Source organism: Citrus clementina, unplaced genomic scaffold (genome assembly GCF_000493195.1).
Source record: "Citrus clementina cultivar Clemenules unplaced genomic scaffold, Citrus_clementina_v1.0 scaffold_2, whole genome shotgun sequence".
Lineage (NCBI taxonomy): Eukaryota > Viridiplantae > Streptophyta > Magnoliopsida > Sapindales > Rutaceae > Citrus > Citrus x clementina.
Genome location: NW_006262688.1, coordinates 24,473,287 through 24,609,312, shown reverse-complemented (window position 1 = coordinate 24,609,312; position 136,026 = coordinate 24,473,287). Strand labels below are relative to the sequence as shown.

Sequence of the window (136,026 nt, the reverse complement as noted above, 5' to 3'; positions counted from 1 at the left end):
CCCCTTCTATATCTTGCCGATAATAACATTGGAATCCCTTTACTTTTATTAAAATCACAATTAAAGGCCTACCTTTTAACCTTTTTTAAATAAAGAATTAAGAGATATAAAAATAGACTCTAAAGTTATGGAGTTTAGTATTTTAATTTTTCTTTTCATTAAAATCTCTAAGAGGGCATTGAATTTGAAAGATTGAAATTGTTATAGAAGATATCAAGTTGGCAACAAATTATGGCTTATCATTATTAGTTGTATAATCAAATTCATGAATGTTATTTAAATTTATCTCAAGAGAATTTTCAAGTAAGCAAGAGATTCATTATAGACAAAATATATTTTCAAGTTAATTATATGTCTAGAAATTATAATATAGCAGTCTATTATCTAACTAAATTATAAAACTTTTATAATTAGCTCGTTGTTAGCAATAGAATGCCATTTTCATTAAAAAAAAAATAGGTCCTAAAACTTTATCTTTTTCTTCATACTTTTTTTAGGGAATTTGTCTTCACACAAAATAATTTTTTAGTTAATTTAACATTTAAAAAATCATTGTAGGTCTACCATTATAGATAAAAACATCTAATTTGTAACTGTTGGCACTGTAGGATCTTCATTACAGAATTTATAAACTATGTTCATAATTGTGTTTTCATTAAGAACAAGGATCTACATGTTATTATTCATTTTCATCACTGCAAATCCGACGCCGTTTCCTCGTGGTTAACTGTCAGAAACGACCATTATCATCCATCTCACGGCTCTTGCAGATTCTCTATTCATCTTCTAATAGATAAGGCATTTCTCTCTCTCACTCTCTCCCAAGGCCATGGCCGAAGCTTCTAGAACGTTCCACACTATACTTCTCCCTTCATTCTCGCATCTCCACAAAGCACAATCTCCCGCTGGCTTCACAGCTTTCCCGCGCAAAAGATGTGGGCACCGAATAGTAGTTCACTGCTCAGTTTCAACAACTAACGACGCCTCTCGCACCAAAACTACAGTGACCCAGAACATGATTCCGTGGGGATGTGAGATAGATTCATTGGAAAATGCATCAACCCTTCAAAAATGGCTGTCTGATTCAGGCCTGCCGCCGCAGAAGATGGCCATACAAAAGGTTGATGTGGGAGAGCGCGGTTTAGTTGCTTTAAAAAATATTAGGAAGGGCGAGAAGTTGCTTTTTGTGCCTCCTTCTCTTGTTATCACCGCCGACTCGGTAAAATTCTTTCTAGTCCTCCTCCTCTTAAAACATGGAGTAAACTGTTAGCTGGATACTCGGTCATGATTTCCATTCTTTGACCATGTGTATTAGTTAGTGAGTCCTGTGGTGTATATGGCATTAGGGTATGCTTGAAATTGAAGTGCTGTGGCTTTTAAGTGACAATTGCTGTGAAATGGAAGTGCTTGGTTAACTTTAGCTGCTAAGTAAAAGGAGGTGTTTACTGAACATTTTGGCAATTGTGCTTCAAAACTAAGCAAATTAAATCATGATTTGGTACATTAGCAATTTGAGAAAAAGCAAATTACATTTTTTGCAATTAATGAAACCTGTGATGCTTCAACTGATTTTGTGGTAGATTATAACTTACTGGAGCTTAAGATTTGTGTTTTCATATAGTGCACAGAGCAAAACAGCTTATGAATCAGTTTATCATCTAGTTATGATGGCTGTAGTTCCCTAGTTATGGGATCTTTTCTTAGTTTTCTGCTTTAGTGATTCTTCAAAGTTATTCTGCTGTCTATGTATAAAGTTTGACTTTGTGGGGGTGATAATTTCTCTCTCTCCATGGCATTTTGGATGATAGAAATGGAGTTGTCCAGAGGCTGGTGAAGTGTTGAAACAGTGTTCTGTCCCAGATTGGCCATTGCTTGCGACATATTTGATTAGCGAAGCAAGTTTCGAGAAATCTTCAAGATGGAGCAACTACATCTCAGCCTTACCCCGACAGCCATATTCTCTTTTGTACTGGTAAGTTTCCGTTCTTCAATTCTGGTTCGTATGTGCTTATTAAGGAGTTTATTCTTATACCACAGAAAGGGTCTACTCTCAGTTCTTCCCCCTACAGCCTCTTTATGTCATTTCAGGACTCGTGCCGAGCTAGATAGGTACTTGGAAGCATCACAGATTAGAGAACGGGCAATTGAGAGGATTACCAATGTTATTGGAACGTATGACTTTTTGAGCCCTTTTTTCTTCCTCCATGCATCTGCATCAGTTTATATTTTCATTTTAGTGCATTTCTGGTAATTCACTATTATCCCATCCCTCCTTGTGCAGATACAATGATTTGAGGCTCAGGATATTTTCCAAGTATCCTGATCTATTCCCTGAAGAGGTACTTATTCTATTTATCAACTGATATTCTTAAATGTTGTTTTGAACCATATCTTTTTCTGGACCAGCTGCTGGTATTAGAAATGTTCCGTTTATTGTCTTTTGAATTTTCTTAACAAATAATAAATATATAACTTTTTTTTTTGGGTTCCTTGCTTAGACTTATAATTATTAGCACATGAAAAACTATGATTTGATCAATATAGTCCATCGTTTAAGCTTCTGATGGATGTTATGAACATTCTGCACTACAGAGTTCCATAAACAATTAATTGTGTTGCTGTTATTACCCATAACCATCTCTAGTTTGATGTTGCTCCCTACTATGGATCACAGGTATTCAATATGGAAACTTTCAAATGGTCATTTGGCATTCTTTTCTCACGCTTGGTAAGTGAGCTTATTCAAGACGTCAAGGTTACTTTGCTGCTTGGTTCTTCTTAATGAAGTGAAACTATAATATGGTATTTAAAGATCACACGGAAAAGTTTTTTTATTAGGGTTGTAAATAAACACGGAAAATTTTTATCGCACAAATTCATTGTCAAATTGACTTCCATTAAGAATTTAGTCATATGTCGACTTTAGATCAGTACTTAACCACCCCCCCAACACAGGTTCGGTTACCATCAATGGATGGAAGGGTGGCCTTGGTTCCCTGGGCAGATATGCTGAATCACAGTTGTGAGGTATGTTCACAGATTAGTCTCTTTCTGAGACATCTATCATTTAAAATCTGTGCTGGTAGGAACATATTTGATTTCTAACTTAGTCAGAATAATCTTTACGTGATGTAGGTGGAGACATTTTTGGATTATGATAAATCATCACAAGGAGTTGTGTTTACAACCGATCGGCAATATCAGCCAGGTGAGCAGGTAAAGAATATTTAGATATCCCAAATAATCATATTTTCATGTCATTTTAGAAAAAAAGGGACTCATTCCCACTCTCCCAAGTATAGTATGTATTGCCTAGACTTGTCTTGATCACTAGTTTGTGTAGATATAATATTCTTCAGAGCATTTACAGTGATACTGTTGGGTAGAATGTTAATTCATTTGGAAAACTTGTTGCATCGATTAATGCAGGTTTTTATATCATATGGCAAGAAATCTAATGGAGAGCTTTTGCTATCATACGGATTTGTTCCAAGGGAGGGCACCAATCCCAGTGATTCAGTAGAGTTGCCTTTATCTCTTAAGAAATCAGATAAATGCTATAAGGAGAAGTTAGAAGCTCTGAGGAAGTATGGATTGTCAGCGTGAGTACCTGATGGATTTGCTCTGTTAGTTGGTTGTTCCAAAACCTTTTATCAAATTTTGGTCAATATAAGGATTAAATATATTCGCTGTCAACCTCTTTATAACTAACGTCAGCCTTTAGATTGTGATCCTAGTCTCTATCTCCCAATGAAGATTTAACCATATGCCATAATTCCCTTCTTACGTGATGTCAGCCTTTGGATTGTGATCCTAGTCTCTATCTCCCAACGAAGCTTTAACCATATGCCATAATTCCCTTCTTATGTGATGCTTTATCTTTTTTCACTTCATTTTAGAAACTGATCAATGCAAGAATGTAATTTCCATGGGCAGATCTGAGTGTTTTCCCATACAAATCACTGGATGGCCATTAGAGTTAATGGCATATGCTTATCTAGTGGTCAGCCCTCCAAGCATGAAGGGGAAATTTGAAGAGGTTCGACAATTTTAGATTTATTTTCTTCAGTCTCAGATTTTTTCTAATATCATATAACATATCTAAAATATCTTTTAATCAGATGGCTGCTGCAGCATCAAATAAAATGACCTCGAAGAAGGACATAAAATGCCCTGAAATCGATGAACAGGCATTACAATTCATATTGGACAGCTGTGAATCAAGCATATCTAAGTACTCTAGATTCTTGCAGGTGAAGGAACTTCTTTAACCGACTTATGACTCTGTACTTCATTCAGAAAACTTCTTTAATGTATTATAACATGTCGGAATTGGGGGACTTTTAGGCAAGTGGATCGATGGATTTGGATACGACATCTCCAAAGCAACTCAACCGAAGAGTGTTTCTGAAACAGCTAGCTGTGGACTTGTGTACAAGTGAGCGGAGAATATTATTTCGTGCACAATATGTAAGGATACTTTACTGATCTTTTCACCTTTTTAAATCATGGTTAATGTAAGCTGCATCATTAGTACTTCAAATTGTAGTAGCTCATGCATTATAATCTTTACATACGCCTTCAAATGCCATGCAAAATGTTCAATATTTGTGATTGAATGTTGCTTATATGACTGGTGTTGCAGATACTGAGGAGAAGACTGAGGGATATAAGAAGTGGAGAACTTAGAGCTCTAAGACTATTTGACAATTTCGTAAATCTTTTTAAATGAATACTTTGAGATGGGAATCTCTCCATGCCATCGCCAAATGCGAGCAACAAAGTTGTGTCGGGTGCTGCACATTTGACGGGCTGGACTTGTGCTTTTGAGGCTACAAAGTATATGGCCCAACAGGGGCCATTGGGCTTCCCAGCCATGTTCCAATCTTCTACTATTTTTGTTTTTCTCTGGCCAAAATGTTAATTTTTTTACAATAATATGCTCTAAGTTAAATATTCATAGCCATAAGTTTTAAAAAAGGAAAATTGTTCTAAATATCAAAATAGTTAGGTTCACCACCCAAGCAATTTTCTTTGTTAAAAAAAAAGTCGCAAGTAATTTCCTCTAAAAAAAGGTAAATACATGTCTCTGAAAAATATAACAAAGTGAAAATCTCTATCTTAGAAATTTGGGTTATTCAGGAGAGAAATAAATTTAAATTATTATTTTAACAAGTATTTTAACAAGTATTTAAATTATCTCAGTAAATCAAGATAGTAATTAACCTCTAAAAAGTAAATTAATTAGTGAAAATAGAGCTGACAAAATTTGACACGACCCGATTACCCGACACTAGAGCTGGCAAAATTTGACACGACCCGATTACCCGACACGAACATGACATAAATAAATGGGTATGGGTCGTCAAATTTAACACGATTATTAAATGGGTCAGGTCCGGGTCAACACGATTTTTTTCCGTGTCGGGTTTGGGTTAAAATTCTTGACCCATTTACCCGATCAATGACCCGATTATATTTTCTATTTTAAAATAATTTACATATTCTTATAATTAAAACTCAAATATTAGAGATGATTTTTTTTTTATTCTTTAAAAGGGTGAATATAAACACAATGTTTTATTTATAAAATTTTACATACATTTAGAGCTTCAATAGTGTAAATGTGTAAAAATTGATAGACATGTATATTTTATAATATTGATATATAATATTATATATATATATATATAAAAAATTAAAACCTCAATAGTGTACATGTGTAATATATTGGTAGATATGTATATTTTATAATATCGATAAATTATGTATGTATGTATGTATGTATGTACATACGTATGTATGATAGTGTGTAAATATTTAATGTAACTTTTGTTTAATATATAGATATTAAACGGGTTATTGGGTAACCCGATTATTTTTCCGTGTCGGGTTTGGGTCTCAATATTTTGACACGATTATTAAATGGGTCGGGTTTGGGTCGACCTAAATTTGACACGACACGAAGCTGACACGACACGAACACGACCCGATGATCCGTTTTGCCAACTCTACCCGACACGAACACGACATAAATAAATGGGTATGGGTCGCCAAATTTAACACAATTATTAAATGGGTCGGGTTTGGGTCAACACGATTTTTTTCCGTGTCGGGTTTGGGTTAAAATTGTTGATCCATTTACCCGATCAATGACCCGATTATATTTTATATTTTAAAATAATTTACATATACTTATCATTAAAACTCAAATATTAGAGATGATTTTCTTTTTTTTATTCTTTAAAAGGGTGAATATAAACACAATGTTTTATTTATAAAATTTTAAATACATTTAGAGCTTCAATAGTGTAAATGTGTAAAAATTGATAGACATGTATATTTTATAATATTGATATATAATATTATATATATATAATTAAAACCTCAATAGTGTAAATGTGTAATGTATTGGTAGATATGTATATTTTATAATATCGATAAATTATGTATGTATGTATGTACATACATATGTATGATAGTATGTAAATATTTGATGTAACTTTTATTCAATATATAAATATTAAACGGGTTATTGGGTAACCCGATTATTTTTCCGTGTCGGGTTTGGGTCTCAATATTTTGACACGATTATTAAATGGGTCGGGTTTGGGTCGACCTAAATTTGACACGATACGAAACTGGCACGACACGAACACAACCCGATGACCCGTTTTGCCAGCTCTAAGTGAAAAGTACCTAAACTTTTATTTTATTATCCATTAATAAAATAATTTGATAATTTAATCAAAGTAATTGATACATATAATGTCACATCTCATGAGATCCCAGTAATTTTGTTACAACTTAAAAAGTTCAAAATGCAAAACAATCACTTTGTCTATTATAGTTATTTGTTATAGATAAATAAATAAGAGAAAATTTTGAACTAAAAAATAAAGTACTAAATGGTACTTTGTTATTGGCTATTATTTAGCCTTTTTCTTAATTACTCAATAATGTAATATACACCTATATTTATAGGATACAAATGGGAAAGGGGTATACTCTTTTCCAACGTGAGACTTTAAGTGGTGAAGTCAATAATTTACAACACTCCCCTAACTTCACCACTTTAATTATGTACAACTTTCAAAAGAAGAAGTGGTATTGAACATGCTTAATAGTGTCTAGTAAAACCTAGAAGGACAAAGCCTGGTCGAAGAGAAAAAAGTACAGTGCATATTTTTCTAATATAGGTGCAAAATTCTTCTCTCTAAAATATACCACCTCAATGAAATGTCCTCTAAAAAATCATATACAAATTTGATTTGTTGAGTCGATGCATGTCTACTGTGGACTAACTTTTTAAATGTTGATGTGACAGAACTTTGGTAAAATGATCATCAAAATTATTATTGGAGCATATCTGTTTGACATTAATTTTCTTGTCCTACTAGAGCTCATGAATGTAGAAGAACCTTAGTGAGATATGCTTAGTTCTATCTTTCTTGATGTATCATTTCCTAATTTAAGGAATACAAGCATCATTGTCTTTATATATAATTATTGGAAAATCTATTGTGGAACTCTAATTATACATATTGTAAAATTTGACAGACATTTGATGGAAGAAAATCTCACCAAGTTCTCTCTATTTCGTAATTAGTATTAACGGTGCTAGTTATACAAATAAAAGGGAACAAGGAGTGTCAAAACTAAAAAGGACGAAACTATGCCTATATATGCTTACTAAATTTACAAAGATACTACAATATTTACAAAGATATACGAAGATATAGAAATCATATGATCGTTAATATTCCCTTTTAAGTTGGAGCCTGAAGATCAACAACGCCCAACTTGCGCACATGATGAAGAAAAAGATCACAACCAAGTGGTTTGATGAAGATATTTGCAATTTCCATAAAGCTGTGAATGTGCAAGGAAGCAATAATTTGGATTGCACTCATTCCCACACAAAGTGATAATCTAACTCAATGTATTTCATACGCTCATGAAAGACGGGATTTTCAGCAATGTATAATGCTAATTGATTATTACAATAAATAGGCATAGGAGCGGAACGAGATAATCCAAGTTCAACGAACAAAACCTTAAGCCATTTATTAACTCACATGAGAGGTCTCCCATGGAATGATACTCAGTTTCAGCCGTAGAGCGAGAAACAACATTTTGCCTCTTTATTTTCCAAGAAATCGCATTGCTCTTAAGAAAAGTACAGGATCAATAAGACAATAACTAATCGATGAGTAACAAGACAACTTCCCTAGTCGACATCACAATACCCACAAATATGTAAATCACTAGTGGAAGACAATATGATACCTTTTCTTGGAGATTGTTTTAAATACTGAAGCCCCCTTAAAGCTACATCCATATGTATTGTGTGTGGTTTATGCATGAAACGAATTAACACATGCAGAAAAAAAAAAACTATATCAGGTCATGTAATAGTTAAATAAATCAATCTCCTAATAAGACGTCAATAACTCAAAGGATTGGGTAAATGATCTCTATTTGTAGTTGAAAGAAGCGAGTGTTATTCTATTGGAAAAGGTAAAGGATGGGCATCAAGTAGTCCAACATCTTCTAAAATGTTCAAAGCATATTTTATTTGACATAAGAATATCACACGAGATGACCTTGCTACTTCAATACTTAAAAATATTTTAAAGTGCCCAAAGCTTTAATATAGAATTTCTGTGCAAAGAAAGCTTTAACATTGCTAATTTTTGCTGAATCATTTTGATTCACAATAATGTCATCTACATAAACCAATAAAAAGGTGAAACAAGCTCCACTGATTTTCAAAAATAAAGAATAATCTGCCTTGGATTAACGAAAACCTACTTGCTGGATAACAGAAGATAGTTTGGAAAACCAATTTCGGAAAGCTTGTTTCAAACCATAAATGGACTTATAGAGTTTGCAAAATAAATGTTCTCCTTGTTTAGAAAAACCCTGCGGAATTTGCATGTAAACTTCCTCTTCTAAATCACCTTTTGGAAAAGCATTATTAACATCTAATTGTTCCAAAATCCAACCATTAATAGATGTAAGAGAAAGCATAGCTCTTAATGTCGCAAGTTTAGCTACAAGATAAAATGTATCATGATAATTAATACATTCTGTCTGAATATAACCTTTTGCCATTAATCGCATGTTGTAGCGCTCAATGGTACCATTTGCTCGATATTTTATTTTGTAAACCTATCGAATACCAATAACCTTTTTACCTACCAACAAATGAGTAAACGCCCATGTGTTGCTTTTCTGAAGATCCTATATCTCATCCTCCATTGCCTTGAGCCATTCAGGTAATTTAATTGCCTTTTATTAGGTTCTACCCCAGAGGTAATAGCAGATAAAAATGATTTATGTGTTTGTGTAAAATGATGATAAGAAATGAAATTTTGGAGAGGATATTTCTTACCTGGTAACAAAGAAACAAGATTGACAGGTGTAGAAGTATGAGCAGTTGAGGTGCAATAGTCCCGTGATAAGCTGGAGGTCATCAGTGTCATAAAGGCCGTGTGGGCTGTAGTTCTTTGGGTTCTATGGCTATATAAGTGTCATGTGGTGGATCATTTAATGTTTGAGGTACAAGTTGTGTTGGGTGATTTGAAGTGGGTTCAATGAAATGGAAACGAGCATTTTTTATAGGTTGATCTGTGGCTGGCTCTTGTGGCCCACTCTCTTTTAGAACATTAGATGAATTAGTTACTTCGATTAATATACAAAATATCGTAGGACTCAAAAGAGTTATGATCCAAAAATAAATTATCTTCAACATGTGTAAAAGGTGTTGAAATACTTGACAATGTAATATCCTTAAAGGGAAAAAATATGCTCCAAAAAAACGACATCACGTGACACATGAATGATTTTAGCTTCTATATCATATATACAATATTATTTTTGTCCAAAAGGATACCCAATAAAAATGCCAGTCCTAGCACGTTGATTAAATTTATTTTTTATGTGTGAATTTTTTGCAAAACAAAAACAACAAAAAACCTTTAATTGAGACAAATCAGGTGCTACACCAAAAAGCATTTCATGTAGGGATTTACTTTGTAATACTTCACTAGGCAACTTATTTATCAAATATATTGCTGTAAGGACACATTCACCCCAGAATTTGATGGGCAAACTGTTTTGAAAACGTAAATTCACGCAACTTCAAGGAGATGGCGATGTTTACATTTTACGACTTAATTTTACTGTGGTATTCCTACACAACTTCTTTGATGAATAATACCTTTATCTAGAAAAAATTGTTGCAAATCTTTAACAAGGAATTTGGTCCTATTATCAGAACACACCATTTTAATGTCAAAATTAAATTGATTTTTTAATCAATGCATGAAAGGGAAAAAGGTGTATTTTGGTTGTAGTTTTTATTAAATATAACCAAGTGCACCTGTAAAATCATCAACAATGGTTAAAAAATAACAAGCACTTGAAGAACTAATAGTAGAAAAAGGGCCTCGAACATCACAATAGATTAATTTAAAAGGAGCTTTACTCTTAATACTACTAATAGAAAAAAGACATTCTAGTTTGTTTGGCCTTATAATAAATATAACGGATATAATTCTTATTAAAAATAATCAAAGGATAATATTTTGAATATAATTCTAAATGGCTAAGAGAAGGGTGGCCAAGTGTCCAATGCCAAGTATCAATCTCATGTGTTGAAGCCATGTAGGAGAGGAAATTGTATGTAAAAAAGGGTCCTCATGAAGTTTACCCTTGCCAATCTTCTTCTTCGTGTACAGGTCCTGAAATTCACAAGAATTAAAAGAAAAGATGACATGATATCTATTTGATTTGGTTAATTGACTAACTAATAATAGATTGAATTTAAAGCTTGGGATATAAAAAAACATTATCTAATAGAAAATCTGGTGAAAAAGGAACCTTTCGTATATGAGTGCAAAGGCTATTGTGCCATTTGGTAATTGAACAAGAAGAGGTATACGACATGATTTATAGGAAATAAAGAACTTTAAAAAGCAACACATATGATTCGTAGTCCCTGTATCTATTACCCAAGTATGGGAAAAATAAGAATTAAGAGCTGTACTTGCAAGACTTGCTGAATGTAAACTACCTGGGGAAGACAACATAGCTAGGAGTTTTTAATGTTGCTCTTGAGTAAAAATATGTGCTTGTTGCTCTTCTTTGTTAGTTACAACTACTGTTGTAATTTTGTGGATATCTATTCAATTCAAAGCACTTTAATTTTATATGCCCCAATTTTCCACAATTTGACATGCTGGCCTGCGTTGATTATTTCTAGAACTGCCATTCAAATTTCCACCTTTGTTATTTGTTGAAACATTGTTGCCCCAAGTTCCATTATTAAGGAAATTCTACAGCAGTGGTTGTCAATTTTGTGTAGTAAGAGCTGTTGCTTCTGGAGGGTCCTTCTAATGCATGAAGGTCTTGTTGTTTTTCTTCTTACCTTACAAATGAGTAAATCTTGTTTGCATTAGGAAAAATGGTTCATCAACAAAATCTGACTTTTTGTTACTGCATATTTGTCATACAACCTTTAAAGAAACTCCATCGCACTATCCAACTGTTGCAACTAATTTACAGTTTTTACAGTACCACAAACACATGGCTCTATAGGTTGTAATGAATTTAATTCATCCCAAAGTGCTTTCATTTTAGTATATAAAGGGAGACAGAAACATCACTTTGTCGTAAAGTAGAGATGGCTCGTTTGAGTTTATATATTTTTGGTGAATTGGTTTGTTGAAAATATTCCTGCAAATCCTGCCATTCTTCTCTAGTAGATTGTACATATAACACACTTCCCGCAAGTTCACTCGAAATAAAGTTCATCACTCAAGGCCCAACAAGATCATTACAATGTTGCCATTTACGACCATCATCATGATCCGGTTTGCTGATAGTCCCATCAACAAAACTGAGTTTGTTCTTTGCTTGTAAAGCCATTGTCATCACTCTTGCCCATGTACTATGGTTATTACCATTGAGTAAAGGCGAGAGTAATACGACTATTGGCTTATTTGAAGGATGTACTAGGAAAACATTATCCTTCTGTTTTTCAAGATTTTCAGCTTTCTTTGACGATTGATTGTCAACCATAGCTCTGAAACCATGTAAAATTAGATAGGCATTTGATGCAAAAAAAACTTCACCAAATTCTCCGTATTTCATAATTAGTATTAACAGTATTAGTTATACAAACAAAGTCCTTGGGGAACAAGAGTATCAAAACTAAAAAGGAAGAAACTATGCCTATCTATGCTTACTATACTTACAAAGATATTGCAATATTTAAAAAGATATAGAAATCATATGATCGTAAATACATGTTGTGAATGCGATGGATAATAAACTGCTAGGGGCGACAAAACAAATAATTGAATCAATTTGGAATCGAATCTTAAACAAACTGGCAAAATTCTACTAATCTAGATTCAATTCATTTATTAACGAATTTAAATCTTAAGATTTGGATTTATTTCATTTTATTAAATAAATATTCAGTTTGATTAATTTAATTCGTTTAGTAGAATTAATAAACAAATCGAATCAAATCTACATTCATTTACTATTCATTTATCCTATAATAAACGAATTAAATTGAATATAAATTTGTTTACAAAACTTAAGTAAATAACCCAAACTATAAGATTAAATATACAATCATCTAAACACCAAATTACACATTCTTAACAATGCAAATAACAACAATTAAAATTAAAATTATAAACCGAAGTGATTTTTTTAATTCAAGTAAAAAAAACAAAGGAAAATGAAGTGAAATGGGCAAAGTTGTCAGTTGATGTGAAATCAAAGAGGGATGATTAACAATGAGATGAGGGGATCAGAGAGAGATAGAAATTAAACAATAACAGGATGATAAGGGTAAAGAGGAGCGCAAATATCAGCATTGGCATCAATATCAAGATCGTAATTGCTATTACCTGCTGTCATTGCACCCATCTCTTCTCTGTTGTTGTTATTAACCAATCCCTTCTTCTACTATTATTTCACCCATTGACATGGTAATTGTAAGTGCTATTGTTATGGCTCAATTTCAGTGCTTTGATCTTCGATCTAACAGTGGTGGTAGATTGGCAATGCAATGATGATTGGGCTTGGACAGCAAAATTGTACTTTATATTTTAGTGGCTCAGTTCGATGGTAACGATATCGGGATGGTAATGGATTTTGTGGTGAAACCCTTGCAGATTTGTGGTTGTTGTGGCAATGGTTCTGGCGATGGGGATTGTAAGAGAAAATTACAAAAAGAAATTGCAGAGACCATGATAATTAAAAAGAAAGGGTTGAGAGAACGCATAAAAGGAAAGGAATGAGGGTTAGCTACCCTAATTTTTTATTTCATTTATATTTTTTTATCTCATTATCGTTTATAATTACTGTATTAACCTTCAAATTTTAAATTTTTTTCATGTATATTTAAGAATACATAAGTCATTTAATTAAAAAAATTAAAAAAATCTTAAACGAATGGTTAATATCTTCAAACTCATATTCAATTCGTTTAATTAACGAATTAAATCGAAGTCACCCATTTATTAAATGAATTAATTTTTTCAGACCAAGCCCATTTAATTTGCATTAAATCGAATTGAGCAAATGAATCCTGCCCCAGATTGCCACCATTATAAACCACAGCCAAATACACTTTCTATTTGCTTTGTGTAATAGAAGGATCTTTAAGTGATTAAAGAAGTGGCAACAAAAGTCTGCTCAATAGATCACCATGAAATTGTCGCGCTATTGCCCTATTTGTGAATAAACTTTGTAAAGATCAGAGAGATAGCATGTATCTGCATAACCAATAAAATTAGGATTCTCTGTTAGATCACTTAAATAAAATAACCTTAAGTCTATTTTATGGAAAGATATTAGAAGATATGTTTAATGTCATTTCAATGTCATTGTGTTAGTATTGAGTTAAATCTCACTAATAAGTTCATAGAGAATGCAATATCTGCTATGATGTATTGAGCTTGGTATAGGGGGAATGGATTCTTTGTAAGATTAAAAGACCGAACAACCACATGAGTGCTTAGCGGATGAACATTATTTATATGGAGATACTTTAAGATTTTTTGAACATAAGCAGATTCATGGATAAACATTCTGTTTGTTTTATACTCAATCTACAAGTCAAGACAATATTTTATTTTCCCTGTATCTTTCATTTCAAATTCTATCTTTAAATATTCAATAGTTTTTAAAAGTTCTTCGAAAGTTCCAATTACGTTCACGTTATCAACATAAATTACTATAATTGCTAATCTAAATTTAGATTTTCTAATGAATACACATGGGTAAATAGGATCATTACTCAAATGATTGTACTACATGTGTCGAGATTGTTTTAATCTATATAAGGATTATTGTAACTTAATAGAATATAAAATACGATCCATTGATTTATATACTACATGCATTTTGAATCCTTCAGAGATCTTCTTGTAAATATTAGTGTTAAATAACACATACCGACATGCAATTACTATGTCCACGAGATGCATGCCAAGTCTTTCTAAGACTGCTAAACTGATTAAAAATAGAAAAGTAATGGCATTCATTACTGAAGAATATAAATCTTCATAATTAATACCAAGTCTTTGCGAGAAACCTTATACAACTAATTGTACTTTGTATTTAGTCATTTAGTACGTTCCTTACATTTCCTCACAAATACTTATTTGTATTTAAGGAGTTTGACATCTTCAAGTATTTGGACTATAGGTCCAAAAACTTCATGTTCAGTTAGAGAATTAATTCTACTTGAATCATTTCTTTCCATTGATGCCAATCATGTATTTGTCTACATTTGTCGACAATTTAAGGCATAAAATTATTTTTAGCTACTGTGAATGAAAGTATATTGTTGTTGTTTATTTCATTATGATTGCACATGTTCCTTGTATAAGTATGATTTATAGACTTCTTCTCATTTTTAATCTTCTTCAACAGCCTTTTTAGGGACTTTTGGCCATTAGTTTATCTAGAACTGGTGATTTAGATAATATGGGTACATTTATAGCTTGAGCATTATTTTTAATAGGATCTTGATATTTCATTATCCTCTTCTAGGAAACATTATCTTTGGAACTAAGTGGTCTACCATATTTCTGATGTGCAATAGATAACTCATTAGCTATTTTTACACTTGATTGCGCAACAGGAACAATCATATAAGCTGGTGTATTAGCAGTTGGAATAAATGACTTAGTTGCTTTTGTACTACATCCAATAATTGATTTACAATTAGTTGCAAAAGTATACAAATAGAACCTAACCATGCATAACTTCTAATTATATCTTCCAAATCATTATCTTTCTACGAGGATCTAAAAGAACAAAGTGGAAACTTTCCAAGAAAATTCATGCCTCACTTCAAGAGCTATTCCATCCCTTAATAATGGAAAAATTGGAAAGGTTTTCTCCGTGGAGAATCTTTCATAACTTACCGGATATATGGGGGGTGCTCTTTAATCATAATAATACCAACAGAGAGAACCCTCTATTATCCCAGCGCACTTTATTGTCCCATATAGAGCAAATCGAACGAGATGGGACTTGCCAAAATCTCCCATATAGGCGAGTGAGACAAGCTATTAACAATCTCGAGATATGGCTCGATCGCTACGGTTAACGGTAACAGATTCACTTAGAGTTGAAGGATTGGGGTTGAGTGAGTGAGTGAATGGGTGCTTTTTTTTCTTCTTTTTTTTTCTGGTATGCCGCTCCACGAGCAAGGAGCGAGAGAACAAAGTGGGCTATGGTGATGTTAGAATTTGCACCTATTTGTATCTATTTAGTGATTAGTCTGCTAGTTTCTTTCATCAAAGTGACAATCGCCAAGACATACAGTGAAAAGACCACCCATAAGAGGTTCAAGATATCTAATAACTGAAGGTGGGGTAAAATCGATATAAATCCCTAAACGATGTCAAAATCTCATCTTTATGCATTGAAGATGTTATATAGGAATATGTACAGCACAAACAAAAGTACGCAGATGGGAAATATCGACTTATTGACCAAGTACAACTTTCGATAAAGAATATCAATGATAATTAGTGATTTTAAGGTGGACTAATGCCATAGCATGTAAAATAGTATAACCCACGCAGATTTTGGTAATTTTGTATACGTAAGTAAACTTTTCACAATTATCTATACTGGATAATCAATGATTATGTAAATTTATTTTGTTTATGTACATGTGGAACCGAATGTTCAACATCAATCCCAACTAATGTATAGTAGTCATCAAATGTCTTAGATGTGAACTCATCAACATTATCTAGATACACTGTTTTGATTGTATGGAAATTGTGCTTTAATCTTATAATTTAGGCAAGCAATCTTGCAAATGTAGCATTATGTGTGGACATTAAACAAACCTATAACCATTGTATAGATGCATCAATCAAAAGCATAAAGTAATAAAATAGTCTACTAAATGGATAGATTGGTCCGTATATGTCTTTTTAAACTCTTTGTAAAAATAATAGAGATTCATGACCAACCTTAGAATAAGTCTAATGATAAATTTTCATTGTAAGCAAGCAGTACAAACAACTCATAGGACAATAGAATCTTCTAGTTATTTAATAGATATTTTTGAGAATTTTTAAGAATTTTACGCATCATTATAGATCCTGGGTGTCAATGCAATCATGCTACAATTAAATATTTTTAGATTTGTGAACTTTTGGTTCATTACAGCATAGCTCTCAATCGCGTTTAAAATTGTGTATACAATCCTACTGAAAATGTTAGAAGCTTTTCTAATTTGTATTACTTTTTTTAGACATTTTTAATCATGCAGAGAGTTTTTACATTATTTTTATTTAAAGTCTCAATATGATATCCCTTTTGGTGGATATCTTAAAGCTACGCAAATTTCTTTTAGATCTTGTTAAATATAAAGCATTCTTGCTAACACATTCGAGCTCTTTTTAAACCTTCTATTAAGTCTGTAGGGTAAGATATCCTTCAAGTAATTCTATTTCTAAAAAAATATAGTTTTTATCTTAAAGAATAGTATGTGTGCTTGCATTATCAACCAAGCATACTGTTGTGCAAATTTTAATGTACTCGCAAGCGCACGAATCTATTGTAGTATAGACTAATGGTGACGAGTGTCGATCCCACGAGGAGGTGGATTTTAATTGTATAGAATTAATTTTGTAAATGGGTGATTGGATTTGTGGTGGAAATGATTTGAAATATGCTAAAACTTAAATTAAAATGGCAAGAATAAATTCTAAAATTGGAATTGAAATGGCGAGAATAAATTGAAGAGAATTATATTAAAATGACATACTTGGGTATCTGGATCCGTATCAACATGCATCATGGGCTAAATAATCCGTATTAATGCCAATTAAATCATGAGGGGGGAATCCACACCTCATGAATCACGCTCTAATCAATATGGTGCTAAGGGCTTATCGTGCCAAATAATAATAACCTTATACTAGAGGGCCGGTGAAACCAAGGCGGTACTAGACAATATTAGTATTATTTGTCGACGAGAAGTCAAAACATCCACAAAAACTAGAGGGGAAGAGAAAATAAATTTACCAAATAAAGCCCATGACACATGTTGAGACTTCATCTTCAACCCAAGCTTGAAAGAAAATTAGCCACTCATAATTGAACTAGGGGCAAAATGGAAATTTATTAAAATACGAAGAAAATACAAGATGGAGAAGGAATTACAGAAAATGGATCCCAAAAATGGATTCAGAGATATCAAATTAGGGGGGAGAGGCCCCCTTTTTATAGATACATCAAGTAAATCATGGCCATCGGATTAAAACCAGTTTGGACGCTTAGGATTACGCCACGTCATCAGTCAACAGTACGCGGTTTGACCACGTGGATGAATAGTAACACGATTTGACCCGGATGAACAGTAACGCGGTTTGACTCGGATGAACAATAACGCGGTTTGGTTAAAAATAATCCTGTGTGATGCATGTACCGTACGCGAGATTTTTCATCCACTGATATGCTGCCACGTCACCATCAACAGTACATAAGAATTTTAGTCCAACAGGATCGTGACACCTCATCAGTCAATGCCACATCATCGGTCAATGCCACATCATCGATCCGTCTATGTGAACAATGTTGTGAACAGTAACGTAGATAGTACCGTACATGTGAATAGTACCGTACATATGAATAGTGTCATTTTTCTTTTTATGCTCCTCTTAAGGTTTTCGACCGTCCTAAGTTCAAAAGTGATGTCCGTTTTGCCGTCTGATCTCTTATTTATTGTGAAATGACTATAATGCCCCTAAAATACATAAAATACTTAATTAAAATAAAATACATGTAATTAAATCACAAGAAGGTTAAATACATAAAAGTAAGGGTTGTTAGTAAGACTTGAAATGTAAAATGACGGTTTTTTCCTTTATAAATATGCATTTTCTAACACTCAACACACCCCCCAACCAGCTTATTGCTAGTCCCTAGCAAATAAAGCAAAAACAAAATTCAAATTCAAAATAATTATTTTTTTAAATAGAAACACTCGTATTTATTCCATCAGATTAATGATAGCAATCAAATAAAAGTATAAGCATTATCTCCAGTCTAAAGCAACATCACACCCACATCAACCATCCACATGAATCAGCCCAGTAGACTTTGTTATAACTACTTTCAAGAATGACATGTCAAACCCCAAAATCTCACTAGAAGTAGTGACACTCTCACAAAGAAATTGAAACCAATAAAAATAGTCACTCCAATGAATGGTAATTGAGAGAGAAAATAATAAAGAAGTGATATCACATGCTCTCACCAAGATGAAATAAATATGCCCTCAGCTTAGAAATAATACGAACTCAAGTCAAACAAAAATGCTAGTCAACCTACTTTATTTATCTTTTTTTTTTATTATGCATTACTACATCTTTTTAGCCCATATAACTAGCTTCTACTTCAAACTATAGTTCCTTAAAATCAAGAAGGACTTTTATTAGGACGTAACGTAGGCTAGGGACGTGGCTAACAAAGAAGGGAAATAAGGAAAACAAAGTGTATGTTTGAGAAAAATGCAGAGAATTTTTTTTTTTTTGTGTTGCAAGGTGGATTTCACCTATTATTTTTATTTTTATTCTTTTGAAACAACTTTTGTTTTTTTTTTCTCTTTTTTTTTTGGCATAACTTCACTGAACAAAATAATTATTTACATTTTTCTCAAACATAAATAGGTGATGGAACTTATAAGACATCGGGTAATACTCCAAATCGGAGTGGGTCAAGATGATAAGTTGACAAAGAAAAGGTTTTTTTTTTTTTTTAAAGGCTCAAAAGGGTTAACTATGGATATTTAATAAAAGGGATGGCTAGAAAGGCTCAAACGGATCAAAGATGGCCTTTCCATCGTCTTTTAGGGCTCTAAATAATCATCCATATCTACTAGTTAGATGGGCCTCCCAATGTAACAACACACATTTTTTTCTTTTTTTTTTATTATACAATTTTTTTAAGGGTTAACTCAAAAGCAATTTAGAGATCGTGTGTAAAATAATAAACTGCTAAGCTGTATAAAGAGTGGGCAAAAGGGTTATTCTCCAAGAAAAATAATAGGCTCAAAAACTCACTTGGTATTTATTATGACATGTTCATTCCTTCAAGCAACGCATATTTGTCTCCGACATCAATATGTAGAGTAGCAAACATAATGTAACATTACTTAAGACCAAAGATAATACAAATACTAAACTTTGAAATTAATCATGTCATCCAATGTTAAAACAAATCACAAAAAATATATATATTTTTTTAAACAACATTCTACCCCCCAACCTATTCTAAACATGAAAGGAAAATATGCATGCAGAAATGTGAAAATGATGCATAAAAACTAATTAGAAAAGTTACACGTAAAATGATAGAAAACGAAAATATATATATTTTTTAAAGAAGATGCGTTTCTAGAGGAACTACACTCCATATTCAGCCATCTTCGACTCACAAGTTGGAAAATGTATATTTATAGAGGAGAAATTAAAAAGAAGAAAAATAAACATAAAAACATAATAAAGAAAAAGAAAATGTCTGAATTTTTTTTTGTTTTTTAATTTTTTTTTACGATGAAGATGCGTTTCTAGAGTCACTACACTCCATATTCAGCCATCTTCGACACAAAAAGTTAGCAACAGTTAGTTTCTACAACAAAAATTAGTAAAAACTTAACCAAAATTCCACAATTGTCGACTATTCCCTCCTCCCAACCAGAACGAAACATTGTCCTCAATATTTGAAAGGAAAGAAGTAGAGTTTAGAAGACATCACCTGGGTGGTGCAACAAAGAAGAAAAAATTTACAGGCGGAGAGTTAAATCTAATTTGTACTTCTTACTGCTGCTACTGTTACCATCATTATTTGGGCGCTCCAACACAAAGGTCCAAGGGTCTGGCTCCGGTTTATAAGCTTGTAACATATCAAGTAGCTCATTAGCAGTGTGAGCACAAATAAAAAGTTTTTTCACATTAGAAGGAATGAAATAGTTTTTTATTGCATGGTTAAGAAATGCGATAAAACCATCATAAAAGTTATTGGCATTTAACAAACCGATGGGTTTTTGGTGGATGTGCAAATGGGCCCAAGATGCTAGTGTGATAAGTGCCTCTAGTGTTGCAAGATCTCCTGGAAGGAAAATAAAAGCATCAACATGATTAAGCATTGCAGTTATTCTTTCTTACATACCTGAGACGACTAACTCTTCTCTAGTTGATGAGTCAGACGAACTACCCAATGGTTTTAGGACTCTTGGGATGATGCATAACACTTGACTTCCTCTGATAAAAGCTGCTTCTGAGACCATTTTTGATAACCCTCGGTTACCTCCTCCGTACACCAAGTGTAATTTTCTCTCTGCTATACTTCGACCAAGATCGATGGCTGCCTCAACGAACTCTTTATGTTTGCCATATGTAAATCCAGAAAGCACACAAATGTTCTTGAATTGTCTATTTGGAGTAGCTGCCATTGGAATATTTCTCAAAAATAATTCGTGAGTGCTTGACAAAAAAAATCACATTTAAGAGTCTTGGTGACAGTGGGTCACAGTTGTGTATGAGGTAACATGTCAGTGTCAAATAACGCGTAAGCACGTGACTTGCGAGTCAAAAAGGAAACAGTAAAAAGGAAAAAGCAAACAGTAATAAGGAAAAAGAAAACAGTAATAAAATTATTAAAGATAATAATGCAAACAATAAAACAACAATGAAGTGAAATAAAATAACAGTAAAGTAAAAATGATATTTACAGGTAATTGCGACTGTAGCTCACATCTTCCTCTGATTTTACGTCCAGAAACGGTTTGAACGCCCTCTATGGGTCGAGGATAGGCTTCCTATCCAGTTTTCTTATAAACTGGCAAACAGGGTCGTTTATAGTCAAATTCCCGAGACTATATCGTGCATGCTCTTTCTGGAATAATGGTCATAACTGGAGAATCGCTCCTTGAACATATCCATTGGGATGCGTTTCAAGAGACAAAATGATATCATCCAATGACTCCTTATTCAAGCCATCCCTAATGAATTGAATCTTATATTCCCTGTTATCAGACATCATTCCTAAAGAACATGGGTTTTTATTGCAACTTATTCTGGCACACTTATGACAAGCAACAGAAATTCTTTGAGCTCGTCGTTTTCTTGCATAATTTCCTTTACCACAACCAGGCATGAATGCAATAAATGTTAGAGGTAACTCACCTGCCAATCGTACTTTCGCCTCGATTAACCAACGGATATCAGCAGGTATGTTATTCCTCATGAGTAATCGCATGCGTTCGGACCGAGCTTTATAAATCGTAAGGAGGACATTCTGAGGAAGTGAAAGGAATCGCTTGTGAAGCTTTGCTAGAATCTCGTTTCTGTCCATACCTTCGCCTCAGAATATCAGTTATTATGGGAAACTGAAGTAACCGACTTGATTGTCACGGAGTACCGTTATCCGCCACTTCACCAGGGTAACAAACTAAAGCACACAAACAGAAAAACAAATTAAAACACACAAAGAAAATTAAAATCGTCCTCTTATTGAATTTACCTCAAGCTCCAACTAGATGTCGTAAACACTTCTCTCAATGTCTCGGAGTTGGTGTTCTAAACCCTCAACATAGGCTACTAACTCTGGTGGTTGTAGAGCCCAAATGCGACGTGTTTTACAAAATTGAATCTGCCGTTTGAGATGAGTTTTGACACGTTGAAGTGGTTTAAGAATGTTCAGGAGGAACGGTCTAAGTAAGGTACTCATGATTAAAAATGATAAAAGAAAACTGAATAGTTAAACAAACACACTTATGCAAAAATAATTTCAATTAGCAGAAGAATAATATAAAGAAAGAAAACAAAGTTAAATCAACGAAAAGAAAGAAGAAAAAAATAAATCAATTCAAATTTGGTGGGTCACTCAAATTTATTTCGGTGTCTTCTCCATGTGGTTGGTACTCTAGATATGGCTTTAATCTTTGACCATTAACTTTAAACGTGACACCGTTCTTTGGGTCCTTAATTTCAATTGTCCCATGTGGAAAAACAGTATGAACAATAAATGGGCCAGACCAACGAGAGCGTAATTTACCTGGGAATAAGTGCAAGCGAGAATTGAATAAAAGCACTTTCTGACCTGGAGTGAAAGATTTTCTCATAATTTGCTTGTCATGGAAGACTTTCATTCGTTGCTTGTAAATCTTGGCATTTTCGTATGCGTCATTGCGAATTTCTTCAAGTTCTGCCAGCTGTAATCTTCTTTCTGAGCTGGCTTGCTGCATGTCAAAATTGAATTTCTTGATGGCCCAATATGCACGATGCTCAAGTTCCACAAGTAGGTGACAAGCTTTTCCATACACTAGCCTGTAGGGTGACATCCCAATCAGGGTCTTGAAAGCCGTTCTATATGCCCATAATGCATCATCAAGTCTTAATGACCAATCTTTCCTATCTGGCCTCACTGTTTTTTCTAGTATGTGCTTTATTTCTCGATTGGATATCTCAACTTGGCCACTGGTTTGCGGATGATATGGGGTCGCCACTTTGTGTGTGATTGAATACTTTGTCAAAAGAGCCTTGAATGCTTTGTTACAAAAGTGGGCACCACCATCACTGATTATCGCTCGAGGGAATCCAAAGCGTGAAACAATGTTGCTTTTCAAAAATCCTATCACCACTTTGTGATCATTAGTTCTGCATGAAATTGCTTCTACCCATTTGGATACGTAGTCAACAGCAACCAATATGTATTGATGGCCAAAAGACGGGGGAAAGAGTCCCATGAAGTCGATACCCCATACGTCAAAAATCTCAACCACTAAAATTGGATTTAGTGGCATCATATTCCTTCGTGTAATGCTCCCCATTCGTTGACACCTATCACATGAAGAACAAAAAGTGTAAGCATCTCGAAATATAGTTGGCCAATAGAAACCACATTGTAAAACTTTAGTCGCTGTTTTCTTAGCGCTGAAATGGCCTCCACAAGCTTGTTCATGGCAGAATAAAAGGATGTTATGAATTTCACTTTCTGGGACGCATCGTCTAACAATTTGGTCTGCACAATACTTGAACAAATACGGGTCATCCCAAAAGAAATTTTTTATCTCTGCAAAGAATTTAGCCTTATCTTGCTTGGTCCAATACTCTGGAAGTTTACCTGTAACAAGATAATTAACTATATCAGCATACCAAGGTAATACTTCCACATTCATTAATTGTTCATCTGGAAATGACTCATTCAATGGTAATGATTCTGTAATTGTGTCAAAATGGAGACGAGAGAGGTGATCTGCCACAACATTTTCTGTCCCTTTCTTATCTTTGAATTCCAAGTCGAATTCCTGCAAAAGTAACACCCAACGAATTAGTCTAGCTTTTGCATCTTTCTTTGTGAGAAAATATTTAAGAGCAGCATGATCTGTGAATATAATTATTTTACAACCAATGAGATATGATCGAAATTTTTCCAATGCAAACATTACTGCTAGCATTTCTTTTTCAGTAGTTGAATAGTTCAACTGTGCATCATTTAATGTCATACTAGCATAGTAAATAACGTGGAGAATTCGATCAACTCTTTGTCCTAATACTGCTCCTACTGCATAATCAGATGCATCACACATTAGCTCAAATGGTAAGCTCCAGTTTGGGGCCTGAATGATGGGTGATGATGTCAACAACTGTTTTAATTTTTCAAAAGCCATAAGACATGAATCACTAAAGATAAAAGGTACATCCTTAGCAAGTAAATTGCATAAGGGTCTAGAAACTTTGCTAAAATCTTTAATGAAACGTCTATAGAAACCAGCATGCCCAAGGAAAGATCTTACTTCTCTGACTGTTTTGGGTGGAGGAAGATTAGAAATGAGATCCACCTTGGCTTTGTCAACCTCAATACCTTTGTTCGAAATGATGTGACTGAGAACAATACCTTGTTTTACCATAAAATGACATTTCTCCCAATTTAAGACCAAGTTCTTCTCGATACATCTCTGCAGAACTAATGTTAGATGCTGTAAACATTGATCAAACGAATCACCAAAGACAGAAAAGTCATCCATAAAGACTTCAAGGAATCGTTCAACCATATCAGAAAAAATGCTCAACATGCATCGTTGAAATGTAGCAGGTGCATTACATAATCCAAATGGCATCCTCCTATATGCAAAAGTGCCAAAAGGGCAAGTGAAAGTAGTTTTCTCTTGATCTTTTGGTGCTATGGGAATCTGATTATATCCTGAGTAGCCATCTAGAAAGCAATAAAAGTCATGACCTGCTAATCTATCAAGCATTTGATCAATAAATGGTAAAGGAAAATGGTCTTTACGTGTGACGGAATTCAACTTTCTATAATCAATGCAAACACGCCATCCTGTAGTTACTCTAGTGGGTATCAATTCATTATCAGCATTCGTAACTACTGTGACTCCTGACTTTTTGGGGACGACTTGTACAGGACTGACCCATGAACTATCAGAAATTGAGTAAATGATACCTGCATCTAATAGCTTAAGGACTTATGTTCTAACAACTTCTTTCATGTTAGGATTTAACCGATGTTGCATTTCCCTAGTAGATTTAGCATTTTCATCGATGTGAATATAATGCATGCAGTCTACTGGGTTTATACCTTTTATGTCTGCTATGGTCCATCATAATGCTCCTTTGTGCTCTTTCAAAACATCCAACAACTTACCTTTTTGTTCGTCATTTAAGGATGATGAGATGATTACCGGTAGAGTATTTTCTTCTCCCAAAAATGCATATTCCAGAGTGTTGGGTAATGGTTTGAGCTCGAGTTTCGGTGGTGATTCTGATGATGGGATGAGTTTCTTCTCTGATGGTGCTAGTTGCTCAACTCTTGACTTCCATTTATTAGTGTCCATAGATGGTGTTGAGTCAAGCAGGGCGTTGACCTCATCAACCGATCTGTCAATATCAAAATCAAAACCAAAGTGAGTTAAACATGTTTGTAAAGGATCATCACTAAGGTTTGAAAGAAAAGTGTGATCAACTATTGTTTCAATTAAATCCACATCAACAATTCCATTATCTGCATTGTGAGGTTGTTTAGCAATATTGAAGATGTTCAGCTCCATAGTCATGTTGCCGAAGGACAACTGCATATTTTCAGTCCTGCATTGAATGTGAGCATCCGCAGTTGCCAAGAAAGGTCGGCCTAGAATAATGGGGATGTGCTTCCTTGAATCCTGTATTGGTTGAGTGTCAATTACAATGAAATCAACAGGAAAATAAAACTTGTCTACCTGGATAAGCACGTCCTCCACAATGACACGAGGTATTTTCGTGGACCGATCTGCAAGCTGTAACGCCACTGGAGTTGGGTGTAATTCTCTTAGTCCAAGTTTCACGTATACAGAGTAAGGTAAAATATTTATACTAGCTCCTAAATCCAACAAAGCATTCTCAATTGTGTGGTTCCCTATGCTACATGAGATAGTGGGGGAGCCTGGGTTTTTGCATTTTAAAGGAATTTTATGTTGGAGTATAGAACTAACGTTTTCTGTTAAAAATGTCTTCTTTTGAACATGCATATTTCTCTTTTTAGTACAAAGGTCTTTAAGAAACTTGGCATAAGATGGAACTTGTTTAATAGCATCAAGCAAAGGGATGTTAACACTTACCTGTTTGAAGATTTCAAGAATCTCACCTGTGGATTTTCCCTTTTTTCCTTTTGCTAACCTCTGAGGAAATGGAGCTTTCGGAACATATTCTCGTGAGTTGTTTTCGTCTTTCTCCGCCGGTGATGAGTCCTCAACATTCACAGGTACAATTTGATTTTTTTTTGTCACAGGCATCTCCACTTTGTTGTCGACTTCTTTTCCTTTTCGCAAGGTCATTACTGTTTTGACTTCTCCATGCTGCTGTGGTGAACTGGTACTTGCTTCATGCACTCCTTTAGGGTTAGGCACTGGTTGACTTGGAAACTTACCTTTCTCAACGGTCATTGCCAAGGTCTGAACTGAAGAAGCAAGTTGTCCCACTATCTTCTCAAGGCTTGAAACTGATTGGGCTTGTGAATTGAAGCCTGCTCTCAACTCATTTCGTAGTCCATCAATGGTGCGGTTCTGTTGCTCAATCGTGGAGTGAGTAACATTCTTGAAATTCTGGAATGCATCCTCCCATGGTCTGGGCTGAGTGTAGCTCTGGTTCTGATTGTATGGTCTAAATGGTGGCTAAGAGGCTTGAGGATTTTGTGGAATTGGTGGAGCTGGAGCTGCTGGTCCGTTCTGTTGGAATCCTTGAGACCATGAAAAATTGGGGTGGTCTCTCCATCCAGGGTTATATGTGTTGGAGTATAGGTTGTAATTCGATGGTTTTCTCATTACACCTATGACATTGGCTTGATATGAGTATGAGTCATGGTCATGTGGCTCTGTTGATTTAGCAGTCGATAACGATGCTATTTGTCGAGAGAGACCTTCAATTATCGCTTTGACTTCTTTAATTTCTGAACTTGACTCGCCAATGTGAACCTCATTTACTCCTTTAATTCTTCTAGTATTCCTGAGTGATCGACTCCATTATTGGGAATTATCCGCTTGTCGCTGGAAGAATTCCCAAATCTCTGATGCACTTTTTGACATTAGCTCTCCTCCACTTGTTGCCATTAGCCATTCTTGCACATTCGGCAATAATCCCTCCAAAAAGTATTGGCATTGGTGCCATTTCTCATACCCATGATGTGGACACTTCAAGAGTAGCCCATTGAATCGCTCCCATATTTCGAAAAATTGCTCGTCCTCTCTTTGGGTAAACTCCGAGATTTCCCTGCGAATAGCATTGGTTTTATGCACTGGGAAATATTTATTCAAAAATTTTGTAACTATTTGTTCCCATGATGTGATGCTATTAGTAGGCAAAGTATTTAACCATGAACGGGCTCTATCTTTTAAAGAAAATGGGAATAATCTGAGTTTAACATCATCGTCTGAAAATTTTTCATATTTAAAAGTTTGACAAATGGCATGAAAATCATTCAGATGATTATATGGATCCTCATTTTCTAGGCCATAAAATGTGGGAAGACAATTTAGCACACTAGGTTTTAGTTCAAAGCTCCTAGCAGCTACATTAGGGTATTTTATGCATGATGTGCTCAAATTAGCTAAAGGACTGAAGTAGTCCTTAAATGGCCTCTCCTGTGGTTGCAAATCCATTTTATTTTTTATTTGTTTGTGTGTGCGAAGTGTTTTTTCTAGTTCAAGGTCTATAGGTTCAAGATTATGTAATAATGACCTACGACCATACATGCAAAACAAATAAAATGAAAATAAAGATGGGAACAAAACAAATAAAAATAAATAAGAGGGAGAAATTATGATACTAACCTTATTGCGCTATTAAAACCTTTCTATAAAAATACACAAAAATAAATACGTGAAATAAATTAACTAAAAATTAAATTAATAAATTAAAAAAAATTACAAAGAAAAATAAATTGAAAATTAAATCACATAATTTTAAAGAAGAGAAAAAGAAAAGAAATACTAACCTTTAAATGTAGATTCACTTTTTTTTAATTAAAAAAATAGAAGAAAACAAATAAAAGAAATTATTAAAAAAAATTTAATTCTATGAATTAAAATTACTTACCTCCCCGGCAACGGCGCCAAAAACTTGTTGTGCAAATTTTACTGTACTCGCAAACGCACGAATCTATTGTAGTATAGACTAATGGTGACGAGTGTCGATCCCACGAGGAGGTGGATTTTAATTGTGTAGAATTAATTTTGTAAATGGGTGATTGGATTTGTGGTGGAAATGATTTGGAATATACTAAAACTTAAATTAAAATGGCAAGAATAAATTCTATTAAAATGACGTACTTGGGTATCTGGATCCGTATCAACATGCATCATGGGCTAAATAATCCGTATTAATGCCAATTAAATCATGAGGGGGGAATCCACACCTCATGAACCACGCTCTAATCAATATGGTGCTAAGGGCTTATCGTGCCAAATAATAATAACCTTATACTAGAGGGCCGGTGAAACCAAGGCGGTACTAGACAAGATTAGTATTATTTGTTGACGAGAAGTCAAAACATCCACAAAAACTAGAGGGGAAGAGAAAATAAATTTACCAAATAAAGCCCATGACACATGTTGAGACTTCAACTTCAACCCAAGCTTGAAAGAAAATTAGCCACTCATAATTGAACTAGGGGCAAAATGGAAATTTATTAAAATACGAAGAAAATACAAGATGGAGAAGGAATTACAGAAAATGGATCCCAAAAATGGATTCAGAGATATCAAATTAGGGGGGAGAGGCCCCCTTTTTATAGATACATCAAGTAAATCATGGCCATCGGATTAAAACCAGTTTGGACGCTCAAGATTGCGCCACGTCATCAGTCAACAGTACGCGGTTTGACCACGTAGATGAATAGTAACACGGTTTGACCCGGATGAACAGTAACGCGGTTTGACTCGGATGAACAATAACGCGGTTTGGTTGAAAATAATCCTGTGTGATGCATGTACCGTACGCGAGATTTTTCATCCACTGATATGCTGTCACGTCACCATCAACAGTACATAAGAATTTTAGTTCAACAGGATCGTCACACCTCATCAGTCAATGCCATATCATCGGTCAATGCCACGTCATCGATCCGTCTATGTGAACAGTATTGTGAACAGTAACGTATATAGTACCGTACACATGAATAGTACCGTACATATGAATAGTGCCATTTTTCCTTTTATGCTCCTCTTAAGGTTTTCGACCGTCCTGAGTTCAAAAGTGATGTCCGTTTTGCCGTCTGATCTCTCCTTTATTGTGAAATGACTATAATGCCCCTAAAATACATAAAATACTTAATTAAAATAAAACACATGTAATTAAATCACAAGAAGGTTAAATACATAAAAGTAAGGGTTGTTAGTAAGACTTGAAATGTAAAATGACGGTTTTCTCCTTTATAAATATGCATTTTCTAACACTCAACACATACATCGATAACTTTCGTCTCCAAAATAGATAATTTGTTTGTTTATATAATCTACAACGTTATATTAAACAAAAATTCATGTTAGACATCAAGATTGAATATAAATATTAAGTACATATGATGAAACTATAAAAAAAAAAATTAACTTATTGGTAACTTAATAATTATAGCATAATAATGAGAGCTTTAATTAGTGTGGACATTTCCATCACCTATTGAGTGATTGATTTTTCCTCATATCCTTTCAAAGAAATTAGAGACATCAAGATGAATCTAATCAACAAGATGAGAGTTATTGAATAAATTAATCTCAATATTTCCTTTGTTTTTCTTAGATGCTTGGTAGAAGTCTAATAAATATTTATCTATAAGGCATGTGCATGATCAATGTCCTTTTCCTTCAAATCAATACAAATTTCTTCATTACCATTTCTAGTATTTTTATTTTTACACTATAGTCCTTATTATGTCTCTCATAAACATTCCATTTCTGGTGGCATCTATTATTGTTGCTTCGTTGTACTGAGTGCCCCTGACCACCACGGAGTAATAACTATGCTCTTTCTTGCCTCCTAATTACGTCCATTACTGGCACACGTATTTGCATTCACTTCTAGGAATGGTTGAAAGCAAGTTGGATGTAATTCATGATTAATTAGGAGTTCATTATTTTGTTCAACAATAAAAAGAGATACTATCACCTCATACTATTTCCGGTATCGACGCTTCGGGTATTTTTCTTGGAGGATTACATTTGATGCATAAAAGTTAGAGAGTATCTTTTAAAATCATAATTGAAAACTTGGTTTTGACTTTTAATGAGATTAAAATTTTAGATTCTTATCAAGTTATCTTTATGACAAGCTTCAGGCTACAATAATAGTATTGAAAGACAAATATATGCAAGAACAAAATATTAATTTATTGAAATTAAAATAATTTGATAGCCTGTTAAACCAGTCATGTAAGCCAAAAAAAAAAAATTAAACAAGCAATATTATAAAATAATAATATAAATGGTATCATAGAATAACCATATAAATTGAAATTGTTATAAATAATTAAATGACCAACCATATAAAAACATAATAATAGTGCACAAAAGACATAAGTATAAATAAACACAAATAGAAAAATTAAATGACTCACATCAAATCAATTGTAATAAATATATAAGGTAATCAATATTATAATGAATTTTTATTTCGTACTTGTAAATTTTTAGTTTTTTTTTAGTACCTCTTATATTATTTTACATATTTTACTTTTTATTTACAAGTTTTAGGCATAATCTACAAAATTTAAATTTATTTTACAATAAATGTTGATTTACAAATTTTATGTTACATCTATAAGTTTTAGTTGTGTTTACCAATAATACAATAATTTATTACTCTATTGTTAATTTTCTTATTTTTCCTTCCATTTACAAGTCTCATATTACATTTACATAATTTATGTTTTATTTTATATTTAATGTTGATTTACAAGTCTTAAATTATAATTGTTAATTTTTTTGTTTCGTTTACCAATAGTATACTAATTTACCACTCTAATGTTAATTTACTTGTTTTACCTTCCTTTTGCAAATCATGCACTTCATTTATTTAATTTATGTTTTACTTTGCTCTTAATGTTGATTTACAAGTTTTACCTTATATTTGTAAGTTTTTATTTTGTTTACCAATGATATGCCAATCTACCATTCTATTGTTAATTTACTTGTTTACCTTGAATTTATAATTATTATGTTCCGTTAACTTAGTTTATGTTTTAATTTACACTTAATGTTGATTTATAAATTTTATATTATATTTATAAAATTTTCTTTTATTTACCAATGATATACTAATTTATCATTCTCATGTTAATTTATTTTTTTTACCTTCTGTTTATGAGTCTTATATTCCATTTACTTAATATATGTTTTATTTTACACTTACGAGGTGTTTTTTTATTTTTTCAAAATCCAAATAAATTTGAATTAGTCTGGATTCTGAATAGAGTGTAATATCTAAATCTGAATGACATTTATCTTTTATTTGAATTTTTGAAAATAAGTATTAAGTTGTTCTTTTTTTAACTTCAAATATGAAAATTAGTACTATTACATTTGTACCCTTAACAAAGAATGAAATCTCAATGAATATAAATAAGATAGTATTTTATCATAATATAAATTACTTTTGAGTGAATATATAGCCCTTTAATATTCAAAATTAGAACATGTTAATAAATTTTATTGTATTTATGAAGTTTATATTAAAAAAATTCATACAAATTATAAAGATAAATAAAGCTAACTTAAAAAAAAAAAGATAGAAATAATAATGATAACAACACTATATTATCACAAGTTACAAAGACGAATAGTAATACCAATTTGTAAGTTTATTTAGGTAAAGATGAAAATAAATTAATTATTTAGGTATATTTTACTTTGGAGAATATGTTTTAGTAATATCATTCAAACTTTTTAAATTAAATAAAAAGCTAAAAAAATTAGTTTAATGACTTAATGACTGAAAATTTTCATTAAATTGAAAAAATAAACAGATTTAATGAGTTAATTTATTGAAATTAAGTCAATTAAATTATTAAGTTGAAAAAACAAACGACTGTTGATTTATAAGATTTATATTAAGTTGAAAAGTCTTATGTTTTGTTTAGATAGATTATGATTAACTGCAGTATCATAAAAGATTAGACTGTAGTTGAAGGATATGATATCATAGTTAAAAAAAGATTTGTATGATCATTTCTAAAATCAATAGAATCTATGTGATCATCACAATAAATGTTAGAACTTTAATGTCTTTTTTCCTTTAATGTGTATATATTCTAATATTTCTTAATAAATATTTGGTCAAAACAAATATCATATCATTTGAGATACTATCTTAACTAGATTGTGAATATGATAATACTCTTTCATAGATGACATTATGTGTTGATCATGACAGAAAGCTCTGAAAATTGATCATGTCCGAACTTACTTATTCCGAATCAGCTCTGCTGCCAGCTCTTATTTATGGTCAAAAAATGATTAAAAAAAAAGCTTTTTATTTGGTGGTCAAATAAAATGTGCTTGAATACTCGACTGACTGCAATTTTCACTTTCATTTAATTACGAATTATATTGCTATTTATCTGTGATACAAAATTTTGGCTACAATAATAATATTAAAAAATAAATATATACGTAAGAATAAATATTAATTTATTAAAATTAAAATAAATTAACAGACGGTTAAACCACTCGTATTAACAAAAAAATTATAATATAACCAGTATTTTAGAACAATCATATAAATTAAAATTATTATAAATAATTAAATTGACAACATAATATATTAACAACATAAAAACATAATAATAAAATATAAAAGAAATAAATATAAATAATCACCAAAGTGTAAAAATTAAATGGTTCTCACGTCAAAAATCAACTATCGTACCCACATTGGAAGAGGTATTATTTTCCTTGTCAAAGTGAAACTTGAAACTTCAGTGGCGAAGTAGTCAATGGTTTACAACATTGAAATAGAAAATAAAAATGCAACCAACCAACGTTATCTTATAGTTTTATTCTTAGGAATTATAGGAAATAATTTGTGTTTCAGGAGCACTTAATCTACTCTACACCCGGCAGCATTATATCTCCGCCACCAAACTCCGAAAATCTCCCGGCACCAAAATCTCCAAAACCTTAAAAGAAGGAAGTCGCGGCCTTGGCTTAGGGATTCACAGACATAAAAGAGTAAAAATGGAGGGCTTGGTTTATCCTAAAACGACACCCCGGATTTTGTTTCCAACGCTGAATCGCAGACCCAGTAAGTTTTCAATCGTACGGTCCATTCCGGCCTCCGCAATGGACGCGCACAGACGAAACGGTGTCGGTTTCACGCCCGTTCGAGCTCAAAAGGTAACCTTTTTCGTGATGATTATGATTAATTGATGATGATGATGCAAAGAGTTCTTTTTTCATGTACTAAAAAACTGCATCGAGTGTGCTACTCTTGAAATCGTAAAACAAAAAATTATTTTCTCTTAGTGGGACTTGCAAATGTAAAATGTATGGTAATTAACTGCCCGTTTTTTATTTTGGCCTGTCTGATAGCTAGTGAATATATTCCACTGTTGATGTGGAGTAAAAGTTACATCCACTCTATCCGGAACGCGCCCTCAGATTATTTGCTTTGGAGCTAAAAGATGTTGTAATTCTGTTTGTAGGCTGAGACCAAGGATGGGTCGGCTACAATTTCCTCAGTGATGGAAGATGCTGAAACTGCACTTAAAGCTAAAGAGTGGGAAGTGGGGATGCTGATAAATGAAGTCGCTGCTAGCCAGGGTATAAAAATTAGGAGACGTCCACCGACAGGGCCCCCTTTGCACTATGTGGGACCTTTTCAGTTCCGGATACAGAATGAGGGCAATACACCTCGTAACATTTTGGAGGAGATCGTATGGCACAAGGACGTGGAAGTTTCTCAAGTAATCTCTCAACTTTATTTCTAATTATGTTTTTTCTTTTGATTATTTTGATGAGCGTTGACATTTATGCTAAACTCCTTTTCAGTTAAAACAGAGGAGGCCATTATCTATGCTCAAAAATGCCCTTGACAATGCTCCTCCAGCTAGAGATTTCATTGGAGCTCTTATGGCTGCCAATCAACGAACTGGACTTCCTGCTCTGATTGCTGAAGTAAAGAAGGCTTCTCCGAGCAGAGGAATCCTAAGAGAGGATTTTGATCCAGTAAGTATGCATGTTCTATAATTTTGCCCTTAATTGCCATCCCATCCAATTATTGTAGCTGAATTTGATATTGTTGAAAATTGAAATATAGTACTCACTACCTATACTCAATTCAAATTGTTCCTTGTATATTCTAGAGCCCACAAATGTAATGAGTTTTGACCTTGTCTAAGCATCTAGGCCTCCTCCAACTGTTGTTCTTTCTCTATCATGCCCACCGGCATATACATGTAGGTTTTATTTTTATTTATTTATTTTTTCTCTTGTCTGAAACTTTCTTGTGATAGGTTGAAATTGCCCGATCTTATGAGAAAGGTGGAGCAGCATGTCTCAGTATTTTGACAGATGAAAAGTATTTTAAGGTAAGTTTATCTTTTAGAGCAGTCATGTGCTTAAATTTTGATATAAATGCTCAAATGATTGTTTGCTTCCTCTAACATGTTTCTGTTCTTAACAATTAAGGGAAGCTTTGAAAACTTGGAGGCTGTAAGGAGTGCAGGAGTGAAGGTGTGTTTTTTTATCTTGTATTCCTGTCTGTGTTTTTAGCTTTGTCCATCTTCTCGTACGACAGTTAATAGTATCAGTTATGGTTCTAATATTTTTAGGATAAGTTATGGTTCTAATGCCCGTCACGATTGCAGTGCCCCCTATTGTGCAAAGAATTCATTGTAGACGCATGGCAGATCTACTATGCCCGAACTAAAGGTGCAGATGCAGTTCTTCTGATCGCTGCTGTTTTGCCTGATCTTGATATCAGATACATGACTAAGATCTGCAAGATGCTTGGTTTGACTGCACTTGTTGAGGTTTGAATGGGGCTTCTTTTATCATTTGTTTGATTCCCATAACTATTCCTTCAACTGGCAGTGTCTGAGATCACTATTTTATGCTTGAGTATATATCCTAGTTGTAAAACATTAATTAGTTGCTGGTTCTCTATCATTATGAAGATGAGAGACTATGGTTGGTTCTTTAGTCTCCTCATCATTACTGCATAAAGTGGTCACAAATTGGATATTAAATACTCCACCTGCCTTGGTTCATTCCAGGTTCATGACGAGAGGGAAATGGATCGTGTTCTTGGAATTGAGGGGATTGAACTTATTGGTATTAACAATCGGAACCTTGGTATGCTTTTTTAACTTTTATAAAAATTGATTTATTTGTGGAACTTATGATCCTTGTACCTTGTTTGGCCCTCTTAAGTATCTTTATAAATTGACTCAGGATAGACTTACCCATCCTGGCTTACTAGCAATTTCTATTGTTTCTTATCCCACAGAGACGTTTGAGGTTGATATTAGTAACACAAAGAAACTTCTTGAAGGAGAGCGTGGTGAAATAATCCGTCAAAAGAACATAATTGTAAGTGGTCCTTTTACCAGATAAGACTTATTCACGAAACAGATGTTTTGTGCGGGCCATCTTCTCATATATTTTCTTCATTTTGGATTCCTTACTTTTGACATTTTCAGGTGGTTGGTGAATCTGGGCTATTTACTCCCGATGATATCGCATACGTACAAGAAGCTGGTGTTAAAGCTGTAAGCTTTTTCACCTTACTACATATTCCTCCTTACATGCTAAATTCCAAGTTCCACACATTATTTTGACATTAAACATAGACTTCATTTCATTTGAAACCTAGATGTATGTAATTCCTCAGCCATGTGGTTCTTCAACAAATGACGTGTGATATGAGTGTCCCTTTAATGCATTAGTTAACTTTTGCTCCGCAAACATACTTGCTAAAACAGTAGCATATGTTATGTAAATTAGATGAGAAAAACTTAACAGAAATGCATCTTAGAATCTGCAATCAATTATCAGTACATGTGTGGGAATAAAGTTTTGTTGCCCTCTTGCAGGTTCTGGTTGGGGAGTCAATAGTGAAGCAAGACGACCCCGGGAAGGGAATAACTGGACTTTTTGGAAAAGACATTTCTGTATGAGCTCCTATTTTATTGTTTCTCAGAATGTACGGGTGAATGTTATTCAGATGGAAGATGAATAAAGTCACCTTTTGATCGATCGATTAAATATACCGTCCCCCTTATTGTATTCTATAGCCTTATTTCCTTTTCCTTTTGAATTTTGTAACTTTCACTAGTGAACTGGAATAATGTATTGTATCTGATAGTAATGGTATTGTTGTATGGATTGAGAATAATAAAAGAGAACTGTGGTCTCTGCATTTTACCTGCTAGTTCCCCCCAAGGAAAAAAGGGGGACGATCAGAATATGCGAGATTTGTTTGGTTTGTAACCTAAAAGAAAGCTTCAAAGTGATAGTTACAGTCGGAAGATTCAAAATTTAAAGCTGCTGTTGATGTTAAATGCAACCTCCTGGCCGCACTTAATTCCATTTGCCGTTCGTTATGAGGGAGGTCAATTAATTCCATGCTCTCTTCTTTATGAACTAATTAAGTCGGTCACTTCTTACGATAAGCTATCAGGAGATTAGTCAGTTCGTATTACCGACCATACAATAAAATCAATCATAGCGTCTGTTTTAATTAATTACTAATATTTTTTTAATTATCATTATTAATGAAGATGAATGTACATGCGACAAAACTTTATTAGATGATGCATGCATGTTCCGATTACATTTACACGTTTGATTTTTGGCCTAGACCAATCCTTACTTAAGCTTTTGACATCATTTGAGAGCTGGGGCTTTAATAATGATCAGCAGAGGGGCCAAAAAAATGGTGGGGCTCGAATGACAAACGAAGTCTCATATATTATTCTCAAAAATAACAAATACCAAAAGTTCTTTTCAATCATTATCATCACGAGCTCCTGTCACGTGTCAGAACAGTGCACCAATTTTTTCGTTTCCTTTTCCATCTCCTTGTATCCAGTTTTGTTCATGGTTTCGTTTTGCTTCTCACAAACACACGCAGGTGGTGGACATTGGATAAGCACACGAGAAAGAAAGGTGAGTTCAATTATCTCCCGACATTGACCAACACCGTTGATTGGATGTCGGCGGCGGCGGAGAGTGAGTTGGAGTTCCGGGCGGAAGGGGACGACGCGTGGTACAGCGTGCTGGTCGGCGCTCAAGGCGAGAGGCTGACGATAAAGTACGTGGGGTTTTCGGATAACCTGGACGAAGTGTTCGAGGCCAGCAGGTTCGAGAGCTTCGAGGAGTTGAAGGAGTTTGAAGGGAGGTTCCGTCCGGTGTCGGTACAGTTACAGGACGAGGAATGCTCCAAGGCCGTCGAGGGCTTGCCGGTTTGCGCCTCCCACTCTTTCAACGGCTTCGACCTTCGCTTCTACGACGCCGTTATGGAACACGTTAGTATTTTACTTCTCTCTGCCACTCTCTTGTTTCAAAAGATCTTTTTTTCCTCTTTTTTTTGACCATTTTGCTGCACTGAAATTGGATGATAAAAATGTGATCTTTTTTGGGTTAAAATGTTAAAGGCTCCCCCCCCCCCCCCTTCTCTTCTGTCACGATCTCCCTCTCTGAGGGAGAGACCTTTATCTAATTATCTGAAACTAGCCGAACCCAGTTTTAGGATTTTCTGTTCCTCAAGCCGAATGAAGTGTTTGTGCATGTCAATGAGTCAACATTGACTTTTAATTGAGTGATGTGTTGTGATCCTGGTAACTATTTGGTGTTGTTCGACTGGATTAATGTTTAGATGATTCCTTCTTGTTGGAGGGAATTTCATATGGGAATGAAATGATAAATTTCCATTTTCAACCCCGTTCCGGAAAACAATATGCTTCTTGCAGGTGATTACTGAAAGGCATTCTAGAGCAAAGGGGGAAGAAGAGTGTTTGTGCACCTTCGTACTTGTTTGGCAGCATGGCCCCGGTGCCGGCATTATGATGGAGAAGAAGATTGAAAACATATGCCTCGTCCAGTCTAAGGAGAAACCCGATCGAAATGTGGCTTTATTTCTGGAGAGAGCAAAGGAGAAAATTGTAAGTACCACTGCTAGATTTCAACTTCTAAGTTCTATCTGCTATATTACATCCTTTGGTGGTAATGCTTGCAATAAAGAAAATAGTAGCTAGTTGTTTAGCTGTCGTGTCTAATGCAGGCAAGTCAATTTTGTATATGGTGTTCTAGAATTGCTCGAGTACAATCTGTTTTCACTAGCAAGCGTTCATTTAGAGCAATAATTGATGTTTTTTCCACTTATTGCAGGGTAAAAAGTGTGCCAAGCGGTCGGTCAGTCAAATTCATCCGTCTGAAGGTTTGTCCCCATGCTTTAAAGACCCAACTCTTTTATCAAAATGTTGTGCTCCTGATAGTGACTTCCAATTTAAGACTTCTATGAAAGGACATCTCATTAACCATTTAACTTCTTTCCATTTTCTAAAAGGTAGGTTGGGCTGAAGATATTAATGAAATCAACAGGCAAGATGCTGATCTTGGAGGAGCAGACAATTACTTGATATTAATTGAGAACTTGGAGAAAGATTTATCTCCTTCAACAATTACTGAATTCATTCACCAACAGACTTCAATAGTATCTCAATCATATGTTTTCGCAAGTTCGTCAAAGGAGTCGTATGCTCGAGGAGCAATTGTGTTGAATACTCATAAAGATCTTCAAGTTTTATGTAAATTTTTTAATAACCCAGGACATATCATCATATCCTCTAGAGGAAGGTAAGCGATGCCGTGCAAGTATGATGCTAATTTCCTCTTTGTCTAACAGCTCCCATTTAATACTTTAAGATATTTTTGAGAGCCATCAAGAACCTGCTCTGTTTGGATTTACGGATTCTATATTTCTGCTTTAATCACTGCCTGCATTGCCTGCAGGCCGTGGGTGGTGGCCAGAAACATCTTGTGGCGTGATATATCAGCGCCAACTGGGACTTGTATGCTTAAATCTCAGGTTAGCTATTGTTAACTTTTTTTAATTCAACATCAGATATGATGGCATGATGCTTCTTTGTGAAACTTGATTTTGATGGATTACATTTTGCAGAAGAAACTACAGAATGGCAATGCTGGGATTAGCCATGAATTGAAGCTTGCTTATTCTGGAACTGAGGAGTTCAAGAAAGCAAAGTTGCTGAGGGACTTACACGCGGAATTTACTTTTCATTTAGAGCGACTACACAAGAGGCTGGCAACAGAGGAGAAGAAGATCTTGCAGCCATCCCCTGCTTCTGTATAGCTGCTGACAATGGAACCCGCATGTTTGTGTTGTACAGATACAAGTGCTGTATGGGGGGAGGAATTAGTCACCGACTTTTTGGTGTACAGTCTGCTCAATCTACTACATAGAAACTTATTAGTAAAAGATAAAAAAAAAAAAGGACCAGTTTTTTGATGGGTCAAAAATAGCGTTTGTAAAGTTACTAATGAGTAATGTCAATGCGACCAAACTCACCAGATAATAATAGGATACACGAAGTAGCAGCTTTTGATTGTCTTGGCAGTTCTCGTGTTACCATCAAATTGAAGTATTATCGTATTCTAAATTTTCTTCTTATCATTATTTGGATTTAATCTTTAAATGAATGTTCTCATCCAGTTCAATTATGTCATATGAACTTTATTTTAAAATGAATTACTTATGGCAGTGATAATGACAATAAGAGAGAATTTCAACAACCGATGCTGCTTAATTGGATAATCCCATCAAATTGAAGAACGCATTTAAAGACTGATTATTAAATGAAAAGCGACATCGTTTAGACTTTAGAGTTCCAAATGGAAGTTTGCCTCGGTCAACACTCACAACTGAAACTGTATCCTAAAGAAAACAAATATATTACAACTTCTAAACCGCTGGTGTTAGTTATCAAATACACTTCTGACAAATCAGCCACTCTCTTGGCTCTCATGTTATGACATATCTTCAAGTCTGAGACATTAAAATTATTAATCTAGAGATAAATCACAGATTGATATGGACACATTTCGGTGCTTGAAGCATGTGGTACTAATGATAATGCTGGTGGGTATGCTGAGTTTTGTGAGGATTACACAAGGCATAAGATTTGAAATAGACACAGAAGAATGTGTCTCATAATGTTGAATGTGAAGGTGACACTCTTCATTGTTCTTTTGTTGTCGTTAAGGCTGATAATCCATGGCATTACTCTGATGAAGGTGTTGAACTCACTGTATGTATCATTCTATTTGTTTTCCTTTAGCTTTGTTTTATTTTTCAGGTTTCATTGTCCATTATCTTGCACGGATCACTGATCATTTTTAAATGCTCGTTGAGATTATCAGGTGACGGGACCTTCTGATGAACGTGTTCGTGACTTTGACCGCAGGAGCACTGCAACGTTCGAGTTTGTGCTCACTATGCTTACGACGATCAGCATGCCAAAGACGGTGAGAACGAAACAATCTTCCTTCCTTTCTTCTTTCGCTCACTGATGATTTTTGTGAATATCTGCAGAGCATATTAATCCCATATTGGATCAGATAGCAAAGCTGGAGGAAGCACTTTACGACATTCACTTTCAACAGCATTGGTTTGATGCTCAGACCGAACGCCAATCCATAGGTAACAACTTTACACTCATTTCCGCTAATCCTGATAAAATCTGGAAACATTCATTGATCAATGGATTTAACTTGACTGGTAAAGTGAATAAAACAATGAGCCGGAGAGCAATCTACAAAGCGATGCTTGGATCCTTTTTCCTTATCACGGCTAGTTTTCTCCAAATCCATCTTTTGAAGCGCTTGTTTGACCGAAAACAAGGACTATCAAGAGCTTAGAGTGCAATGCATGTTCATTTATTATAACACGACAAGCTGGAGGTTTTGATTTCCATGTCTCTGTGCCTGCTTTGGTAGCTAGTCCCATTCATATTAGTAAGTTTCTCTACATGATGTGTGCCAAGGCAACTGTCTGTAGATCGTTTACATGTCTTTCTTTTTCATGCTTCAATCTTCTCTTTTGGGGAATAAAGTGCCAGATAATTCATCAATGGAAGGAAATTAACTGGTCGCCTGCAGCAAATTAGGAAACCAGTATTCTTGGAGAACCATTCTAATATGACCATTTGGCACAAGTACACAGATTCATACAGAAAATCACATTCACTTGAAACAATAGAGAGGAGAATTTTCACAGAGAAAAAGAGTCAATGCATGAAAAACTGAATGAAGGGGAGTAGTGGAACCCGAGCAAGGACTTATCACAAACATAAAATATAGTTCTTTTATAATATTCTTCCGTAGGATCGCACCATCACCAAAGCTTAAATTCACAACAAACAGATTCCAGTAGGACCTATCATAGCTTCTGATAAGCTCCAGTCTTCCGGATCTTACATCGTGGCTGGACATAGATATATGAAGCTTTTCTTGCAAAGCTCTTAAAAGATAAGAGCTTCCTATGATTCTGCACGGGCAGCTTGCATGCAGCAAAACCATTTTTTCTGCAAATCAATGCATTTGCAAACATCAAAATAAGTAGACTGGTCAACCTTAGAATATGGTACATGTGTGCTGTTTTCATTTCAAAAGGGCATATACTAACAATAAACAATAACCATTTATGTTACTTCATATATTCATCTTTCATAACCACCTTCCAAAAATGGAAACAATAGCCAGCCAATTGGATATCCATCAAGCCACACTAATTTTCTGTCATAAAAGTATATGGCAAGCAATATAGTATTAGTTCTAAATACACAGGGTGGGTACTGGTAAGATATATGTATTGTCATAACATAGTATGTCTCAAATACTGTAACTGTGACGCCACGTATTTCCATAATGTTTTTCAGTAAAATTTGAATGTAAAGCATTTTCCTGCATAAAGGACATGGTCTGTTGATGAATATCATTTGAAGTGGGAGATGGTACTGATTCAGGAGAAACTAGGAGAAAGCCATCTAGAAATAATTTGGCCATGAGAAGTATACACATACATTAGAATCAACTGAAATGTCACACCCCCCCCCCCCCCCAAAAAAAAAAGATAATGAGCAAAAACTAAGATTTGTTCTGACATGGGTGCAATCCTAGCGTAAAGACTGTATTTTAGAAACAAAACACAAACATGAGAAGTGAGTAATGGGAAATTGAGGGTGATAAGCTATAATTTCAAATAATATGAGTGAGTTAATAAGAAGGTACTGTATCACGATATTACTCTGCTTTGAAGTTGGAACTAAAAGTTAGATTGCAAATTCTTTAATTTGATCACTGGTGTACCAAAACATTTTCTTGAGGTATTCAACAACTTCATAAAACTTAAACTGAATCATTAAATTGGTGGAGATTCTAATCAAACAGCAACAAAAATAAGGTATTAGGAGATAGTGGCAACTTACAGACTGAGGCTTTCCAAGTACAGCTCCATGTTTAAATTGAGAATCATCCTTCACTGGTGAGTCAGGTTTGCCACCAGTCTTTTTCTCATTTCTTGCCTTGTTGAAAATAACAGTGAATCCCTCCGCTGATGCTGGATCGTTCACATCCCATTCACCAAACTTTGGCAATGGTCCACCTTTCTCCTGTAGATATTAAAATTTCACTGAGAGGTCACACATATCAGAAGGAAACTTGCCATAAATAAAAAATCGATAGGAATGGCAGCAGAAAAATCTACATAAACACTAAAGCCCTGAATTTTGACAATTTCTCTAGAAACATAAACATAAGTTAGCCAAAAAGCGGATGGGCACTTAACATGCATTGAAACAGACGCATCAACAGAGGAAACCAAGGAATTCATCCGAGAAATCAATAAATGATGTAACAAAACCCAACTTGTCACAAAGAAAAAAATAAAAGTTCCTCAAAAAACTATCATTCCATCTCCACGCCAGCAGCACAATATGCCCAGCTAGCATAAAGAATAGCCTCAGTACAAAGACATATCTACTTTTAGTTTCCTAATACCGCATAAAAACTTTTTTTAAAGTACCCTGTTGGCAGAACTTCCAATATTTGCATTCATATACCAAAAGAGAAAGCAAAAAAAATCAAGACACTCAACCAACAAGCACCAAATTGAAGCAAATAAATTACAGGGTAGAAATAAGCAACAACCAATCACATCTGAGCTCATCAATCTTCAAAGGATCATGTGGGGTGTTGAATTAAATCCATTCAGCTGAAAGTAAACGAGCTTATTAAAGACACATAAGCTACTGCACAAACCCACAAGCTCTAAAAGGAAACAAAACAGTAATCAGCCAAAGGCAATAAAAGGGGGGGAAAAAAGAATTTTTTTTTTTTGTTTGTTTTCCATAAATCGAAAAAGAGCTTACAGCCATGGGGGTTGAGGAGAAAGATTTGAGAGGGGAACTTCGAAGTCGTTTTTCGTTGATGCTTGCTGCGTTTTAAGCTATTGAGTTTGGCGTGTCCGCTTTGTTCTTCAATTGATAATGAAGAAGAAAAAGGAAAAAAAGAAAGAGAAAATATTTTTGTAAGAGAGAGGGAGAGTGGGTCCAATGGGCCAAGGACAAGACATGTTGTTGTAAGAATGGAAAGGGTGGATTCCCAGGGCCCACTTTTTTGAATGAATGAATGACTTCAACGGTGTTTGGTTCTTCCAGCTAAGCTTTTCGTGCATAATGCATTTTGCAATTCCGTGGGAGCCATGATCTGATGGGATCAGGTTCTTGGTAAGGTAATGTGCAACGTTGGAAAAGTGATAAAATCAGATCCTTACGATCATTTGTATGAAAAAGTTTTTCGACTTTTGACAAAAGCCGAAAACCTGTTTGCTGTTCGATTTGGTCAATATGTTAAATTACTTCGAAGTTTTGAAGATTTTTAATAATTTCTAATGTATTTAAAGGTTATTTCACACTAAAGGATCACTGGAGCCGACTTTCTGAGCTTAACGTGACGACATGATTACTTAACAGCAATCCATGCAGATAAGTTCGAGCAGCTCGTGATATTAATGTGTCTTTCGACGCATTTCCAGGTAGAGGTGGCCCCGGACGGTACAAGCACGTTCTGGTAGACCACGCGGCACGACACGATACGTACGTGAGTTGTGTTAGGTTTAAATTTTAAGCACGTGGATCTTAAAAATACGACATAATTAGAGATATGATAAAGCACAACACGCAATGAACGCGTTTCATTTTTTAATAAAAGTAAACTTAAAATTTTATAATTTTATAAATAACTTAAAATTAAATTTTTTAATATATTTTATTAGCTCAAATTTTTTAAATTTATTTAATTCTTAGTTTCAAAAAAATTATAATTGATTTATATTTATAATTTATTAAATAAATAACTGATATCATGATTTTAATAAATAAAATTATATATATCATGATTTTATAAATATGTATTAATATTATTATAAATTATGATATATGACTCTACGTAATTCCAAGTTAACAATTAAGTTAACCCTTAAAAAAATTATTATTATTGTTGTTGTTAATTACCAAAAAAGAATTATAATACCATAGAGTCAAACTTAACAACTAATATTATATTCTCTTATTATTATTAATTTTTTATTATTGAATATGAACTTGAGTTTTTAATTTTTTATTTTATTAAATTTAAATAAAGGCACATGGGTCCAAACAAAGTACATAAACTTAAAAAAAATAAGTCAATAACTTAGCATACGCTCTTAAAAAAAAAAAAAATTTAGTGGACTATTTTTCCTAGGCACAACACGGCACGGCCCACAGTATGACAGGTGTAGACATGGCACGACATGACACGAAACGAATAATGGGTACGGCTCGACATGAGCACGAGCACACGTGGACTTCCTTTAATAGGCCTGGGCCGACAGGGCACTGTCTGTTGGCCATCTCTATTCCCAGGTTTAAATCATTTAAATCATCCAGATCATCCCAATATTGATGGGCTCAATCCTTCGTGGAGATTTATTAGTCGGGCTTGATGGGCTTAATTGTTCATAGAGCTATATTATCTTTTTCGGGATTTGATTCAATATTTCTCAAACTATAGTACCACTTATTTAACTCGTGGCCTTCGTCGCGACTCAAACTCAAGGATTACAAGTCTTTATGTTGCAAGGTGAGTACTATTGAGCTATGATGAAAAATTACTGTAGTTTAGAAGTTAAGTTGATTTAATCTATTACTTGTATGATGAAAATTTATAAGATATTTATTATTTTTTTCAAAATTATTATTTGAATATTTTATTTACTATATACTATTAATTTTTATTTTATAGTTATAGTTTTTTCCACTACATCGCACTAGGAAATATGACCTTAACCTTTAAGCTATTTTTAATAAATAAAATACTAAAGATTTATTTTTTCACGATAATATTATGTTATGAGCTCTTTTGTGACATTGGTTTTATGTGAAATTCTATTTGGCACACCTATTATGCCATAATATCTCTAACGAAAAAATGCATGAAAAAAGTACTTAAACAATTAAACTTCCTATATATTTGTATTCACAGTCTCATTTTCACCTTTTTTTCTTTTTGACATATTATGCTCGGTTAAATTCTCTCTACCAATAAATCTTAGTATTAACAAATTTCTTAGATTCACTACCAATTTTAAATCTACAACTTAAAAAAAGAAAAGAAAATTATCTCTGTACCACTTTTTTTTTTGTCACATATACATTTAACCACCACAAAATTGTGGCATATCTTTATTTTTAAACTTGTATCAAATAACCACTTTGATACTAAAAGTAACCATTCTATCCCTAAATGAATTAAAAGACTATTTTCTTCCACAAAATTTTGAAAAATATAAAAATTATAATTATAAGAATACCCCTAAATTCATTAAAATAAATAAATCTAAAATATTTAAGATGATAATTTTTACATAAAATAATAATTATAAAAATAACATCTTGTAATTATACTTTTTTTGTATTTGTAATTTCATTTAATTTTTTTTAATTAAATTAAGTATAGGAAGTTTACAAAAATTAAAATGAAGAGAAAAGCTCTCTATAATTATTGCAAACTTTCCAATAATTAATATTAAGAAACTTCCCTATACAAATTAAATGAAATTATGATTACAAAAAATTAACATGATAATTTTTAAATGAAATTATATTTATAAAAAATTAACATATTGAATTTAAGATTGATTTATTTTATTAAATTTAGGAATATTCTATAATTATGAATTTTTTTATTTTTCAAAATTTTGTAGAATAAAATGGTCTTTTAATTTATTTAAAGATAAAATAGTCATTTTTTTTTGTGTTAAAGTAGTTAATTGATTACAAACTTAAAAATAAAGATGGCGCAAAGTACATGTCAAGATTTTGTAGTAGTTAAATATATATCTGACCAAAAAAAAAAAAAAAAGACAGTGCAGAAATAATTTCTCAAAAAAAAAAAAATCTACAAAGATATCTAGTTAACATCTCTATGCAAAGACTTCATTAATATCAATCACAAGCATAGAAAGCTGTTGGTTTTTAGTTTTATCTGATCCTACCTCTGACGTTTTTCATGAAATTAAAATCCTATATATTCTTCTATTAACTAGCTTTTGGATTGGTCATGGCTCACAAGCCTTATAGATTATGTTATCATCTATTTTTATCCGTCTGCCTATACCCGAAGCTTGCGAACCAAAATAAAATGAAAAGCATGTTCTTGTTGGTGAATTATCGAAGAGAGAAAGAGTTGGGTTTTAAAATTATTTTTGTGGTTGTAGACCGAAAATAAAACTATACTACGGCAATGATTCAATTTGAGGTCATTTTGAAATTTTTAAGAGCTTGTTGAGTAATTATTTAATTTTAATATTTTCTCATCGAGTATCTTAACTAAAAAAGTGTTTAAAGAGTTTATTAAGAATGTAAATAACCTCACCCTATTCCGTATTCCTCATGCATAGTGACATACAATATTGAGAAAATCTTTGAGTCTCCAATTTTAAACTAAATGTATTATCAGATTGTGTGATTATAGAATTGTATTTTGGTAAAGATGCCTCGATTTTAACTTAAATGGAGAAAAAAAAGAAGAAGAGAGATCACTTATTTCATGACGTTCTTGTTTTACGCACAAGCTTAAATGTTGTAACTACCCATTAGGCAATGTCTGGTGCATCGATGACACAACTTAGCTTCCCAATTATTGATAGTCTCATGAGGCTTCTCTACATGTAACGTGTGGATTTTTTTTTTTTTTTTTTTTAATAGGATGCAACATGTGGATTGGATTGAGAGTGATTTTTGCGCACGTTTGCTGGGTCATTTGCTACTGGAGAGCAGTATGGATCTGTTTTGAATCACGGATAACGATTATAAATAAATTGTGTTTCTAAAAATTTAGTAGCAATGGTGTTTGATGTTGCACGCAATTACTTTCAATTGTTAGTTACATACAATAGCACGATTATCATCAAAGTTCATACCATTTAATTCACACGTACGCGCACACATATATAAAATGAAAGAGACAGAGAGAGACAGAGAGAGAGCAAAGCCAGAAAATTATTATCTTTTTATTGAAGACGAAAGCACATATGAAAAAGAAACGGAGATACAATTGCACAACACCCCACCCTAATGGGCCATAATTATACTCCACAAGAAGGGTGCAACCTCGTTGATAATAATCTGTAGCAAAGAGAAGTTGCAGTCATGTTAATCATAGCCTAACTATGCCTATGTGCTCATGTAAATTTTAAATGAATATGCATGAGACTTACCCGAACAGAAAAGGCTTACACAAGCTCTACAACAAGTGCCGATGCACCTCCTCCTCCGTTGCAAACGCCACCAACACCGTATTTCCCGTTTTTCTGCCTAAGTACCTGCAGTAACATTTCGTTAAATGATGATGGAAAGAAAACAATCTTTACACGATGATGCAATAGATGTTTTTGAGAACATACCCCCAAAAGTGTGACCAAGATACGAGCTCCGCTGCAGCCCAGAGGATGTCCCAAAGCTACTGCTCCACCATGGACATTAACCTTGTCCTGTAAGCAGGATCAGAAAAAGATCTTGATTAATAAATGAACAATTTTGAAAACTTGCATATGCTCATGCATAGGCAGAGAAAACATGAGCAAATGCACAGAGAATCAACTTTTGAGGCGGAGAACTCACAGGATTTAGTCCAAGCAATTTCTGGTTTGCAAGGGCGACGACCTACAAAAACCAATTTGGTAATTCAAGATACAGCAATCCCCAAAATTGGTAGAGAAACCACATTAACAATTAGCAATAAAATCTTACAGCAAAGGCCTCATTTATTTCGTAACAGTCAACTTGAGAAGCCTCCAAGCCAGCATTTGAAATGGCTTTAGGTATGGCTAGGGCTGGAGCTGTCGTAAACATCTCTGGTGCCTGAAAAGTAAACACGTATGAACATCACATGACATGAAGCTTGAAACTAAAATAGATAATAAAAGTAAAAATAGAAATGACTAGTATGAGAAACAGTCATCTACTGCTCACAATATTTTAGTGTGCTAGGCACCATAACTACTTTTTTTCTACATATATGGAAATGTACCTGAGCAGCATCAGCATATCCTGTGATCTTGGCGATCACTTGCAAACCCAGCTTAAGTACCTTCTCTCCACTGACTAGAACTAATGCTGCAGCTCCATCACTGTCAATAAGAGCAATTGTACCTTCAGTAGGAGGTTGGTTTCAAGTCCTTGTAGGACTCAAATAACCAAAATTGTGAGAAACTGCATATGCTTTAATGGATGAAATTTTAAAGTTGTTTGAGGATAATCAGTTTCTCCTGAGAAAGACTAGGGAACAAAATGATTACAAATTCTTAATAGAAAGACTAGGGAACAAAATGATTACAAGTTCTTAATAGCTTCATGATACAAAGGAGCAAGTTTCTAACATGATTATAACTAGGGCAAGCCAGTACATGGAGGTTGTTGCAACATGACTATGAAATGAATAAACATCTCATAGGTAAATTTCAAAAGCTTTTGTGTGTAAGTTTAAAAAGCAATAATCTCGGAGTTTGAAGTCAAATTTTTGACCCTGTTTCGGGATTGACCTTATACTAGAGGCATTGCCAGCCGTAACAGTTCCTCCATTCTCCTTGAAACTTGGTCGAAGCTTCCTCAATTTTGCCGGGTCAAACTGGTATAAAATAAAAGCAACATGTGCAACATCATTAAGCAGGAAGTTGGAAAAACAATTCCAAATGCAAACTGAAGGTAGTTTAACCGGCAGTTGCAAGTTTGCCAAAAGGAAATTATTATAGCCAACTTGCTACAAAAACATCAATCTCAATGGAGGTAAAAAATACGTATCATATCATTGGAATCAGCAGATTGAAGATAACACTGTGTGAATACACTTATGCATCTGAATTTACATAATATTTACCTTGCCTAAACCTTCATCCTTATCAACAATGGTTGATGGTTTTCCCCTTCCCGCAGAAACTTCAACCTGCATTGCATTAGATTCAGTATGCAAATATGTAGAACAAAACCTGACATAGCATCACTTAAACTAAATATAACTAGATGTCTCACTGGAACAATTTCCCATGCAAAGGCACCAGCATCTTGGGCAGCAATACCACGCTCAAAGCTCAGAACAGCAAAGTCATCCTGCAGAAATCATGAAGATATGAATCATGAGTTGTAAATGCAAGATTAGTAGCCTTCTACAGATGAAATTCAAGAATCGGAGAAATCCAATACCTGATTCTCCCTTGTTATTGAATGTTGTTCAGCACAAAGTTCAGCACAAGTTCCCATGCTACAATCATTATAAACATCCCATAATCCATCTTTAAGCATTCCATCAACCAGAGAATCATGTCCAAGTCGAGACCCCTTTCTGCATGCAAGTACAAAATCAGAAATCTGTAACTGAGTTCCACTTTTGGGGAGAAAAAAGGGGAGGGAGGGATATAAACCTCGCTTCTGCCAAATATTTAGGTGCGTTAGACATGCTTTCCATTCCTCCAGCCACAATGACATCATTGATCCCCAACTGGATACTCTGTGATGCAAGCATTATAGCTGCAATGACCAACAAAATGCCAACAGATGTTAAGATGAATTCCCAAACAATAAAAAATAGAAAATAAAACCCAAGAGAGAATGGGAGAGGAAAAAGAAAAGACTTCTTTCATGTTACCTTTCAGCCTGGATGCACAAACTTTGTTAACAGTAGTACAGACCACTGAATTCGGAATTCCTGCACCCAATGCAGCCTGTCTAGCAGGAGCCTGTCCTAGATTTGCACTGAGAACATTACCAAAGAAAACTTCTTGTACAAGTGATGGATCAACATTTGCTCTCTTAAGAGCAGCTGTAGGTGACAAAAAGTAACAATTAAAAACGAATGAGTTAGAATCTTACATTAAAGATACAGAATGAGAGAAAGAAAGAGAAATAGAATAATATTTCAGTATTTGGCTTGAAGAAAATAAAAGGTTTCGTTCCAACCTTCAATAGCGATAGATCCAAGCTTGGTAGCAGATAAGGAAGATAGAGTACCAAGAAATCCACCCATTGGTGTACGAGCAACCCCGACAATACAAACATCTGTATAACATAAAGAGAGAAGATTGAAAAATTGGCAAGCACACTACCTTTTAGAACTGAAAGTTATAAATTTAGTATCCTAATATTTTCTTACTATCCATGTAAGTATGAGAGCAAAAACAAATCATTTCGTTAAAAATTTTGATATTAACATAGCACTTTTTTGCTCACAAATATAAGCAATTATGGACTAATCTAACTACAATCATCAACATGCTTTGAAACAACACCTCTAGGCTTTATCGAATCAGATGCTGCCGCTGGAGCCATTTGTCAATGCCAATCACGATCTGTACAAATTTATTTCACTTATGGTTAGTCAAATAAATGAGGCAGTATGGAAAAGATACTAGATGTAGTTCTAGTGCACAGTCTCAATAACCCAAGAAGGAAGCTTTCACTAGAGAGGAAAAGATCTCAATTGAGAAATTACTGAATATTATTGACGAAAACTGTGTAAAGAACCTAAAATCACAAGCACAAATACACAATACATATGAACCAACAAGAAAACATAAAGCAACCCTAATTAAACCAGAAAAAAGAAATTAGACTTTGACTCTACTTATCCTAAATCAATAAAGAAGTGGGTACCTCTCAAAAAATAAATAAAAAAGTAGGTACAGAACAAAATACGTAAACTCAGATAACTAAGCACAATTCATATGAACGGATAAAACAGGAAAGATCTTGCTTATTATAGGATCCATAATAACTGCATGAAGACAGTAGAAACATTAAATAAATAAATAAACTATATTTTCACTCTTTCTTTTTTCCAAAAAAACCAAAAAATTAAAAAAGAAGTTAATAATTAGGAAATAAATTACCAAAAAAAAAAGAAGAGATTTGAAGAAATCGTTTAAAATCAGATCGCATATAGACTAATCTAATCATGAAGAATATTACGTTAGTAATTGGATTTGGTAAATCTCTGTTAATATTTGAATTCGCATTTACAGTAGCGTAAATAAATAATTGCCAAATTAAATTAAATAATAGTTCTAAAGTAGATAAAATGCGTAACTAACAACTAACTATCCAATTTCAAACCGTCATTTGACTACCGAGAAAATGTAGGAAAAACAGAAAAAATAAAATATCTTCTGCATTTTCGTCTTCCCTCAGTTTTCTCACCAACCAAACAGAATTTTCAAAAACGAACGGAACATAAACATTAAAATCAGCTAAATCTAAGTTGAAGAAACAAATAATTAAACATCTAGCACTTTTTTTTTTAGCTTTTTCATTTGAATTACTTCAATAATAGGGGTCAAAAAAACAAAAAAAAAAACTCCATCATGGAATTTACCTGCGAGATTCAGAGTGAGTGTGGATCACGTGAGGAGGAGATGGTTTTTGCGGGTGGAAGCGCAGAAATGTCGTGCTGAGGAAATGGCGAAGAGTTGTTCTGAACTTCTGATTATATAGAGGCCGCGGAATGTCCGAGCACGTGTCTCGCGCACAGGTGTGTATTTACTAATTTAGCCTTTTGGAGACACTTTGTTCATTTTCATTAACAAAAATTTAGAAAAAAGTAAAACGAAATATCCGGAGGATGAGTCTTTAAATACACAAGTAACCAAATTTTTGGGGAAAAAAATTTTAAACAACAACTTGTTAAAATATTTTTTAAATTTGTGGTATCTTCATTCAAATTAAGCAAGATTACTTATACTGTCACGTATTATAACTTTTGAATTTATAATTGTAATGGTTGACGTGAAATTATTGATTGGATTATTTTTTATTATTTCTTAATTATCTTTTACAGAAAAATTTATATGGAATGATATTATCCGAAATTAGTTATTTTTTATAAAAAAATTTATGTGGAGTGATCTCATCTCAGTTATCAAATAAATAAGTTATACATATTTTAAGTTATTTTTTTCTTAATAAATATATATACATGTGACATCTATTTATTGACGAATAAACAAATATGTGATATACGACTCATATAAATTTTTTTTCTCCTAATTTTTAGATGCGGGGTTTGGAAATATGGGAACCATAAATGGTATTTCAAAGGGGGCTGCATTTAGTGTGTGAGGGTTGGAGGTTGCATTATTTGGAATAAGATTGCTTGTCCCATAAATTCATAATGCATTATCCAATTGGAGGTACAAAAACGTAAATGAACAAAGCATTTTAGTTAACCGTTAGTCACCAAACGGCAGCGTATCGAATCGTACTTGGCCGGATTGGCATTCATGCTGACGAGATTCTACGGCATGTCCATTTCATCAGCAGCGTCAGCGTGGTGGGCGATAACATCAACGTGCATTTTTTTTGGCTTCGAAGAAAAAACAAAACCTAACAGGCTAACACGTGGCAATATATCCAACGCACCGCATCTTTAATACAATTCCAAAATGGGATTTATATATTTTTAAGATTCCATATTTACAAAATTATTTAATACAACACAATGTCACATAATTAATTTATTAGTCCAAATTAATTCATATTTCATTGAACAAATTAATATTTGAGAAAATTTTAGGAGAATTAATGAAAATTAACGGCTCATTTCATCATATTTAAGAATCATTCAACTAACTCAAGTTTGTTAAATCATCGTCAATTGAATTATCCTCTCCATAAATAAGAACGCAAAAAATTTTGAGACGAGTCCTGATCAACACTATAGCAATGAGCGTAACTTAAAAATATTTTTTAAAAATAAATAAAATGAAACAACTTGAACGAAGAATAGAAAAAATATACTCAACATTCAAAATGTGGCTTAGTTAATTTTACAATAGTTGACTCTGTTCTATTTTCAACTTCACATATTGGAATCAAAGTAGTAATATTAATATTAAATTCAACTTTCAGCAACTTCCTACGCACTCAATTAGTGGACAAGCCAAGTTGGTGGACATTACGCAGTCTACTGAGTACTGATTCAGACGTTAGCTTGAGGATTTCAACAGTTTGAGCCCCAAAAAAAAAAAAATCGTTTTTTATACTATGTATATACTAAATTCATCTTAAAAGAAATAATTAAGGTCACAATTATTTATCTCTTTCATATAACTAGTAAATTTAGTAACATTGGTTAAGGTAATTGGCCATGTCAAATTTTCCTCATACTTCCTTCTCTAATTTTATCGAAATATTATTCTTTAGAAAAGCATCAAGCATGAATGCGAAAAGTGATGATTATTTTTATTTGTTGGATTAAAATCAGGATTTTTGTTTTTTCAATTCATATTGAGATCCGTTGAAAGGTAAGTCAAAGTTTGGCATCAATAGAAAATTTATTGAAAAATTAGTTTTGTGGAGTCTTTTATTGACTTTAATTGTCATCATTTTTATCACCACTGCTTTTTATATTTAAAATATATATATTTAACAAGTCAATTACTTACTTTTGCAATCATCAAATCTTTACTTTTTATTTGTGACCCGGCACTAATTTTCTACTTTAAACTAAATTATTATCTTATAATTTAGAGCCAACTAGCACACACAATAACTAATTCAAAGATTGAATCGTAGAAACACACAACATGTAGAGCATGTCTCTACTTAATAAGTGCTATTTTCGACATAAAAAATAACTTCTTTCCTCGTTTATAAATATCTTTATATTACATTATAATTTACATATAAGTTTATAGAAATACATAAATAAGCTCAAAAAGACTAAGCACAAATAAGCCCACTGAATCGTCAATTAAAAATCAAAGAAAACTAACTTGCATATTCATTGGAGGGAATTATCCTATAATTTAGAGCCAACTAACACAAACATAACTAATTCAAAGATTGAATTGTAGAAACACACAACATGTAGAGCATGTCTCTACTTAATACGTGCTATTTTCGACATAAAAAATAGTTTTTTTTTCCTCGTTTATAAATATCTTAATATTGCATTATAATTTACATATACGTTTATAGAAATACATAAATAAACTCAAAAAAACTAAGCACAAATAAGCCCATAGAGTCCTCAATGAAAAATTTAAAAAAAAAAATTAACTTTCATATTCACTAGAGGGACTTTTGAATCCATGTACTTGTACTTCAAGAGATTGAGGTACCAACCAATCCTAAAGTAGGTTTAGGAGAAAAAATATATATATTATTTTGTTTTTGAATAAATAATGCTCAATTTGTTAATCTAGTTTTTTTTTTTTGCTAGGGAAATAAAACTATTAAAATTTAAGTTTTCTTTTTTTAGAAATATGAATTCATAAGTTTTTCCGCGTTTAGTATTACATTGTTGATTTCTAAAATAATGTTACATGTTTTCAATTTTTTTCTCAATCATATTATATTCTCTACCACTCTTTTATAATTGAAAAAGTTTGTTGGACCCAACTAATGGGCCATTTTCTGGCCCCTGGCATTGATAAGAATATAAGAATGTGAAAGAAAATGTAAGAACAAATAAAATATTTAAACAGCTCCATTGAACAGTATCCACCTGCACTTGACAAAGCTCCATTCAGTATCAATTTGGCCAATACAAATATTTTCTTCTTATACAATTTGCTTCCAGTATCCTCTTAAATAAAATACATATCCTATAAATTGTGTTGGCTAAGCTACGATAGACGTTCTTTTACTAATTCACAATAATTAACTAAAGTTAGTTTAGAATTGTAATGATATATTCCAATTTCAAGATAAAGTAAGCACATTAATGACAATATACTTCATTTCGATTCCGATTCTCATAACTAAAGCAAACAATTTATTTTGATTATCATTCCCTATTTCGATTTCAGTTCATTCCGATTACTGATTAGTAAACGCACCATAAATTGAAAGACTAGTTCCACCATTAGTCATGAAGGTCATTTGTTTTTTAACCTCTTAATGTAGATGTCAGTAAGTATAACTATTTTTTTTTTTATATAAATCTGAAAATATAATTAAAAAAAAGGGAGAAGAGATATAGGATCCTCATGAACGAAAGGTTAAGTTATGAAAAGATAATTGGGATAGCCCTAAGTATCCTCAAATAACTTTTTCCTAATAGTCATTGGTGGATAATCCCACCAAGTATACGCGGAATAAGATAAACCCAAGTTAGACAAGCAATCTGCTACCTAACTTCATTCTCAAAAAATAAAGGAGCATTTGAAAATCATATTTTTAATCAAGCTATAACAATTAATCCATCTATTACGGATGCACCATGGAGGAGCAAATTTAGGATTATGAAGACAAGACAGCGCAGCAGTAGAGTCGCTCTCTAACCAAACATATTGCCGCCATTTATTAGTTGCTTCTTCAATAGCCATAATAACACCAAATATTTCAGCATAAAATGATGAATTAATACCTAAAGGCACTGCAAAGCATCCTTTAAAGGCACCATTAAATCCCATGAAAACCGCAAGCTGTCTTTCCTGAATTTCATCTAGCAAGGCTATATGTATTAATTTTAACCCAATAAATTAAAAGAGGATGCCAGAAAACTGAAACTACCTTTGGAGGATGCCATAAGGGCTTCTTTATGCCCAATATGTCATAAATTGAAACCTGAGTGCCTGTGTGTCCTGGACAATAAAAGTTCAATAAAATAATGTGAGAAGCAATAATGGCCTTTAGTTGAGATAAGGAGAGCACACGATTTTCAAAGCATAATAAGTTTTAAGGTTTCCACAAATAATAAATCAGGATGAAGTAAGCCATGCACTAAAGGGAGGCTGTGTGATGAGAAAATCTATCATCAAGAATTAGCTTTCGAAAACTCACAAGGTCTCTATTCATAGGAAAGGTGACTATAAATAAAGAAGGAAGCCAACCCCAAAGTTGTTGAGAGAGCCCGCATAAGAAAAATAAGTGGGCAGCTATTTCATCAGTTTGCAAGCAAAAGGGGCACGCTGAGATGACACATAATTCACATAAACGTAGCTGATCATCTATTGAAAGTCTATTATAAAACAACCTCCAGGCAAACATAGAGTTTTTTTGGAGGAATAAAAGGTGACCACAAACATTTGTTCCAAGGGCAGACTTCACAGTTGCCAAGTAAAAAATGATAAGCTTATGACAAAGTAAGATCACCATCTACTGAGTGGCACCACACCATCTTATCTTCAGTATCAAATAGGGGCAACATTATATTTTTTATATTTAAAACCAGTTGAGGGAACAAAGATTGAAAATGATCTAGAATATACCAAGCACTATCACCAGTCAAGGCACTCACAAAAGAATTAAGGTTCATGCTTAAATAATTAATATTCAATAAAGAATCAATGGGATCTGATAGCCATCTATCACGCCATAGGTTAATCTTTTTCCATCTCCCACAACCTAACGGTAACTAGCAACTAAAGTAGGAATTTAACTCTTCAAACACCGCCAAATGGAAGAATTGGAATAAGTTCGAGACTAATTGTATAAAGAGAGTTGATACCAACCTTTTAAAAACTGACACCAAATACAAGAAGATGTCAAAATAGGCCAAGAAGTCTTAAGGAAACGGCACGATTAGGCAAGGACAGGTCACGAATACCTAAACCATCAAATTCCTTTGGAGCACAAACCTGATGCCAAGAGATAAAAATCTTTTTTCGAGTATCACAGGAGCAAGTCCAAGTGAAATTACGGATCCAACCACTCATTTGCTTCAAAAGAGAGCATGGTCATTGGTAGATCATAAAGCTATGTAATAACATGGCTTGGATAACAAACTACACAAGTTAAAAGCAGCCAGCCGTAGAAAGTAACTTTCCCATCCAGCTGGTGTGTGCAATCTTTAAATCTATTAGTGTCGATATATAAGTGTATACAATAAGTAATATACTGATGAGTATTCATATCGTCTCTACAGGGATTGATGTTTTTAGATTTGCTTCAGCGGTCTTTAACAATGCAGTTTTGTTTTAAATGAAAATAAAGTAACTAATGAAACTAATAGACAAATTAAAGTAAAAATGCAATAAATAAAATAAAATAAAGAAAATTCTCACTTCAAACACAAGGATAAAACAAATGGAAATGGAGTAGTTGAATGAATAAACTCACTTAATGGTATTGACTATTATTTCAATTCTAGTATCGTTGCTATATCATCTGCTACAACACTGGGTAAATCCCTCATGTATCCTCAATTGTTGTCTGTTGGATATCTTATATCTAATGCAACATAACAGTGACCAATTGTTACGTCAACATTAAATATAACAATAAACGATCTAGGTTATATTTACCCTACAAGTGAATTCCTATGTTCATCATTAATTTTAGATAAAGCATGACCCTATTTAAATTGAAATTGACTCAATTTAGGTGACTTTTTTAAGGCTCTTTCTTAGTTAATATCCCTAAATAGGTGGTCAGCCAAAATAGAGAATTAAAATAAATACAATTAAGATAAAATATTGTAGCAAATACTGAGCAACACACTTATGTCATTCAAACATCCATTAAGTTCATTTATCACTCAACCACAATCAAATTTAGTTCATGATTTGCGAAAAATAAATAAATAAATGAGTTTTAACCATCAAATACATCCCCATACTGAGATAAAAACAAGAAAATAAAAAAATGGCTAATTTTCTAATTGATCTCTGTGTTTTCTCCTCTATGACAACCTTCAATCTCTCTCTTGAATTCTGTTTTCTTGTTTTTTCTTTTCAGTTTTTCTCTTTAGTTGATGACTCCCTCTTTCCTTTGCCTGTGTGCTCCTTTTATAGCTTAAAATTAGGGCAACCGGAAGTCTAGGGCACGTATCTTCCAGATTTGGAAACTCCATATCACAATCTTCTAAGTATCTTCTCTGTCAATACTCCAAAGTTGCTACAACAATGGTACTGCATGAACGGCTACAACATCTGCATTGTTCTAGACTTATTTCAATTCTTCTGTAATCAAGTTCTTTCCTTATTTTTGCAAGCCTATTGCATTAGCATTCATTCCTTAAAATTTGAGATTCCGGTCACTTACAATTATACATATAATCTAAGCACACAAATTATTCTAAATAAAAAAAAATTATTAAAATAAACTAAAATTGATGTTTATGCAAAATATAATTAAAATGCAATAAAAATATGTCATTTACTCTCTAAGTATTACTGATTCAAGTCTAAAAGTGTCATAATAATTCTCATTTCATAGAGTTATCACCAGCTTTCTGGCTTTTCTCGAACTCCATCAGTAATAACCTGCAAGTGTTACTTCCTAAAGATTTCGTGAAATATCGAAACTCTCAAGTAAGTAAAAGTAGTTGGACCCTCTTGAAACCCCAAAAAAGACTTTAAAAAATTGATCATGTGACTCATATATGATCTAATAAAGAACCATGATTTAGCCTTGTTAATCACTTGACTAGAAGCGCGACTATAAGATTCTAAAAGCCCTATCAAGCTAAAGAGGGAATTATAATCACCACGAACAAAAATAAAAATGTCGTTCGCATACAGTGCATGACTTGGAGAAAAATTGAGTTTTGGAGAAGAGATACCACAGATTAACCCTTGTTCTCATAAGTTAAGAATGCCTCTGCTAAAAGCCTCCTCTGCCAAGCAAAAGAGTAGTAGAGACAAATGATCACCATGCCTCACTCCTCTGTTACAGCTAAAAAACCCCTCGGAGTGCCATTAACATAAATGGAAATGCAAGTAAAGTGCAACAAAATAGAAACTCGGGAAATAAATTGAGATGAAAAACCAAAATTCTTTAAAACCCGAAAAAGAAAATCTCACTCAATTGTATCAAAGGCCTTTGTGATATCTAATTTCAACCTCATATTACCACCTTGAATCCATCGATCAAGAAGATTGTATGCCTCGGAAACCAAACCTATAGATTCAGAGATACAACGCCCTTTTACAAAGCCAGTCTGCGAGGAGAAATAATTTTTGTAATAAATGTACCCAACCTATCTATTAGAATCTTCGGAATGATTTTGAAGAGGAAGTTCGAAAGAGTTTTTAGTCGAAACTTAGAAACCTCAATGGCACCATCCTCTTTAGGAATTAACACAATAAAATTAGAGTCAAAATTATGAGGTAACTCACTAGTGGTGAAAAAATGCTAGACAAAATGGACAACATTAGGACTAACAATATGCCAACAATGTTGATAAAAAAGACTTGAAAAACCATCTGGGCCATGAGTATTATTCGGGTCTATGGCAAAGACAGTATCTTTGATTTCCAATGCAGAAGGCACCGCAGTTAAAAGAACATTATCAACCTCAAAGACTAGATGAAAGATCATTGTGTTAGCCTAAAGGGCTACACGTAATGTAATTTTGATGATAACAAACATATGTATTAAGTAAGGGTGTTCAGAATCCGATCCGATTCGTTCAATCCGTCTAATTCGTAAAAATTCGATCCTTATAAATCCGATCCGTGGATTGATGGATTGGATTGGATTGAAATTTTAAAAATCCATAGTCGGTGGATTGGATATGGATTTACTTCTGTGAATCCGTAAAAATCCGTGAATCCGTAAAAAAAAATATTTATTTATTTATTTATTTTTAAAAATATTATAAATATGACATTACATAAGTACATAAGTACCATAATATAATTTAGCTATTATCTAATAAAAATATAAAATAAAAAATGATCAAATCGGCGGTCAAAAACTATTGAAGTAAAGTCATCCAAAAGTAAAAGTAAAGTAACATAAAGCTTTTGTAAAAAAAAAAAAGTAACAATAACATAAAGCCAAAAGTAAACTAGATAACGCCAAAAGCCCAAAAGTAAACTAGCACTATACCGCAAATCAGTGGTCACGACCAACAATCTGCAAACGAAAAAAAAAACCCTAAGCTTCCTGCAGCCCTGCCGTCACAGTCACACGCACGATTCCGACGAGTACTATTAAACCTTACCATGGTGTTTCTATCTCCTTCTCTAGGTACAGTACTCGTAAACCTTCTCCTGATTTATTATTTTGATTTTATCTTCGATAACATTTGTTCTGATTTTTTTTAATTATTATTATGTATCTTCTTTTTTGTCAATGGTGACTTGGGATAATGATTTTGATATCCTTTTGTTAATAATAAGGTTGTTGGGGATCGAGGGAGAGAATTATTTGTTGATTGCATGTCTTAATTCTGTTGCTTTTGCTTTTTGTTCTGTGGTAAAACTGAGAGAAATTGCACAGTACCTGGCCGTTGTGAAATATTAAAGGCATTTTGATTAGTCTAAATTATTGGTCAGTGTAGCCAAATATATAGATATATTGGAACACTCAAAATCCTGATTATGCAACCACAAGGAGCAAATTAATTCAGATTGTAGCTGGTTGAGTGTACAGTTGAAATCATGTGGCTGAATCTATTAATTTCTTGTTTGATGGGCTATTTTTTTAAAAAATGAAGATTAAAGAGTTGTTATGGGGGGTGGTTGAATCATGTTGCTTCTGTGGATCTAGCAATCATATTGCCTTTTCGGATGTAACACATGAATTTCATGATTTTTCTTTTTGAATTGGCTTCTTTTACTTTTCGTAACTGAACTCTTTTAAGCTTAATTTGTTCCTGTCATTTTTCGTAATTAATTTTAATGATTTTTCATATTGGTGATGTAGATGACTTCTCAACTTGATAAAGGAAAACGCGTAGCTGTAGATTCAGCTCCCCCAAGTTCTAAATCATCCAGTAATGCTGAAGGTACGCCCAATAAATCCACTACTTCAGAAGCTTGGGAGCATTTTATCCAATTAAGTTCTAATCCACTGCATCCTAGATTCAAATGTCGATATTGTGGAAAAGAATATAAATGTGGTTTTAATAAAGGAACATCTAATCTATTGGGTCATATAAGAGAGAGATGTCTAAAATATCCTGGTCGAGCTCGAGTAGACAAAAAACAAAAAAACTTTGTCTTACCAACCAGTGAAAATTGGAGAGCCATGTAGTCTTGTATCAACGACCTATAGTGTTGAGGCTTGTAGGGAAGCAATTGCTAAGTTTATTATAAAAGATGAGATGTCATTTAGAGTTGTAGAGGGTGAAGGGTTTAAGGAAATGTTGGGAGTTTTTGAAAATAGATTTAAAGTACCATCTCGCACTACTATTGCTCGTGATATTTTGCAACTTTACAAAAAAACAAAGAAAGATTTGACTGATTTTTTTGTTAGTAATCATCAAAGAGTTTGCCTCACTACAGACACATGGACTTCAGCTCAAAATCTTTGTTATATGTGTCTTACAACTCACTTTATTGATGATAATTGGACATTGCACAAAAAAATATTGAATTTTTGTCAAGTTGCTGACCATAAAGGTGAAACAATTGGTAGGCAAATTGAAACATGCCTATTAGATTGGGGTATTGAGAGAGTTTTTACAGTAACGGTTGATAATGCTTCTTCTAATGATGGTGTTGTTTTTTATTTGTCAAAAGTTGTGAACAATTGGAATGGTGCAATCTTAGGGGGTCAAAATATGCATTTGAGGTGTAGTGCACATATATTAATCTCATTGTTGTAGAGGGGTTAAAAGAGTATCATCAGTCGATTTCTAAAATTCGTAATGTTATAAGATTTGTTAGATCTTCACCTTCTAGGACACAAAAGTTTAAGGCATATGCAGAGCAAGAGAAAATTTCTTCAAATAAGTTGTTGTGTCTAGATGTCGTAACTAGATGGAATTCCACTTTTTTCATGTTAGAGGCTGCTGAAAAGTATGAAAAAGTATTTGATCGATTAGAGCTTCATGATGCACAATACATTCGTGAGTTTTGTTTGAGCGAGCAAAAAACGTGTCCTTCGTCAATTGATTGGGAATATGCTCGTTATTTCATTAAATTCTTGAAGGTTTTTCATGATGGCACTTTGACATTTTCGGGTTCTTTATATGTGACATCCAATACTTTTTTGTGCCAATTATGTTTGATTCATACACAATTGCAAGCTTGGAGGGATAGTAATACTATTAAGTGATTTAATAGATATTGTATTTCACATTTTCGCTAGTTTTTTAAGGGTAATATTTATGCAAGTGAATCAAGTGAAATCAAGCTCAAGACACTCAACGGACAACGGCGAAATCAAGAATAAACTTTAGAGCTCAACGGACAAATTAGTGCGATAAATTCTTGTAAAGCCGGTATGATTTAATTGATGCATGATTTAGTATTTGAGAAGCTCAAGAAATTAATTTAATTAAATACTTTTCATAAACTAAAAGGTTTTATTTTTATAAAGTAAAGTATTTTGTGGATTTGAGTAATTTGGAGTTAAATGCTAAGTTTTGAAATCTTTGATTTTAATAAGTATTATTATTAAATTTCGAAGTTGGACGTTTTTATAAATATTTGAAATGTTTTGGGCCCTACTATAATTTATGAATATTTTAGACTAAAGTGAAAGATTTTGAGAACTTTGAAAAATATGGGTATTATGTTGAAAATGATTTTTTTGTGAAAGAATAATATTTTTGGGGCCATATCATAATTTTAGAAAGTTTTGGGAAGACAATTATTATTTAGAAATTCTGAAATTTGACCTATTTGTAAAGTTGTATGACGTCTTGGGCCATAGTATAATTATTGAAAGATTTGGACCTAAGTGTAATTTTAGTGAACAGTGTTACTGTAGCAAAAATGAAAAATAATGGTAATATCACTGTTCATGAGCGGCTAGCCGGATAAATCAAGCGGCTAACTGCTTGGGCGCGAGAATTTGTCTATAACGGCTAGTTTTCAGGCTTTAACTATAAAAACTCAACTCCAACTTCATTTTAAGGATTAATATAAGGAAAAATAAGATCATATAACATATATTGAGCTTCCATTTTGTAAATCATCATTGAGCTATAATTTGTTATCTACTCTTAAAGAGAGTTTCATTGTTGTGATTTTCATTTCTCATCAAATTATGAGTGTACAAGTGTAAGAAACACTTGGGGTGAAGAGATTGAGGAGATAATCTCTTGTTGTAAAGGTCATTAACACTTTAGAAGTCAATTGTAAACATTTGAAGCATTGAGAGGCTTGGATAGTGAAATCCTCAAGCCGGGTGTGCTTGGAGGCGTGGACGTAAGCGGGGATAGCCGAACCACGTAAAAATCCTTGTGTTTGTTTTCTCTTTCCTTACTCTTTTAATATTGTTCTTAATTGAATTTGTTGTTTTTGATTTGATAAAGGCAATAGATTAAATTGTTGTGCGAATTGTATTGTATAATTTTAAAATCCCAATTCACCCCCCCTCTTGGGTTGCATAACTTGCATTTCACACTGAACAAACTATTGTTGGATCATCCAAATTAAAAGCTGTCGAATAAAGCTTGGCATAATAGGAAACTAGATTGTTAGAGATCTCCACATGATTAGAGTTTACAACACCATCAATGTGTAAACTATTAATGGAAGAGTGGGCCACCTTCGTTCTACAATAAGTATGGAAAAACTTTGTGCCTTGATCACCATCAGCTAGCCATATAACTCTAACCTTCTCTAGGCTATTAATAGGAAAACATAAACAAGCAAAGCACTCTGATATGAGCATGAGCGAGGCAAAATAAGGCTTTTATTATTTGGCCAAGCATAATAGAAAGCAAGGTTGCATAGTGCCCTATCTAATCTTTCTTCAATCTGACCCGTGTTTGAACTATTACACCAAGTAAAGAGATTCCTTCAATTGAGAGATGGGTTAGACAACATGCATCAATCATATTAGAAAAATCTAAGCAAGAAATAGTGGGAGGAGAATTACCACCAGCCTTTTCGTGAGTCCCCATAATCACATTAAAGTCTCCAATAACCATCCAAGGTTGGTCATAAGAAGCAGTAAAGGAAATAAGAGCATCCCATAAAACCCGTCTGTCAATGTAATTTATGGCAACATACATAACAGATAGAGCACAGGGTGAATTATCAAGACAAACTTGTATCGATATTAATTATTTTGAACAGTGGACTACTTAAAGGTAAATGAGCAACACTAAAAACCCACATATAACTCACCTCTGTCATTAGAGCATACAAATTTCATTTGAATAAAATTCTAAAAGGTAGAAGGAATAAAAAACAAAGAAACCATAGGCTCAGAAATGCAAAGATAATCAAGATTATAAGTAAAGCATAAATTAGCCAATTCTGACTGAATGCTAAGGTTGGCTACACCCCTCACATTCCAATATAAGATCTTCATTTTGCCATATTCTGATAACTCCCTTTTGCGAAGTACGGCTTAGACAGAAGAGAGCGAGCACACACTTTATGTCTTTTATGCTTATGTATTGTTTAGAAACCATCCTCATCAATTGGTGATGTATTTTTAGTAAAAGACATGGTCATGGTCATTTGGTCGGTAGTAATAAGCTGCTTAATAAATGGCCCAAGCTGATTTGTAAAATGAATCATAGATAAGGGGTTAGTCATCTAGTGGTTTTACACTGAAACATCATTGGTCATCCTGTGAAAAGTCATCATCATCAGGGCGATAGGTTTCTAAGGTAAGTAAATCAATTTCAAATTGTCTAAGTGTAGTGTCCATAAGTAAGGGTGCTTTATGAACCACAATTGCAAGATTTGTAGAAGATTGTAGTGAGGAAGCCTTGTTGCAACCAAGAGCTTTCTCAATAACCTCATCTGAAGATTGGTTTTGCACGACCTCTGTATTTGGAACTGGTCGATAAACACGTTTGAAGGGTTCTTACTAGGCTCGTGGGTGGCAGCGGCTGTTTCACAGTTTCGGCAACAATTAGAGGCATTATGACCAAGAAAACCACAAACAAGACACTAAGAGGGAAGGTTTTTGTAATATACGATTATCTCAAATGAATACTCTTCGCGTTCAACCAATATTCGTGATGGCGGGTTTTCTGAGACGTCCATATCAACCAGAACTCGGGCAAAATGTCCAAAAATTCCTTCCTTGGTTTATTTATCAAGTTGCAACAGAGCCCCTATACCATATGCAATTTTCCAATAGAATCTTGATTCCCAATATTCTTGACTCAAATCATATAAACACACCCAAACTTGAGCATGTGTGTGTAATGTACGGTCGTAGAGATCAAAGTCCTTTTTCCATTGATAAAGATGAAAACACTCATGAAACAAGTACCACCACTTTAAGCCATTCGCAAGCCTACTTTACTGGAAAAATGTACATCAAAGTAGCCACGAGTCAAAGGGACCAAAGTTCAAATAGCTTCAGGCTTCCACACAACTTGAAGCAAGTTACGAAGCTCATGAGTTTTAAGAGGTGTAGATCCTAAACGTAGTAGTAATTGATCAATTAAATTAGTGCGACACTTCTACAATCGATGTTGGTAAATGGATTATGTGATTTTGATACAAGTCAAGTCACACTACTTAAGAAGTTTTAGCAATTAAGGCATGGAAACAGGTGGAGTGGAACTTGTACCAACAACCTGAGCAAAGGATTTGGAGGTAGAAGTAGGGGAAGGAGAAAGGGAAGAGATAGAAATGTTCGCCATTGATTTTAGTCTGTGGGACCTTTTATCAAACACTTAGCGGGCAAGTTTGTAGCAAACACTCATGAAAATTATAACTTATACTATATAATTATAATAATTTTTTATTGTTATTAGGCTATCCAATGATAGTTGTTACTGAATGTAACACTTATCTGTTCGAGTCTTATAAGATCTTTTATTAGGAATGTAGAAAAATTTAACTAAATCTCAACCTAAGTGGTTCAGATGCACGACTCCTAAACATTAAGGTCGGGCGCATGCCTCACCTAAAAAGTTGAGACTAGCTTGAAAATTTTAGAAATACTTAACATATATTTAACACACTCGTAATTAATATTTAAAGTTTTAGTTTCGTTTAAGCCCAACTTTTAAAGCCTAATCTAACAAAAAATAAATTTTTATAAACCATGAATTTGTAAATCATAATTAAAAATAGGTATATATGTATGTACAATGTAAAATTTGGGTTTTTGGACATGATCCGAAAAAATACATGCTAGGGGGTGGGGCTCGAGCTTTACTAAGCCGGTTGAGCACAACATACTACCATCTCTCTTTTTCACAACTCATTTTTTTTTTTCAAAAATAGATATAATAGTAACATACTCTCTAAAAATGAGAGGAAATAACTTTAGGTGGTTGCATGGCTTCCTAATATGTATATCAAATTATTGAAATTACCATAGATCAAATAGATATATTAAGAATATATCTATTTCATTTAATTATGTAACCAGGAGGATAACATAGTGTAAATATACATTGAGACTTTGAACTTTTACCTTAAAATTTTAAGAATATGATAGTAAAAAAAGCTCAAATTCAATTTTTAATCCCCTAATTCTTCCAAAATTCGAATTTACATATTTAGAGAGCGAGAAAATCTAAATATAATTTTTAGTCTCTTAATTCCCTAAAAATTTAAGTTTACATAATCAGTTAAATAAAATTACATGAGAACCACTTATCTGCCTCGTGGAACTGTCATAAAATTTATATGAAAATGAAATGAATAAATTAAAAAAGACCTGGGTAAATAAGTTGTAATCAGGGTTTCTAAAAGTAATTGAAAAAAGAAAAAAAGAAAAAAGAAAAAAAATTGGTATATCGTCCTTGAACCTTGATTAAAGCAGCGCTCACTAACATTCGTCTTCCTCCTCTGAGCCATGCGGGCGCTCACACGTGCGTCCTCACACGTGCTCAATGCCAGAACCAGACCCATGCCCACGCGCCGCTTCTCCTCACAAACGCAGCTCACCGAACAAGAAGCCACAGTACGACAAATCACTAGCATCCTTACGCAAAACGACTGGCAGCGACTTTTGACATCCTCAAACGTACCCAAGAAGCTAAACCCAGATGTGATCCGATCCGTTATCCATCTAAACCGGGCCCACAATTTGACCCGCTTGCTCAGCTTCTTCCACTGGTCCGAACGCCAAATGGGTACCTGCCAAAACGACTTAAAAGTCTTGTCTTTGCTTTTTGTTGTTTTATGCAATTGTAAAATGTACGGGCCCGCTAGTGCTATTGTTAAACGAATGATAAGTGATGGAAATAATTCGGGTTTTGAGATTTTGAGTGCCGTTGATGGCTGCTTTAGAGAATCTGATGAGTTTGCGTGCAAAGGTTTGGTTTTTAATATGTTGATTGATGGGTATAGTAAGATTGGGTTGTTGGATGAAGCTGTTGATTTGTTTTCGTGTGACACGGGATGTGAATTTGTGCCCAGCTTGTTCAGTTGTAATGCATTGTTGAGGGATTTGTTGAAGGGTAAGAAAATGGAGTTGTTTTGGAAGGTTTGGGCGAAAATGAATAAAATGAATGCAGGGGGTTTTGAATTTGATGTTTATAGTTATACTACTGTGATAGATGCTTACTTTAAGGTGAGGAATGCTGAGGAAGGAAAGAGACTGTTTTCGGAAATGGGGGAGAAAGGGTGTCGTCCAAATGTTGCTACTTATAATGTGGTTATTGGTGGCTTGTGTAGAGTGGGATTTGTAGATGAAGCAGTTGAGTTGAAGAATTCGATGGTTGAGAAGGGGTTGGTTCCTGATAGTTATACTTATGTGAATCTTATTTATGGGTTTTCTGCAGCAAAAAGGTTGGGAGATGTGAGATTGGTTTTATCGGAGTTGATTGGAAAGGGTCTGAAACTTGATACTGTTGCATACTATGCACTGATTGATGGATTTGTGAAGCAAGGTGATGTGGAAGAAGCTTTCAGAGTAAAGGATGAGTTGGTTGCTTCTGGTAATCAGATTGACTTGGTCATTTATAACACACTGCTTAAAGGGTTTTGTAAGAGTGGTAAAATGGAAAAAGCAAGGGAAGTGTTAAATGAGATAATTAGAATGGGTATTGAACCTAATTCAAGAACTTATACTTCGTTAATACAGGGTTACTGCAGGATGCGGAAAATGGTTAGTGCTTTTGAGTTGCTTGATGAGATGAAGAAAAAGAACTTGGTCCCCTCTGTATTTACTTACGGTGTGATTATTGATGGACTCTGCCATTGTGGAGATCTACGGCAAATCAATGCTATTTTGGGAGAAATGATTACGAGGGGATTGAAACCAAATGCCATTATCTACACAAATCTTGTTTCGACTTACTTCAAGAAAAATAAACTTCAAGAAGCAGGAAAGTTGGTTGAGAGGATGAGAAGAGAAGGAATAACACCAGATGTGTCCTGCTTCAATTCTCTAATAATTGGTCTTTGCAAAGCCAAGAGGATGGATGAAGCAAGGATCTATTTGGTCGAGATGTTAAGGAGAGGATTGAAGCCTAATATTCATTCGTTCAGAGCTTTTATCCTTGGATACTGTATGGCAGGGGAGATGCAGACAGCAGGCAGGTTTTTCAATGAGATGCTAAATTCTGGTCTAGTGCCTAATGATGTAATTTACACATCCATTGTTGATGGGTACTGCAAAGAGGGAAACATAGCAGAAGCTATCTCCACATTTAGATGCATGCTTGCCCGGGGTATTCTTCCAGAAGTTCAAACTTACAGCGTGCTCATCAATGGCCTTTCGAAGAAATTAGAACTAAGAGAAGCTCTTGGAATCTTCTTAGAACTCCTAGAGAAGGGGTTGGTGCCTGATGTTGACACTTACAATTCCCTTATCACCAGCTTTTGCAAAATATGTGATGTAGATAAGGCTTTTCAACTGTATGAGGAGATGTGTGAAAAAGGAGTTGAACCGAACACCCTTACTTACAATGTATTAATAGATGGCTTCTGCAAAGCTGGAGATTTGACTGAGCCATTTCAGTTATTTGATGAGATGACAAAGAGGGGTGTTCCTCTCGATGGTTCAGTCTACAATGCCCTTCTCTCTGGATGCTGCAAGGAAGAAAAGTTGGAACAAGCTCTGGAGCTGTTTCGAGATATGCTGGAGAAGGGCTTGGCTTCTACCCTTTCCTTCAACACTTTAATTGAGTTTTTGTGCATAAGTAACAAGCTTCAAGAAGCACACCAATTGTTGGATGCAATGCTAGAAGAGCAGGTTAATCCCAATCATGACACCTACACTACACTTATCAATCAGTATTGCAGGGTGCAAAACATGGAGAAAGCAAAACAACTCTTCTTAGAGATGCAGCAAAGGAATCTGAAGCCGGCAACAATCACTTACAGATCACTTTTAAATGGTTACAATAGAATGGGGAATAGATCTGAGGTTTTTGTTGTGTTTGAAGAAATGTTAGGAAAGGGAATTGAGCCTGATAATTTCACCTATTATGTTATGATTGATGCTCATTGTAAAGAAGGTAACGTGATGGAAGCTTTGAAGTTGAAGGATTTGATTTTTGATAAGCGTATGCCAATTAGTGCAGAAGCATATAAAGCCATCATAAAAGCTTTATGCAAAAGAGAGGAATATTCTGAAGCGTTGAGGTTGCTTAATGAAATGGGAGAGAGTGGCTTTAGGCTTGGTTTTGCCTCATGTAGGACTGTAGTTAATGATTTTCTCAGAGAAGGCGTTATGGACTATGCTGCAAAGGTTCTGGAGTGTATGGCATCGTTTGGATGGGTTTCAAACTCCATTAGCTTGGCTGACATTGTTAAAGGAGAGAATAGTGGTGTAGATCTTGATGAGTCCAAGGATCTTATGAAGCAAACAGCTTAGAAAGTTGACAAATATTGGTGAATCATTATTGCTCAGTTTCGTCCTTGAGTTGACTCTTTGGAGTCCTGAGCAGACTCTGCACAGGAATCAGCGTGCTAGCTGCCTAGCTCCCTACTAAAATGGCTACTGGCTATTTTCTGTTGTTTTAAAAAGTCTTAAGAGGTTGATGCTTCAGACTGAATTGCTTGTTCAGTCACCTGTTGAGGTAAATATAAATTATCTACTTTTCGATTATGTATTCCATGCATTGCTATTATTGCCCTGATTAATTTATTTACTAGAAACTTATTTCATTGCAGGTGACCGGTTCCGATTCAGTGGTTATACACAGGTTATTGCACTGAAAGAGGATACTCTTCCTGTAATTTTGATTCTTGCCTGAGCTTATCTGCACATCTTATGCCTTTAATGAGGTGCTTCAATCCCGCAAGTGCTATGCAAATTATTAGCCTGTGAGTAAGTTGAAGAGGTGTCTAATCGTTTGGGGGTTTTTTTTCCTGCTACTTGACATATTACTCTTTACAATGCCCTGAAAGCTGATGATTCATTTATTCTGTTGAGTATGTATGTAATTCAATCAAAGTGTTTGTATGAATGAAAGAAAGAAACGCATGTTTCTATGAAAAAGAACACTGTTTTGAAGTAACCAAGCTGATTGTATTTATATTTCTTTTAATTTTCTTTAACAAAGCAGTTACATTGTACAATGTATACAGCTCCCAATTTACCAACAGAGATCAATTTATTTCCATCCATGTTGCGTATACTAATACAAAGAATAGACCCTCCAGCTTACAGAGATTCCTAGTGTTGTATAAAAATGAGAATCAAGATTTATACGCTTACAAAGAAAATCGATGTGATGGGTTAAATTCATATCATTTTCTCAAATTTGTCAAGCTTCTTCACCCTCTGCATTGATCTTAAAAGTAGTGTAAAGAAAACTCCTGCATTTTTATAAATTTAAGACTGTCAGTAATAGAACCTTGATGAATATGAACTTAGGTTTCAATTGAGAAATATTAGCATCTGAGGGATCACCTGCACCAATGAATGATCCATTTGCAATAATTTGACTGCCTTGACCAGTGAATGTGACCCCCAGATTCAGCAGGGTACCCCCACAAACTGTATACATAGTTGCCATTTGCAGTATTGTTGCTTTTCGAGCTGCTCTTTCAGACTGGTACACATAGTTATAGCCATTCAAAATCAATGCAGTCAAATTATATACAAAGAGAGATTTCAAATGCTGAATCACAGTCCATTTTCTCCATTTCTGTTTGTGAGTTCTGGAACTATTAAGACATGATTACCTCAAGCACCCGTACTCGGAGTTTCAAATCTCCTGCTTCAAGTTGTTTCACAAACTCTTCTATTCGTTGAACCCTGGATGGCATGGACATGGTCGAAGATCTGGCCTGAAAATAGATGGAAATGTTCTTGATACTAACAGTGACGGAAATTCAGCCTTCTCATTTATAACATAATTATCAGAAGAATAACAGGTATTTATTTGTTTATTTTTTAAAAAAAGATTTTTGTTCAGTGTTATCCGTTGGGAAAAAAAAATATGGCAACAGTAGAAAGAATGCAAAAAGCAATACATCATCAGCTTGTTTCCTGATTTGCTCCACTAGCTGTGTTCCAGACTGCTGCTGCTGTTTTAAATCCAATAGCTCCTGCAGGCAGAGTAGAAACAATGAATACCAAGCTATTCAAGTTTCAACCATAGAAATGATTACCAAAACGTGCATGAAAATTCCAAGGGAAGTGAATTTAACCTGTGCATAAGGTGCAGCAACCTTCACAAAGGAAAAATCTGGGTCAAGAATGTTGCCGATACCTGTAACAGGACAATGATACTCAGAATAAAGCAGTAAAATGGCAATGGACTAGCTGCGGTTATCAAATTTTCTGGGTTTAATGAAAAAGTTCAAATATTACATTGCATAAACTTGATATATGGTCTAATGTGATTCAGAAGTGAATTTTTTAAGGCAATGTGAGAGTGAGAGGACCTTCAAGTGTGGAGAATGCCCTTATAACGAAAGTAAAGGTGGATGGAAACCGAAATGGTTGATCTTGAGCTATTGCAAACAAATCCTACAAAAGCATAACAAACAAACAAACAAACAAATAACCTTAACTTACTGATACCACATAAGGGTATTCAGAAACTACATAAATTAAAAAATTAATAGAACCTCTCCAATTGCAGCCAAAGTCTGCTGCTGATCTGGACTCTGGCTTAGCAAATTGTCCAAGAAAAATTGCACGGATCTCCTTACCTAGGAGTAGAATGAACAATTAGTACTACTGTAAGATGGATACTACAGAATAACCACAGAATACACATTTCCTTTTCAATAACCATGCAAGTACACATTTCCATTTCAAATGTTGACACTTGGATGGTGTGGCATGATGACCTACCGATGACATATCTCCTGTGGGTTGAAGTGCTTCGAGATCAATCAACCTTTGGATAACCTGCATAATAGCTGCTCAGTTTCGGCTAACAAGCAAGGAGAAAAAAAATTTGATTTACTTTCATTATAAACAAATTACCCATCCAATTTCAGTAGATGGGTACCAAACTCTTATCAACCTAAATTCACAAAAGAAAAATCAAAGGGAGCAGTTGATAGATCGAAAGTACACCTTTTTGGCATCTTTCTCATAAACTGCATAGAAAAGATCAAGCAATCTTTCACGGGTAAAGGATTTAATCTCCCCCATCATACCAAAATCATAATAGATGAGTGCTTCATCTAAATCGACAGCAAGATTTCCAGGATGAGGATCAGCATGAAAGAAACCAGTTTTGAGTATCTGCACTTTTAGAAAGATACTGTAAACGACTACATTATAAGCGGGGTAACTAACATTACAATTTCACCGTTGTACAACAAATGGAGGTACTTAATAGTCATCAACTCATCATATTGTCAAAACTTAATATCAATTACCTGATTCAAGTACGCTTCAATTGCACGCGATGCAATTTGAGAACGATTATAACCCTGCAAATCTAGTGCTTTCAACTCATTGATCTTAACTCCTGATACAAAAGTAAAAATCTCAATCCATTAAATTTCAGTTTCACAAAATTTATGTGGAACTATACAATGCAAATTCTTGCTATCATTTTGAATTAATACACACACATGCGCGCGCACAGAGGTTTAGGCTAAAACCTGGTACATACTCCAATGTCAACACCTTTGTAGCAGTATAATCCCAAAACACCAGCTACAGAGGGGAACAAAATTCCAGTTAGGAATCCACAAGAGACTCTAAACTTAAAAGACTAGATCTATGCTCACTAGAAATTGCAAAATTAATAAGTTTATAGTCATAATTGATGAGAATTTTGAGAAAATTTTTGCACAACTATTTGATTATGTGCCACTTAATATTTGTAGTCTTGAAGCTAGAAACATACAGGTACCCGGACCCACTTTATATTCCGAAAATCTCGACGGAATCTATCAGCATTTTTTCCTTCATTTATGTAATCGATTTCTTGATACAAAATCCTGAAATCAATAAGATAAGCATAGCACGAGTTAACTGTGTCACACTTCATTGAGACAATTCTAGAACCATCATGTTTCATCAGATCCATTATAACAAAGATCAATAACGCATAAATATATTATATCAAGTTTCATCAGATCCATTACAACTCAATAATGCATAAATATATTATATCAAAATAAAAAAATAATCAACTCAACACAACATGTTATTTACACACATTGATCCTACTTAGTGTTTCATGATCCTAGAAAAATATCTAACAAAAAAGTGACAATACTTAATACTTACGTGGCGCATTCGTCATATATACCAATCCAGTCTCTTGTTGGACCACCAAATGTTTCACTTCTCTGAAAGTATTCTGCAATTAGCTTTAAATTTCCTGTATGGAAAAAGCAGGAATAACGGATAATAAAAATTCACTTCTTCAAGTACAATTAAGAACTAAAAACATTGTTTCAGTTGATGAAATCACATAATAAGGGAAATGAGAAATAAAGCAATTAAATACAATTAAAAGAAACTACAATATCACTACCGTCAAATTGACAGAGCAAGTGCATTACTTACGTAAATCAATGTCAAACAGCCTCTTCAGACCAGGTCTTTGAACCTTCACAACAACTTTCTCTCCATTATGCAGGATTGCACGATGTACCTATAGATGGTATCCTTTGAAATTCAAATTAGCGAATAGGAATCACCTCAAGTAAAACTTAAATAAAATGTCAAGAATTTTAACAATGACAACACTATTCAAGCTTCTTAAGTGAAGTTAAACGGACAAACCAGCTTTAATGTACGATGTTCAATAAGAAAAAGAGGAATGTAACAAGAATCAAACACCTGACCAAGACTAGCTGCAGCAATTGGCCGGTCCTCAAACGTTTTGAAAAATTGCTCAATAGGAGCTCCAAGTTCATTCTTGATGAAGTGTCTTGCTTTCTCTGGAGAGAAGGCAGGAACCCTATCCTGAATTATATTGAATATGAACATAAAATTTATATGAAAAGTAAAAAGTAATACTAGTTATATGGATTACAGGATATCAGCACCTAAAATCAAATGATGTCGGGGAAATTCAATGCTAAATTGTAAAGACAGTAAAAGCAGTACCTGTAACTTGGCAAGCTCATCCACAAACTCACGTGGAAAAAGATCTGACCTTGTTGAAGATAACTGCCCAAGTTTAATAAAAGTTGGACCAAGCTGCAGCACACTCTCCCTTAGCCATGAGGCAGTCTTTCGTCTTCTGTTTTTCTGAATGGAAGATAATTATTAACAAAAAAGCCAGAAGCCCCCCAAAAAAAAAAAAGATTTAAGTCGAAGAGACCAAGAAATGATGAGAAACTTGGCCAAATATGAAATCAGTAATGATAATGACTGATCAAAGTTTGAAGCCAATCTGGCAGCATCATATACCTGTTTATCTTCTGAGAAGCCTCCCAAATAGGCCCATTTGGCATTGTCAAACAGAATACGGATTTGTAATGAAAGGACAAATGACCAAACATCTATAATCCTTTGCCAGGAATTATAATTATCATTAGCCCAACTGAAACTTTCATCCGAGGGCAGAACCTTCAGCTCCTCCACTGGTGGAAGTTCATTTGAACCCTTGCCTTTCAGTGCCTTAACGAGGGCCGAAGTAGAATTTTTCTTAGCTAAACCTGCAACATTAATGACCTGCTTTGTCCCATTGACCATCTTATTAACCTTACCATTGGGTGGATTATTCCTTTTCACCACCTCACTAGCAGGTACCATCTTAACCGATCGTCCATTAGTCCCAACTCTTGAGGGAGATTCAGTTTGCCGCGCTTCAACATGAAACTGAAATGCTTTATTAGTCAAAGTTGGATTACATGTTTTCCTCTCAAAGCTTGATATGGAACTCGAGAAACTAAGATTGTCCATATCTCTTCCTTGGTTTATCAAATCAATATTGTGGCAATAACAGCCTTGTGAAGCCAGTATTGCCGCCATTCAATCGACAAACACCTATGGATTGATATCAATACAGAAATTAGACTGATGCTAAACCAAATAACAATACTAAGAATTAAAGCGAGCAAATGTCAGTTATAATGGGAAACACGAAAATTAAACCATTAACACGACAAATCTGAAGCCAGAACACTCAATGAAATAAAAAAATAAAAAAAAAAACTCAACTGAAAGCAAGATAATGAAACAAAAGAAGAAAACAAATGAGCAATGAATATTCACCCACCAAGTCAATGACTCTTAAGTATTAATTCTAATTATCTAAACATGAATGAACATATATACTAAGTTAGTTAAGAGAACAGAAGAGTTTAAACTTAAAAGACATTAATACATGCAAATTGAATAATGTTTGTTTGAAACTAAAGAGAGCCCAGATGAAGATACTCACAAGAGAAGAAGAAAGAGTAACTATCAAGTCTTAGAAATGAATCTCGAAGCTGAGAGATTTATTGGGTTTTAAGAAAAATGACCAAAAAATTGATTTTTTTTTTATAAGAAAATAAATTGACTAAATAAGTGTTATGAACAAAATGTGGACGAGCAAAAAGAACGTGGACAGCACAGTGGCAGCGTGTCTCCCTTGCCAATTCTAGTTGATTAAGTTACTCAACATATTGTTCGGTCTGATTTTTCTTTCTCTTTTTGTTTGGGTATATTTGTAATTTCATTTTAACGACAAAACTGAAAGTTGAATCTTCACGACAACCATTCAGTTGCGTGGCGGGTTTTATTTTCTTGTCAAGAATGGGTAAAATTATATATGAGTCCCTGATGTTTCTTTAAGCGATGACTTATTTATCCGTATCAACAGGTCCAGGATTATCGCCATTAAAAATTTGAAATGATCATCTTAACCTTGCAATTTTGGACTTCCAAGAGTATATGTAATATAACTTAACTCTAAAGGGTATTTCAGTTATTGCGATTGAAATTATCAAATTGGGGACATATTTGATATAAATGGAAGAACTATTTATTATTATTGGGAAATAATAAACTATTAACCAATAGCGTGGATGTTAAAATAAGATCTATAATAACAATTTAGTGATTTTTTTTTTTTTAAATTTTTGAGAAGATCAATTTAGTGATCTTAAAATAATTTTTTAATTTGGTGCTTTGTGGTTTAGATAGGTTTATGGTGACAGGCAAGTAGGTTGCTTTGCTGAGAATTGTGACATGTTCTAACTTGTAGTTGATATTCACGGTCTATTTGGAATTGAGGTTGGACAATTGTATCTTTTAAGATACAGCTTTCAAGTGTTTGGTAAACACTAACTACTGTAACTTTGAAGTTAGATTGATTTGAATTTACATTTCTGTGATGAAAAATATATTATATCTTTATTAATTTATCAAAATTATTATTTTAAAATTATTATTTATTATATAATATTAACTTTTATTTCATCGTTATTGCTTTTTTCTATAGAAGCTGTAACTTAAAAGATGTAGTACATCAATCCCAAACATAACCTTAATTAAATGGTCAACCTAGCTGTTCAAGGAGTTGACTTGGGTTTAACAAGTTTATGTGGCTGCTTTTCAACTATTTATTTATTTTAATGTTTGCTAAATAGATCATGTTAGCTAATTGGTAGGGCTAATCTTTGTTAACTAAAAGGGAATATCAATAACAATTAATAATATCGACTTGTTTTACACCATTTAGATTAAGTTAAATGATCATGAACAATATCATATTTTTTTACTTTTTTGTTTATCTACAATTAGCTGATAATTAAACTTATTTCAAAATCTAACTTTTGTATATGTCCCTATAATTATACAGGAATTATGTGAAAAGGTCAATTTTTTATGAAAAAAGAAAAGGAAGATTCTCTATAATCATTTTCAACGTGATATTGATTTCTTTTTAGGGAAAAAAAAATGAGTGTTGGACCTTTATAACAAAAAAATAATGAAAAAATAACTACCTACCATTTGGTTTTTTTAATTTGTAAAAAGTACTTCAATTTTTTTCTTTTGAAAGGATCTATCAAAAATTATAGTGCATCACTTTTTCACTTTTCTATTAATGCCGATAGAGGATTTAACAGAATATTAATAAGATGATTGTTTTACACGTGAATGTAAAAAGATTATTTAATCCTATCAAAATGAGGAAAAAAAAGGAAGTAGTTGGGACTAATAAGGGCTACAAAATTAACTATATAGACTTATCAATTACCTAATTTAAAAATATAAAATCATCAAAATAAGTAACCTGGTTAATTTGTAGCTCATTTATAACATAAATTAGGAACCCTTGTTCGTATAAGCCATCCTAAATAACATAACTTCATAAAAAATAATAAATCTTTAATAAACAATAAATAGAAATAGGCATAGTTATTTAAAATACATTCAAAATAATCATAAAATCAATTATGAGAAACTTTGAACATTATAATTTTCTCCCATCAATAGAAAATAATAACATTAAATCAGTTTTGGTAAACTTGGAGTTTATAGTTATTTCTTGTCAATCCAAAATAATAGTATAATTCAAAAAATCCAAACTAACAACCAATAATTTTTTTTTTTCACATTTAGGGGTCGAATAGTCATTCTTTGATATTTTGTTACATCCTTTAATGGCGGTAATAGAAAAGTAAATACATAATACATTATATAAACTTCATATGGAAAACTACAAAACATAAAAAGTTTAGTAAATCATTAGTGGTGTTGGATATTTATCCAAAAATAGTTGATGCATTTTGGCCAACTTTTCATCAGTTTGTTAGATGCTAGCTAGGGCCTTGGATATACAATGAGTTTGCCTTGGTGTAAGTGTACCTAAAAGTGTGAGAAAATTGAATATTTCAACTGATGCATATGCCTTGTTTGCTTCAAATACATGATTTTCGTATCACAAGGTTCGGAACTAGACGAAAGAAAAGGTTGACCTCCCCATTAATATATTGAATGAAAAAAGAAGGCTTCTTGTATGATCACCATCAATATCTAGTTAGGTGTCATACTTCTTTTGACCGTGTTGGCTTTAATATCTGTATGGCTAGGTTCTAGAGAGAATTTGCTAGGTACATGGAAAAGATCAGGAACCTATCATGGAGGTTTCTGATAACTGTCTTCTGATCTTTTTCCACCCGTTTGACATTTTGACAAACCTCAAAACGGTACCAGAGAAAAGAGCCCTTTAGAAGTCGGAATCCTCGGTTGCTTGACTAGATGTAGAATTAAAGTCGAAGAAAGAAACACAGTAATTTAAAGCAACCTATCTAGTTGATGATCTATTTTTCTTTTCCTTTTTGCTTTCACAAGTGATTTTAAGTGTGCAATCTACAATGCTCCCTGGGAGCCATTTCTTTACTTAACAATGTTGCGTATATGTTGATACAAAGAGCAGAATCTAAAGGAATAGAATGAAAATCATAAGTGTAATGTTTATATCATTTTCTCAATTTTGTTAAGCTCCTTCACTCTTTGCATCGACCAAAGAAACAGTATAAAGAAAACTCCTGCATTTTAGGAAATAATAAGACATTCAAGCTACTAGAGCATTGATGAATATGAAATTGGAACTTAATGGAGAGTAATGGCATTGTTTTGTGAAAGGCATAAGCGCACCTGCACCAATGAATGATCCGGTTGCCAGAACTTTATGGGCTTGACCACTAAGGGTGACCCCGAGATTGAGCAGGCTACCTCCAAATACAGCACGAATGGTTGCTATTTGCAGTATTGTTGCTTTTTTAGCTGCTCTTTCTGACTGGTAAATGTAAAATTTTCAATTTAGGAGATTTAAAGGCTGAATGAAGGATCTGGTTTGATAATATGAGAAATAATGGATAATGTATTGAAAAATGAAATAAAACCAACGTTGCATCACCATTAAAAGATGATTAAGTACCTCAAGCACCCGGACTCTGAGTTTTAGATCTCCCGCTTCAAGTTGATTTACAACCTCCTCTATTCGTTGAACTCTGTATGGCATGGATACGGTAGAGGATCGGGCCTGAGAAACATACAAAGGTGATCTCAATACTAGTAATTATTGAAAAATTATCTTAAACTAGAGAAGAAGCAATAAGCATTTACATGATCAATTTGTTTCCTTATATTTTCCACAGGCTGCGTCTTAGCGATCATCTGCTTTTGTCTCATCTCTAGCAGCTCCTGTAAGAAGGAATAATAAGTAGTCTACTCCCAACTATAGAAATGATCACCAAAACGTCATGAAATCCTTTTTTATTTGCAAAGGAGTTAATCATAGATGCCCAGAGAAGTGGATATAACCTGCAAATAAGGTGCAGCAACCTTCATAAAGGAAAAATCTGGGTCAAGCATATAGCCATTACCTGTAAAGAAAAATGAACAGTAAAATTGAAGATTTAAAGATCGATTTGATATATTATTATACTGCGATTTGGGGATGACGTATATGGGGATAAGAATAGAGGACCTTCAAGTGTTGAGAATGCCCTTACAACAAAAGCAAAGATTGATGGAAACTGAAAAGGTTGATCGTGAGCTATAGCAAATAAATCCTGCAGAAAAACGAACAAACTGACAAAAAGCCTTAACAACACATGTGTCGTTAACTTCTGTTTAGTGTTCTTATGCAGGAAGGTACTGCCTTTTCTTTAAGCTTCTATATCACATGAGAAAATTTCCAGTGTCCAGGTTTACACACCTCACCGACAGCAGCAAGCGTCTGTTCCTTATCTGGTCTGCTGAATAAATTGTCCAAGAAAAACTGCACAAATCTCTTCACCTAAGGATAGAATAAACGACTATTAATCTACGAGATGGATCTACTGAAGGATTTGGCAATCCATAATGAATAGAAGGCCACATCAATGTGTAACAATGCCTTTTCTAATGTTTAATATGAAAAAATATGGCATGATGGCCTACCGAAGACAAATCTCCTGTGGGCTGAAGTGCTTCAAGATCAATTAGGCTCTGGATAACCTGCATAATGACTGCTCAGTCTTGGGCCAGCAAGCAAGGGGAGCAAAATTTGATCTACTCGAGTTTTTCTAATCACTTCAATTGCATTTCTGAAATGGGTTATTATTCAAATTATCTAAGCAAGAAAGAAATGATGATCCTTAAAACATAACTGACAGTAAAAAGATTCTGCAGATGGATGTGTGGGGCCCAATGTTCATAACATTCTCAGATAAACATCCAGTTTAAGAATAAATTCTTTCGTGTCTTATGTACTGGCAGAGGGTAGACAAGAGGGTAGACAACTATGATTTCGAATTTGTATAGAGAAAATATCAGTATAAAGTCTGGTATGTTTAGAACTTTACTGTCTAAACTTTAATGGTCAACATCAACTTACAGCAAAAAGAACAGTGACTCAATATATAGAAAGTAGACCTTTTTGGCATTTCTCTCATAAACTGCAAAGAAAAGTTCAAGCAATCTGTCACGAGTAAGAGGTGTGATCTCTCCCATCATACCGAAATCATAATAGATCAGTGCTTCATCTACATCGACTGCAAGATTTCCAGGATGAGGATCAGCATGAAAGAAACCGGTTTTGAGCATCTGCAATTTTGGCAAACTTCAGTAAATTACTATATTATAATTGGGTCAACAAACCTTACTTAATCATGGGGGAACATAATGAATAAGGTCCTGAGGGACTTCGATATTTACATGGTTCATAACAGTCATCATTTCAGAATTAAGAACAAGAAGATTAATCAATTCAGACAGGGTTAAACTTAATAACCTGAATCAAGAATGCTTCAACTGCACGGGAGGAGATCTGAGATCGGCTATAACCATGGAAATCTAGTGCTTCCAACTCATTGATATTAATTCCTGATATAGAAGTAACAATCTAACATCAATTATCACCAACATAAGAAATCTGCGTTTGGTCCCCAAACATACATTGTGAAACCTCCATGGCTTCTTGAACCAAAAACTTTTGTATTGGTTTAGGGTAAAACCTGGTACATACTCCATGGTTAATACCATCGAGGCAGTATAGTCCCAAAACACAAGCTACAAAGGGAGAAAAAGTTAATTTAAGAACTCATAATATGTCTGAAATTCCAGAAAAAAAAATGTGTTAGTGACAATAAAATTGAAGAACTAATGAAAGAAGTGGCAGGAAGGGAGTATTCTTGAGCAAGAAACATACAGGCACTCGGACCCACTTTATATTCCGGAAATCTCGACGGAATCTGTCAGCATTTTTGCCTTCGTTTATGTAATTTAATTCTTGATACAAAATCCTGGAATCAATAGGAGGGTGAGCTGTGAGTTTTAAAAAAGGTAGAAGATTACTGCATTTTAAAATAATTGGAATAGAAGATTACTGCATAAACACATTATAATAATTGGAAAAGAATTGTCATCCCTAAGGTGCCTAGTTGATTAGTCTCTTGCTCCAGAAGTAAGACCAAGGGTTCAATCCATGTTTAATTCAAGGGCTGGGTGCATGAAAAAGAGGACGGAAACAAATTGTCCAACCAAAAAAATTTGTAATAATCCTGTATTGAAAAGTACAATTTGTGGATGCTGAGTAAATTTTGTGTTTTAGTATGGATGTTGAGGTGTCAATATGAAACTATAAGGACCCAGATATATGTTATCATACTTATAGTTTCATCCTTTGAAGTCTTTGAAGAACAAAGCTGGGATAACAATTAATTCAACTTACTACTTACGTGGAACATTCTCTATATATACCATTCCAATCTGCTACTGGACCACCAAATAATCCTCCTTTCTTATAATATTTTGCAACTAGCTTTAAGTTTCCTGTATGCAAGAAGCAGGGACATGAAAGATCAATGCAGCAAACACCAAAAGGACAAAGCCAAGGTTGATTTACTATTTCAGAATACAAAGAAAACTGCAAATCAAATTAACCTCTATATTAATGTGTACATAGAGAGATGCATGGATACACGTACAGGTAACACAAGTACATGAGTAATATTGGTATATTATAATGAAACAATGTATTACCATTGTTGCGCAAATGTTAAAGTAAATGTAACAGGGATTGCTTGCTACCCGACACTTCCTAAATAAATGTACTGAACTGGACGTAACTCTCGCATGGATCAAATATATAGTTACGGAAAAGAAGAAGAAGAACAGTAAAGATTGTCCTAATGGATCCAACCAAGAATATTAAAAAGAAAGGGCAGCTAGTATTTTATAGTGATAAGAATCCAAAGTATCAATTTGGTTGAACTGAGAGAAACAATGCTCTACTCACCTAAATCAATATCAAAAAGCTTCTTGAGACCAGGCCTTTGAACTTTTACAACTACTTTCTCTCCATTATGCAGGATAGCTCGATGTACCTGTTGATATTGTATCCAAATTTGTAAACTTTCTCAAGATGCACTAAGATGTGCTTCTAAATGCTGATAGTGGAACTGTATCTCATTTTTTTCTGATACTATGATAAAGGAAAAAAAAAAAGCTTAAACAATTGGGTGGAAGAGCTAAAGAGAATCAACACCTGACCAATACTAGCAGCAGAAATTGGCTGGTCCTCGAACTTTTTAAACAATTGGTCAATGGGAGCCCCCAGTTCACTCTCAATTAAGCTTCTTGCTTTCTCTGGTGAGAATACAGGGGCCCTATCCTGAATAATGTTAATTAAGAACTTAATATTTAGATGAAAGTTAAGAAGTTGAGATTACATTTCAGTTTAAAATGAAGTGAGATTACATGAATGATTGGATGTGTGCACTAAAAAGCCTAATCATGTTGGGAAAATTTGTATTAGAAAATATATAAAGACAGAAATCAAGAAGTACCTGCAACTTAGCAAGCTCATCCACATACTCACGTGGAAATAGATCGGACCTTGTTGAAGATAACTGCCCAAGTTTCATAAAAGTTGGTCCCAGCTGCAGTATACGCTCCCGTAGCCACGAGGCAGTCCTTTTTCTTCTTTTTTTCTGAAAGAGATACATTTTATAAACACCAAAGTGTGAAAACAAAAGAGTGAAAGACTGAAGTATAAGAAATAAAGAAACGGTCAGAAACTGGGACAAGTAGGAAATAAGTAGTGAAGACAATTGAGTAGGACTTAGAATATCCAATGTTCAGCATTGTATAACACTCTAAATGTCAGCCAAATTCACCTGCTTTTCTTCCATGAAGCCTCCAAAATATGTCCATTTGGTATCATCCAACTGAATACGGATATAGAATGAAATAACAAATAACCAAATATCTATACTTCTTTGCAAGGAATTATAATTCTCGTTAGACCAACTGAAGTTTTGATGTGAAAGTGTATCCTTCAACTCCCCTATCGGTGGAAGTTCTTTCAAACCTTTACCTTTTGGTGTTCTAACCAGGGCTGAAGAAGATTTTCTCTTAACTACACTTCCATTAACGGACTGCTTTGAGCCATTGACTGTATCTATATTATGACTGAGCTGGGGGTGTCTTCCCAATACCTCGCCAATGGGTACCATTTTAACAGGTCTTCCATTGATTCCCAATGTTGAAGGTGACCCAGTATGTTTCATTTGCACTAGAAACTGGAATAATCCATTGGTAATTGTTGGTTTGCATGTTAACCTCTCTAACGTTGATACCGAGCTTGAAAAACTCAGATTTTCCATTGTTTTTTGTTGATTAATCAAATGATTACTGTGGCAACAGCAGCCTTGTGAAGCCAGTATTCCCACCATTTAATCAACAAAAACCTATGTATTGATAACCAATATCAAAATTAGATTGATGCAGAGCTAAGTAATGAAATGCGAAATGCAAGCTAACCAAATTTGGTTTGATCCAAAACAAGTGAAAAGAATTAAAAGAACAATGCACCTTCAATCTAACATCAACTAGCAGATTATATTATGCAGATTTCATTTGCTATAATTAGGATAAAAGAAACCAATGTAGCATTCATAAGATAAGTCAAGCATATAAACTGGAGAGAAGAAGTGAAGGGTTTCAATGGAAACTTATTGACTAACAAACTGAAAGCAAGATAATTAAACAAAAGAAAGAAATTACATTCCAAACCAGATCAAGTCAACATATTTAACAAATGTCCAACAAGAGACCAAACCCAAAATCATTCACCCACGAACTCAAAATCAGTTGCTAATCAACAGAACAGATGTTGCGGTTGAGGGTCAGCATCAAAAAAAAAAAAAAAGTTCAGAAGCTCCATTAAAATTATGTGAAAGTAAAAGAACCCAGACTATGATACTCACGAAACAGAAGAGTCAGCAACAAGCTTAGATATGAATCTTAAGATTTGAAAATTTCATTGGATGTATAGGAAAAACAAACTAAGGGTTTGTCCAACAACTAACTTATTTTTATAGAGGAAAGATATTGACTATACTAGAAATGTAATCAAAAATAGAAAGACGGGGGAAAGTGAGAAAATGGGACGCCAGCAAATGGGCAATTGTCATTTGCAATTCTATAATATTTTTAAATCATTAATTTGTTCAACTCGGAGTTCGGACAAATGGTTGTGCCTTTATGTTATAAATTCTCTAACAACGACAAAAACCGAAAACAACTCCAATATTTGGGTGGGTAAAATAGCCTTTTTGTTTTGGCTTGCATTAGTTAAATAAAAATAATATGATGTTACAGGCTCACAGCTTTGAAGTTCACGATCACACTTAAAAGAACACCAACATGAAGTTGATGACACAGCCGAATGTGATGCACATGGACTGCATTGCCTCTAAATACATAAATATATGAACTCAGATGTGCAAAAAAGACGCAAGTCAAAAATGGATGGCATTGATTTTTCTATATCCAATAGTCATCTTTCTTTTCTGAACTGTCAAAATATTGACCAAAGTGCCATCCCATAATCATAGTACTTACCCAGTACTTAGTATTTACATTGATAAATAAAAATATACATGTTGCTTTAAAAGCAACAGTACATGTAAGCGTCCACTGTGAATCAGTTTTTTGTTATTAGCGTGACAGCTTTTCAAAAATATTTACTCCCGAAAAGCCAGTACACTTAAGTCAGTAGCATTTCAATTTTTTTGGCGGCATTTCGGTATGGCTCACACTATCATTGTGCCTGCTCACCAAGTGATCATTGTTCTTTGGTATGTCTTCAGGGAATCTGGAGCCTTCTGGAAAATTGCAGTACCAGACGATGTTAGTTGCAATGGCACCGACAAAAATATCAGTCCTCGGAGTTAGACGAATTTTTCTTTCAACTAGTGAAACCTGCCCACAGCATTGACTTTGGATTGCTGCATTCCTCAGCTTCCGAACAACGGTGTCCTTATCATGGCTGATGTTATCTGCTTCCTCCTGCATTACATACACAGACGGGAATTAAGTCGATGGTTTTCTGTGACCTTTCCTTGAGAGTGTAATTTCTTCAAAAAGACTAATAGAGCATGTTTACAGATATTACATCCTAATTAATGTTACCATGGACAAATTACTGATTTAAAAAGTTGAACTGATAACGTAGTTTCAATTATGATTTCTTAAATTACTGCATAAGTTTTTCTAGTGACAAGGAGAAATTCCAAGAGGCTAAAAGGATTCATACAGCATTAGTTTGACGTTATACCAAAGATAAAGGAAAAAAGATGAACGGGCATTTGAGGGAGAAGTATATAAGGGAAGTCAACATTGGCGCACCGACAACCACAACCATCACTAAAATTGAGTTTTAGGGCTATGATAAATGGTCTTGTTTTAAGTGTTTCCCTAGTGTGTTCATGCACATGAAGGGGTAAAACAATTAGAATCCCCCTCACAAAACTCATTGGCGAAAGCAGCAGCTAAAATCAAAGAATATGTACAGTAAATTTATTGTGTAACAGTAATATAATATGAAGACAACCAAATTTTATGTCCAATGTGCACAAAATGTGCTATTTCACACCAGTGATTGCAGCACTATTTCTGATGGATGATACCTTTTCAGCTTGAATGGTTGTTTATTCAAAATGGCTGTTTTAAGATCTGGCCTGTCTGAGAAAGAAACCTATATTTCAAATACAGGAGAATTAAATACAGATTCAATCAGAATATGAGCAAGGGAAAAGCAAGCAAAAAGGTAAAGAGTCTTAAAACATAACAGGAAGTGATTGAGAGGGATAACTGGTGCCTTTGTTTGAAGGTTAAACTGTATTCGCAGCAACTGCAAAAAAGAAAATCATCCCTCTAAAGATATTAATATCTAAGGTGAAAAGGAAATACCTCGACTGATTGGACGAAGGGCGATGGAGCTTTGGGTCCGTGAACACTGCCTACCCTGAGAGCCCATTTCACATACTTGTCTGTATTGCTCCCAAAAATCACAAATACAATTAGGCACTCCATTTTATTTTTGATTTATATCACTCACCACACATGGGAGCAATAATAACTAAAAGATAGTCTAAATAAGTATTTTTCCAGCCTTTGCAGCACAGCAGTCATTATTCACTCAGAAAGAAGGTAAAATGCAAGCTTAAGTCACTCACGAATTGTGACAAAACTTCGTAACTTTGAATAAAAAAGCTTGGGATCCCAAATGATGTCTTCCATCAGCAAACCTATTACATATCGATATATGAAAATAAGCAAAAAGCTGGAAAGATACCTGATCGTGATGGCCTAGAGTACTGATCAAGATTAATCTGAAAAAGATCTACTCGAACATAAGGAGGAATCCACAGATTAAGATGATGCATAACCCCTGCAATCACCTGTCGTTTTTCAAGTTACACTTTTGTTGATCAAAAGAATCAAGCCAGTTCGAAGATGTCTGATATGCTTGATGATCTAGCATGTTAAGATAAAAAAGGCACTGAAAATATACTAATGCAACTGATTAATAAGCACTACATACTTTACATATTTCTTTTATAATATACAGACAAAGTTTGGTTCTTTGAAATGTATAATAAATAATACTGCCCTTTGGTTCTATAAAAAAAACCCTTATGCATCCCATAGTAAAATGCAAGGAATGGAAAAAAAATTCAATATGAGCAGGGTCCCATCCTGTAGTTTATTGGTTTATACCAGGAGCTTCTTATGTATTGGTCATGGTACGAATAGGACAGCCACCCTGAGTTACAATGCAGCACTGCAATGATGTTTCAATATGTGCTTCAAAAAAGCCATCCTCTTATTGCATAACAAATGAATTGTCAGAACTTAAAACTATTATGGTGGAATTGACAACGATGAGAGAAAAACATGGAAGCACAAAATATGCAGTAACACAAAAAATTGTTAAGCATTCTATGCTTAGTAATTCAGAATAAGATAACTATACCTTGTCAACAGGAGCATGAACAACCAAACTTGCTTTCTTGTCCTTTGGCGTTTGCTGGACATATAAGTTGAAAAGTAAAGAGAGCAGTAAAAAATGATGCTGACTAATCATATGCATAAAATACTTGCTCTGGATGAGAAGAGAAAGTTAAGTCAATTGATACAAAATTATTTTAATGATCATGAGACACAAGTCTCCCAAGAGACTTATACCAGTAAAGGTCTTTGTCATAGTTTATAATGTGAAAGAAAAGCCCAATAATGTCATGGCCTTAGTACAACCTTGAAGTAGTGATCAGTTACACATAAAGATTTCAGCCTGTACTAAAAAATAGCATAGCAGATTCATGAGTGAAGGAAAAAGAAATAAAGAAATACCTGTAGGTTTACAATTACGATCTTACCCCCACCACGAAGTGATTTTAAAGGAAGGTTGCAAGCTGGAGTAATCTGCAAACTGCACAACAGCAATCTGAATGAAGTACTAAAAGAGACAAAAGAAAAGGAAAATTGCACACAAGAAAATGTTGTTCACATAAAAAGATGACTACTTCTAAGAACCTCGGCTTCAAACAGTCTAAAACCACATGCTGATGGAACCTTAGACATAAAGTTTTAAACTGCTAAAATTCGAGCATCTATATACAATTTTTACTAGGCTGACTAGTAAGTTGTTCCAAATTTACTTGATGACATGTCAAAGAGTTTTGTGTGTAATTACTCCACCACTCTGAAGCATAGCATGTGAACACTTCCTGAGCTGAACTATCAGGTAAAGTTGAAAAAAAAAAGGGGCACAAGAAATGAATAATCCAAAGAATAGCAAAATACTCTTATCAGAAAAAGAGGACGGCTAAATGTGATTTTTAATTACCAGACGATTGCAACAGATAAATGCGGGCTAATGGGGGCATTAATTCATTTATTTTTAAAATATCAACTCCAAAGCGTAGGTAAGAGATTGAAGGGGGAATTAAACTTCCATCTCCACTGCATGATCTAAAGCAAAAAATTACAGCTTTAATGAAGATAACAATGGTGCAGCACAGACATATATTAAGGAAACACACCTGGTACCCAAGCATAGAACAACATCTGCCATCCTACAGTTTTCCTCTGCTGGATTCATCTCTACTGGTGGCAATGCATCCTGAAATAAAAGCAATAAGACTATCAGCAGCATTAACTTTGTTAAGATAACTAAAACAATCTGATTTGTCTTTGTATCAAGTGACTAAATAATACACAAGAAGCAGCAAAGCAGATGGCAAAGCATGAAATCAAGTATTACATTAACAGTGCAGTGTAGAAAAGCAGTAGAAAGTTACCTCCCAATCAAGAACAGTGTCCTTAAGTCTTGACCCACATTTAACGTCAGAACAACGGCGTGGTGTTTTCTTCATACCAATGGTTTCTATCTCAAAATCACGCATATACCTGTACATGTCAAATAAAATTGAATTTCTATACCAACTGAAATCCTAAAGAGAAAGTGAGACAGGGAGAAAGGTTCTTCCAAATGATTAAACCAAAATACTGAAGCACATTGTGAACAGGAAAAATAAGTAAAAGTACTCTACTCCACAAGATGGGCAAATTTCTCGAAAAGAATTGCCGTGCAACTCAGCAAGTTTCTCCCTTGGTATTCCAGAACACAGATGCAGGCTATCGACATTCTGAAAATTGAAAATGAAACAAATATCAAAAGCATCAGAGCATGAAGTGTCTAGACATATGGAATGGTAGGTAAGAAAAAGTAACCATCTCAGGCTAATATCTCTTGCAGGTTAATGATCATAAGGTTCAATTTGTGCCACATATCTATGCGTTAACTTCAGTCAATAGAAGACCTTTAATTGAGAAGCCACAAAATTAAACCAATTACCAAAAACTTTAACTCAAGCTTTTCTATCAGACTGTTAGAAACAATTAAGTAGAGATTTAATCTATATCCTTCGGTCAGCACTAATATTTAGCCATTGACCCAAATGTCTAAGAAGTTTATGTAAAAAGACACAAAGGATTAAAAGAAATAGTCAACATGTAAGTTCATATTAAAATTTTCAGAGTACAATAAAATGGAAAATTGAACAATATATTGATGGGAAGATGCATGAATCAAACCTGGCTTATAACAAACTTTAAGATGCCGGCTTTCTCAAGTTCAACCAAGGCCATATGGGTAATACTTGGCATTGCACGATCAAATGGTAGTGATGCTTCAGGCACACCTTTGCCTTCACGCTGCAATTCAACATGTAACAGTCATTGTAACTGCCAAAATGCACCATGTTTATGTGTTTGTGTGTGTGCAACTGAAAGAAAAACCAACTACTAAAAATAAAAAACAGTGATTCTCACTTGAAGCGTCCAAACTCCTTTGGGACCTCTAAAATCAGGAATCCCACAAGAAGTTGATATCCCTGCACCTGTAAATGCCACCAGATGCTTACTCTGCAAGTGCAGGAAAAGAAAACTTAAAAAAGGCTTTGGTTATTAATCCTGCAAGTCAACAATATGATAGGATTCTTAAGGAGTTCCGCAGCTTCTTTATCATTACTGCAAGCTCTGCAATCTACCATTAAACAGAAAAAGATACTGATGTCAGCCAAATCATGTCAAAATCTACAATCTCCTGGTGCTCAAAAGAACTCCTCATGCAAACAAAACATTGGAAGCTTACGTGTTTTGTTTTGAACAAGACAAGCAACGAAACAAAATTTTCAGAAAATAGCCAGCGCACATGGAATTGTGATCCAGAAGTTCCATACATCACAAAACACACACGCCTTCCTTCGCAATCAAAATAAAATGACTTAGAATCCTAAATATAAGACTCAAAATTTTCATTACCAAGAAAACCATGTTGTATGTTAAGGATTACTTGCTAGAGATTATCTAGCTAGAGATCATCAAAGGTTTTCATCACCCTTACTAGAATTACTTGCTCCCCTGCTCCATCCCTAACATCTAATAATCTTGTAAAACAAGAATTTCAAAGCACACACTTCTTTAAAACCCTAACTTCCTTTATCAGATATCAACAGATGCACTACCCAATTTTTTTATTAATTTTTTTTAAATAAAACCACTTCTTGCACCACAATCATCGCCATATAATAAACAAACACAAAAATGCAAACAAACCCACGAATACAAATCACACACAACCCATTACAGCATGCATGCCACATTCAAATTTGAGCACATTTTTACATGAGTTTTAAATTCAAGAATTTCAAGAAACACAAGAAAGTACAAAACTTTAAAGCAAGAACAAAAAATGAACATGCAAAGAAGTAACAAGAAGTTTGAACGAAAAAAGAGTACACTTTTTGTTGTAACAGGTGAGGTGGGTCGAAAATTTCGGACATTCCAACACTGCCCACATCTTCTCTGTAAGAAAGCTTCTCTGCATAACCCAAAGACATGTCTTTAATTTTTTCTGAAACAAGCAATTTTTGTTCTGCTGGGTTTGTTTTTCTCTGTGAGATTCACTTGCTTTTGCTTTTGCTTTTGCTTTGCTTACATGGCACCAGAGCTATTAAGAATGTGCTTTTGCGTTTTGATTTCTTTAAAAGTTTGTTCAACATTTTCAAGAACTAGACAACAAAGCAATAATCGCTTTCTAATTCTTTACGATGCGTTTGTGTTTCTGTTTGGCATTTGCTAACTATAAGAAGTTACGTATTTACCCCTTCATTTCCCGGGAAAAGTGCGACAACAGTGTAGCGGGGGGCGCGTGCTGTGTGTGCGATTCGTGTTTCGTTTTGTTCCGTGTGAAAAGTGCCGATTGCGCCCGGTACACCTTCATACTTCAAAAATTATCTCAATACCCTAAAATCTATTTTTGCCAAAAATTTCATCGATACTCTTTAAAAATTAATAGGAAATTACTAAGCTATCCTCATTTTAAAACATTTCAACTCAACGGACAACGCCTCTCCCTTCTCTACTGAAGCAAACAAACACTCATTTGCTGCAATTCCCTCCATTATCAAACTCAAACAAACAAACACTGCAATTCCCTCACCGGCATCACCTCTACCGAAACAAACATTCATTCTCCATACATGATAAATCGAACTTCGACACGAGCAAACTAAGCCTGAGAAGGGGAAGCTGCCACAACTGAGAAAGTGAAGCATAGTTCGTCACTACATAATCGCCGGAGAGAATTGATCATTTACTGTAAAATTGTCAGAATATAACTAGTTGAGACAAGTAATTCCATGTAATTAGTTTTCTTGTTAATATTCAAGGGAAAAAAATAAAAAGTTAGGGTTTTATATTGAAAAAATAGAGTAATTAGTTGTGGGTCTCTCATAACATGTTTGAAAACAAATTTCTAGTTGTTTTGCTGCATGCAAATTGTGAAAAATTAATGGATTGTGCTGATTATAATTTTGTTATGTAACACAAGATTTGGTCGTGTAAGATTATGTAAGATTCAAGGTTGTGTATTACACGACCTTCATGTATTGCATGATTACACGACCTTCATGTATTGCACAATTATACGACCTTCATGTATTGCACATTTACACGACCTTCATGTATTACATGTTTATACGACCTTCATGTATTATATAATTACACGATCTTCTTGTATTACACAATTACACGACCTTCAATTCCACATTTTGTTTCTTGTCAATAGAATCTACACATTACATTTAGTTTAATTAGGCTCACAATAAATTGGAATGGTGCATATACCTTTACCCTGTGAAATGTCATTAGTTAGAGAGATTCTTAATTTCCAATTATAAGCCATGGTAAGTCATGATATGTCTAGTTATGAGTGAAAATATTTTATCACTGCGAATGGTGTTCTTATGTGTATAATATTACATTAATTTCCTATAGTTGATATTTTTTTTCTTAATTGATTTCATGGATTAATTATATGCAGGCATTCCTCATGTATGTTTGTATGCTTGGCCAGAGGAAGAAAGCACTTTGAAGATTAAAAAAAAAAAAATTAAATGGCTGTAATATGTTTAATTGTGACTTTAAAATTACACGAATTTTTCCATTAATCATTAGATTAATTTAGTTCTTTAAAGACTTAATTTGTGCTAATAATTTATATTTGCTGCTAGACACAAAATGTCAACGAAAATTATTAAAAAAAAGAAGTGAAATTAAATTGGAATCTAAAAAAATTTCACATCATCATTGGTTTGAATTGTAACTGGTGGCATAAGATCAGATGTCTTAAGTTTGAATTTCATTGTGATTTCGAATTCCGAAGTATTTATATCAATAACTTCAGCTATCTTCTCCACCAATTCGGCATATGTTGTCGATCGTGGTATCATTATCCCTTTAGCCTTTGAACCTTTGAACTTATACTCGTCATTTTGCTCAATCCATTCACCATTGAAGAGAATAGGCACACGTACTAAAATCATATCTGATGATACAATAAAAACAATAATATTAAATTTCATATATAAGTAACTACACGACCTACATGACATACACGACTTACACGACTATATTTCTTACATGATTTACACGACTATATTTCTTACATGACCTACACGACTATATTTCTTACATGACCTACACGACTTACACGACTATATTACTTACACAACCTACATGACTAACTATATAACGTACACGGTATCAAAAGAATGCACGACTTGAAACATTTTCGCCATAAATAAGTTATATTGCTGAAAAAAATAATTAAACAACCTACATTGCATATATTTCTATGTATAAGAAAAAATGGTGAAAATAAAACATTGTAATGTGAGGAAAATTTCTAAATTTTCCTAAAAATTAAAAAATTTAAAACCCAACAACATTAACATACCTTATTGGGTTGTTTAATAAGCAATGCACCTTTAAAGAAAGAGTGGGTGTTAAAGAAATGAATACATAATTGTATTTGTGTAAGAAATTATGAGAGATTCTAAGAGATTTTGAAAGAATCGGCAGCAAAAATAAATTTGGGTGAAAGAAATGAGGAAAGAAATATGAAGACAATTCATTGAGTGAATTTGATGCATTCATTAAGAGTATTTCCGACTTTGCTCACATTTGTTAGAGTATCCATGAAAACCAAAAAGGGAGGGTATTTGAATAATTTTGAAACTATTAAAGGGTATTTAATTAAAAACCCCGTGTGAAAATATCTTTTTCCATTTTTTTCTTATTATCATTTATTGCGATTTTATTTCATCATTAAAATGTTTTCCAAAGATTGCAAGAGCAATGCTTTTCATTCAAAGTACAATTCGTTACAAAATCAAATAAGTGAGGGCAACAATGTTAGGTATCCCAAGGGAAATTCTATAATGTCGTCATTAAAAGTCCGGTATCAATGTCATGATAAAGATAAATTTTATAAATTACATATAATATTATTAAATGAAAATAAAATAAATGTTATGAATTACATATACTATTATTAAACGAAAATAAAATAAGTAAATTAATATAAGAGTGGTAAATTAGTGTTTTAAAATTATAAACAAAACAAACACTTATAAAAATAATATAAAAAATATAAATTAGCATTAAACTTTAATAAGAAAATAATTTATTAATTTAATTTATTTGAGTAAAGTAAAAAAAAATCATCAATTGAATTGGAAACAATTGGAATAAGTTTTATTAAATTGGTTTAACCATAAATTCAATATTTATACTAAGACATTTATAAACTTTTTTTTCTATCATAGTGTTTGTTTACTATACAAGATAATTGAGCAAAATTATTTTTCTTGTGGATCAAGTCAAAACAAAACAAAAATACATTCTTATATTACTAGACATATATGAAATATCAATAAAATTAGATCTAATTTTTAGTTTTATACATATTTTATGTAGTTTTAAATTTTACTTCTTACTTATACTAAAAGATGTTAGGAAATTGAACTTCCTCCCAAGATCACTCCAAGAAATTTGTCAAGCAACAAATTAATAGAAAAATTGAATGAAGAAAACACAAATCACACAATACAAATTTACGTGGAAAACTTTAAATCTGGAGAAAAATCACGATCGTTGTCAAAAGACAACTAGAGAAAAATATTCATTATGTGGAAAATTTTTACAGTCACATTCTCATAAATAATTTTTTCTTACCTAAGCCTCAAAAAGATGATTCCTAGAAATATCCCTTAACAAAGCAAACACGTAATACCCATATTGAAGAGTCAAATACTCCTACAATATATCTACATGTTTAAGAGTATTTTTCTCCTCTCAATTTGAATTACGTCTCTAGGATCATAAAAGCTTATGAAAGGCTCTCCTATTTATAACCAAACCGATAACACTGTTCAAATCGCATTACTGTTCATGTCGCATTATTGTTCAAGCCGCATGGTCAAACCGTGTTACTTTTCATAGCGTGGTTAAATTGTGTTACTGTTCATCAACCTTTTTTCTTTTTTTTTAATCAATTTTCAATAATCTCTACGTTAATTTTTTTTAAAAAAAATCATAATTACTACTATAAAGCACTGTCTTCACCAACAATCATAATTCTCAACATAGAGAATTACCATACTCCACCACAAAAAGAGAATATCACTTAGAATAAACAATTTTAAGATTTTTCTCGTCACCTGTCGAAACATCCCGTTGAAATTTATGGTACAACTTCCATATTGGCTTTCTTGGAAGTCGTCAGCCATCGACATAAATTCCACCACACAGCCTACATCAATGACAACCATACCTTGTGTGCAAATTTTGTAGGCCCCACTAACAGTAACATGTTCTCTTTCATGACAACTTGGAGATCTACATGCCAAAATAACTAACCCAATCTTTTAAAAAGAAACTCACCATTTGCGAGAATATTAGTATTTCCTTTACTGATTCTAGAGCAATTTGCCAAGCTCACTCCACCTTTTTAACAATTTCCTTAAGGTGTCAAATTTGTCCACACCTTCAAATCTTACCAGATTGGATACACCTTTAACTTGAATTTTCCACAAGCCAAAACAAAATCATTCTCCCATTAATTTTTCAACAACATCAAACTCCACCAAGTTTGAAAAACATCAACTGCTAACATATATGCTTTACAAATTAGTCTTTGCTCTTTACCACGGACTATTTGGATTGGCTCCACTGCTTCATGTAAACAATATTGTATATATGAACAATATTGTTCATGCCGCGTGGTCAAACCGTGTTACTATTCACCGCGTGGTAACTGTGTTATTGTTCACTGCGTGGTCAAACAATGTTACTGTTCACCGCGTGGTCAAACAATGTTACTGTTCACCACGTGGTCAAACCGTGTTACTGTTCATCGACTTTTTTTTCTTTTTTTAAATCAATTTTAAACAAAAGATCATTTGGGGTTGTTGTTAAGTAGGTTTAGAAGAATGCAAAATCAATTATCTTACAAATAATTTTGAAAAATATAAAAAAAAATTTCTAAAATTTAATTTTGAGAATAAGTTTTATCCTTAATAAAATTTCACATATATTATCACATGTAGTACATAAGACTGAAATTATTATTATTCAATTTAGAAATAAAAACAGTAAATATATAAGGTAACAATTATTACAATGAGTTTTTATTTTATATTTGAAGTTTTTATTTTTTTTTCAATAACTCTTAGAATATTTACTTGTTTTATATTATATTTCATTTACAAGTCTTCTATTTCATTTATATAATTTATATGATATTTATACTTAATGTTGATTTATAAGCTATATGTTACATCTATAAATTTATGTTTTGTTTACCAAGAATATATCATTTTATTATTCTTATGTTAATTTACTTGTTTTACTTTCCATTTACAGGTCTTATGTTTTATTTACTTAATTTATTTTTTATTTTACACTTATCGTTGATTTACAAGTTTTATGTTACATTTGTAATTTTATGTTTTGTTTACCAATTATACATCATTCTACCACTCTTATGCCAATTTACTTATTTTACATTCTATTTACACATGTTATGTTTTATTTTATATTTTATTTTACACTTAATGTTGATTTACAAGTTTTATATTATATTCATAAGTTTTTGCTTTATTTACCAATAATATATCAATTTATAACTCCTTAATTTACTTATTTTGCCTTAACTCCTATGTTAATTTATTTATTTTACCTTTTTTTTACAAGTCTTATGTTCCATTTATTTTATATTTATTGTTGATTTACAAGTTTTATATTATATTTGTAGATTTTTATTTTATTTACCAATAATATATCAATTTACCACTCTGATGTTGATTTAGTTGTTTTACCTTTCATTTACAAGTCTTATGTTTTATTTACTTAATTTATTTTTTATTTTACACTTAATATTGATTTATAAGTTTTATTTTATATTTATCAATTTACCACTCCTATATTAATTTACTTATTTTACCTTTCATTTACAATTCTTACGTTCTATTTACATAATTTATATTTTGTTTTACACTTGATGTTGATTTACAAGTTTTATGTTAAATTTACATGTCTTATGTTTCATTTTACACGATTTATGTTTAATTACGGTATTGATGCCGTGATTTTAATTACGACATTATAGAATTACCCCCAGTCTTAGTATGAATCTCATCATGTGATATTTATTTACTAAATTGTGGTTAAATAATTTTATAAACTATAAAATCTATCATCTAACAGATGAGTGACACATAACATTAGAACTTAAGTTAAAAACTTAAATATTGGGATTTCTTACATTATTGCCTATCTTCAACCTAAAAACTTCTTTTCTATAATGACTAAAACATGCAAAATTTATATTGGTTCATTAAGATAATAAAATTGTTTCATATGGAAAGCAAGCATGGATTTGTTTATGCCATACCCCTTTTTTGGTTATTTATTGTATTTATCTAAATACACCCTCATACTTTAAAATTTCTCATAAATAACTTTTTTCATGTGCAATTACCTTACTACCCTCATAATAGGATGCTCATATATATTCAAGAAATGCTCAGCCCAAATACACGAATACAGCCGGGTATTTTCATAGATACACAACTAAAATAGAGTATTTTCATTGATACAAGATTACAGCCAGGTATTTCTAACTACATAGTGTCAAATTATTTTTTGTTAAGTGTATTATTTAAAGACAACAAGATAGTTTTGTACAATGTATGTGATATTAGAGGATGGTCATACACACTCAAGGAATGCTTAACCCAAATATATGAATATAGTTGGGTATTTTCATAGATACACGACTATAGTCAGGTATTTTCATTGATACAAGATTACTGACGGGTTTTTCAAACTACATAGTGTCAAATTATTTTTTGTTAAATGTATCATTCAAAGACAACAAGATAATTTTGTAAAATGTGCGATATATAACAGGATAGTCATATACATTTGTAGATACATGACTACAGTCTGGTATGTTTATTGATACATGATAACGGTTGAGTATCTGTCTAAATACACAACTACAGTATGAGATTTCATAGATACACGACTGTAGTCGAGTATCTTTAAAAAAACACACATTATCCATTACTGAAATATCAATTATTCATCTCTTAATAAATGACTGTAGTCAAGCACAATTAGATATACAAGACAATAGTCTGGTAACTTTACAAATACACGACTATAGTTGAGTATGTGGACATACTACAAAAACCACCTAAAACAATCATTATAATGATAACACTAATCGTTTTCTTCTAGAAAATAATCTACATCATCATCAGTCGTAATTGGAACGAGCGACATTGGATTGAATGTTTTAAGTTTGAACTTCATTTCAATGTCAAATTCATAAATATCAATAGAAATAGCCCGAGGTATTATTTCTATCAATTGTGCATACGTTGTAGAACGGGGCACTATGATCTCTCTTGTCTCTGTACCATTAAATCTATAATGGCCGTTTTGCTCAATCTATTCACCACAAAACATAATAGGCACACGTACTGAAGTCATTTCTTGCAATAATATAACACATGATTATACAACAAATAAAAAAAATAAAATAGTGCATATAATGAATTATGGAACCGTTTGCCCAATTAAACAACTGTAGTCGTGTAATTGCTCGTTTACATGACAACAGTCATGTAACTTGCTAAAATTCACAAATATAGTTCCGTAAACAGTCAGATGATATATTTAGTAAAAATAATGTATTCTTTACACTAACAGAATACTATTGTCATAACAACTACTATATTTTTGACACTTGCACGACTGTTATTGTGTAAATTCGTACATATACGAAAAAAGTTGTGTAACTTGTAAAAATACACAACTACAACCCAGTAAATAGTCAGAAAACATATTTCTTCCCCAGAAGATTTTTTTTAGTTTTTTCACTAATACAATACTAAGGTTTCATAACAATTGGAACATTTTATATATGTGCATGATTGTAGTGTGTAGTTCATACGTACATGACAATAATTGCATAACTTATCAAAATATATCACTACAGTCCACTAATAGTCAAAGGATATATTTAGTGAAAAAAGCACTAATAGAATGCTAAGGTGTCATAACAGTTGGAACATTTTGAACACTTGCACGACTATAGTCGTGTAAATTCATACAGACACTACTGCAGTTGTGTAATATGAGTGTAGAAAAAAATTTTGAGAATAAATTAGGGTTTTAACAAATGTAGTTAGAAAATTGATCGCATAACATATGCAAATGTAACCTAAATGTTTTTTTTTAATTTATCACAAACTAAACAAAATTCTAAAAATAATACAATGTAAAGAAAATAAATAAATCATATAAAATAAATAAAAAGGGAAAAGCATGAGAAAAACAAAAACAACACCAAGATTACGTTAAAAACTCGAAAAGCGGTGACGGTTAAAGATTGTAGAATAATGAGTGATAATACAACCACAAACTATTGTATAAACTTATCTTGTACAAACTGATTAAGCATTAATTCATTAGTTGAATGAAAATACAAAATAATAAAAATAGATTATGTGGGCCAGTAGATATTTAATTCAACCAATTTTATCATGCCACATCAATTTGTATAAAATAAATTTGTATGAGAGTTTGTGGTTATATTATTACTCACAGAATAATTGTATATATATTGATTGTAGAATGTAGCCAATCTGATCAAATGATTGTTTTAGCAAACACAAATGAAATTGTAAATGTTAATTTACTTGGGAGTGATGAATATTTGTATGGGTGTGCTAAGTAAATAAACGTTTATAATGAATAAGTTCAGCTGAGGGTGTTTTTGGAATTTTTAAGGGTATACAGCATAAAATAGAATCTATAAATTTAGTAGACGAACGTACAAAATAATAGTATTCAAAATGTTTTTTAAAGTAGAAATAATGTGATACTTGAAACTTTCTTAGTTTTGTAGGCATAATAAAGAGAGTTTTAGACGACAATATCCCGAAGGGCAAGTGTGATGATGGTTTACGTTTACTGATTTTCCAAACCTTAGCTAGGTAATCAACTATCATACTTGAGTTATTATTCTTACCAAAACAGTCTCTTTTTTTTTTTTTTCCTTTTTTTGGTTGCAACAAAAGCAATACAAATTTAAGTTGTGCCATTTTGTAAATTAACTTTAATTTTACGCCATTAAAGTCAAGAAATTAGAATTGAATAGATGGAACATACACTGATATTACCTAAAGAATTTCATATTACTATTAATTTTTTATTTCATCTTTTTGAAAAATTAGATAATCAGTAAAACTCAAAATTGATACGATTCTAGAGACTAGATAAAGAAAGCAGTTTGAAAACCGTTAGACGAAATCCTCGGGCCTCATATTACGTTAGAGTAGTGCTAGAAAGAGAGAAGTACAATAAAAAGACGAGAAAATTTTTTTTTTCTCTCTCTACCCACTCTCTCTCTTTACCCCTTTCTTCATTGTTTCTCTCATGTTTCTCTAAACAAAACATTTTCCATTACGTTAACAACACGGTGATGTAAACATTATCTCTTCCAAGACAACGTACATAATGATGCGTCAAAGAGCTCCCACGCGTCATTTTATTATAAAATGAAACAACGTGGAAACCAATAAACACAATGAATAAAAAAAAGAGACTAAAATAAATAGAACAATTAAATTCAGGAAGAAGCTGCGAATTAAATTTTACTCGTTCCATGCACGGACAGTCGGAAACCTCACGGCAAACACGCAGCAATGATCAAACAACTGACAGGAGCCTCTGTGGCGTTTCATTGACCAGTCCCGTCTACGACGTTACTGCCCTCTCGTCACCTTATATATTTCAGCATGCATTTGAACATCTTTTCATATGTGCGTCAGAATTGAGCGTATTTGATTTTAGTTCGCGCCTAGAATTTTTCAGAACCAACAAGTTAATTTAAATATACACTTTTGCCAGCTGAAGGCTAGCTCCTTGGCGTCTTATATATTTTTTGCAGCCCCATTTGATTCCATTATCGACCAATAGGTATACATATATATACATGCGAACAGATTAGTGCGTCTTCCGAGTGTTGTCAATTCTGGTTATTATTTTTAGTGGGTTTGCTCCTAACGCAATTTGCATTGTGGCTTGTGATATCATTGGCCATTTGCTTTATTTGTTTCAAAGTTGAATCATTGATAAACTTGACTTCATGCTTCATTACTCTTCGTTCAGGTCGCAGGCTAGAGTACAGAGGGTTCCAATATTAATAGATTGGAAACATGTCCAGCGATCCAATTTCAACGAATTTAATATCAGTTGAGGAGGAGCAGAACATGATGCCTGAAGATGGCGTTCGGTGTCCAGAATTACTCACTGCTGTTGGTGATTTGCATGGTGGGGTTACAGTAGATATGAAAAAGCCAATGGATTCTAAGGTCTTTTCTTCTAGGCTTAGAGCTTCATTATCGTTATGGAGGCAGCAGGTACATTGATATATTTAATTGCTAGCCATTAAATTTGTAAACTTTATTCCTACGTACGAATTATTCCAAGGGGTATGTTTTTTAACTAACTTGTGAGAATATTTACATCTTGCAGGGGAAGAGGGGTGTTTGGATTAAACTGCCTATTGAACTTGCTAATCTTGTTAAACCTGCAGTTCAGGTAAATACAAATATATATATACAATACGTAAATATGGTTATATATATATATATAGAGAGAGAGAAATGTTCCAATCCAGAATTTTAAAATGCGAGATAATCCGAGAAAGTTTTAAAACCGCATGATTTGAAGGCTTAAAATTGTAAGCCTTTAAAATCGTGCAGTTTTAAAATTTTCTCAGACTTTCCTACACTTTTCTGCACTTTAAAATTCCGGATCAGAAAATTAATATATATATATATATTTGATTTGATCCAAGTCCTTATTCTGAATTTTGTTCAGGAAGGATTTCGGTACCACCATGCTGAACCAGATTACTTGATGCTTGTCTATTGGATCCCGGAAACTGCTGATGTTCTTCCTGCTAATGCTTCTCATCGCGTTGGTGTTGGTGCTTTTGTCATGAACAATAAAAGAGAGGTATTGCCTCTCAGCTTCTGTTGATTTTCCACCTTAATTTATTAATTTCACATAAACCACGAGCACTGGCGCCCTTTATAAAAGTCCGGTCATGGTCAACAAAACTTGACTGGTTGACTTTTCCCTTTTTTCATTTTTTTTTCAATATTTGAATGCCGCTTAAGTTGAATTGTTCTACTTTTGGTTGGCAGGTTCTGGTTGTGCAGGAGAACAATGGAGCACTCAAAGGTACCGGCGTCTGGAAGCTTCCCACCGGGACCATTGAGGAGGTATACAGATTCAGCGTGTTGTGCTTTATAGAATTATATGAAAAACAACATATGGAATTTTGTGGGCCTAATTGAAAGTTAATGCTTGTCCTTTTCTCTTTTTTTTTTTTTTTTAAATTTAAGTATTCAGTTCAATATTTATATATTAAAAAGCATTTCAAAACACTTTTATTATCAAATATGTTACAACCAACAAGTGCGTAGATCAGCTCGCATGAGACTATTTTAATTTAACCAAGATTTTCGGTTTGAGATTTGGGAATGCAGCTACATTAAATACTTATTGAGCAAGTTTTATTGCCTTAATAATTCTACCATGCTCGAATCTGGATTAATTAAGGCCCAATGTAGTATACCAAAAAAAAAATTAAATATATTAAACTTTTATGTCTATTTTTTCTTTCTTTTTATAATAATATCCTTATAATGATATTTTTGTCTTCTTGAGGATATTAATGAAAAAAAATGTGAATACTTGTATTAAAAAAAAATCTCAAAACACTTTACTATTAAATTCTTACAATTCTATCCTTTTTTTTCTTTCCTTTTACAACAATATCCTTGAAACAATATTATTACCTTCTTGAGAATATTAATAAAAAAAGCTCATTTATCAAATTAACTTTAAAAGTAATATTAAAATTTTCGTAATTTTTTATGTTACTATTCTACTTTTAGGATTAATTTTGTAAATTATTTTTTATAAAACGACTATTTGTAAACATTACTTTAATTTATAAAATAAATTATTATTGCTTGACGTCTTCGCGTACATAAGGGGCTTCCCAAAACAAAATCATTTTCAAAGTATTTCGTACGCTTTAATTAGAACAAAAACATATTTTCTTGCACTTAATCTGAATCGTAGGATAGCTCAGTTTGTGATTCCAAATTAGCCATGTAAAGTTTTTTGTAAATATATAATTATTGACTAATTTACTAATTAAATTTTTATAAATTAATTAATTAATGTGAAAAACATTATTTAAAGGATACTATTGCAAAGGTAAAGAAAAAATAGAAAAAAAAGATAACATATTTAACTTCAAGAGTGTTTTGAAGTATTATTAAAATATAAGAATTAAACGAATATTTATCTGTCTAACTCATACTTAAAAAGATATATTAAAAATTAAGTTTAAAGTTTATTTTATATACATACATATACATACATCCATACACATACATACATGCATGCATGCATGCATACATACATACATACATATATATATATATATATATATATATATATATATATATATATATAATCTTGGATTTATTGTTAGTGGATGTGAGATGATTCCTTTAACATCCGTTAAGTTTTAGGGTGATTCTTGTCATGTAGTGAAATAATGTGATACTCGTTTCAGCAAAAAAATGATTCTATCAAGTATCAGGCAAAAATATAAGCCTGCACGTAACAAAGATGATAGAAAACATATCCCACGTCAAGTGAGATGGATTACTATGCGGCCAAATGATTTTTTAAGAACATTTAATAATCTGAAGTTTTACAATCCACAGGGTGAGGACATTTGTGCTGCTGCAGTGAGAGAAGTTAAGGAAGAGACTGGAGTAAGTGAAAAATGTGCAAATCCATAGAGCACAATCGAATTAGTATCAAGTCATTTTAATTCTAATTCAATTGCCTTTTTGTTGTTTCAGATCGACACAGAATTTGTTGAAGTTTTAGCCTTCAGGTAAGGAAACTTCGGCAGCTGCACTTGTCTCGGTTTTGGTTATCAAATTCTGTGGTCTTGACAGTGTTTGTGCTATTTGCTTAATGAAACAGGCAAAGCCACCGTTCATTTTTCCGGAAATCGGATCTGTTTTTTGTTTGCATGCTACGGCCACGCAACTTTGACATTCAGAAGCAAGACTCAGAGATTGCGGCTGCCCAGGTACTGAATATAATTGCGGAAGGTGATATTTGTACTGGTTTTGTTAACTCAATTAATCGTCATATCATATAGCGTTGTTTTCAAATTTTTCTTTTGCAGTGGATGCCGGCTGAGGATTACGCAGCACAACCTTACGTACTGAAACATCAGATGTTCAATTATATTTGCCAGATATGCCTAACAAAGTCAGAAAAGGACTATGCTGGTTTTTCTCCGATGCCTGTAACCACAGGCTCCGGGAAAGAAAGCCACTTGTACTTCAACAGCCGGTATTGTGATCCGTCTAACGGCCACCATTAGTCATCTGCAGGAAGATTCACCAGCAGATTATAGAACTCCATTGCAGATGCATGTATACTACAAAGCAGTTCTAACTGCAGAATAAAATAATTTTAAAAGGGTGGGTGACTTTTTTTGTTTTGAATTACATGAGAATAATGCTCAGATTACAACTTATATTATATGAGATTTACAACTGATATTTACAATCAGATAATTACTGGGCCTAATTTACATTAATTCTTATATAGCACTGCCGAGATTTTACTCTTTCTAATATTCGAGGGGTGTCTACTCCACTCACATTTCGAAAGGTAGAAGATTGTCTTTACTTAATAATTAAGGAAGGAAATAAACCCCTACATGCGTCGCGGGGGCTCGAACCGCTGCGCTCACAGTTATAAGTACAGGGTCCTGGCCACTGGGCGAAAGGGTGGGTGACTTGGTTGCTCATAATTATTCATAATATTGTTTCATGTTGATGTAATAACAAAAGGTTGTATAAATGGCCTTTAACTATTCAATTTGTAGCAGAGATAAATGCTTATACATACGTCTGGGGTTCATGTGATTGTGGTGAGATTCGTGCTCTCAAAGGCAAAACAAAATAACAAATAATTAATCCTTGGCAACGCATGATGATGTAAGGCGCAGGGAGGCATCATGCCTTGTAGTTGGAGAATGAGACAAATTTTTTTGGGTGTATTTGGTATCTAAATATTACATTAAATGGTTAATTTAGATTCGAATCGGGTAAGACTATTAAAACAATAAAACTCTTTTAATAAATATTTAATATAACTCCATTTTTAAGTTTCGAACCAAAAATCTTAGTGAAATTATTCCAGTTAATCTACCAACTTGTTTGTAAATAACACTAATTTTAATAAACTACAAACAGGCACATCCGGGGCAGGTGGTGGTCAGTGAAAAGAAGAAATAAGGAAAACATTTTAAAATTGTTTTGATGAAGCAATTGGGTTATTAGCTTCCAATAGAACTTTTGACAGCGACTTGGGCTCATTCCATGCCACGACACAAGAGAATCTAAATTATATTTACTTAAAACACCGTGATAATGGCTAATTTTGCAGCATAAGTTGACCAACACTTCCTGGAATATTGTTACAAGTTGAGGTGCATCCATGTAGTTTAGACATAGGACTTTTTGTAAGCGGGTTCATGTGCTGTGCATTACCCAGATATGCCTAACCTCGGGGGGGAAGTTACGATATTAGCCTCAGTTAAAATATTTTAGATATAAATACAAGTGGTTGCAAGTTGGAACCCAGAGCCAGAAGAAAGAAATCAGGCTGCAGAGTGGAGACTGGAGAGTAACTCTTGGGTCTTGGCCATTCTCCCCTATCCTTTTCCCAAGTCATAAATGGCTTCTGCCAAAGGCACATGGATCAAGGTTTGCTTTTATTACTCTTTCCATATTCTGCTCTGATATTATTTTCTGCAGACCCAACCGAATTATCTATAATTGGTTGGTTGTCTATTTTGATTATCGTTCAACTGCCGCTGCTGGATAATTATTACAGGTAGTGGGTTTGGTTTTCTTCATTCCGTTTAGGGAATGCTTGTAAATTTCTTGGAAGCCTGCCTATCTAAAAGTCATCAAGAGTTAATGGAGAGTCAATTCTTAATTCATTTACAGATCATTTTGATTTCTTCAAAATGGAAAATGACAAAATTATTTGGTTTGCTGACACGCGATCGAGAATGGTTTTTATTATCCCAAATTGACTACAAATCAGTCAATTTTGTACATGTAGTTGTTCAATATTAGCATTTTTGGTTGTGATCTTCGTTTTTCAGCTTGACCAAAAGGGTTCCGGGCCTGGAGCCAGAAGCTCGCATGCAATTACCATAGTAGGACAAAAGGTCTATGCTTTCGGGGGCGAGTTCACACCACGTGTCCCGGTTGACAACAACCTCCATGTCTTCGACCTCGAAACCCTAACATGGTCTGTGGCCGATGTTACTGGGGACGTCCCTCCGCCACGCGTCGGTGTCACAATGGCTGCGGTTGGACATACCATCTATATGTTTGGTGGTCGGGATGGTACACACAAGGAGCTCAATGAGCTGTACTCTTTTGACACGCGTACAAACCAGTGGACCCTATTATCTAACGGTGATGCTGGCCCCCCTCATAGGAGCTACCACTCAACGGCCGCTGATGATCGACACGTGTACATCTTCGGCGGTTGTGGTGTTTCAGGCCGGCTTAATGATCTATGGGGTTTTGATGTTGTTGATAGAAAATGGATCCAATATCCATCGGCAGGGGAGAACTGCAAGGGTAGAGGTGGGCCCGGGTTGATAGTGACCCAGGGGAAGATATGGGTTGTGTATGGTTTTGCTGGAGTGGAAGTGGATGATGTGCATTGCTTTGATCCAGCCCATGCACAATGGGCCCAGGTAGAGACGAGCGGCGAAAAACCAACAGCTCGGAGCGTATTTTCTACTGTTGGGATCGGAAAACACATAGTCGTCTACGGCGGAGAAGTAGACCCCAGTGACTTGGGCCACCTTGGGGCCGGAAAATTCGCCGGTGAACTTTACTCATTGGACACTGAGACATTGGTGTGGACACGGTGGGATGATGGGCCCGGCTCAGATCATCATCCCGGGCCTCGCGGATGGTGTGCATTTGCTGGTGGGCTTAGGGGTGGAAAACATGGACTACTGGTATACGGTGGCAATTCTCCAAGTAATGATAGGCTTGATGACATTTACTTCTTTACTCCTTGCTTGGATGGGATTGAAGATTAATCATTTTGATAATGATGGTGATGTAATTATGGCAATATGCGTATGAGAGAAATCGTGGAGTGTGTGTGTTTGTGTAGAGCAAGTCCTTGAGCGGTGAATAAATAAATATTAAGGCAGATAAGAACTGAGAAGTTATAATGTTACATGCAATCATGATGTGTGTGTGTAATATATGTAGCTGTTTACTACTTCTTTCTCAACGAAGTGATATCAGTTGTGTGAATTCTCCCAAGACCTTGATGGAAAACGTTTGAATAGATCAACCGATGTAGCTAAACTTGACAATTAATGTACATTTACAATGATTCCACTAGTGAATTTAGAAACTTAGTTCATTGTTAGTAAAAAATTAATAATTTATGAAATTGACCGTTATATCTAAATTTCTTTGTACTCAAAACAATATTTTCTAAAAGATAGAGAAACTTTTTTGTTAAGCGGGGTCAATTGCCCACACTACCTTCCATGTAAATCTATACTTGAATCTGGGTGCTTTAAAATTATTGAGTATATTAGAATATTATTAGGCAATGATATCTAGTCTCATATTCATATATATATATATTTTGGTACATAGGGAGCTCCCAAAGAGGGTTAAGACGTTACTAGACGGGGAATAGACAACCCCATACGTATCATTCCGGACAAAAGGATTAATAAAGGCTGGTGGGGAGCTAAAAATATGGAGGCCCTCGTATTCACATTTTAAACAGATATTAGACAAGAACACTCCAGATACACATATAATAGAGTGAAATTACTAATGGTACCTCTAATTAAGATACTGCAAGTGATTATACAGCGTCTAGGTAGATATCTACTCTTCTGAACAAAGCCTGATAAATGTTGTGAATTCTCTCCGGAATTGATCTAATTAAGTACAAGCCGGGCTATTGTAAATTTGTGATAAGTTGTGTGCATGGCTACTGTTTCCTTGATCACCTCCATTGCGTGCCCAGTACTTGTCCAATGACTAGTTGACATTGTTTGTTATGAAAAGTTACTAAGCTGCTAAAGAATGGTTGGTCGAATTAATTAGGAAAATTTACATAAATAGCCTAAAATTTTTAAAATTTTTCAAAATCAGCCAATTTAATTTTTTATATTATGACTAGGAAATTATATTTTTTTAAAACATATTTACCGTTATTACTCTCAACAAAATACCATACAAGTACCACTAAGTATCAAAAACCCCACCACTCTCAACAAATTAACGAATTCATGAAACAATATGGGCGATATTTTAAATGTTGCTTTCTAATAATGTGGGTTCAACAAAGTACCATACGAGTACCACTTTTAGAACAATCAAATTTCTAGTAAAAATGAAGGAGGGGATGGGAAAAAAAATATTCGATAAACACTAATAACAAGAACAACAACCAACAACAACAATATTGGATGCTTGCCGCAAGTGGGTCCCATTGAAATACCAACATAAAACAATATAAAATAACGTGAGTACATGCATTGGTGCATAACCTTAATTAATACAAACCTTAGTCATTTCACGTAAAGTGATATGTATTAAAGAAAGCACAAACAAATACAAGAACGAGCACAACAGAGCTTCACGTAAGATAAGAACAGAAAGCAATAAACGTACGAAACATTTATTTTATTTTTTTGGAAATAACATAATTCATTTCTTTATCAAGTAAATGAAGAGAACTGTGTAAGCTCCTAGCCCCATTTCCAAATGTGCACTTATCTTGATTGTAAATCGATGGAACAAATCATCCATGATTGCACTTCCAAAATGATTGGCCAGAAGGGACTCTGAGACTGCTCTTATATTATCTGCCACGTTCTTGGCTCTTGCGTGCTCGTTTAACTCCAAGCCTTTGTTATTGTTCTCATAGCCTACTGACCAACTTATATGCGACGTTTCAAGCTGATGGATGTTAAAGGATCCTTCTCTTTCAATTACTTGTCTTACTTCTTCAACACAAGGGTTATACATCGGAAAATGAAATGGCTCCAATTTTGATACTTCAATCAAACCCTAAATAAGTTCAAAAGAAAGAGTAAATCTCTTTAAAATATATATAATTTTTTCACACACATACAAATGTCTGAGCTAGAGATGTGAAACATAATGATTGATTTTTACAAGTGCATATCATAATTACTTTGTTACAATATAACATCTTTAGTGAGAATTCACCTAATAATTTTCATGTAAGAGAATATATATATATATATATATAATATAGTGGTATGTTTGTGTTCAAAAAGGGGAGAGAGAAGATACCTCATAGACCATGTCATTTAACACCATTCCCATCAACTCGAAAACACCAGTATGGTATTTATCATTACCTATAAAGTTAAGAACCATACGGCCTTCAGTTTTTAACTCTTCCGATCGAAATTTGAGAAATGATGTGAAATCAATCTCAAATTGATCCAAGTATGCTTTATGCACACTGAAAGGGCTACAGGTTTTTGCTACGCAGACATCCCTTTTATTTAATAAAGGAATTCCACATTCACTTACTAGCTCTTTGGGCACCTGTTAAAACATAAAATTGACGTATTATAAGAATATGATTTTGTACACTATTTTTTTAAATTTTTAATTTTTTTATTATCTTTAAAAGAATAAATGGGACGGGTTCGTTTACCCGAGAGAGCCAGTGAAGACAGAAAGAAGAGTAGACCAAGTTTAGGAAACACGGAGGAAATAGCCTTCCATGGAAAGATCCAGGGGCTGCAGCAATGAAACATGAACCAAAATCGTCATGGCCCCTCTCTGTCTTCAATCTCTCATAAAAGCTTGGAAGAGATTTGGAAACGGTATTGAAATCATTTCCAGGAAGATCATTGAGAAAAGCATGCAGTATTGGTGGCTTATGTTTCAAGCGGCTGCAAATAGTGTCCAGTGCCTCTATAACTTGCAATGTTGGCAAAAATGCATTAGGCCCTGAAGAACACCCCATATCTGTAAATCTGATGCAATCTGGGAAGCCATTGCAATACAAATCAAACAAGCTTTCATGCAGTAGGGGCTTTGTTTTCAAGGTTGCCTCCCTCTGAACAAAAGAATGGAAAAGATAAGAAAATTTATAAACAGAAGAAATTAAAGTGTGAACATCAAGAAAGAGGGAAAGTGAGATTGAAGTTTATAAAGTGACCGATGGCGCTGAGTTGTTTGCATAGCTGTTATCTCCTTCTCCTCCATTCATGAACAGAACTTGTTCTACTTGCATGGCTCCATTTTTGCTAGAACCTTGCCCTAATTCCATGCTTCTCATCTGAGTGAATGATCTTCGTCGTGTCCCTTGCTCTAGTTCTAAGCCACTTACGGTTTATATACAGAAATCAATGGAATTTAATGGGACTCTCATCTAAATTTTTCCCTCGAAAAATAATTAGTTTCAGTTTCACTCGTAACCGGCTACCCCTCATGTACTAGATGACAAAATAAGAATAGCATTATTGTGCTTAATTTTTAGAAGGAAAAGTGTTAATGTTTTACCATCCTTTGAGGATGTTTGCTTTGAAAAAAAAAAGGAAACGAAAGAAAAGAAAAGAAAATTGTACCATCCATAAAATTATTTTAATATCCTCTTCAAACCAAAAGTTAAGATTGGGCTATTTTTAAAAACCTCACCTGAGGTTTGATATAATTTCAGTTAGATGGTGAAATTGATTGTATTTTCACTTACCTCCCCTCCCGTTAGTATACATACGCGTATAACATTAGTATTTGAGGGCAAAAATGTAAAAAACATGCTAAAAATCTAAAAAAATCAAGTAACAATAAAAAAATGGTTTGAAATTCATTGGATAATTGTATTATTCGATTACACACAATATCTATTGTGTAAAAGAGTTAATTTCTCTTTCTCCAGCATAAAAAAGCAATGGAGATTTCTTTCTCTCACATTAACAATCAAAGCATTTTTCACTCGACTCCCCTATTCTCAGTTGCTGGAATAAAAAGAAATAAACACAAAGAGCATATATAACCCATGAAGAAGACAAACATGGTGGTCAGAGAAGGCGACCGACCGGTGACGATCGACAGCGGTCGGGATATGCCACTGGTATTGAAGTTTGTAAGAGGTTAATTACTTTATCAAAGTCTAAAATTTTTAAATACCTTTGATTTTCTTGTTTTTGGAGATTTTATAAGTGGTTGTTGGTTGTGTTTGATTTGTCTTGTTTATGGGTTGGTGGTGAAAAAATTGATTAAAAGGAGAATGGGTTCAGACATATGTGGCCATAAGTTGAAAAAAATTGTTATTAGTTTTTTTATGTTTGTGATTTACACCATACATAGTGTAATAAAGTATATAAAGCCAATAATTTGCTATTATTATGCAAATGAGTATGCAAAACAGAAGTAGTCTTAGTTGTAATTTTTATTTTTCTGACCAAAGTTTGCTCAAGTTGATATGTTTATGAATTTGCATTGTTTTTGTATGTCTATCGCACAAATACAGTTCCTGCGATTTTAAGCGACAGGGCCTGTCCCCCATGCGACAGACTCACGTTGCACGAACACAGTTTTTGTGTTTTTGGACGACAACGTTGTCGCCCGTGCGACGGCTTAGGTTGCCCGAATTCAGCTTCTGTGTTTTTGGGCGACATGATAGTATTATGGTGCAACAAGCATGTCACACTAAAAACACAATTTGTGTTTAATATTAATTCAAAATAAAAATAGTACACACACACACACATATATTATCATCACAATTATTATTAATATCTTTATTAAAATGTATTACTATTATCATTATTTTTCTTTATTATTGTAATTGTTGTTGTTGTTTAGTAATGTTATTATTATTATTATTTTTAATTATTACTTTGCTTTCACTTATTAACGTGTGCATATTTACATATGATAGGAGCGAAAGGCCAGTTGTTCCACTGGAACCTACAGCAAAAATGGACTGGTTTGACTTAGCAAACGAGAATGAGTTTGCTCTCCTTGATTTGAATTATGAGGTTCACATTGAGCAAGTGACGGCAATAGAAGATTCTCTTGAGAGGATGCCGGCAAATTAAGAAGTCGTATCATCTTTTTGTACTCAGTCATTGATACAAGATTAAGTTTTTGTATATTTTGTATAAATGTGATACTAACAAACTCACATTATAGTGACAATGACATGTATAAAGTATAACTCAGCTATCATAGCACACTGTTAGTGTAGTTGTTATTTTTGTTATTTTTGTGTATATGGGTGGTTACCGGATGTATAGGCTGATGAAATTCAGTCAATTTGTGACTGTCACCAATTGTAAGCTGCGGAAATGCACATGTGACTATAATTTAAATTACGGTGCCATTTTACTTAGTGTTATTTTCCAATTCAATTAACTCCTACTAATGTTTTTTTTTCCTCTCGGTACAAATTTAAATGTTTGTTATTTGTTATTTGTGTTGCTGGTTTGATGACATATAACTTGATGGTTTGGAATTTACTTATTTCTTTAAACAAGTAAAATATTAGTGGTTTGGTGGTGATGGAATCCCTTAACATATTTTGGAGACTGGTATAGTCTATTGCTGAGAGAAGTAAATTATTTTTTAGTGATTTTTGATTTCACGTGTTAGTTAAACAAATTTTCTGTAATTTGGGGAGACATGTACCTGTACCCCGAGAGACGGTGCCTGTCACTCTAAATCACAAGCACTTGTTGCGATAGGCCCTGTCGCGCATGCAATTTTCCATAAATGTAAAATACCCTCTTAAGCTAGTTGTTGTAAACTTTTCATGCTAGATAATGAGCTTACAAAATAGGACTTCGCATGAATGCACCATCAACACCTTAATCTACCTAAAATGAGACAAACAAACCCCAAGAGGCATTTTGTCGAGCACCTCATGTGCCATTTATTAACTACCAATTTCAGTAAACCATTTTTAATATTTACACACCAATCAATCCTAATGCTCATCTATAATCATTTATATACCCATTTGTCATCAATCAATCTTAGGAAAACGAAAAACAAAAAGAATTTACAATATAAGGCTTGCCAAAATTACCGAAAATTAACTTGATATATTGCGGCCAAAATGGCAGAAGTAGAGCCACGTGCTGCCGGAGATCAACTTGCTGTCAAACGCATGTCCAACCGCCGTCCCCTGTTGCCGGAAAACTTAAGACCTAGGTTTAATTTGGAGAGAAGAGAAGGTATATATTTGGCAAGCTATTTTCGTCGTACCCTTACTTTGTTGGCGCCAAAATTTTTGGTTGAATAATTAGTTTGGATATTTCAGTCATTTCTCAAGTCAACTAACAGTCAAGTTGTATGTATACTAACGACAAGGGAGGTAAGTGAGAATACAATCAATCTCACCATCTAATTGAAATTATATCAAATCTCAGGGGAGGTTTCAAAAAATAACCCGGATGAGATTATAATTTTATTTTTGAATAAAATTACACTAAGAGAAAAATTAAAAAATCTATTTAGAATTCCACTCTTCAAAGTTATTATTTTATCCCCTTATTTTTCATCAATGAAGTTCGCGATCACATCACACGACAGTGACATTTAGCCAGATGAGGCCGGGAGGCTTTTGATTTGAAAGAAATAATATCCAGTAGGCACTAACAATTATTAATTAGATTAGGATCCACTTCTTCTCCTACTAATTACTCAAACTAAGAAAAAGTGGAAGGCTTCCCATCTCAAATCTGAGTGTGTGCATGCCTATATGAAGATAATTAATTAAAAACATATTAAAAGTTCTTAAACAAAACAGTGGCCTTTTAATTTGTACTTTTTCTTAGTGCTAACCTTGGCTGAATCACTAAATTTCACCGGTCGCACAGCAAATGACATTTTCAATGGTTTCACAATATAACATAAGTTCCTAACACATCAACAGTTGTGGTTGGCAAATGCATTTTCTTAGATAGTTTAATTAACACGTCTCAATATCTGTTATGTTTGATTGAGACTTTGAGACTTCGCTGCCAACACTCTAACAATAAATGGTTTTGGAATCGGTGCTTGATATATTTGGGATTGGATATCGACGTAATATTAGGTATGAAAAAGCGTACTTCCACCCGGCCCTTAATTACCTAATATAATGAGCCCTTACGGGGATTTTTGCTATGCCCATTCTTATATAGGTAGATTGTTAATTTCCAGTTAACAATTTTGGTTACAAATTATAATCAAACACGTATGATGAAAATGGCCACAGCCCACCCACATGTTCAGTCTCTGTTTTTGCAAAAATAGTTGTTCATATGCCATTGACAGGCGTTGTCTTTACTTTCACTGCGAGCGCGAGAGATATTTTGCTTCATCAAATTCAATAGCCCTTCAATACGCCGAATTTAAATTAGTCGAGTCTCAATATAGTTTTTCAATACCAAATTATATAGAGTTGGACCATTGGCACCCCTCTAATCTCTTCATAAGATTCTATTTTTAATTATTTTTATTTTATTTTCGAAAATGCCCCTTTTTTAGATACACTTTTTTAAGTTTTCAATTTTCATTTGATTTGTTTTATTGTTAAAACTCAAAGTATTATTGTGCTATCTTTTTCATTATTTTCAATTTTATTATTACCCTACACACAAATTAAAAAGTTATATGGGTGATAAGTTTTTTAGTGTTAATCATTGGTTGAAATAATACCAATTTCAAATTATAATATCAAAGCAATTTTAAGTATAAAAATATTTAATAAATAAGGAATCAAAAGAGAACAATAGATTATCCTAAATTTGTACAATTTATTTTCATTAAATAGGAAGTAACATATATATATTTTTTTAAAGGATTGATTATGAATTAAGTAGTTTGCTGGAAAAAAAAATTATATGTGTTTAATTTTCAGTTATCTTTAGTTGTAATTTTATTTAAAGGGGATTTTATAAGAATAATGCAGGGGTGCCAATAGCTCGGCTCAATTATTTAATACATTGAAAAATTCAATAGCCCTTCCCTTTTACTTCGACATTGGAATTTTCTTGGCCTTCGTGGGCTGTTGAATTTGACTCTGTTATTTAATATGGGATTTGCTGATTTTCTTTTGGTCTTTCTGATTATAGGCCTCCTTTGGCCTCGTTGATTCTGGTCTAACATCAATTGAGTTACCCAATTTTGGTATAAAAGGTACACGCTCTGAGAAAAGAGTTTTATCAACTACTAAAAAATAATTTTACTTGGTCCCACCCGTTATCAATGGGATCAGGGATACTTTCAGCAAGAAATATATCGAAGAGTCAGTGCTGGACTGACTCATGCTCCTTTAGGTTATTTAAATTCTGTGGGTGGAGTAGCTACCGAGATCAATGCAGTTAATTATGTCTCTCCGAGAACTTGGTTAGAAGTTATTAAATCCATCACTCAATAAATTACTGACACAAAATGTAGAGATTCTTATTGGGATGTATGCCATTATTGCTCGATTATATTCATACTATATATATATAGTACGAATATAGACCAGAATTCTGAACTTCACCAATGTCCAATAAACTATTAAGATATATAGTTTAATACATTGAAGTACATGGTAAGTAAAAAGACAAAAATTATAGATTCAATACAATATAATTTGTCTTGTAATTTACTGAAATCTGAATTTTTTGTCTTTTACCCTGTCCGTTATTTTAAAGTAAGGGATTCCATTATTAGAAGGGAACTATATATTTATATATATTAATGAAGATGAGAAGTTATGCGCGGGTGCTCTCAATAATATTGAGGGTATTAATTCAAGTTCTCATGGATCCTCTTTTCCCTTTCCACAATTAAAAAAACAGGAAATATGCATGGTAGTTTTACATGCAAGGTTATTAGTGAAAGAAATAAATTTTTTATCCAGTCCCAACAAATTTTTAAATTTTATTATAAATGAATGCATAGAAAGTTTCAATAAATATAAGTCTTGAGAGTAATATATATGTGTAGGTTGTAATCATTAAAAATAAATATAAGCTATTAACTTTAGTTTTAATTTGGTCTATCAAGTGCATTGTTGAATTTAATTATAAATGGCACTGAGAACAAATTTTCACGATGAACTGAATAAAATCTTCTCCAAAGGACCAAGGCTATCAAAGAAATGTGATAGGTTAATTTCTTCTATATATTATAAATTAAAATGGAAAAAACTAAAACATTAAGTGGGAATAAGTAATTGTCAAAAAATTTTAAGGGTGGGGATATTTCCGCTCCAATATTTTTGTATATCCATCCCACTTCTAGAAAATAATTGCAGTGAATTCACAACATTCTCAAAAAATATAAATCAATAAAAGTTTTGTTTATTTAATCAAGTCCTTCCATTAACTTTTTTATTAGGTTTCTTTGACCATATTTAATCATAAACTTTAATATAAGTTTTATTTTACTATTTTATTATTATGATATAAAATAATCAAATTGTCCCAAAAAACAAGAGTTACTGTATCTAATAATTTAGGTATTTAATTTTGTGACTTATAATACATTTTTTTAAATGAAATCTAATTATTATTTTCACCACACTTCCATGTAAATGACATATATTTGACTGTCCAATAATTTACATGAGTATTGTGCCATAAAGACACCAAGTTAGTTTAATTAAAATTTAATAATCATACTAATAAAGTAGTAATAGAAAAAATGAGTTTGGTATAAAATTAGAAAAATATTGAAGTTAAAGTAAATTCTTGGTAGTGTTGCCTTATAAGGCTAAAATAGTCAATTTAAACTTCTGCCAGAGCAGTCTTTATAATCAAATTCAAATATAATAAAAAAATCAAATTATGATAAATTCAGTTAATTAATTCTCCAATGTTCTTCTTTATTTGAAATTTTTTAAAAATAATGTACACTTTGTAATTATTTTTAAAACATGGGGTGGGTTTACAGAAATTTTGGAATGGAGATATCATCACCATAAATAGAAACATTGAATACTTGCAGCCCTTGGGTTCCATTGAAATACCAACATAAAACTGTTGAGTTGATTTTGTTACTACTTAGTCAAAATAAAATTCCTATTGTTAAAGGTGACGTTATTTGTTGATTTTAGTCTTCCATGTCTTTAGGAGTCAGTTAAACTTGGTTCCTGTTTTGTTGCTTGGTTCGTTATGTAAGGCTATTTAATAGCCAAAGTTATTCTCATTTTAATAACAGTTAGAATTCTTCTATACTCTGTAGCTTTTAACATTTGGTATCAGAGCTTTTCTCCAGTGGGCCTGAGAATAGAAAGCTGCAGCTTTTGAGTGACTTGTATTCAAGAAAAACTAGAGAAGAAAGAGATGGCAAGTGAAGGGAGTTTTGTTCAGCCTGCGATTCCACGCTTCGATGGTCATTACGACCATTGGAGCATGCTAATGGAGAACTTCCTTAGGTCCAAAGAATATTGGAACCTTGTGGAGATTGGTTTTGTTGAGCCTGCAGACGGAGCTGCTGTAACGGAAGCACAACAAAAGAGCCTCGATGAGATGAAGTTAAAGGATAGGAAAGTGAAGAATTATTTGTTTCAAGCAATTGACAGGACCATCCTTGAAACAATTTTAAAGAAGGACACCTCAAAACAGATATGGGACTCAATGAAAAAGAAATTTGAAGGTAATGCTCGGGTGAAACGTTCCATCCTTCAAGCACTAAGGAGAGATTTCGAGACCCTTGAAATGAAACCAGGTGAAATTGTTATTGATTATTTCTCAAGAGTCATGTCAGTAGCTAATAAGATGAGAAATTATGGAGAGGATATGCAAGATGTTAAAGTGGTAGAGAAGATTCTTCGATCATTGACTGAGAAGTTCAATTATATTGTTTGTTCAATTGAGGAGTCAAAGAACATTGATCAGCTTTCAATTGATGAGCTAGAAAGTTCACTAATTGTTCATGAGCAGAAATTTCATAGGAATAATGGAGAGGAACAGGCGCTGGAGATAACACATGAGAATAGTTCAGGAGCAAGAGGTCGTGGTAGAGGAGGTTTTCGAGGAAGAGGAAGAGGACGGGGCAGACAACAATTTGACAAATCCACAGTGGAGTGTTATAATTGTCACAAACTTGGACATTTTCAATGGGAGTGTCCAAGTAATGAGATAAGAGCAGATTTTGCAGAGACTCAAGAAGAGATGTTGTTGATGGCATGCGTAGATGTGAACAAGGACAACAAGGAAGATATGTGGTATCTTGACTCGGGCTGCAGCAATCATATGTGTGGAAAAAAGGAATATCTCTCAGATCTAAATGAAAATTTTAGAGATTCTGTGAAGTTGGGCAACAATTCAAGCATGACTGTAATAGGAAAGGGTAACATCAGGTTACAAGTGAATGGAACAACACAAATTATTACCGAAGTTTTCTATGTACCTGAATTGAAGAGCAACCTGTTGAGCATTGGGCAATTGCAAGAAAAGGGGCTTACTGTTCTGTTCCAACATGGAAGGTGCAAGGTGTTTCATCATAAGAGAGGTTTGATCATGGATACAAAGATGTCTGCAAATCGAATGTTTATATTGCAAGCTATTTCTAAACCTATAACATCTGTTTGTTTCAATACAATTACTGAGGATCTGGTGTAGCTCTGGCACTGCAGATATGGACATTTGAGTTTTACGGGTTTAAAAACTCTTCAACAAAAGGCAATGGTGAATGGTTTACCACAACTTAAAACTCCTTCAAGGCTATGCAAGGACTGTTTGGTGGGCAAGCAGCACAGGGATTCATTTCCAAAAAGAAGCAGCTGGAGAGCTTCCCAAATCCTTCAGTTGTTACACGCTGATATTTGCGGACCGATCAAACCGATCTCCAACAGCAAGAAACGGTATTTACTTACCTTTATTGATGATTTCAGTAGAAAAACATGGGTTTTCTTTTTGACAGAAAATCCGAAGCCTTTGATGTTTTCAAAAGATTTAAGATCCGAGTGGAAAAAAAGACAAACACTCCACTTCAAGCACTGCGAACTGATCGAGGAGGAGAGTTTACATCACAAGAATTCAATAATTTTTGTGATGCAAATGGTATACAGAGACAGTTGACAGCAGCATACACACCACAACAAAACGGAGTCGCAGAACGAAAGAACAGGACCATTATGAATATGGTACGAAGCATGATTTCAGAAAAAAGAGTCCCCAAAACCTTCTGGCCTGAAGCAGTCAACTGGACGATACATATTCTAAATCGAAGTCCAACCTTTGCTGTGAGAAATATGACTCCGGAAGAAGCGTGGAGTGGAATCAAACCTTCGGTAGAGTATTTCAGAGTCTTTGGCTGCATCTCTCATGTTCATGTGCCTGATAGCAAACGAACAAAACTAGATGATAAAAGTCAGATTTGTATTCTGTTGAGAGTAAGCGAGGAGTCGAAGGCTTACCGGCTTTATGATCCTATTTCACAAAGGATTATTATAAGTCGAGATGTTGTGTTCGAGGAAGACAAAAGCTGGGATTTGGACAAGAAGTATGAGGAAGCAATTGCATGTGATTTGGAATGGGGTGATCGTGAGGAAAAAGTGGTGGAGATCGACAGAAATGTAGGGAGAAGTGAATCTAATTCTGATGCTAATATTGAAGAAGGGGAGAATTTTTCCTCTGATTCTCCAGCCGAGGAAAGCTCACCTAGCTCGAATGAAGGGAGAATTAGGAGACCACCAGCTTGGATGCAAGACTATGAGACAGGAGAGGGACTATCTGAAGAAGAAGTTCAGTTGGCCATGTTTGCAACTGCTGATCCTATTCATTTCGACGATGCCGTAAAAAGCGAGAAATGGAGGAAAGCCATGGATGTGGAAATAGAAGCAATAAAACGGAATGATACATGGGAATTGACAGAATTACCTGAAGGTGGAAAGAAAATTGGAGTGAAATGGGTTTACAAAACCAAGTTTAATGAGAATGGTGAAGTTGATAAACACAAGGCAAGGCTTGTAGTGAAGGGGTACTCTCAGCAACATGGGGTAGATTATACAGAAGTATTCGCACCTGTAGCACGTATGGAAACAATTCGTTTGGTAGTAGCTCTTGCAGCTCAAAAAGGATGGGCTATCTATCAGCTAGATGTTAAGTCGGCATTTCTATATGGTGAGCTGAATGAAGAGGTTTTTGTGGAACAGCCGCTTGGTTATGTGAAAAAGGGTTATGAACACAAGGTTTATAAATTAAAAAAAGGCACTCTACGGCCTTAAGCAAGCACCGCGTGCTTGGTATAGCCGTATAGAAGCTTATTTTTTGAAAGAGGGTTTTGAGAAATGTGACTATGAACATACCTGTTCATCAAAACAGAGAAAGAAGGGAAATTTTTTATTATGAGTTTGTATGTAGATGATCTCATCTTTACGGGCAATGATGAATTGATGGTCTCAGAATTTAAAAGTTCCATGAAACATGAGTTCGATATGACTGATCTTGGCAAAATGAGGTATTTTCTTGGTCTTGAAATCTTGCAGAATTCAAGAGGTGTGTTTATCAGTTAGAAAAAATATGCGTTACAGGTGCTGCAAAAGTTTGGGGTGGATGGAAGCAACTCAGTTCAAAATCCAATTGTTCCAGGTTGTAAACTTGTGAAGGATGAAAGTGGTGTTAAGGTAGACAAAATTTATTTCAAACAAATTGTGGGTAGTCTCATGTATCTTACAGCTACTCGACCGGATGTGATGTTCGTAGTGGGTCTTATCAGTAGGTACATGGAGAATCCTACTGAGCTTCATCTCCAAGTAGCTAAAAGGGTGCTGAGATATTTGAAGGGAACACTTGATTTCGGAATTTTCTATAAGAAGGGAGGAAATAATGAACTCATTGCTTACACTGATAGTGATTATGCTGGGGATTTAGAAGATAGAAAAAGCACTTCAGGTTATGTTTTTTTGTTGAGCTCAGGAGCAGTATCTTGGCTATCAAAAAAGCAACCAATAGTGAGTCTCTCCACTACTGAAGCTGAATTCATTGCTGCGGCTTCTTGTGCATGTCAAACAGTTTGGTTGAAAAGGGTGTTGGATAATTTGGGTCTGAAGCAAGGTAAGACAACTATTATTCAGTGTGATAGTAGTTCTGCAATCAAACTTTCGAAGAACCCAGTAATGCATGGTCGAAGTAAGCACATATATGTGCGTTTTCATTTTCTTCGGGAGCTTACAAAGGCTGGTACTGTAGAATTGGTCTATTGCAGCACACAAGAACAATTAGCCGATTTAATGACTAAGCCACTCAAGCTGGATGTCTTCCTAAAGCTGCGTGCATCATTAGGAGTTTGCTCTGAAACTGATGTAAACTGATGCATTAGCATTCAGTTTAAGGGAGGAAATGTTGAGTTGATTTTGTTACTACTTAGTCAAAATAAAATTCCTATTGTTAAGGGTGACATTATTTGTTGATTTTAGTCTTCCATGTCTTTAGGAGTCAGTTAAACTTGGTTCCTGTTTTGTTGCTTGGTTCGTTATGTAAGGCTATTTAATAGCCAAAATTATTCTCATTTTAATAACAGTTAGAATTCTTCTATACTCTGTAGCTTTTAACAAAAACAACATAAAATAGCATAAGTACATAAATAACCTAAATTGATACAAAGCTTAGTCATTTCACGCAGTGTGATACGTATTACAAGAAAAACAAACAAACAAAACAAACTACAACAAGAACGAGGACAACAGAGCTTCACGTAAGATAAGAACTGAAAGATAAACGTACAAAAAACGTAATTTTTTTTTTTGAAATTACATAATTCATTTCTTAATCAAGTAAAGTAACAGAAATGTGTAAGCTCCTAACCCCATTTCCAATTGCGCACGTACCTTGATTGTATATCTAAGGAACAAATCATCCATGATTGCACTTCCAAAATGATTGGCCAGAAGGGACTCTCACTTTATATTATTTGCCACATTCTTGGCTCTTGCGTGCTTGTTTAACTCCAAGCCTTTGTTATCGTTCTCATAGCCTGCTGACCAACTTATATGCGATGTTTCATGCTGATGGATGTTAAAGGATCCTTTGCTTCCCATAACTTGTCTTACTTCTTCAACACAAGGTGTATAGACTGGATAATTAAGGGTGGGTTCGGCATTGTTTTCAAATTCTGATTTTTATTTTTTGAATTCAGAAAATACTAAATACGTGTTCGGTAGATTGTTTTTGAAAGTATTTTTGAAAATATAAAATTCATTCTATACTTTTAACAAAGAAAATAAGAAAACAACTTTTTCTTGTTTTCCAATACAGTTTTAAGTTTTAAAATGAACAATTTTCTTCCACCTTCTCACAAAATAATAATAATATCAACAACATTATTATTATTATTATTACTACTACTACTACTACTACTACTATTACTATGCCCAAAAAATCAATTTCCCTCTCAAAAATCTTTTCTTTCTTATGTACATTATAATATTTATGTTTTAAATATTAATTAAATCAAATATGTAGAGCTTATTATTTTTCTTTAAACAAAAAAATTAACAAGATCACCTAATTTATTATTAAAATAAAAATAATCAAACTAATTAAATAATAAAAATAATTATTCATTACTTAATTTTAAATTAATGGAAATTATTCCAATAATAATTCTTTAAAATATTCCTACCGAACGTATTTTATTTTTTTCATTTTTAAAATTATTTTTGAAAATGATACGAAACACATTTTTAATTTTTATAAATAAATTTAAATAACATTTTCATTCTCATTTTTGTTTCATAAAAACAATATTTAGAAAACAAATACCGAGCCTAAATGACTCCAATTTTGATTCTTCAATCAGCCCCTAGTTAGTTCAAAAGAGATAGTAATTCTCTTTAAAGTATATAAAATTCTCACACACATATATAAATTTATGAACTAGAGGCGTGATAAATAATGATCGATTTTTACAAGTGGACATTGTAATTGCTTTGTTACAAAATAACATCGTTTAGCAATAATTCACCTAATAATTTTCATGTAAGAAAGTATATGTGTGTGTGTATAAAACTAATATGTATAAAACTAACTTTGTGTAAACATATCTTATTTAGAATATTATACTTGTATATATGTGTAACAAACAGAAAGAGGATACCTCAGAGACCATGTCGTTTAACACCATTCCCAAAAGCTCGAAGATACCAGTATGATATTTATCATTACCTAAAAAGTTAAGAACCATACGACCTCCAGTCTTCAACTCTTATGACCAAAATTTGAGAAATGATGTGAAATCACTCTCAAATTGATCCAAAAACACTTTAGGCACACTAGGAGGGTTATAAATTTTTGCTAGGCAAACATCCCTTTTATTCAATAAAGGAATTCTACGTTCACTTACTAGCTCTGTGGGTACCTATTAAAGCATAAAATTGAGGTATTAATAAGAATATGATTTTGTACACTATTTATATAAGTTTTCAATTTCTTATTATCTTTAAAAAGAATAAATGGAACAGGTTCGTCCACCCGAGAGAGCTAGTGATGGCAGAAAGAAGAGTAAACTAAGTTTAGGAAACACGGAAGAAATAGCCTTCCTTAGAAAGGACCAGGGGAAAAATGAACCAAAATCTTCATGGCCTTTCGTTGTCTTCAATCTCTTATAAAAGCTGGGAGAGATTTGGAAACGGTAGTAAAAGCATGCAATATTGGTGGCTTATGTTTCAAGCGGCTGCAAATAGTGTCCTGTACCTCTATAGCTTGCCATGTTGGTAAAAATACATTAGGCCCTGAAGAACAACCCCATATCTGTAAGTCTGATGCGATCTGGGAAGCCATTGCAATACAAGTCAAATGAGCTTTCATTTAGTAAAGGCTTTGCTTTCAAGGTTGCTTCCCTCTGAGAAAAAAAGGGAAAAGAAAAGAAAATCTATAAACAGAAGAAATTAGAGTGTGAAGCATCGAGAGAGAGAGAGAGAGAGAGAGAGAGAGAGAAAGAGAGAGAGAGATTGATGTTTAGATATTGACCGAATGAGCTGAGTTGTTTGCTTAGCTGTTATCTCCATTCTCCTTCATTCATGAATTGTCAAAAAAAAAAAAATGATTTGGATTTCGTCCCCTCTACTTTTTAATGAAAAAACATATTGAAATATAATTGAAGTTGCTGTATAGTTTTGTTTTGCTACTCTACAATCTCTTCAAAGAAAATAAGCAAAGCCAACAAAGAAATATTTTGAAATTGACAACAGATACATTAATGCAACCCGAATTGTCAAAAGATGTCATTATATTTTTAAGAATAATTATAGAATCACAAGCATTTTTACGGACAATCTTTTATAGATTGGGTCAAGATGATCGGTCAACAAAAATATTAAATTTTATTTTCCACATTCATTTGTATAATAATATTTATACGAACATATTTATTATTGTAGAAAATAGGGTAAACGCTCGTTTCATCCCTATATTTTAAAATTAGTGCTTATTTAGTCCATATATTTTTAAAAATACCTCAAAATATCCCTACCCTTAAATTATTGACATCCCTGCTGTTACTTTTTATTTTTTTGACTTGCTTTTACAATATTATCCTTTTACAATAATGTTTCTTTTTATAAAATTAATAAAAAGAAAAAAAATTAAATTATCAATTTAACCCCAAAAATAAAATAAAAACAAAAAGAATATATATTAATTTTTGTGAAAGCTTACATGCGTCCAAAAAATTTTTATTGTAAAAATAATTAAATTACCTTTTTTTGGACATTAGTAATAAAAAAATTAATATATTAATTCTTCAATAGTGTGTTACAAATAAGTAACATATATTAATTTTGTTTCTATTTTATTTTTTGAGATTAAATTGATAATTAATTTTTTTTCTTTTTACTAATGTCCAAAAAAATATTGTAAGAGAGTAATATTGTAAAAATTAAGCGAAAAGCAACAAAAAGTAAGAGGAAATGTGTTAATAATTTAATGTCGGGGATGTTTTGAGGTATTTTTAAAAATATAGGGACTGAACGAGCACTAACCTTAAAATATAAGGACTAAACGAGATTTTACCCCAGAAAATATAAAGTAGTCAATAAAGCGCTAAGTGTTACCCCCAACAAGTGTGCGTCCCCAAGAATGGGGAGCAGGAATTCTACTCCCAGGGTTCCATCCCCAGGATTGGGGCCTTAGAAAATATGCTCCCAGGAATGGGGGCAGTGGTTACAGCTCTAGGAATGGGCCCTAGAAAGTGTACTCCTCCAAGAATGGGGAGTAGGGATTCTACCCCAGGGTTCCACAAACAGGATTGGGGCCTTAGAAAATATGCTCCTCCAAATGGGGAGTAGAGGTTCTACCTTCAGGAATGAAACCTAGAAGCTGTGCTCCCTTAAGAATGGGAAGCAGAGATTCTACCCCAGGGTTCCACCCCCAAGATTGGGGCTCCAGAAAATATGCTTCCCTAAGAATGGGAAATAAAGATTCTACCTCCAGGAATGGGTCTTAGAAAGTATGCTCCCCCAAGAATGGGGAGCAGGGATTCTACCCCAAGGTTCCTCCCCAGGATTGGGGCCCCAAAAAATACGCTCCCCCAAGAATGAGAAGTAGAGGTTCTACCTCCAGAAATGGGCCCTAGAAAGTATGCTCCCCCAAGAATGGGGAGCAGGGATTCTACCCCAAGATTCTACCCTAGGATTGGGGCCCCAAAAAATATGCTCCCCCAAGAATGGGGAGTAGAGATTCTGCCCCCAGGATTCCACCCTGGGGCCCCAGAAAATATGCGCCCCCAAGAATGGGAAGTAGAAGTTCTACCTCCAGGAATGAACCCCAGAAAGTGTGCTCCCCCAAGAATGGGGAGCAAGATTTTACCCTCAGGATTGGGGCCCCAGAAAATATGTTCCCCTAAGAATGGGGAGCAGAGGTTTCACCTCCAGGAGTGGGCCCTAGAAAATATACTCCCCCAAGAATATGGAGCAGAGGTTTCACCTCTAGGAATGGGCCCCAGTGTGCTCCCCAAGAATGGGAATAAGGATTCTACCCCAGGAATGGGCCTAAGAAAATATGCAGGAATTATACCCTTAAGACCCCCAGAAGCCATGCTCCCCAAGAATGGGGAACAAGAATCATGTTCCCCCAGGAACATAGAGCAAGAATTAGGTTCCCCAGGAACAGGGAGCAGGAGTGGAGGATGGCAAAAATCATGGTTCCAGACAGCCCTTGACTCAGTTCTAGATTATGGATCGCACAAGAAAAGTCAAGTCCGAGTAGAGGAGCTATCGTTGAAGGACAATAGAAGGGCATTGCTTGGCCTAGAAGCAAATTAAGTAGAGTTTGACTCAGATACAACTTATGAAAAGGTAGAAATACTTTGTAATTAAAATCCTAGAGGATAGAGGAAAGTTAGATAGAGTTCAAGTTAGAAAAGGACTTTATCTATAGAAGACTATAAAAGCAGAGGTCTCTCATAGTGTAAGGCATCGAAAAAAAAAAAATAGCAAAGAGAGAGAAAGTCAAGTTGTAAGTGCGATCTTAATAAAATATTTATCTTTCTCTACCCGTGGACGTATGCCAAAAGCCGAACCATATTAAGTCTCTGTGTCTTTTCATTATATCGCCCCCGCGTAAATTAATTTTCTAAGTTGACTAGAAATATGCATCAACATTTATGATTATATTATTACTCTATTTTTTAAGGGCACAAGTGTATCTCAATGGTGTTTATAGAATTATATATAGATGATTCTTTCAACATATATATTCACAAGTATAATTTATTAAATGATTTTATGATTTTTCAGGATTATCCTTTTGAATATTTCTTTTTGTATCTATGAAGGACACATATTCATAATATGTATGTTATTTGAGATAACCTACTAAAAGGCAAAGTTATGATAACATAGTGGTTTCTTACCCCCAGTCTCCATCATTTTGTTAATTCATGGAAAATTATGGTGTGTTTTGTCACGGAATGAGTATATTGCACAACAAACCCATGCAGTGCTTATGCAACTATAGCCCAACATTTGCAAAGTAAACCTATTAAGCTTCTCGTCTAGTTAAAAGTATGCGAAATTGCTTACGAAAGAGCTAGAGAGAAAAGCGAGCAATTGAGACAAAGAGAATCAGTGTTATTCACAAGAGTGTGTGCACAAGAGAGCTTGATAGCTTGCAAGATTACTTGCTTGAGTTGCTTGCTGAAAATGCTAAGCGCCCTACTTTATTTATAAAGAAGTTTGCTTAGTTCTATAAGGTTCTAACTCTAAAGAGTTCTCAAGACTTAGTGAGAGCTCTCGTACCCAGCAAAGCTTAGATTGATATAGGAAAATCTATGTACAAACTATATGTTACAATACTCTAGCAAAATCTGGAGATTTCTTAGTTATGTACAAGTGAGAATATACTAGAAAAGACTAGTGATAGAAGCTTCTAGAATCAAGCAAAACTAACACACCTTGGCTTATAGATTTAACCTATTCGGCCTAAAATTTCAGGTGGTTCACGACAGTTTGCTACAGTTTTTGGATTAGTGCTTTATGTTTTAAAACAAGAAAAAAAAGAAAAAAAGAAAAGGCGTTTTGGTGGCATTGTTTTTCTGCCTATTTTCACGTTGTGTGAGAATGAGTGCAACTCATTTAAAAACTTGTCACAGTAAATTGAAAAATAATAATTTACTATTACATAGACAGTGTTCTAATTCTGGGACCCATGTTAAACAAAAGTAAAACATACATAAATAGTGTGTGGGTGTAAATTGCATGAATGTAACTTATCATTTACCATAAAATATAGCTATTTATTTTACTGTGCGTGCACATAAACTATTGTTTCAACCATTTTTTTATTTTATTATTTTTAATAATATAATATTATTATTTTCAAAGAACAAACAATCAAACATATATTTGATTAATTTTATTTTTAAATATTATTTTAAATTAAGCTATCAAATATGTTTTTTTTATTCACCAAAATTAATTACTTTTATATCATAAAATAAAATAAGTACAAAAATATAATTTAAAAAATAATACCAAAACAAAACTTAGTTGTGTTCAATCAAAATCAAATGTGACCCACGAAATATAAAGCATAGCCATTTACTTTACTGTGCACGCATATAAACTACTGTTTCAACAGTTTTTTTATTTCTTAATTTTTAATATGATATTATTGTTTTTAACAAACAAATAAATAGACATATGTTTGATTGATTTCATTTTTAAATATTATTGTAAATCAAGCTACCAAATATGTTTTTATATTCAAAAAAATTAATTATTTTTATATTATAAAATAAATACAAAAATATCATTTAAAAAATGATACCAATAAAGAACTAGCACGTGTTTAATTGAATCAAATGTGACCCACGAAATGTTTACTTTACTAAGCACGCATATAAACTACTGTTTCAAAATTTTTTTATTTTTTTATTTTTGTTGTATCAAAATTATAATAAGCCTAAAAAAAAGCCCACATGAGTATAGGCCAAATAAGAAGTGACCTAGGTCCATTTTAAATCAAACGCCTAAAGAGCAATTTTTGGGCAAAAACGCTAAAGGTAAGTTTCTACAAAACGTGACCTAAATCGATTTTTTACCAAAGCGACATAAGTCTACTCTTTATAAAGAAGGACCTAGGTCCATTTTAAATAAAACGCCCAAAGGGCAACTCTTCGACAAAGCGCTAAAGGTAAGTTTCTACAAAAAGTGACCTAGATCGATTTTATACAAAGAGCGACCTAGGTCCACTCTTTATAAAGAAGGACCTAAGTCCATTTTAAATAAAACGCCCAAAGAGCAACTCTTTGGCAAAGCGCCAAATGTATATTTCTGCAAAGAACGACCTAGGTCCACTCTTTATAAAGAAAGACCTAGGTCCATTCTAAGTAGAACGCCCTTCGAAAAAGTGCCAAAGGTATGTGTCTACAAAGAGCGACTTATGTCCATTCATTATAAAGAATGACCTAGGTCCATTTTCTACGAATAATGACCTAGATGTTCAACAATTACTTGGAAGTAACATTCTACGAAAGTTACATACATGCGATTGCTAGGTCATTATAAAGAATGACCTAGGTCCATTTTAAAGAATTACTTGTAACCTTCGTAGATGTTCAGCAATTACTAGGTGATTATAAAGAATGACCTAGGTCCATTTTCTACGAATAATAATCTAGATGTTCAGCAATTACTTGGAAGTAACATTCTACGAAGGTTACATACATGCGAAATTCCACAAAACCAATCCTCTTTAAAAGGAAACAACATAAGGGCTGAAGTGCTTAAGCCCAACGAATGTTAAGAGCTTGAAATCATGACAAGTGTTCAAAGAAAACTTGTCAATGAGCAAGCTTGACATGTAATGATAGGTGTCTTTATACATGAGTTTTGCGGACACTTGTCACTAAAAAAATACCACGTGTCGTGATGACACCTTCACCTCATTAATCAAATTGCCTATATAATGATCAAAACTTCCCATATCAGAGGCCAAGAGAAAAAGGGCAACGAAATGTTGTCCTTCTTTCTTTAAATTCTCTTTTTATAATCAAAATTGAAATGCTGACTTAAGCGTCAGAGGGTCATGGCCGGCAACCCTGACACCCTTTGACAATTTCATTTCTTTTGCAGAACCTTTGACAATAGAAACTTTCATATCATGGAGAGATGATTCACAAAGCTTAATATAGAAATGAATCTGAAGTAAAAAGTTAATATGTGTCGAGCAAAAAATTGCATTGACAGCTGGCGCCGTTTGTGGGGATGAATAAAAAGCCAATGTGATCATCTTGAGCATGGATGACAACTATAACTACTTCGAGCTTGATGCTGATGATGAAATTTCTAGGGATGGCAAGATTTATTTTTGACGACAAAGATATGTTGTAGATCCTGGAAGTGAATCTACAGTCCCAATACATCCACCTAACCTCTAATAAAATCCAAATCAACAATTTGATGCATAACATCTATAGCCAGATCCAAACGTTTAGCCTCGTCGCCAAGGTGCGGCAGGATTGCCCGACTTTAAAGGCAAATAGAGCAGCTGACAATAAACTTCAATAGAATGTTCGATTAATTTCAAGCCCGAAATGATGAACAAGCTAACTGCAACAACTTTGATAGCAATGCAGCAAACTCCGGCTCTTCCCAGACAAGATCAAAAAATGATTTGAATGATGATAATTTGAAACATGCTCTCAATCAGAGACGGACACGACAAAGAGCAACTTGAGATAATAATGAGCCATCTGATTTACAAGAGAGAATGCAAAGGCTTAAACAAATGGTTCATGGAATGAGACCACAAGACGATATGATGGCTGAGTCTGAACCACCATTTACACAAGAAATCATGAGAGCTAGATAACCGTCAGGGTTTCGACTTCCATTAATGGAGCCTTACGACTGACAAATGGATCTTATGGTGCATGTCGAGCTATATCACTCTTTTATGGAAGTTCATGACGTGTCTTTGGCCATTTTATGTCGGGCTTTTCTTCTCACTTTATCTAGGGCTGCAAGAAGGTGGTTTCAAAGGTTAAAGCCAAACTCTATTTCTTTATTCAAATTGATCCGAGAATTTATGATGCATTTTTGTAGTGCAAGACAAAGAGGAAAACCAATTACATGCCTCTTGACAGTGAAACAATATAAGGGTGAATCGTTAAGGGAGTATATTCAAAGGTATAATGCTGAGACCACTCAAATGGATGGATATGATGATGGGGTTGCTCTTTCCAGGTTAATGGAAGGCCTACAGATAGGAAGACTATGGTGGTCAGTAATAAAGAATCCACCATCAATATATTAAGAGATGCTCTCTCAGGCTTAGAAATATGCTAATGCAAAAGAAAGATTTCAAAGTAAGAAAAGGCGAGGAAAAGGTGAATCAAGTAAAAAAAAAAAGAAGAAGGAAGACAGGTGTGATGTAACACTTGGACGACCCGATCAAGCTTCTAGAGGGGATCAATTCCGCCCTAAGGACAAACTTAGCTCTCAAGAGCCTCTTTTTTGGCCTCATATACAATTTACTAACTATAATGAGTTGAATGCTCCTAGGGAGCACATTTTGATGCAAGTGAAAAATTCCACTTTGTTTAAAGCTCCTCCTCCACTGAAATATGATCGTTCACGGAGAAACCAAAAGAAGTATTGCGACTTTCATAAAGATGTTGGACACGATACATCTGAGGTTTTGACCTCAAAGAACAAATTGAAAGTTTGATGTGACAAGGTCAGCTACAAGAATATGTCAAAGGCCAAAGTAGTCGAGAAAATAAAGACCTACAAAAATGTTTAAGAAAAGACAAAGCGAAAAAGAAAGAAAATGATAGTGATGATAATATGTCTGATGTCAACCATATTTGGGGTAGTCCTCTTGCTGGTAATTCTGGCAAGGTGAGGAAGAACTTAGCCAGGCAAATAAGGCATGAGCCTAGTGGGCTGGAAATAAATTTAACAGATCGCCTACAGAATTCAAGGTTTCATGACACTCCAATAATGTTTTCTAAAGAGGACACTCAGGGCATTCATCACCCTCATTGTGTGCCATTGTTGTAACTCTACTTGTGGCAAACAAGCGACTTCACCGAATCTTAATTAATAATGGAAGCTCAGTTGATATATTATTTCTTTCAGCTTTTGCAAAAAATGGGATTGGAAAGATCCTAATTAATGCCATACATTACTCCATCGCATGGATTTGCTGGGGGAAGTGTTATCCTTGAGGGAATGATTGAGCTTGTTGTATCCTTTGGTAAAACTCCGACTAAAGTTACTTCTATGGTTCAATTTATAGTGGTAGATCAACCGAGTGCATACAATTCAGTCTTAGGTCGACTAACCTTATATGCTATTAAAGGCCGCAACTTCTATTTATCATTATACTTTGAAGTTTCCTACGGAGGCTGGCATATGAGTGTTCGAGGAAATCAGAAAGAGGCTTGTAAATGTTATGAGATTTCCTTCAGGAAAAGAAATGAGTCATTTCAAATCACAAGTCTGGACCCCAAAACAGTAAGGGATGATTAACAAGCGAATCCCGTTGAAGACTTGGTCGAGATTCCCCTTGGAGATGATTCAACAAGGTAGTTAAAATTGGGTCCTAATTAGTCAATCCACTTTGAGAAGAACTTGTGGATTTCCTAAAGGAATACTCAGATGTGTTTGCATGGACTCACCAGGATATGCCGAAAATTGATCCGAGGATAATTGTTCATCGCTTAAGTACTAAGCCTCTTACAAAACCTGTTCGACAAAAGATGAGAAGTTTGAATGCTGAGAGAGCTGCAGCTGTTAAAGATGAGGTGGACAAACTCTTAAAGGAAAAATTTATTAAAGAAACTAGGTATCCACAATGACTTGCAAACGTTGTCATGGTAAAGAAAGCCAATGGAAAGTGAAGGATGTGCGTAGACTTTACTGACCTCAACAAGGCATGTCCTAATGATCGCTTCCCTTTGCCACGAATTGATCAGCCTGTAGACGCCATAGCTGGGCATGAACGTTTTAGTTTCATGGACGCCTATTCCGAGTATAACCAAATTCGGATGCATGAGCCTGATCAAGAAAATACTTCATTCATTACTGATCGAGGCCTTTATTGTTATAAAGTCATGCGTTTTGGGCTTAAGAATGTTAGGGCAACCTATCAAAGGCTCGTGGATGCAATGTTTGCCAATCAGATAGGTCACACAATGGAAGTCTATGTGGATGACATGCTGACAAAAAGCAAAAACTCAATTGATCGCATCAGAAATCTCCATAAGACTTTTGATATTTTAATGAACTTCAAGATAAAGCTTAATCCAGCTAAATGTGCCTTTGAAGTGGCCTCAGGAAAGTTTTTAGGCTTTATGGTAAATTAAAGAGGAATTGAAGTTAACCCTGAAAAAATCCAAGCCTTGGTCAACATGAAGTCACCAAAGAATGTGAAAGAAATCCAGCAGGTAACTGGGTTAGTTGATGCTCTAGATCGTTTTGTCTCAAAGGTTATTAACAAATGCCTTCCTTTTTTTAAAGCCTTAAAGAAAATGAAAGAGATGATATGGACTGAAGAATGCAAAGAAGCGTTTCAGAAGCTAAAAGACTATCTCAGCAATCCACCGCTTTTAGTCAAACCATCTAAGGGCGAGTTAATTTACATGTACTTAGTAGTTTTTAACTCAGCAACAAGTTCCATTCTTGTTCGAGATGACAATGGAGTCCAAAGGCCGATTTATTACACAAGTCAAGCTTTGGCCGATGCAGAGATTCCATATTTAAATTTAGAGAATGTTGTTGTAACGCTAGTCATTTCAGCGCAGAAATTGCGACCATACTTCTAAGCCCATGAGGTCATCGTATTAACAAATCAACCATTAAAACAGACTTTGGCAAAACCTGATGTGCAAAACCTGATGTGTTAGGAAGATTGGTCAAATCAGCAGTAGAGTTGGGTGAATTTGATATCCAATTTAAGTCTCGCACTTTAGTTAAAGGGCAAGCAGTAGCAGATTTCATTACAGACTTTATAGAAGTAGAAACTCCATATTCAGAAGTTATGGGAGAACAATTCGAGCAATGGACTCTTTATGTTGATGGCACATCTAATAGTAAGGGCAGTAGATGAGGATTGATTATTATCACATGGATAAAACAGAAATTGAATGTGCCCTGCGATTCGGATTTGATGCAACTAATAATGAGGTCGAGTATGAAGCCCTGATTGCTAGAGTTAGATTGGTGCAAGCCCTTGGTGTGAAGAACTAGTTGATATTTAGCGACTCACAGCTAGTAGTCAATCAAGTCAATTGTAACTATGAAGCCAGAGATTTAAACATGATTGCTTATCTTGAGCGAGTTAATGAGTTGCTGAAAGATTTTGAGAGGTTTGAAATAAGGCAAATTCCTCGAGAACAAAACCAACGAGTAGATGTCTTAGTCCAACTCGAATCTACACCTGAAGGAAATTTGTTGAGGTCAATCCCAATTGCTACGATCCCAAAACCAAGTATCATGCGACCAGAGGTTAAAGAAATTGCGACTACAGATCGAAGGGCAATATGGATGGAGCCTATTGAAAAGTATTTGATAAACAGGGAGTTACCAGCAGATAAAAATGAAGCTCGAAAAGTCAGACTTAGAGCTGCCAGATACCTGTTTGTTGATGGTGAACTATACAAACGAGGCTTCTTTCTTCCGCTCTTGAAATGTCTTGCTCTTGCGGATGCAAATTATGTTTTAAGAGAAATTCACGAGGGAATATGTAGAAACCACTTTGGTGGCAGAATGCTAGCATACAAGGCAATAAGGCAAGGATATTTTTGGTCAATCATGCATGAAGATGCCCTTGAGTTGACGAAGAAATGTGATAAATGTCAAAGGTTTGCTAAAATTCCAAGTAGCCACTGGAAGACTTAATTCCTTTGTTTTCACCTTGGCCTTTTGCCCAGTGGGGTATTGATCTTATTGGCCCTTTGCATACAGGAAAAGTCCAAGTAAATTTTGGTATTGTCGCTATAGACTACTTCATTAAGTGGGTCGAAGCAGAGCCTTTGGCAACAATTACTGAAAATAAGACAACAGACTTCATTAAAAGAAACATCATTTATAGATTTGGAGTCCCTCAAACCATCATCACTGATAACAGCAAGCAATTTGACAATGCCAGTTTTAAAGCCTTCTGTAAGGCCCTTGGCATAACAAATCACTATTCCTCTCCAGCTCATCCTCAAGCAAATGGGCAAGTAGAGGCAACCAATCGAGTGATAAAGCAAACCCTCAAGATTAAGCTTGAAAAAGCTAAAGGTGCTTGACTGGAAGAGCATCCCTTTGTCCTATGGTCATACAAAACTACTCCAAGGATACCCACCGGCGAAACCCCATTCTCTCTGGCTTTTGGCACTGAAGCTGTAGTTCATGTAGAAATATGAATGCCAACTTATTGAGTCCAACATTTCAATCTCGAGCGCAATGATGATCTTCAACTTTAAAACTTAGATTTCTTAGAAGAAAAACGAGATCAAGCAATGATCAGAGTGGCTGCTTATCAAGGGAGAGTGGCTCGATATTATAATGCTCGTGTAAAGAATCAATGTTTTAGAATTGGAGATTTGGTCTTGAAGAAAGTTCTTCCTAATACGCAAGATCCAGGGGTTAGGAATCTTAGGCCAAATTGGGAAAGACCTTACATTATGAAAGATGTTGTAAGGCCAGGGACCTATTCCCTTTATACTCTTCACGCTAATATCCTGAGGCACGCTTGGAATGTCGAGCACCTTAGAGTGTATTATCAGTAAAGTCTGAAAAATTTTATAATCGAACAAGTTTTCTTATTAACCTACGGACTAATAAAAGATTGGTTGCCTTAAATTTCTTTTGTTATTCTTATAATGATATTATGCGAAGTGACATTGCATTATGTTAAACTTGTAT

General features: G+C 33.8%; 13 protein-coding genes across 19 annotated transcripts; 7 read left to right on the top strand and 6 right to left on the bottom strand.

Annotated features, from left to right (window-relative positions):
* Nucleotides 1-772: 772 nt before the first annotated feature.
* LOC18052229 (ribulose-1,5 bisphosphate carboxylase/oxygenase large subunit N-methyltransferase, chloroplastic) lies at nucleotides 773-4,959 on the top strand. Its single transcript, XM_006447763.2, has 12 exons — nucleotides 773-1,219; nucleotides 1,809-1,972; nucleotides 2,089-2,172; nucleotides 2,282-2,339; nucleotides 2,675-2,728; nucleotides 2,956-3,027; nucleotides 3,136-3,216; nucleotides 3,430-3,602; nucleotides 3,937-4,039; nucleotides 4,122-4,253; nucleotides 4,348-4,470; nucleotides 4,646-4,959. The coding sequence occupies exons 1-12, from the start codon at nucleotides 830-832 to the stop codon at nucleotides 4,730-4,732; spliced, it is 1,521 nt and encodes a 506-aa protein (XP_006447826.1). The 5' UTR covers nucleotides 773-829; the 3' UTR covers nucleotides 4,733-4,959.
* Nucleotides 4,960-33,019: 28,060 nt separating this feature from the next.
* Nucleotides 33,020-36,533, top strand: LOC18052228 (indole-3-glycerol phosphate synthase, chloroplastic). Its single transcript, XM_006447762.2, has 10 exons — nucleotides 33,020-33,439; nucleotides 33,748-34,008; nucleotides 34,094-34,270; nucleotides 34,558-34,632; nucleotides 34,733-34,777; nucleotides 34,912-35,076; nucleotides 35,320-35,398; nucleotides 35,553-35,635; nucleotides 35,746-35,814; nucleotides 36,139-36,533. Exons 1-10 carry the CDS (start codon nucleotides 33,281-33,283, stop codon nucleotides 36,220-36,222), a joined length of 1,197 nt encoding a protein of 398 aa, XP_006447825.1. The 5' UTR covers nucleotides 33,020-33,280; the 3' UTR covers nucleotides 36,223-36,533.
* Nucleotides 36,534-36,980: 447 nt separating this feature from the next.
* On the top strand, nucleotides 36,981-39,683 carry LOC18052227. Its single transcript, XM_006447760.2, has 6 exons — nucleotides 36,981-37,572; nucleotides 38,017-38,208; nucleotides 38,435-38,483; nucleotides 38,617-38,902; nucleotides 39,059-39,134; nucleotides 39,228-39,683. The coding sequence occupies exons 1-6, from the start codon at nucleotides 37,258-37,260 to the stop codon at nucleotides 39,417-39,419; spliced, it is 1,110 nt and encodes a 369-aa protein (XP_006447823.1). The 5' UTR covers nucleotides 36,981-37,257; the 3' UTR covers nucleotides 39,420-39,683.
* A 474-nt stretch (nucleotides 39,684-40,157) lies between these two features.
* LOC18052226 (transmembrane emp24 domain-containing protein p24beta2) lies at nucleotides 40,158-40,984 on the top strand. Its single transcript, XM_024190891.1, has 4 exons — nucleotides 40,158-40,209; nucleotides 40,295-40,374; nucleotides 40,487-40,591; nucleotides 40,685-40,984. Exons 1-4 carry the CDS (start codon nucleotides 40,158-40,160, stop codon nucleotides 40,982-40,984), a joined length of 537 nt encoding a protein of 178 aa, XP_024046659.1.
* Nucleotides 40,985-41,198: 214 nt separating this feature from the next.
* LOC18052225 (RPM1-interacting protein 4) lies at nucleotides 41,199-43,884 on the bottom strand. Of its 3 annotated transcripts, none has more exons than XM_024191166.1 (4): nucleotides 43,495-43,884; nucleotides 42,912-43,393; nucleotides 42,553-42,735; nucleotides 41,199-41,649 (listed from the first exon to the last, which is right to left on the bottom strand). In XM_024191166.1, the coding sequence occupies exons 2-4, from the start codon at nucleotides 42,954-42,956 to the stop codon at nucleotides 41,605-41,607; spliced, it is 273 nt and encodes a 90-aa protein (XP_024046934.1). In that variant the 5' UTR covers nucleotides 42,957-43,393; nucleotides 43,495-43,884; the 3' UTR covers nucleotides 41,199-41,604. The 3 variants fall into 3 exon arrangements, with proteins under 3 accessions (XP_024046934.1, XP_024046935.1, XP_006447821.1); XM_024191167.1 differs by having other exon boundaries at nucleotides 42,912-43,337; XM_006447758.2 differs by lacking the exon at nucleotides 42,912-43,393 and having other exon boundaries at nucleotides 43,495-43,870.
* A 3,767-nt stretch (nucleotides 43,885-47,651) lies between these two features.
* LOC18052224 (acetyl-CoA acetyltransferase, cytosolic 1) lies at nucleotides 47,652-52,138 on the bottom strand. Its single transcript, XM_006447756.2, has 15 exons — nucleotides 52,031-52,138; nucleotides 50,949-51,008; nucleotides 50,620-50,718; nucleotides 50,309-50,482; nucleotides 50,085-50,190; nucleotides 49,867-50,005; nucleotides 49,696-49,773; nucleotides 49,544-49,609; nucleotides 49,209-49,294; nucleotides 48,698-48,797; nucleotides 48,418-48,528; nucleotides 48,289-48,330; nucleotides 48,072-48,158; nucleotides 47,886-47,990; nucleotides 47,652-47,793 (listed from the first exon to the last, which is right to left on the bottom strand). Exons 2-14 carry the CDS (start codon nucleotides 50,986-50,988, stop codon nucleotides 47,901-47,903), a joined length of 1,218 nt encoding a protein of 405 aa, XP_006447819.1. The 5' UTR covers nucleotides 50,989-51,008; nucleotides 52,031-52,138; the 3' UTR covers nucleotides 47,652-47,793; nucleotides 47,886-47,900.
* A 15,060-nt stretch (nucleotides 52,139-67,198) lies between these two features.
* On the top strand, nucleotides 67,199-70,913 carry LOC18052223 (pentatricopeptide repeat-containing protein At5g61990, mitochondrial). Its single transcript, XM_024191870.1, has 2 exons — nucleotides 67,199-70,456; nucleotides 70,551-70,913. The coding sequence occupies exon 1, from the start codon at nucleotides 67,282-67,284 to the stop codon at nucleotides 70,249-70,251; it is 2,970 nt and encodes a 989-aa protein (XP_024047638.1). The 5' UTR covers nucleotides 67,199-67,281; the 3' UTR covers nucleotides 70,252-70,456; nucleotides 70,551-70,913.
* Nucleotides 70,914-70,953: 40 nt separating this feature from the next.
* LOC18052222 (protein ACTIVITY OF BC1 COMPLEX KINASE 7, chloroplastic) lies at nucleotides 70,954-76,302 on the bottom strand. Of its 2 annotated transcripts, none has more exons than XM_024191871.1 (18): nucleotides 76,196-76,302; nucleotides 75,220-75,798; nucleotides 74,914-75,057; nucleotides 74,587-74,769; nucleotides 74,368-74,455; nucleotides 74,086-74,179; nucleotides 73,700-73,793; nucleotides 73,452-73,506; nucleotides 73,224-73,315; nucleotides 72,916-73,086; nucleotides 72,688-72,744; nucleotides 72,459-72,542; nucleotides 72,273-72,357; nucleotides 72,036-72,097; nucleotides 71,859-71,933; nucleotides 71,568-71,672; nucleotides 71,293-71,434; nucleotides 70,954-71,198 (listed from the first exon to the last, which is right to left on the bottom strand). In XM_024191871.1, exons 2-18 carry the CDS (start codon nucleotides 75,781-75,783, stop codon nucleotides 71,125-71,127), a joined length of 2,169 nt encoding a protein of 722 aa, XP_024047639.1. In that variant the 5' UTR covers nucleotides 75,784-75,798; nucleotides 76,196-76,302; the 3' UTR covers nucleotides 70,954-71,124. The 2 variants fall into 2 exon arrangements, with proteins under 2 accessions (XP_024047639.1, XP_006447817.1); XM_006447754.2 differs by having other exon boundaries at nucleotides 70,955-71,198; nucleotides 74,644-74,769; nucleotides 76,196-76,301.
* Nucleotides 76,303-79,098: 2,796 nt separating this feature from the next.
* Nucleotides 79,099-85,418, bottom strand: LOC18052221 (protein ACTIVITY OF BC1 COMPLEX KINASE 7, chloroplastic). 3 transcript variants are annotated; one of them, XM_024190419.1, is made up of 18 exons: nucleotides 85,402-85,418; nucleotides 83,910-84,482; nucleotides 83,580-83,723; nucleotides 83,279-83,404; nucleotides 83,030-83,117; nucleotides 82,470-82,563; nucleotides 81,941-82,034; nucleotides 81,747-81,801; nucleotides 81,524-81,615; nucleotides 81,166-81,336; nucleotides 80,692-80,748; nucleotides 80,468-80,548; nucleotides 80,237-80,321; nucleotides 80,071-80,132; nucleotides 79,873-79,950; nucleotides 79,685-79,789; nucleotides 79,402-79,543; nucleotides 79,099-79,292 (listed from the first exon to the last, which is right to left on the bottom strand). In XM_024190419.1, exons 2-18 carry the CDS (start codon nucleotides 84,465-84,467, stop codon nucleotides 79,219-79,221), a joined length of 2,106 nt encoding a protein of 701 aa, XP_024046187.1. In that variant the 5' UTR covers nucleotides 84,468-84,482; nucleotides 85,402-85,418; the 3' UTR covers nucleotides 79,099-79,218. The 3 variants fall into 3 exon arrangements, with proteins under 3 accessions (XP_024046187.1, XP_024046186.1, XP_006447815.1); XM_024190418.1 differs by lacking the exon at nucleotides 85,402-85,418 and adding an exon at nucleotides 84,799-85,390; XM_006447752.2 differs by lacking the exon at nucleotides 85,402-85,418 and adding an exon at nucleotides 85,002-85,390.
* Nucleotides 85,405-91,697, bottom strand: LOC18052220 (NAD-dependent protein deacetylase SRT1). 2 transcript variants are annotated; one of them, XM_024190422.1, is made up of 13 exons: nucleotides 91,386-91,697; nucleotides 90,597-90,628; nucleotides 90,415-90,505; nucleotides 90,178-90,297; nucleotides 89,629-89,729; nucleotides 89,382-89,490; nucleotides 89,124-89,203; nucleotides 88,432-88,510; nucleotides 88,055-88,108; nucleotides 87,374-87,479; nucleotides 86,989-87,068; nucleotides 86,706-86,773; nucleotides 85,405-86,085 (listed from the first exon to the last, which is right to left on the bottom strand). In XM_024190422.1, the coding sequence occupies exons 1-13, from the start codon at nucleotides 91,482-91,484 to the stop codon at nucleotides 86,034-86,036; spliced, it is 1,071 nt and encodes a 356-aa protein (XP_024046190.1). In that variant the 5' UTR covers nucleotides 91,485-91,697; the 3' UTR covers nucleotides 85,405-86,033. The 2 variants fall into 2 exon arrangements, with proteins under 2 accessions (XP_024046190.1, XP_024046188.1); XM_024190420.1 differs by lacking the exon at nucleotides 90,597-90,628 and having other exon boundaries at nucleotides 90,415-90,507.
* A 9,613-nt stretch (nucleotides 91,698-101,310) lies between these two features.
* LOC18052204 (nudix hydrolase 2) lies at nucleotides 101,311-105,163 on the top strand. Its single transcript, XM_006447750.2, has 9 exons — nucleotides 101,311-101,481; nucleotides 101,674-101,924; nucleotides 102,040-102,105; nucleotides 102,388-102,525; nucleotides 102,717-102,794; nucleotides 104,319-104,369; nucleotides 104,460-104,494; nucleotides 104,587-104,695; nucleotides 104,795-105,163. Exons 2-9 carry the CDS (start codon nucleotides 101,721-101,723, stop codon nucleotides 104,993-104,995), a joined length of 882 nt encoding a protein of 293 aa, XP_006447813.2. The 5' UTR covers nucleotides 101,311-101,481; nucleotides 101,674-101,720; the 3' UTR covers nucleotides 104,996-105,163.
* A 1,095-nt stretch (nucleotides 105,164-106,258) lies between these two features.
* LOC18052203 (nitrile-specifier protein 5) lies at nucleotides 106,259-107,963 on the top strand. The gene is made up of 2 exons (XM_006447749.2): nucleotides 106,259-106,388; nucleotides 106,796-107,963. Exons 1-2 carry the CDS (start codon nucleotides 106,359-106,361, stop codon nucleotides 107,753-107,755), a joined length of 990 nt encoding a protein of 329 aa, XP_006447812.1. The 5' UTR covers nucleotides 106,259-106,358; the 3' UTR covers nucleotides 107,756-107,963.
* Nucleotides 107,964-109,172: 1,209 nt separating this feature from the next.
* On the bottom strand, nucleotides 109,173-111,231 carry LOC112100747 (7-methylxanthosine synthase 1-like). Its single transcript, XM_024190143.1, has 4 exons — nucleotides 110,896-111,231; nucleotides 110,386-110,793; nucleotides 110,013-110,273; nucleotides 109,173-109,763 (listed from the first exon to the last, which is right to left on the bottom strand). The coding sequence occupies exons 1-4, from the start codon at nucleotides 111,013-111,015 to the stop codon at nucleotides 109,401-109,403; spliced, it is 1,152 nt and encodes a 383-aa protein (XP_024045911.1). The 5' UTR covers nucleotides 111,016-111,231; the 3' UTR covers nucleotides 109,173-109,400.
* Between the last annotated feature and the right edge of the window lie 24,795 nt (nucleotides 111,232-136,026).

Bases quoted from the DNA above. Each gene is read 5' to 3' on its own strand.
- LOC18052204 (XM_006447750.2), top strand. From the start codon at position 101,721: ATGTCCAGCGATCCAATTTCAACGAATTTAATATCAGTTGAGGAGGAG. The intron at 102,526-102,716 runs GTATTGCCTCTC...TTTGGTTGGCAG, and splicing joins TCATGAACAATAAAAGAGAG to GTTCTGGTTGTGCAGGAGAA. The intron at 104,370-104,459 runs GTAAGTGAAAAA...TTGTTGTTTCAG, and splicing joins AAGTTAAGGAAGAGACTGGA to ATCGACACAGAATTTGTTGA.
- LOC112100747 (XM_024190143.1), bottom strand. From the start codon at position 111,015: ATGAGAAGCATGGAATTAGGGCAAGGTTCTAGCAAAAATGGAGCCATG. The intron at 110,794-110,895 runs GTCACTTTATAA...TCTTTTGTTCAG, and splicing joins CAAACAACTCAGCGCCATCG to AGGGAGGCAACCTTGAAAAC. The intron at 110,274-110,385 runs GTAAACGAACCC...ATGTTTTAACAG, and splicing joins GTCTTCACTGGCTCTCTCGG to GTGCCCAAAGAGCTAGTAAG.
- LOC18052227 (XM_006447760.2), top strand. From the start codon at position 37,258: ATGTCGGCGGCGGCGGAGAGTGAGTTGGAGTTCCGGGCGGAAGGGGAC. The intron at 37,573-38,016 runs GTTAGTATTTTA...TGCTTCTTGCAG, and splicing joins ACGACGCCGTTATGGAACAC to GTGATTACTGAAAGGCATTC. The intron at 38,903-39,058 runs GTAAGCGATGCC...CATTGCCTGCAG, and splicing joins ATCATATCCTCTAGAGGAAG to GCCGTGGGTGGTGGCCAGAA.
- LOC18052222 (XM_024191871.1), bottom strand. From the start codon at position 75,783: ATGGCGGCAATACTGGCTTCACAAGGCTGTTATTGCCACAATATTGAT. The intron at 74,180-74,367 runs GTAAGTAATGCA...TTTTCCATACAG, and splicing joins GCTGTTTGACATTGATTTAC to GAAATTTAAAGCTAATTGCA. The intron at 71,934-72,035 runs GTTAAATTCACT...CTCTGCCTGCAG, and splicing joins TTGCTGCACCTTATGCACAG to GAGCTATTGGATTTAAAACA.
- LOC18052203 (XM_006447749.2), top strand. From the start codon at position 106,359: ATGGCTTCTGCCAAAGGCACATGGATCAAG. The intron at 106,389-106,795 runs GTTTGCTTTTAT...TTCGTTTTTCAG, and splicing joins CCAAAGGCACATGGATCAAG to CTTGACCAAAAGGGTTCCGG.
- LOC18052220 (XM_024190422.1), bottom strand. From the start codon at position 91,484: ATGTCTTTGGGTTATGCAGAGAAGCTTTCTTACAGAGAAGATGTGGGC. The intron at 90,506-90,596 runs GCGGAACTCCTT...GCACTTGCAGAG, and splicing joins GCAGTAATGATAAAGAAGCT to TAAGCATCTGGTGGCATTTA. The intron at 87,069-87,373 runs GTATCTTTCCAG...GGAGCAATACAG, and splicing joins CTCTAGGCCATCACGATCAG to ACAAGTATGTGAAATGGGCT.
- LOC18052221 (XM_024190419.1), bottom strand. From the start codon at position 84,467: ATGGTGGGAATACTGGCTTCACAAGGCTGCTGTTGCCACAGTAATCAT. The intron at 79,951-80,070 runs GTTATATCCACT...TCCTTCTTACAG, and splicing joins TTGCTGCACCTTATTTGCAG to GAGCTGCTAGAGATGAGACA. The intron at 79,293-79,401 runs GTGCGCTTATGC...CCTAAAATGCAG, and splicing joins CGGATCATTCATTGGTGCAG to GAGTTTTCTTTATACTGTTT.
- LOC18052225 (XM_024191166.1), bottom strand. From the start codon at position 42,956: ATGAATTCCTTGGTTTCCTCTGTTGATGCGTCTGTTTCAATGCAT. The intron at 42,736-42,911 runs GTTAAGTGCCCA...TAATATCTACAG, and splicing joins ATGCGTCTGTTTCAATGCAT to GAGAAAGGTGGACCATTGCC. The intron at 41,650-42,552 runs GTAAGTTGCCAC...ATTGATTTGCAG, and splicing joins TACTTGGAAAGCCTCAGTCT to AAAAAATGGTTTTGCTGCAT.
- LOC18052229 (XM_006447763.2), top strand. From the start codon at position 830: ATGGCCGAAGCTTCTAGAACGTTCCACACTATACTTCTCCCTTCATTC. The intron at 2,173-2,281 runs GTATGACTTTTT...CTCCTTGTGCAG, and splicing joins ATTACCAATGTTATTGGAAC to ATACAATGATTTGAGGCTCA. The intron at 3,603-3,936 runs GTGAGTACCTGA...TTCCATGGGCAG, and splicing joins AGGAAGTATGGATTGTCAGC to ATCTGAGTGTTTTCCCATAC.
- LOC18052223 (XM_024191870.1), top strand. From the start codon at position 67,282: ATGCGGGCGCTCACACGTGCGTCCTCACACGTGCTCAATGCCAGAACC.
- LOC18052224 (XM_006447756.2), bottom strand. From the start codon at position 50,988: ATGGCTCCAGCGGCAGCATCTGATTCGATAAAGCCTAGAG. The intron at 49,295-49,543 runs GTAAATATTATG...ATTTTATACCAG, and splicing joins AGGATGAAGGTTTAGGCAAG to TTTGACCCGGCAAAATTGAG. The intron at 48,529-48,697 runs GTACATTTCCAT...TTTACTTTTCAG, and splicing joins GATATGCTGATGCTGCTCAG to GCACCAGAGATGTTTACGAC.
- LOC18052228 (XM_006447762.2), top strand. From the start codon at position 33,281: ATGGAGGGCTTGGTTTATCCTAAAACGACACCCCGGATTTTGTTTCCA. The intron at 33,440-33,747 runs GTAACCTTTTTC...TTCTGTTTGTAG, and splicing joins CGCCCGTTCGAGCTCAAAAG to GCTGAGACCAAGGATGGGTC. The intron at 34,778-34,911 runs GTGTGTTTTTTT...TCACGATTGCAG, and splicing joins TAAGGAGTGCAGGAGTGAAG to TGCCCCCTATTGTGCAAAGA.
- LOC18052226 (XM_024190891.1), top strand. From the start codon at position 40,158: ATGGACACATTTCGGTGCTTGAAGCATGTGGTACTAATGATAATGCTG. The intron at 40,375-40,486 runs GTATGTATCATT...TGAGATTATCAG, and splicing joins ATGAAGGTGTTGAACTCACT to GTGACGGGACCTTCTGATGA. The intron at 40,592-40,684 runs GTGAGAACGAAA...ATATTGGATCAG, and splicing joins CGATCAGCATGCCAAAGACG to ATAGCAAAGCTGGAGGAAGC.